Source organism: Coturnix japonica, chromosome 28 (genome assembly GCF_054131305.1).
Source record: "Coturnix japonica strain WE chromosome 28, WE-NBRP24, whole genome shotgun sequence".
Lineage (NCBI taxonomy): Eukaryota > Metazoa > Chordata > Aves > Galliformes > Phasianidae > Coturnix > Coturnix japonica.
Window position 1 is genome coordinate 8,156,415 of NC_140690.1, and position 119,711 is coordinate 8,276,125.

At 48.2% G+C, this 119,711-nt stretch overlaps 2 protein-coding genes, 1 long non-coding RNA gene and 4 pseudogenes across 7 annotated transcripts; 2 read left to right on the forward strand and 5 right to left on the reverse strand.

Annotated features, from left to right (window-relative positions):
• The first annotated feature begins 1,680 nt into the window (after nucleotides 1-1,680).
• Nucleotides 1,681-21,060, forward strand: LOC146756276 (uncharacterized; annotated as a pseudogene). The gene is made up of 7 exons (XR_014937563.1): nucleotides 1,681-1,932; nucleotides 2,530-2,640; nucleotides 2,749-4,346; nucleotides 5,271-5,345; nucleotides 18,252-18,609; nucleotides 19,207-19,317; nucleotides 19,423-21,060. The product of XR_014937563.1 is annotated as an uncharacterized LOC146756276 (transcript).
• A 14,901-nt stretch (nucleotides 21,061-35,961) lies between these two features.
• Nucleotides 35,962-45,343, reverse strand: LOC146756277 (uncharacterized; annotated as a pseudogene). The gene is made up of 4 exons (XR_014937668.1): nucleotides 45,193-45,343; nucleotides 44,877-45,003; nucleotides 38,458-38,568; nucleotides 35,962-38,349 (listed from the first exon to the last, which is right to left on the reverse strand). The product of XR_014937668.1 is annotated as an uncharacterized LOC146756277 (transcript).
• A 10,768-nt stretch (nucleotides 45,344-56,111) lies between these two features.
• Nucleotides 56,112-74,421, reverse strand: LOC146756278 (uncharacterized; annotated as a pseudogene). Its single transcript, XR_014937564.1, has 5 exons — nucleotides 72,808-74,421; nucleotides 72,463-72,618; nucleotides 71,784-71,958; nucleotides 70,138-71,678; nucleotides 56,112-57,546 (listed from the first exon to the last, which is right to left on the reverse strand). The product of XR_014937564.1 is annotated as an uncharacterized LOC146756278 (transcript).
• Nucleotides 74,422-75,868: 1,447 nt separating this feature from the next.
• LOC146756279 (uncharacterized) lies at nucleotides 75,869-79,523 on the forward strand. Its single transcript, XR_014937672.1, has 3 exons — nucleotides 75,869-75,975; nucleotides 78,574-78,679; nucleotides 79,387-79,523. It is a non-coding gene; the product is annotated as an uncharacterized LOC146756279 (long non-coding RNA).
• A 5,901-nt stretch (nucleotides 79,524-85,424) lies between these two features.
• Nucleotides 85,425-87,676, reverse strand: LOC146756280 (uncharacterized). Its single transcript, XM_085524961.1, has 2 exons — nucleotides 87,188-87,676; nucleotides 85,425-87,082 (listed from the first exon to the last, which is right to left on the reverse strand). The coding sequence occupies exons 1-2, from the start codon at nucleotides 87,444-87,446 to the stop codon at nucleotides 85,566-85,568; spliced, it is 1,776 nt and encodes a 591-aa protein (XP_085381087.1). The 5' UTR covers nucleotides 87,447-87,676; the 3' UTR covers nucleotides 85,425-85,565.
• A 9,772-nt stretch (nucleotides 87,677-97,448) lies between these two features.
• LOC146756281 (uncharacterized) lies at nucleotides 97,449-103,848 on the reverse strand (annotated as a pseudogene). Its single transcript, XR_014937669.1, has 5 exons — nucleotides 103,656-103,848; nucleotides 101,187-101,269; nucleotides 100,871-100,997; nucleotides 100,163-100,273; nucleotides 97,449-100,054 (listed from the first exon to the last, which is right to left on the reverse strand). The product of XR_014937669.1 is annotated as an uncharacterized LOC146756281 (transcript).
• Nucleotides 103,849-113,839: 9,991 nt separating this feature from the next.
• Nucleotides 113,840-116,053, reverse strand: LOC146756282 (uncharacterized). Its single transcript, XM_085524965.1, has 2 exons — nucleotides 115,907-116,053; nucleotides 113,840-115,801 (listed from the first exon to the last, which is right to left on the reverse strand). Exons 1-2 carry the CDS (start codon nucleotides 115,926-115,928, stop codon nucleotides 114,285-114,287), a joined length of 1,539 nt encoding a protein of 512 aa, XP_085381091.1. The 5' UTR covers nucleotides 115,929-116,053; the 3' UTR covers nucleotides 113,840-114,284.
• Between the last annotated feature and the right edge of the window lie 3,658 nt (nucleotides 116,054-119,711).

A 119,711-nucleotide genomic window follows, 5' to 3' on the forward strand; every position in this document is an offset into this window, starting at 1 on the left:
TAGCCATCCCCTTTAGGCGTGCTTGCTGTCAGTCGAAAGATCCCCAGTTGGCAGAGACTGTCCTTGTTGTATATTCTCAACTTTCTTCACCACTCAGACCTCCAATAAAACTCCCTTTTCCCATTCCTGCAGCAAAGGCAGACAATAAGCAGTCATTCACAGAAGAGTTTGGGATGCACTTAATGTCTCTTGTTGTCAGTTTGTTTCCCTTCTTGCTATCCTACAGACTTTCCCCATTGGTCACAGGTGGATCGAAACACAGCATACACTCCTAAGGGAGAAACAGGCTTATATTTGTTGATATAATAGGGATATGCTGTAGTGATTTAGTAGTGACAAACAGGATCGGAGGTGGCTGGATACACTTGGTTATTTACTGCATAGAGGGTAGGGATACACACACACCTACAGGTGGCACTCCCATCGAGTCATGAGGCTCAGGGTAGTTCCCCTTTCTTTCTCGTGTCTTTAGACCACAGAGGTAAGGTGCTAGTGATTGCGGAATCAAACTCTATAATCCAGAGATGGGTTATAAAGCAGGTATGTTTATTCCAGTGTTGTGCAGTGCCGGTGCAAGGGGGATAGCTCCAACCAAACTTGCACACCGATTTGTAAAATCGTGACATAGATATAGGTACATCTAATACATAGTCAATGAGTTCTCGAAATTCTGATACATATTCAATAGTTCTTTAGCATGCAGACCCCCCTCTAGTTATCGCCCATCTTATCAGGGAGATGCAACTCCTCTTCTGATATTTAAACTTCTAATCCTCTCCTCCGCAGGTGTCTCAGGGAGATCTCACTTCTTATCTGCATCCTTCCTGCTCTCCCAGAGCCATTGTCTCCATTCCTTGTTATTCTAACTAGATCATTCCTTTTCCCACCTACAAACTACATATAACTATCTCCCTCTAGCCCCCCTTTGTTCTAAATTCCACCAGAGCCTCTGTTTCTTGCATCGCTGTTCACTAGGATGTGGCTGGATCCTCTCCTAGTCCCAAGCGTGCTCAAGGGTTTGTGTGGAAGGAATCATACCTGCACATTCCCTCTAAGGCTGAACCTTAGAGAACACAAGAAAGCTCCAAAGTAACCACAGGTGTCTTACAGAAAGTCTGTTTTGAGAAGGAGTCTTGACGTCAAGCTGCAAGGGATCTCTGTGCAGGTGTGAGCTGCAGAGACAGCCCTGCTTGAGGGCGGTCCTGCAGTGTAGCCTGCTGCTGTGCAGCAGAGCTGGAGGGGCACTTGGGCTGCTCCCTGATTTGGGGTAAGATGGCTGCCTCCTTGCCTTGCTTTCTCTTTAGTCCCCGGCTCAGTCTCGGCTGTTGAACTAAGTGTCAGCTACCAGTTGTTTCAGCCTCCCAGTTTGAGACAGCTTTGTGACGGTTCATCTCTTTGAGCCAGACTGTTTCCTGTGCTGCAGCTCATTGTCTTCCTCTGCAAGGCCAGGCAGCGCCCTGCAGAAGGGCTGAGCTGGGACTGGGACTGCTGCATTCCCTCACAGCTCCCCTGCCATTTCTCTTCTCCCTGCAGGCTCCAGTTCAACTTCTGCCTTCCAGCCGTGATCATCCCAGCCTGCAGGAGAGCAGCAAATGGCCGCAGCACATCCAGCTGAGGTAGGGGTTGGGGAAGCAGGCAGGAGAGGCCAAATGGTCAGGGATGTGAATGCAGGGGAAGAGGGAGATGCCCTCACGCAGCATGTGTGTGCTGGGGACAGAGAAGCGGCTGGGATGGGAGGTTCTGTCCTGTGCGAGCTGTTTGTCTGGGCCTTGGCTGTTCCCAGCAAGGTGCTTCTTTGCTTGCAGGAGCCCGTGAGCTTTGAGGAGGTGGCCGTGTATTTCAGCAGGGAGGAGTGGGCGCTGCTGGACCCTGCGCAGCGAGCGCTCTACCGGGACGTGATGCTGGAGACGTACCAGTGCGTGGCCTCGCTGGGTGAGAGCTTGTCTGCCTTTCCTCCTCATTAGGGCACCTTTAACTGTGCAGAATGAGCCTCTGCAGGCTGGGCCTTGAATAATTGTCATGCAGCTACATATTGACTAACACAGCAGTGCCAGCAAGAAAGGAGATACTGAGAAGCATGAGTTTCAGAAGGGATTAGTATGCACGGCACTGTGATCAAAGCTGCAGAGTCAGTGCTGGCAAGCAGGCATCAGCCAGGAGGGAGAAAACCAGCCCTTGTGTTGTGTGTTGCATGGTGCCACCAGCTCCAACTCACAGATCACTCCCTGGTTACTGCTTTGTAATTTAGGATTTTCCATGCAATTGCCGTCAACATTTTGATGCCTTGACCTCTGGTAGATTGTAAGAAAATAAATAAGCTGTTGTAAAGTTAATTTGAATGAAAAAATATCCCTTCATGATGTTCAGAGACGTCAAAGCATTCTTTGCTCCAAGGGAAGCTGTAGGCGTGGTGTCATTCAGGCCCAAATGGTGGTTTCTCCTTGGGGAGGGAGACAGAGTGAGCTGTTGAACAGGCACTGTGCCAGAATGAGGGAAATGCTCTCTTGTTCTCTGTTTCTCTCCCTGAAGCTCCATTTCCAGGCCCCAAGCCCGTGGTGATCTCCCTGCTTGAAAGTGGGGAAGACCCCTGGATCCCAGATGTGCGTAGCCCTGAGGCCATGCCAGGAGACCTCATCCCAGGTGAGATGGTGGAGGGAAGGGGAATGTTGGGGCTGTAAGAGCCTTCTCTGCCTTTGTTTTATTTTGGGCACCGTGTGCTATTGCTGCATTTTCTCTGTCATCCGGCAGCTGGTGGGGTCAAAAATGCAAAGGAGGTTCTGCAGAGAAGTTGTGTAGCAGATAGACAGTGGGATCGCATCTATGTGGAAGAAGTCAGAAGGGATGCCCATGAAGGCCTGCAGCAAGGTCAGGGTGAGCACATCAAGAAGCCCCTGGGAACGCATCTGGGAATGACATTGAGGAAGCCAGTGGACTTCACCATAGGTCCAAAGCAGCCTGAGGAAACCAGGAGCAAGGATGCGTGCCGGATGAAAAAGCAGAATCCGTGCGCTGAGTGTGAGAAAAGCTTTAAAACAGATTCCAGCATCACTAACCACCAGTGCATGCACTCAGCAAAGAGGCATTACGAGTTCTGTGATTCTGCAGAGAGCATGAAAAGGAGAGTCCATCCCACTGGCCAGCAGTGCATGTACACAGGAGAGAGAGCCTTCGAGTGCTCTGATTGTGGAAAGAATTTCACGGACAGTGGGAGCCTCACTTCCCAGCAGTGTATCCACAGAAGAGAGAGACTGTACAAATGCGCTGAGCGTGGGAAGAACTTTAAAGGTAGTTCTCAACACAAAAGACACCAACGTGTCCACAGAGGAGAGAGACAATATAAGTGCCTTGAATGTGGGAAGAGCTTCAAAAGCAGTTCCAACCTGACTAACCACCATCGTGTCCACACAGAAGAGAGACCATTTAAGTGCACTGAGTGTGGGAAGAGGTTCAAAAGGCATCCTAATTTGGAGCGCCACCATCGTGTCCACACAGAAGAGAGACCATTTAAGTGCCTTGAGTGTGGGAAGAGCTTCAAAGACAGTTCCAAACTTACCTACCACCATCGCATCCACACAGGAGAGAGACCATTTAAGTGCACTGAGTGTGGGAAGAGCTTCAAATGCAATTACGCCCTTACCTACCACCATCGTGTCCACACAGGAGAGAGACCATTTAAGTGCAGTGAGTGTGGGAAGAGCTTCAATCGCAGATATGAATTAAAGCTGCACCATCGTATCCATACAGGAATGAGACCGTATAAGTGCATGGAGTGTGGTAAAAGCTTTAGAAACAGTCGCAGCCTCAGCTACCACCATCGCGTCCACACAGGAGTGAGACCATATAAGTGCTCTGATTGTGGGAAGAGCTTCAACAGCTGTTCTGTTTTGAAGCGCCACCAGCGCATCCACACTGGAGTGAAACCGTTTCAGTGTCCTGAGTGTGGGAAGAGCTTCATCAGCAAGTCTGTTTTGAAGTGGCACCAGCGCATCCATACAGGAGAGAAACCCTATACGTGTCCTGAGTGTGGGAAGAGCTTCAGAGGCAGCTCTGAATTGAAGAAGCACCAGAATGTCCACTCGGGAGACAAACCCTTTAAATGTCCTGAGTGTGGGAAAAGCTTCAGATGGAGTTCTGATTTGAAGCGCCACCAGCGCATCCACACAGGAGAGAAACCCTCTAAGAGTCCTGAGTGAGGGAAGAGCTTTAAAAGGTGTTCTAAGCTGATGCTGCATCAGAGCATGCACATGGAAAAGAGTCCCTTAATGTGTCCTGAGTGTGCTAAGAGCTTCAAAGGGAGTTCTGAACTGAAGATGCATTAGAGCATCCACACAGGACAGTGTCACAATGTTATCTAGAACAGTCTATGTCTGTGACGGGGGGTTAGCAGGCCTTTGGGCTCCCCGCCCCCCAAAAATGGGAAGGGAAAGGGGGTAGGGAGATGGGAGCTGGGCTCAGGGAAACAAACAGAGCAGCAGCAACGATCTAAGGAGGAAGACTTACCTTACTAACTATGATGTCGGGATGCAAGATTACACAATATAATACAGTCTAATTGAAACTGAGGTCCTCTGGGATGTGTAGTTCTTCTCTTTGCTCCACGTGATGTTATGATGTGGAATACCCATAGTGAAGAAATTACCAAACCTTGACATTCCACCCCTTATCTACATTGCTACATCATGCTTGAAATACATACATATATACAAATAAACAAAAATTAAAATGCATTATACACACAGGTCTATATACAAATATACCCAAAGAATTACTGACTGCACTCCCCCAACATGAAATTTCCTTGTGGTACACATTGAACATCCCCATCTTTCTTCATCACCCACCAAGTGCACCCACGTCCCTTGGCAAAAACAGTTCTACATGGACAAGTTTGCACTTTCCAGAGGCTGGAAGGACCCAAACAGCTTTTCCCAACACGTTCTTTACATGTACTACAGGGATCTTATCTCTCTCTACAGTATGCAGGGGGCTGGATTGGCTAGGATCATCACAATTAACAATTAAATCCTCTAGTATTGACAAACCAAGTGGCTTCTGACCAATGCTTCTCCTAGTGCTTCAGTGTTCCACCATCCATTGCTTTCAGCATAGTTTTCTACAACCCATTGTATCGTTCAATTTTACCAGAAGCTGGTGCATGGTAGAGAATTTGATAAACCCACTGTATTTATAAGGGAATGTTTGAAATGTGTCCCATTATCAGACTCAGTTCCTCTTGGGGTGCCATGTTGCCACAGGACTTGCTTCTCTAGACTCAGTATGGTGTTTCAGGTGGTAGTATGGGTACTGTGTATGTGTCAACCCACCCAGTGGTTGCCTTCACCATGGTAAGCACATAACACTTAGAATTGTGAGATGGTGGCAAGGTGATATAATCAACCTGCCACTCCTCCCAGTATTTAACCTTCTGCCATCGTCCTTCCTCTCAGAGAGGCTTCATCCTCCTGTCTTGTTTAATTATGGCATGTTTCACAGTCACAAATAACATGCGCAATAGCATCCATAGTTAAGTCCACCCCTGAGTCTCCGGCCCACTTATATGTCACATCTCTTCCCTGATGGCCCGAGGTCTCATGGGCCCATTGAGGTAGAAATAATTCACCCTTATTCTGCCAGTCCAAGTCTATTTGAGCCACCTCAGTTCTGGCAGCTTAATAGACCTGATGGTTGTTTTGTTGTTCATCAGTAGCCCGAATCTTGGGCAAATGCGCATCCACATGGTGCACCTTTATACCCATATTCTTTATTTGGGAAGCAGTGCCTTTCCACAGTCCAGCAGCCCAACTAGGTTTTCCCCTCCGCTGCCAGTTCTTTTGCTCCCGCTGCTGTAAGCACCCCCATAAGTCATTTGCCACCATCCACGAGTCAGTATAAAGATACAACACTGGCCACCTCTCCCATTCAGCAACATCTAAGGCCAGCTGGACAGCCTTTACTGTCAGTTCAGCACTGACAGTCGAGGTGCCAGAAGGAGCTGTGTTTCAGTACCAACTACTTCGGAAGCAGCCTGAATCCCCTCATACGCAGCTAAGATCTCCTTCTCAGTTGGAGTGTAGCACTCTTCGGACTCCTTGTATGCTCAACTCCAAAATCCCAGGGGTCAGCCTCAGGTCTCTCCTGAGGCTCTTTGCCACAAACTTCGAGTGGGACCTTTCTCTCCAGCAGCAGTGTAGAGGATGTTCTTTACATCCTGTCCCATCCGTACTGGCCCCAGGGCCACGGCACAGGGTACCTCTTGTTTAATCTGCTCAAAAGCCTTCTGCTGTTCAGGGCCCTATCCAAAACTAATCTTCTTCTGTGTTACCTGATAAAGGTGTAGGGCTGTAGTTTGGAACGTGCATCCTCCAAAAGCCTACTACACCCGGGAAAGACTGTGTCTCATTCTTGCTAGTTGATGTAGACATGGCAGTGAGTTTTTCGATCACATCAGTTGGGATGTGACTATGTCCATCCTGCTACTTTATACCTAGGAACTGAATTTCCTGGGCAGGCCTTTTGCTTTGCTTAATAGCTTGTAAAAGAATCTGGATTATTTGCTCTCCTTTTGTGAAAACGTCCTCTGCTGTATCGCCCCTCACAACAATGTCATTAATGTACTTCAGGTGTTCAGGAGCACCACCCTGTTCCAGTACAGTTTGGACCAACCTATGGCAAATGGTTGGGCTGTGTATCCACCCCTGGGGCAAACGGTTCCAAGTATACTGAATGCCCCTCCAGGTGAAGGCAAACTGTGGCCTACTGACGTATCTGCAAATTAACCTGACTTATCCCAGGACCTTGACTTTCCGGGGGAGAGACACAAACATGGATGCCATGATGTCTAAATTCTGTGCAGACACGTACACCCTCTACGCAAAGCCCGATGCACGCGAGAGAGCCTCTACACACACCTAACTAAACCCCCCACCCACTAACTCTTAATCTGCAGGCCTTACTCAGCTATTCTAGAACACTCCATCTACTCAGAACTACTGTATGCACTCATAAATCCTTGCAAAGACAGCTTAGTACCCGAACAGCTGATATTCTGCATCGAAACGAATGGAGAAGAAGGCATTAGCAATGTCAGTGGTGGCATACCATTTGGCTGCTTTTGACTCCAGCTCGTACTGGAGTTCCAACATGTCCCGCTGTCACGGTTTGAACGAAAAATCCACCTGCGTCCGTGACAGGGGCCGTGGGCCCCAGAGGGGCCCTAGGCCGAAAGGAAAAAGTTAATTAGGAAAAGAAAACAGCGGCAACGATCTAAGGAGGCACACTTATTTACTAAATACTATATCGAAATACCGGATAACACAATATAATACAGTATAATTGAAAATTGAAAATTGAGCTAATGAATCAAGCAAAATACGAGAGAGAATGAGTCCCGTAACCGAGAGGCCTACTGTGAATCTAGGCGAACGGCTGAAGGCTCCCACACACTCCCCTGAACGCCAGAACTCGAAAGACGTCAGTCTAGTCTGCGACAGAGTTAATATAGAGTCCAGGTCCCGTGACCTATCGTGTTGCTCTCTGGGAGATGTAGTCTTCTTCTGTAAGTTGCAGATTCAGTAAAATTATTCATGCTTTATATGATGTTATGATGTGGAATACTGATAGCAAAATTACAAAATTATTAAACCATTACATTCCACCCCTTATTCTACATCATTACATTATGTTTATACATACATACACACTCATACGTATAGTTGTGAGTAATCAGCAACCTTATTTTCTTGACAATTTATATTTATTCCATACAAATCCCTAAGTTGAGAACAAAACTCTATAACCTAACCCACTATTATTTATTAATTTTGAGAAAAATGTCCAAACTGCCAGAAAAAGGAAAACATGTCAGCGGTGGAGGAGAAAGGCAGCACTAGTAGGGCGTCCCCCACATCAAGGTGCACTCATCCTTTCCCAGCCGCCACTGCAGATTTCCTTTTGACTTATACTTCTTTCCATGTGTGCTCTACACATGCATGGCCAGTGCACGATATAGAGTCCAGATGGAAAACTTGCTTACAGAATGCCTAATTAAGCTATATAGAAAAAAGTGTTTCCTTAACATTAATCCACTCTATCTTAAGTCCTGTACCTAATTGGACATTTGTCAAACATTTTCTGAGACTCTACCTATATATCTACAAGAAAATCATTGCCTGCACTCCCCCAACATCAAATTCCCTTGTGGTACACATTGGACATTCCCATTTTTGTCCATCACCCACCACGTGCACCCAGGTCCCTGGGCAAAGACAGTACCCCGGAGAGATTTGCCCTTTCCAGACGCTGGAAGGACCCAAACTGTTTTTCCCAACACATTCTTTATGTGTACTACAGGAACCTGTCATGGTTTACTGACTGAGCACAATGCCCTCCGGACCGAGCACAATACTCTCCAGACTGAGCACAGTGCCCTCCGGTCCGAGTACAACACTCTCCAGTCCAAGTATGACACCCTCCAGTCTGAGCGTGGCACCCTCCAGTCCAAGCACGATGCCTTCCAACCCAACTGCGACACCCTCCAGTCTGAGCACAACACTCTTCAGTGTGTGCATAATGCCCTCCGGTCCGAGCATAACACTCTTCAGACTGAGCACAATGCTCTCCGGACTGAGCACAACACTCTCCAGACTGAGCACAATGCCCTCCGGGCCGAGCATAACGTCCTCCGGTTCGGGTACAACTCTCCAGTCCAACTATGACAACCTCCAGACTGAGCTCGGTGCCGTCCAGTTCGAGCGGAATGCTCTCTGAGACCAGCTATGTGCCCTCCGGGGTGAGCTGAATGTATTTAACCAACTACCAGGGGCACATGTAGTCCAGTTTGACCAGCCATTGGGGGCACATGTAGTCCAATTTGGCCAGCCACTGTGGGTGCATGTAGTCCAATTTGACCAGGCACCGGGGGCACATGTAGTCCAATTGGACCAACCATCGGGGACACCAGATACAACGTTGGTTGCCCCTGTAAGAGGGCGAAAGACAAAACAAGTTTCAACTCAGTTAGAGAAAATGCAGAAGGAGTTAGAAGAGCGGAAAGAGTTAGGAGAGCAGGACTCAGGAGAGCAGGGGGAGTCAGGAGAGCAGGGGGAGTCAGAAGACCAGAGGAAGTTGGAGGAGAAGAGGATGTTAGAGGGGTATAAAAAGATGTTAGAGGAGCAGAAGAAGTTTGAGGAGCAGATGAAGTTGGAGGAGCAGAGGAAGTTAGAGCAGTATAAGAAGATGTTAGAGGAGCAGAAGAGGTTAGAGGAGCAGAGGAAGTTAGGATAGAGGAAAAAGAAGGAGGGTTACCTGGAAGAAATAACACAAGGGTCAGGGTCAGAGTCTGAAGAGGAGCCAAAAGCTAGATTTTCTTTACGAGAATTTCTCAAGTCCAAACTTATAGATGGGGCAGCCTCATCAACACAGTTGCCACCATCAACACCTGGGACTCTTGATAGAGCAAAAGGCGAACAAAGTATTAGGACCATTATTGATCAATCTTTTAAACGGAGTGAAATTCGAGATCTAAGAAAGGATTTCACACGTCAGCCAAAAGAAAATATGGTCACTTGGTTACTTCGCTGCTGGGACAATGGTGCCAACAGTGCGTGGCTCGATGGCAGCGAAGCTCACCAACTGGGTAGCATTTCCATGGACTCACGTGAGGACAGAGGTATTGGCACATGCCAAAATCAGTCCTACACCCTCTGGAAGCGGATGTTGATAGCAGTAAAGGATAGATTCCCCTTTAAACGGGACTTGGAGCCTGAGAAAAAGAAATGCACTGATATAGAGAAAGGTATCCAATTTTTGAGAGAAAGTGCTCTGGTGGAAATGCTATACAGCCCCCACTTCAATCGTAGCGATCCAAACCAATTACATGATCCTGAAGCAGTCCGCGTTCCACGACAAATGTGGCGTGACTTTACAAAAGCAGCTCCAGAAAAGCATGCCAGTGCACTTGCATTAGTATATGGCCAAGGGGAAAGGAAACCCCTGGTGAATGAACTAATTGGCAGACTTCAGGAACTTGAATTATTTATAAGCGCTACAGAAGTTAATCTGTATACTTCAGCCATTGTCAAAATAGTGGAAAGATTAAACAAGATGGAGGGAACACAAAGTGATATTATTGACAAATTGGCTAATGTGCCTGATGTAGATGAATCCATGGTGGTACAAGATGATGGAGACCAGGATTTCCACGATTACCTATTGAGAGAGCTAAACAACATGAGTTCCTCTCGACTTGTATCATCGAAAATCTCAACCATAAAAAAGAGACGTCCTCTTATTCAAGCAAATGACAATGATAAGTCACCTCGAATCAACGATGAGCCTACACGTCTTGCCTTGTTGTATTTCCTCTGTTGTCATGGGGAAGACATGAAGAAATGGTGTAATTCATCCACTTCTGCACTTCAGGCATGAGTGAAAGAATTACAAGGTGAAATAACTACCATGGTGAACTCTTCCAAGAAGGGGAGAGTTCCAGTTGCTGCAAGCCACCGAGGTAAACAATAGAGGGGCCCTGCCCCCAGCCAGGGGCGGGAAAGGGACAATAGAGTATACTGGACTGTGTGGATTAAGTGGCCTGGCACATCTCAACCACAGAAATACAAAGCCTTGGTGGACACTGGTGCACAATGCACCCTAATGCCCTCAAGTCACCAAGGGACACAACAAATATATATACATGGAGTGACTGGGGGTTCCCAAGTATTGACTATGTTGGAGGCCGAAATAAGCCTCACTGGTAAAAACTGGCAGAGACACCCTATTGTGACTGGTCCAGAGGCTCCATGTATACTGGGAATCGATTACCTTAGGATGGGATATTTTAAGGATCCCAAGGGGTATCGATGGGCCTTTGGGATAGCTGCTGTTAACACAAACGGTGTTAAGCAGCTGTCAGCTTTACCTGGTCTGTCAGATGATCCTTCTGCTGTGGGGTTGCTCCAGGTAAAAGATCAAGAGGTACCAATTGCCACCAGAGTGGTTCACAGACGGCAGTACTGCACCAATAGGGACTCATTGCTCCCCATTCACAAGCTAATTCGCCAATTAGAGAATCAGGGAGTGATTAGCAAAACTCACTTGCCTTTTAGCAGCCCCATATGGCCAGTGCGTAAAACCAGTGGAGAATGGAGGCTGACGGTGGATTACCGTGGCCTGAATGAAGTCACACCTCCATTATGTGCTGCTGTACCAGACATGCTAGAACTCCAGTATGAGTTGGAGTCAAAAGAAGCTAGGTGGTATGCCACCATTGACATTGCTAATGCCTTCTTTCCATCCCATTGGCTGCAAAATGTAGGTCACAGTTTGCTTTTACCTGGAGAGGTATTCAGTATACCTGGAACCGTTTACCTCAGGGGTGGAAGCACAGCCCAACAATTTGCCATGGATTGATCCAAGCTGTCTTGGAGCAGGGTAATGCTCCCGAGCACTTGCAGTATATTGATGACATTGTAGTGTGGGGCCGTACAGCAGCAGAGGTTTTCAAGAAAGGGAAACAGATAATCCAAATTCTCTTGCAAGCTGGTTTTGCCATTAAGCGCAGCAAGGTGAAGGGGCCTGCCCAGGAAATGCAGTTCTTAGGTATAAAATGGCAAGATGGACGTCGTCACATCCCAGCAGCTTAACACCGTTTGTGTTAACAGCAGCTATCCCAAAGGCCCATCGATACCCCTTGGGATCCTTGAAATATCCCATCCTAAGGTAATCGATTCCCAGTATATATCTAGCCTCTGGACCAGTCACAATAGGGTGTCTTTGCCGGTTTTTACCAGTGAGGCTTATTTCGGCCTCCAACATAGTCAATTCTTGGGAACCCCCAGTCACTCCATGGATATATATTGGTTGTGTCCCTTGGTGACTTGAGGGCATTAGGGTGCATTGTGCACCAGTGTCCACCAAGGCTTTGTATTTCTGTGGTTGAGATGTGCCAGGCCACTTAATGCACACAGTCCAGTATACCCTATTGTCCCTTCCCCCCCCTGGCTGGGGGCAGGGCCCCTCTATTGTTTACCTCGGTGGCTTGCAGCAACTGGAACTCTCCCCTTTTTTGAAGAGTTCACCTTACTGGTTGTTTTGCATTGTAATTCTTTCACTTGTGCCTGAAGTGCAGAAGTGGATGAATTACATCACTTCTTCATGTCCTCCCCATGACAACAGAGGAAATACAACAAGGCAAGACGTGTAGTCTTATCATTGTCATTTGCTTGAATACGAGGACGTCTCTTTTTTATGGTTGAGATTTTTGATGATACAAGTCGAGAGGAACTCATGTTGTTTAGCTCTCTCAATAGGTAATCGTGGAAATCCTGGTCTCCATCATCTGGTACCACCATGGATTCATCTACATCAGGCACATTAGCCAATTTGTCAATAATATCACTTTGTGTTCCCTCCATCTTGTTTAATCTTTCCACAATTTTGACGATGGCTGAAGTATACAGATTAACTTCTGTAGCGCTTATAAATAATTCAAGTTCCTGAAGTCTGCTAATTAGTTCATTCCCAAGGTGTTTCCTTTCCCCTTTGCCATATACTAATGCAAGTGCACTGACATGCTTTTCTGGAGCTGCCTTTGTAAAGTCACGCCACATTTGTCGTGGAACACAGACTGTTTCAGGATCATGTAATTGGTTTGGATCGTTATGATTGAAGTGGGGGCTGTATAGCATTTCCACCAGAGCACTTTCTCTCAAAAATTGGATACCTTTCTCTATATCAGTGCATTTCTTTTTCTCAGGCTCCAAGTCCCGTTTAAAGGGGAATCTATCTCTTACCACTATCAACATCTGCTTCCAGAGGGTGTAGGACTGATTTTGGCATGTGCCAATACCTCTGTCCACACGTGAATCCCTGGAAATGCTACCCAGTTGGCGAGCTTCACTGCCATCGAGCCATGCACTGTTGGCACCATTGTCCCAGCAGCGAAGTAACCAAGTGACCATATTTTCTTTTGGCTTAGATCTCGAATTTCACTCAGTTTAAAAGATCGATCAATAATGGTCCTAATACTTTGCTTGCCTTTTGCTCTATCAAGAGTCCCAGGTGTTGATGGTGGCAACTGTGTTGATGAGGCTGCCCCATCTAGAAGTTTGGACTTGAGAAATTCTCGTAAAGAAAATCTAGCTTTTGGCTTCTCTTCTTCTTCTGACTCTGTCTCTTCTATTATTTCCTCCAGGTAACCCTCCTTTTTTTTTCCTCTCACCTAACTTCCTCTGCTCTTCCAACTTCCTCTGCTCATCTAACTTCTTCTTATGCTCCTCTAACATCCTCTGCTCCTCCAACTTCCTCTGGTCTTCTGACTCCCCCTGCTCTTCTGACTCCCCCTGCTCTCCTGAGTCCCCCTGCTCTCCTAACTCCCTCCGCTCTTCTAACTCCTTCTGCATTTTCTCTAACTGAGTTGAAACTCATTTAGTCTTTCGCCCTCTTACAGGGGCAACCAACATTATATCTGGTGTCCCCGATGGTTGGTCCAATTGGACTACATGTGCCCCCGGTGGCTGGTCAGATTGGACTACATGTGCCCCCGGTGGCTGGTCAAATTGGACCACATGCGCCCCCAGTGGCTGGTCAAACTGGACTACATGTGCCCCTGGTAGTTGGTTAAATACATTCAGTTCACCCCCGAGGGCACATAGCTGGTTTCGGAGAGCGTTCCGCTCGAACTGGATGGCACTGAACTCAGTCTGGAGGCTGTCATACTTCCACTGGAGGGTGTTGCGCTCGGATCGGAGGGTTTTACACTCGATCTGGAGGGTGTTATTCTTAGACTGGAGGGCGTTATGCTCAGTCTGGAGAGTGTTGTGCTTGTTCCGGAGGGCACTGTGCTCTGACTGGAGAGTGTCATACTTGAACTGGAAGGTGTCACACTTGGATCGGAAGGCATTGTGCTTGGGCTGGAGGGTGTAGCGCTCAAACTGGAGGGCATCGTACTTGGACTGGAGAGTGTTGTACCCGGACCGGAGGGCGTTATGCTCGGACCGGAGAGTGTTGTGCTCAGTCCGGAGGGCACTGTGCTCAGTCTGGAGAGTGTTGTGCTCGGACTGGAGAGTGTTGTGCTCGGACCGGAGGGCGCTGTGCTCGGACTGAAGAGTGTTGTGCTCGAACTGAAGAGTGTTGTGCTCGGACCGGAGGGCATTATGCTCGGACTGAAGAGTGCTGTGCTCGGACTGGAGGGTGTCGCACTTGGGTTGGAAGGCATCGTGCTTTGGCTGAAGGATGAGAGGAGTGAAAGGTGTGATAAAGTGTTTGCTCATTCTTGGATCGGAAGGCGTTGTGCTTGGGCTGGAGGGTGTAGCGCTTGTACTTGGACTGGAGAGTGTTGTACCAGGACCGGAGGGCGTTATGCTCGGACCGGAGGGCGTTATGCTCAGTCCGGAGAGTGTTGTGCTCAGTCCGGAGGGCACTGAGCTCAGTCTGGAGAGTGTTGTGCTCGGACTGAAGAGTGTTGTGCTCGAACTGAAGAGTGTTGTGCTCGGACCGGAGGGCATTATGCTCGGACTGAAGAGTGTTGTGCTTGGACTGGAGGGTGTCGCACTTGGGTTGGAAGGAATCGTGCTTGGGCTGAAGGGTGAGAGGAGTGAAAGGAACGCCAGGACAGCAAGGGAGGGATGTCTGACCACAAGGGTGTGCGAATGTCCCCACCGAAGGAAGCAAAGAGCCGGCAGAAAGCGATGCTTCATTAGCACAACGAAACACAGCCCCCATTCCTCCCTCCGTCCCACCGTCCTCCCCTACACCCCTCCCATGGCCCGCCCCCCCCCCCCGGATGCAGAACGAGCTGTGAAACTTCCGAGAGCCTGGCAGCCGGCTCGGGGCGTGCTCGCTGTGGGAATTCCTGCCTTCCTGAGCCTGTGCGGAAGAGGCGAGAGCCTGTCTGGAAGCCATCCGGGCAGCACCGCGGTGGCAGGAGGTGCACCAAGGCCGTCCTGCGGCCAGCTCCGGGCTCAGGGCACTCGGCATCCTCTGCTCTACGCGACTCCGAGGAGCCTGGCTACCTGCACCAGAGCTGGGAGCAGCCTGCTCCGCACCCAAGGTAGGTGCCCTTCGTGGCTCGTGCAGAGGAGCGCACGCTTCCTGCCCCCTGCCAGCAGCACCGGGAGAGGAGCGGGGAGCGGCCCCGGACGGGGCGGAACCCGCACTGCCGTACCCCAGGCGGGACCCTGGTCCCGGCTCCAGCTCCCACTCAGCGCAGCAGGTTTGCTGGCCCAGACGGGCTGCAACCAGGGCAGCAGTTTATGCAGCCCGGGCTGGGCTCCGAGGGGCACGGGAACGGGCTGGGAGCTGGGACAGTGAGGAAGGGAGCAGAGGAGGTCAGCGTGCTCTGCTGCCCGGTTGGATCTCTGTACCACAGCGCAGCTGGGACTGCAGTTCTTCCCCTGGGTCATGGGGGACACGAGACGGCCTCGCTCTGCACGCGTGGATTGATGGAAGTTTTAAACTCCCCGGTGCCTCCTTTGGAGTGTCTTAATGTGAAACCTCCAAGAGGGAATTTCCACTCCCCCTGCTTCTCCTCCCCGGCAGTTCCCAGCTTCCCTTCGGGGACCCTGCGGGCAACACGTGCCTCTGACGACCCTTGAAATGGCGTTACCTTTTGTTTGCTGAGCGCTTGCCTGATGGCTCAGCTGGGGTTGTGCAAAGCCCTGGCAAGGCTTTTGTTGAGTCTGTCCCGGCAGCTGCAGATGCCTTGAACGCACAGCTGCGGGCCCTGAGCACGTTCAGCATCTGCAGCAGCTCCGGCACTGGGCTCTGGAACAGACGATGAGAAGCTGGCAGCCTGTGGGCTGACTGGAGCACGCGTTGAGAACACGGCCGAGCAGCAGCAGGGCAGTAAAGCACAGCCCAGGCTGCCTTCTGCAAAGGGCACGCGCTGCTGAGAGCGTCCCCTGCTAATGAGCGCAGTTTGTGTACTGCAGTTTTATGGCCTTTCATCTGTTATTGCTGGAGCGTTTCCTGGTGTGTTGTGCGTTGTCTTTGGCATCACAAAGAGGGATAAGTCCACGATGCCATAATTGTTCTGTTTAGCACTGCTACTATTTGGTCAGTTGCCTTCCTGGTTCGGTTAAAATTCCCAGCACAGCATCGGCTGGTTGTGGTTGTGACCGTCACAGGCTGGTTTGGCTGCAGTGCTGTCAGATACTCTCTCTTTTCAGGAGTTTTTTGGATGTTTTGTTGATTTGTTTCTGTGTTTAAGTAAGCCATCCTGTTTATTTGAGAAGTGTGTAAAATCCAGTTGACTCCTCGCCATTTTGCACTTCCTTACACAAGGAATGTGAGCCCTCATCACTTTTAGGTAACATCAGCAGCAGGTGGTTTTGAGAACTACATCATTTTCCTTCACAAAGTACTTTTCCCAACCCTTTTATGAGGGCTTGGTTGATTTCAGCAAGCCCAAGGCTACTTCCACTCCTGAGAGGATGTACAGACATCTGCCAGAGGATTTAATCCATTTGCCACCAGGTGTTCCCCTCACTGATCTGTAGAGGCAGTGCTCTAGCAGGCTGCTCTGCTGGCAGCTGCCATCTGCACTGAGGCTCGCTGTGTTTGTATGTTGGGGGCTGCATTCACAGTGTTCTTCCATGAACCAGGTGCTTTTCTGCACCTCCTGCTGGATGGTTGGATGGCCATACCATATTCTAACAGTATTTCTGCAGCTCTTTCCTGGGTAGCCATCCCCTTTAGGCGTGCTTGCTGTCAGTCGAAAGATCCCCGGTTGGCACAGACTGTCCTTGTTGTATATTCTCAACTTTCTTCACCACTCAGACCTCCAGTAAAACTCCCTTTTCCCATTCCTGCAGCAAAGGTAGACAATAAGCAGTCATTCACAGAAGAGTTTGGGATGCACTTAATGTCTCTTGTTGTCAGTTTGTTTCCCTTCTTGCCATCCTACAGACTTTCCCCATTGGTCACAGGTGGATCGAAACACAGTATACACTCCTAAGGGAGAAACAGGCTTATATTTGTTGATATAATAGGGATATGCTGTAGTGATTTAGTAGTGACAAACAGGATCGGAGGTGGCTGGATACACTTGGTTATTTACTGCATAGAGGGTAGGGATACACACACACCTACAGGTGGCACTCCCATCGAGTCACGAGGCTCAGAGTAGTTCCCCTTTCTTTCTCGTGTCTTTAGACCACAGAGGTAAGGTGCTAGTGATTGCGGAATCAAACTCTATAATCCAGAGATGGGTTATAAAGCAGGTATGTTTATTCCAGTGTTGTGCAGTGCCAGGTGCAAGGGGGATAGCTCCAACCAAACTTGCACACCAATTTGTAAAATCGTGACATAGATATAGGTACATCTAATACATAGTCAATGAGTTCTCGAAATTCTGATACATATTCAATAGTTCTTTAGCATGCAGACCCCCCTCTAGTTATCGCCCATCTTATCACGGAGATGCAACTCCTCTTCTGATATTTAAACTTCTAATCCTCTCCTCCCATGGTGTCTCAGGGAGATCTCACTTCTTATCTGCATCCTTCCTGCTCTCCCAGAGCCATTGTCTCCATTCCTTGTTATTCTAACTAGATCATTCCTTTTCCCACCTACAAACTACATATAACTATCTCCCTCTAGCCCCCCTTTGTTCTAAATTCCACCAGAGCCTCTGTTTCTTGCATCGCTGTTCACTAGGATGTGGCTGGATCCTCTCCTAGTCCCAAGCGTGCTCAAGGGTTTGTGTGGAAGGAATCATACCTGCACAGTCCCTCTAAGGCTGAACCTTAGAGAACACAAGAAAGCTCCAAAGTAACCACAGGTGTCTTACAGAAAGTCTGTTTTGAGAAGGAGTCTTGACGTCAAGCTGCAAGGGATCTCTGTGCAGGTGTGAGCTGCAGAGACAGCCCTGCTTGAGGGCGGTCCTGCAGTGTAGCCTGCTGCTGTGCAGCAGAGCTGGAGGGGCACTTGGGCTGCTCCCTGATTTGGGGTAAGATGGCTGCCTCCTTGCCTTGCTTTCTCTTTAGTCCCCAGCTCAGTCTCGGCTGTTGAACTAAGTGTCAGCTACCAGTTGTTTCAGCCTCCCAGTTTGAGACAGCTTTGTGACGGTTCATCTCTTTGAGCCAGACTGTTTCCTGTGCTGCAGCTCATTGTCTTCCTCTGCAAGGCCAGGCAGCGCCCTGCAGAAGGGCTGAGCTGGGACTGGGACTGCTGCATTCTCTCACAGCTCCCCTGCCATTTCTCTTCTCCCTGCAGGCTCCAGTTCAACTTCTGCCTTCCAGCCGTGATCATCCCAGCCTGCAGGAGAGCAGCAAATGGCTGCAACATATCTAGCTGAGGTAGGGGTTGGGGAAGCAGGCAGGAGAGGCCAAAGGGCCAGGGATGTGAATGCAGGGGAAGAGGGAGGTGCTCTCAGCCAGCGTGTGTGTGCAGGGGACAGGGAAGCAGCTGAGATGGGAGGTTCTGTCCTGTGCGAGCTGTTTGTCTGGGCCTTGGCTGTTCCCAGCAAGGTGCTTCTTTGCTTGCAGGAGCCCGTGAGCTTTGAGGAGGTGGCCGTGTATTTCAGCAGGGAGGAGTGGGCGCTGCTGGACCCTGCGCAGCGAGCGCTCTACCGGGACGTGATGCTGGAGACGTACCAGTGCGTGGCCTCGCTGGGTGAGAGCTTGTCTGCCTTTCCTCCTCGTTAGGGCACCTTTGGCTGTGCAGAATGAGCCTCTGCAAGTTCGGCCTTGAATAATGGTCATGCAGCTAAATATTGACTAACACCACAGTGCCAGCAAGAAAGGAGATACTGAGAAGCATGAGTTTCAGAAGGGATTAGTATGCCAGGCACTGTGATCAAAGCTGCAGAGTCAGTGCTGGCAAGCAGGCATCAGCCAGGAGGGAGAAAACCAGCCCTTGTGTTGTGTGTTGCATGGTGCCACCAGCTCCAGCTCACAGATGACTCCCTGGTTACTGCTATAGAATTTAAGATTTTCCATGCAATTGCCGTCAACATTTTGATGCCTTGACCTCTGGTAGATTGTAAGAAAATAAATAAGCTGTTGTAAGTTTAATTTGAAAGCAAAAATACCCCTTCATAATGTTCAGAGATGTCAAAGCATTCTTTGCTCCAAGGGAAGCTGTAGCTGCGATGTCATACAGGCCCAAATAGTGGTTTCTCCTTGGGGAGGGAGACAGAGTGAGCTGTTGAACAGGCACTGTGCCAGAATGAGGGAAATGCTCTCTTGTTCCCTGTTTCTCTCCCTGAAGCTCCATTTCCAGCCCCCAAGCCCGTGGTGATCTCCCTGCTTGAAAGTGGGGAAGACCCCTGGATCCCAGATGTGCGTAGCCCTGAGGCCATGCCAGGAGACCTCATTCCAGGTGAGATGGTGGAGGGAAGGGGAATGTTGGGGCTGTAAGAGCCTTCTCTGCCTGTGTTTTATTTTGGGCACCGTGTGCTATTGCTGCATTTTCTCTGTCATCCAGCAGCTGATGGGATCAAAAATGCAAAGGAGGTTCTGCAGAGACGTTGTGTAGCAGATAGACAGTGGGGTCACATCTCTGCGGAAGAAATCAGAAGGGATGCCCATGAAGGCCTGCAGCAAGGTCAGGGTGAGCACATCAAGAAGCCCCTGGGAAAGCGTCTGGGAATGACATTGAGGAAGCCAGTGGACTTCACCATAGGTCCAAAGCAGCCTGAGGAAACCAGGAGCAAGGATGCGTGCTGGATGAAAAAGCAGAATCCGTGCACTGAGTGTGAGAAAAGCTTTAAAACAGATTCCAGCATCACTAACCACCAGTGCATGCACTCAGCAAAGAGGCATTACGAGTTGTGTGATTCTGCAGAGAGCATGAAAAGGAGAGTCCACCCCACTGGCCAGCAGTGCATGTACACAGGAGACAGAGCCTTCGAGTGCTCTGATTGTGGAAAGAATTTCACGGACACTGGGAGCCTCACTTCCCAGCAGTGTATCCACAGAAGAGAGAGAATGTACAAGTGTGCTGAGTGTGGGAAGAACTTCAAAGATAGTTATGAACTCAAAAGGCACCAACGTGTCCACACAGGAGAGAGACCATATAATTGCACTGAGTGTGGGAAGAGCTTCAAAAGCAGTTCCAGACTCACTTGCCACCATCGCGTCCACACAGGAGAGAGACCATATAAGTGCACTGATTGTGGGAAGAGCTTCAAATATAATTCCAACCTCTCTTACCACCATCGCGTCCACACAGGAGAGAGACCATTTAAGTGCACTGAGTGTGGGAAGAGCTTCAAAAGCAGTTCCAGACTCACTTGCTACCATCGCGTCCACAGAGGAGAGAGACCATTTAAGTACCTTGACTGTGGGAAGAGCTTCAAACAAAGTTTCAACCTTACCTACCACTGTCGCATCCACACAGGAGAGAGACCATTTAAGTGCACTGAATGTGGGAAGAGCTTCATACGTCATTCTCATTTGATGCGCCACCAGCGCATCCACACAGGAGAGAGACCATATAAGTGCAATGAATGTGGGAAGAGCTTCAAAAGCAGCTATGAATTGAAATGGCACCAGCGCATCCACACAGGAGAGAGACCATATAAGTGCACTGAGTGTGGGAAGGGCTTCAAAATGAGCTATGAATTGAAGGTGCACCAGCGCATCCATACAGGAGAGAAACCCTATACGTGTCCTGTGTGTGGGAAGAGCTTCAAAAGGAGATATGAATTGAAGGTGCACCAGCGCATCCACACAGGAGTGAGACCATATAAGTGCTCTGAGTGTGGGAAGACCTTTACCACGAGGCGTGCTTTGAAGTGCCATCAGTGCATCCACACGGAAGAGAGACCCTGAAAGTGTCCTGAGTGTGGGAAGAGCTTCGAAGGGAGTTCTGAATTGAAGCATCCATACAGGAGAGTGTCACGGTGTTATCTAGATCAAACGATGTCCGTGACAGGGGGTTAGCAGGCTTTTGGGCTCCCTGCCCCCCAAAAATGGGAAGGGAAAGGGGGTAGGGAGATGGGAGCTGGGCTCAGGGAAACAAACAGAGCAGCAGCAACAATCTAAGGAGGAAGACTTACCTTACTAACTATGATGTTGGGATGCAAGATTACACAATATAATACAGTCTAATTGAAACTGAGGTCCTCTGGGATGTGTAGTTCATTGTGCTCCACATGATGATATGATGAGAAATACCAATAGAAAAAATATTACCAAACCATGCTATTCCATCTCTTATTCTACATCGCTACATCATGCTTAAAATACATATAAATAAACAAAAATTAAAATGTATGACACACACAGGTCTATTTACATATATATACATAGAATTACTGACTGCACTGCCCAAACATCAAATTCCTTTGTGGTACATATTGAACATGCCCATCTTTCTGCATCACCCACCAAGTGCTCCCAGGTCCCTGGGCAAAAAAAATTTCACCAAGTGGTTTGCCCTTTCCAGAAGCTGGAAGGACCCAAACAGCTTTTCCCAACATGTTCTTTGCATGTACTACAGGGATCTTATCTCTCTCTACATTGTGCAGGGGGCTGGATTGGCTAGGACCCTCATGATTGACAGATCTTCTCATACTGACCAACCAAGTGGCTTCTGCCCAATGCTTCTCCCAGTGCTTCAGTGTTCCACCATCTATTGCTTTCAACATAGCTTTCAACAACCCATTGTTCAATTTTACCAGAAGCTGGTCACTGTAGGGGATATGATAAACCCACTGTTTTTATAAGGAAATGTTTGAATTGTGTCTCATTTTCAGATTCATATCTTTCTTGGGTGCCATGTCACCATAGGACTTGCTTCTCAAGATTCAGTGCGGTGTTTCAGGTGGTAGTATGGGTACTGTGTATGTGTCAAGCCACCCAGTGTTTGCTTTCACCATGGTAAGCACATAATACTTGCCATTGTGACTTGCGTAATCCAACTCCATAACCACGAAGCAGTTATAAAGCAGGTATGTTTAATGAGTGATGCGCATGCACCCTGGTGCATGGGGGATAGCTCCACCTTACTTGCACACCGTTAGGACAAAATGTGCAACAGATATAGGCTGAACTAATACATAATCAATAGTTTGCAGGAATTTGGATACATATTAATTATATTCATGAGACCCCATTAGCATGCAGTCCCTCCCCCCTTGCGTATGTGTACTGAGTTGTGGGGGTGGTTGTGGGATGAAGGCTCATCATCTTCCTCGCTGTAAACTTTCGAGCCTGCGGGAGGGGCACCCCCCAAACTCATTCCTGCTTTCTCTGTGGACATCTAATCACCACACTGTTCTGGGGCTCTTCCACCCTTCTCTTCATGGTCTTCATCTCCTTGTTTTCTCAAAATTAGTGTCTGCAATTCCCCCTCTCTGCCCCCCCCTTAACATAAACTATCTATCTGTAACTACCCTTTGCCTTAGTGAGGCCCCCTTTCCCTTTCTGTAGCAAAGTGTTCCCTTTTCATCTACTATGCGGTCTTTTTTCACTATTCAATTGTGAGATGGTGGCAAGGTGATATAATCAACCTGCCACTCCTCCCTGTATTTAACCTTCTGCCATTGTCCTTGCCCACAGAGAAGTTTCACCTCTTGGCTTGTTTAATTACGGCACGTGTTTCACAGTCATGAGTAACCTGCGCAATAGTGTCCATAGTTAAGTCCACCCCTCGGTCTCCGGCCCACTTATATGTCACATCTGTTTCCTGATGGCCCGAGGTCTCATGAGCCCATCGAGCTAGAAATAACTCACCCTTATTCTGCCAGTCCAAGTCAATTTGAGCAACCTCAATTCTGGCAGCTCAATCTGCCTGATGGTTGTTCTGTTGTCCTTCAGTAGCCCGACTCTTGGGCACGTGTGCATCCACATGACGCACCTTTACAACCGTACCTTCGGGTTTCAATGTCTTTCCACAGTCCAGCAGCCCAGATAGGTTTACCCCTCTGTTGCCAGTTACTTTTTTCCCACTGCTGTAAGCACACCCATAAGGCATTTGCCACCATCCATGAGTCAGTATAAAGATAAAGCATTGGCCACCTCTCCCATTCAGCAACATCAAAGGCCAGCTGGACAGCCTTTACCTCTGCAAACTGACTTGATTCTCCTTTACCTTCAGTAGCCTCTGCAACCTGTTGTGTGGGGCTCCATTTGCGATGCTTCCCTACGATGTGACATGATCCATCAGAGAACAGGGCATATTTCTTTTCATTTTCTGGAAGCTCGTTGTATGGTGGGGCCTCTTTAGCACGTGAATCCCACCTGTGGCGCAAGTGGTAGAAGTGCCGCTCTGCTACACAGGAGGCTCGAATCCCGGGGGGTTGGACTCGATGATCTCTAAGGTCCCTTCCAACCTGCACGAGACTATGATACTATGATACTATGACACCTCTTCTGCTGCTGATGTTCCAAACTTTTTACCTTCAGGCCAGTCCATGATCACCTCTAGGATCCCTGGAAGGCTGAGGTTCCCCATCTGAGCTCATTGTGTAATCAGCACAATCCACTTGCTCCAGGTGGCATCAGTAGCATGATGGGTGGAGGGAACCTCTCCTTTGTACATCCAGTTCAGCACTGACAGTCGAGGTGCCAGAAGGAGCTGTGTTTCAGTACCAACTACTTCGGAAGCAGCCTGAATCCCCTCATACGCAGCTAAGATCTCCTTCTCAGTTGGAGTGTAGCACTCTTCGGACTCCTTGTATGCTCAACTCCAAAATCCCAGGGGTCAGCCTCAGGTCTCTGCTGAGGCTCTTTGCCACAAACTTCGAGTGGGACATTTCTCTCCAGCAGCAGTGTAGAGGATGTTCTTTACATCCTGTCCCATCCGTACTGGCCCCAGGGCCACGGCACAGGGTACCTCCTGTTTAATCTGCTCAAAAGCCTTCTGCTGTTCAGGGCCCTATCCAAAACTAATCTTCTTCTGTGTTACCTGATAAAGGTGTAGGGCTGTAGTTTGGAACGTGCATCCTCCAAAAGCCTACTACACCCAGGAAAGACTGTGTCTCATTCTTGCTAGTTGATGTAGACATGGCAGTGAGTTTTTCGATCACATCAGTTGGGATGTGACTATGTCCATCCTGCTACTTTATACCTAGGAACTGAATTTCCTGGGCAGGCCTTTTGCTTTGCTTAATAGCTTGTAGAAGAATTTGGTTTATTTGCTCTTATTTTGTGAAAAAGTCCTCTGCTGTATCGCCCCTCACAACAATGTCATTAATGTACTTCAGGTGTTCAGGTGCACCACCCTGTTCCAGTACAATTTGGACCAACCTATGGCAAATGGTTGGGCTGTGTATCCACCCCTGGGGCAAACGGTTCCAAGTATACTGAATGCCCCTCCAGGTGAAGGCAAACTGTGGCCTACTGACGTATCTGCAAATTAACCTGACTTATCCCAGGACCTTGACTTTCCGGGGGAGAGACACAAACACGGATGCCATGATGTCTTCTCTCATTTTTTCGCTGCGTCACACTCCTTATATACCATCCTAAATCCTGTGCAGACACGTATACCCTCTACGCAAAGCCCGATGCACGCGAGAGAGCCTCTACACACACCTAACTAAACCCCCCACCCACTAACTCTTAATCTGCAGGCCTTACTCAGCTATTCTAGAACACTCCATCTACTCAGAACTACTGTATGCACTCATAAATCCTTGCAAAGACAGCTTAGTACCCCAACAGCCGACATTCTGCAGCCAAAGGAATGGAGAAGAAGGCATTAGCAATGTCAGTGGTGGCATACCATTTGGCTGCTTTTGACTCCAGCTCGTACTGGAGTTCCAACATGTCCCGCTGTCATGGTTTGAATGAAAAATCCACCTGCGTCCGTGACAGGGGGCCGTGGGCCCCAGAGGGGCCCTAGGCCGAAAGGAAAAAGTTAATTAGGAAAAGAAAACAGCGGCAACGATCTAAGGAGGCACACTTATTTACTAAATACTATATCGAAATACCGGATAACACAATATAATACAGTATAATTCAAAATTGAAAATTGAGCTAATGAATCAAGCAAAATACGAGAGAGAATGAGTCCCGTAACTGAGAGGCCTACTGTGAACCTAGGCGAACGGCTGAAGGCTCCCACACACTCCCCTGAACGCCAGAACTCGAAAGACGTCAGTCTAGTCTGCGACAGAGTTAATATAGAGTCCAGGTCCCGTGACCTATCGTGTTGTTCTCTGGGAGATGTAGCCTTCTTCTGTAAGTTGCAGATTCAGTAAAATTATTCATGCTTTATATGATGTTATGATGTGGAATACTGATAGCAAAATTACAAAATTATTAAACCATGACATTCCACCCCTTATTCTACATCATTACATTATGTTTATACATACATACACACTCATACGTATAGTTGTGAGTAATCAGCAACCTTATTTTCTTGACAATTTATATTTATTCCATACAAATCCCTAAGTTGAGAACAAAACTCTATAACCTAACCTACTATTTATTAATTTTGAGAAAATGGCAAAACTGCCAGAAAAAGGAAAACACATCAGCGGTGGAGGAGAAAGGCAGAGCTAGTAGGGCGTCCCCCACATCAAGGTGCACTCATCCTTTCCCAGCCACCACAGCAGTTTTCCCTTTGACTTATACTTCTTTCCATGTGTGCTCTACACATGCATGGCCAGTGCACGATATAGAGTCCAGATGGAAAAACTTGCTTACAAAATGCCCAATTAAGGTATATAGAGAAAAAAGTGTTTCCTTAACATTAATCCACTCTATCTTAAGTCCTGTACCTAATTGAACTATTCTGTACCTAATTGAAATATTTTCTGAGACTCTACCTATATATCTACAGGAAAATCATTGGCTGCACTCCCCCAACATCAAATTCCCTTGTGGTACACATTGGACATTCCCATTTTTGTCCATCACCCACCACGTGCACCCAGGTCCCTGGGCAAAGACAGTACCCCGGAGAGGTTTGCCCTTTCCAGACGCTGGAAGGACCCAAACTGTTTTTCCCAACAAACTCTTTATGTGTACTACAGGAACCTTATCTCCCTCCACGGTACGTAGGGAGCTGGATTGGTTAGGACCATTACGATTACTAGATCCTCGAGTGTTGACCAACCAGGTGGCTTCTGCTAAATGGTTCTCCCAGTTTTTGTACGTTCCACCACCCATTGCTTTCAACATAGTTTTCAACAACCCATTGAATCGTTCAATCTTACCAGAAGCTGGTGCATGATAGGGAATATGGTAAATCCACTCAATGCCATGATTTTTGGCCCAAGTGGTTACAAGAGAATTTTTGAAATGAGTCCCATTATCTGATTCAATTCTTTCTGGAGTGCCATGCCGCCACAGGATTTGCTTTTCCAACCCTAATATGGTGCTTCGGGCGGTAGCATGGGGTACTGCGTATGTTTCAAGCCACCCAGTGGTTGCTTCCACCATGGTGAGTACATAACGCTTACCATTGCGAGATCGTGGCAAGGTGATATAATCAACCTGCCATGCCTCTCCATATTTATACTTTTGCCATCGCCCTTCCCCCCAAAAAGGTTTCATCCTCTTGGCTTGTTTAATTATGGCGCATGTTTCACAGTCATGAATAACTTGAGCAATAGCGTCCATAGTTAAGTCCACCCCTCGGTCTCTGGCCCACTTGTATGTCGCATCCCTTCCTTGATGACCTGAAGTCTCGTGGGCCCACCGAGCTAGGAATAATTCACCCTTGTTCTGCCAATCCAAGTCTATTTGAGCCACCTCAATTTTGGCAGCTCGATCAACCTGATGGTTATTTTTATGTTCTTCAGTAGCCTTACTTTTAGGCACATGAGCATCTACATGGCGCACCTTTACAACAATGTTCCTTATTCGGGCAGCAATGTCTTTCCACAGTCCAGCAGCCCAAACAGGTTTACCCTTTCGTTGCCAATTATCATCTTCCCACTGTTGCAACCACCCCCATAAGGCATTTGCCACCATCCATGAATCAGTATAAAGATGAAGCATTGGCCACCTCTCCCGTTCAGCTACATCTAAAGCCAGCTGAACAGCCTTTACCTCTGCGAATTGACTTGATTCTCCTTTACCTTCAGTGGCCTCTGCAACTTGTCGTGTGGGGCTCCATACAGCAGCTTTCCATCTGCGATGCTTCCCTACAATACGACATGATCCATCTGTGAATAGGGCAAATTTCTTTTCGTTTTCTGGTAGCTCATTGTATGGTGGTGCCTCTTTAGCACGTGATACCTCTTCTGTAGGTGGTTTTTCAATTTTTTTACTCTCAGGCCAGTCCATGATCACTTCTAGAATTCCAGGACGGCTGAGTTTTCCCATTCGAGCTCGTTGAGTAATTAATGAAATCCACTTACTCCAAGTGGCATCAGTAGCATGATGGGTGGAGGGAACCTGTCCTTTAAACATCCAGTTTATTACTGGCAAGCGAGGTGCTAGAAGAAGCTGAACCTCTGTCCCAACTACTTCAGAAGCAGCCCGAACCCCCTCATACACGGCTAAGATCTCCTTCTCAGTCGGAGTGTAGCGCTCCTCAGACCCTTTATATGCTCGACTCCAGAATCCTAGGGGTCGGCCTCGGGTCTCTCCTGAGGCTCTTTGCCACAAACTCCAAGTGGGACCTTTCTCTCCAGCAGCAGTGTAGAGGATGTTCTTCACATCCTGTCCCGTCCGTACTGGCCCCAAGGCCACGGCACGGGCTATCTCTTGTTTTACCTGCTCAAAAGCCTGCTGCTGCTCAGGACCCCATGAGAAATTATTCTTCTTCCGTGTTACCTGATAGAGGGGGCTCACTATGTGGCTGTAGTTTGGGACATGCATTCTCCAAAAGCCCACTACTCCCAGAAAAGATTGGGTCTCTGTTTTGTTGGTGGGCGGAGACATAGCAGTGATTTTGTCAATCACATCTGCTGGGATGTGACGACGTCCATCTTGCCATTTTATACCTAAGAACTGGATTTCCTGGGCAGGCCCCTTCACCTTGCTGCTCTTAATGGCAAAACCAGCTTGCAAGAGAATTTGGATTATCTGTTTTCCTTTCTGGAAAACCTCTGCTGCTGTATGGCCCCACACTACAATATCATCAATATACTGCAAGTGCTCAGGAGCATTACCCTGTTCCAAGACAGCTTGGATCAACCCATGGCAAATGGTTGGGCTGTGCTTCCACCCTTGAGGTAAACGGTTCCAGGTATACTGAATACCTCTCCAGGTAAAAGCAAACTGTGGCCTACATTTTGCAGCCAATGGGATGGAAAAGAAGGCATTAGCAATGTCAATGGTGGCATACCACCTAGCTTCTTTTGACTCCAACTCATACTGGAGTTCTAGCATGTCTGGTACAGCAGCACATAATGGAGGTGTGACTTCATTCAGGCCACGGTAATCCACCGTCAGCCTCCATTCTCCACTGGTTTTACGCACTGGCCATATGGGGCTGCTAAAAGGCAAGTGAGTTTTGCTAATCACTCCCTGATTCTCTAATTGGCGAATTAGCTTGTGAATGGGGAGCAATGAGTCCCTATTGGTGCAGTACTGCCGTCTGTGAACCACTCTGGTGGCAATTGGTACCTCTTGATCTTTTACCTGGAGCAACCCCACAGCAGAAGGATCATCTGACAGACCAGGTAAAGCTGACAGCTGCTTAACACCGTTTGTGTTAACAGCAGCTATCCCAAAGGCCCATCGATACCCCTTGGGATCCTTAAAATATCCCATCCTAAGGTAATCGATTCCCAGTATACATGGAGCCTCTGGACCAGTCACAATAGGGTGTCTCTGCCAGTTTTTACCAGTGAGGCTTATTTCGGCCTCCAACATAGTCAATTCTTGGGAACCCCCAGTCACTCCATGTATATATATTGGTTGTGTCCCTTGGTGACTTGAGGGCATTAGGGTGCATTGTGCACCAGTGTCCACCAAGGCTTTGTATTTCTGTGGTTGAGATGTGCCAGGCCACTTAATCCACACAGTCCAGTATACTCTATTGTCCCTTTCCCGCCCCTGGCTGGGGGCAGGGCCCCTCTATTGTTTACCTCGGTGGCTTGCAGCAACTGGAACTCTCCCCTTCTTGGAAGAGTTCACCATGGTAGTTATTTCACCTTGTAATTCTTTCACTCATGCCTGAAGTGCAGAAGTGGATGAATTACACCATTTCTTCATGTCTTCCCCATGACAACAGAGGAAATACAACAAGGCAAGACGTGTAGGCTCATCGTTGATTCGAGGTGACTTATCATTGTCATTTGCTTGAATAAGAGGACGTCTCTTTTTTATGGTTGAGATTTTCAATGATACAGGTCGAGAGGAACTCATGTTGTTTAGCTTTCTCAATAGGCGATCGTGGAAATCCTGGTCTCCATCATCTTGTACCACCATGGATTCATCTACATCAGGCACATTAGCCAATTTGTCAATAATATCACTTTGTGTTCCCTCCATCTTGTTTAATCTTTCCACAATTTTGACAATGGCTGAAGTATACAGATTAATTTCTGTAGCGCTTATAAATAATTCAAGTTCCTGAAGTCTGCCAATTAGTTCATTCACCAGGGGTTTCCTTTCCCCTTGGCCATATACTAATGCAAGTGCACTGGCATGCTTTTCTGGAGCTGCTTTTGTAAAGTCACGCCACATTTGTCGTGGAACGCGGACTGCTTCAGGATCATGTAATTGGTTTGGATCGCTACGATTGAAGTGGGGGCTGTATAGCATTTCCACCAGAGCACTTTCTCTCAAAAATTGGATACCTTTCTCTATATCAGTGCATTTCTTTTTCTCAGGCTCCAAGTCCCATTTAAAGGGGAATCTATCCTTTACTGCTATCAACATCTGCTTCCAGAGGGTGTAGGACTGATTTTGGCATGTGCCAATACCTCTGTCCACACGTGAGTCCATGGAAATGCTACCCAGTTGGTGAGCTTCGCTGCCATCGAGCCACGCACTGTTGGCACCATTGTCCCAGCAGCGAAGTAACCAAGTGACCATATTTTCTTTTGGCTGACGTGCGAAATCCTTTCTTAGATCTCGAATTTCACTCAGTTTAAAAGATTGATCAATAATGGTCCTAATACTTTGCTCGCCTTTTGCTCTATCAAGAGTCCCAGGTGTTGATGGTGGCAACTGTGTTGATGAGGATGCCCCATCTAGAAGTTTGGACTTGAGAAATTCTCGTAAAGAAAATCTAGCTTTTGGCTCCTCTTCAGACTCTGACCCTGACCCTTGTGCTATTTCTTCCAGGTAACCCTCCTTCTTTTTCCTCTATCCTAACTTCCTCTGCTCCTCTAACCTCTTCTGCTCCTCTAACATCTTCTTATACTGCTCTAACTTCCTCTGCTCCTCCAACTTCATCTGCTCCTCCAACTTCTTCTGCTCCTCTAACATCTTTTTATACCCCTCTAACATGCTCTTCTCCTCCAACTTCCTCTGGTCTTCTGACTCCCCCTGCTCTCCTGAGTCCCCTGCTCTCCTGAGTCCTGCTCTCCTAACTCCCTCCGCTCTTCTAACTCCTTCTGCATTTTCTCTAACTGAGTTGAAACTTGTTTTGTCTTTCGCCCTCTTACAGGGGCAACCAACGTTGTATCTGGTGTCCCCGATGGTTGGTCCAATTGGACTACATGTGCCCCCGGTGCCTGGTCAAATTGGACTACATGCACCCACAGTGGCTGGCCAAATTGGACTACATGTGCCCCCAATGGCTGGTCAAATTGGACTACATGTGCCCCTGGTAGTTGGTTAAATACATTCAGCTCACCCCGGAGGGCACATAGCTGGTCTCAGAGAGCATTCCGCTCGAACTGGACGGCACCGAGCTCAGTCTGGAGGGTGTCATAATTGGACTGGAGAGTGTTGTACCCGAACCGGAGGACGTTATGCTCGGCCCGGAGGGCATTGTGCTCAGTCTGGAGAGTGTTGTGCTCAGTCCGGAGAGCATTGTGCTCAGTCTGAAGAGTGTTATGCTCGGACCGGAGGGCGTTATGCACACACTGAAGAGTGTTGTGCTCAGACTGGAGGGTGTCGCAGTTGGGTTGGAAGGCATCGTGCTTGGACTGGAGGGTGCCACGCTCGGACTGGAGGGTGTCATACTTGGACTGGAGAGTGTTGTACTCGGACCGGAGGGCACTGTGCTTAGTCTGGAGAGTATTGTGCTCGGTCCGGAGGGCATTGTGCTCAGTCAGTAAACCATGACAGGTTCCCGTAGTACACATAAAGAATGTGTTGGGAAAAACAGTTTGGGTCCTTCCAGTGTCTGGAAAGGGCAAATCTCTCCAGGGTACTGTCTTTGCCCAGGGACCTGGGTGCACGTGGTGGGTGATGGACAAAAATGGGAATGTCCAGTGTGTACCACAAGGGAATTTGATGTTGGGGGAGTGCAGCCAATGATTTTCTTGTAGATATATAGGTAGAGTCTCAGAAAATGTTTGACGAATGTCCAATTAGGTACAGGACTTAAGATAGAGTGGATTAATGTTAAGGAAACACTTTTTTCTATATACCTTAATTAGGCATTCTGTAAGCAAGTTTTCCATCTGGACTCTATATCGTGCACTGGCCATGCATGTGTAGAGCACACATGGAAAGAAGTATAAGTCAAAAGGAAATCTGCATTGGCGGCTGGGAAAGGATGAGTGCACCTTGATGTGGGGGACGCCCTACTAGCGCTGCCTTTCTCCTCCACTGCTGACATGTTTTCCTTTTTCAGGCAGTTTGGCCATTTTTCTCAAAATTAATAAATAATAGTGGGTTAGGTTATAGAGTTTTGTTCTCAACTTAGGGATTTGTATGGAATAAATATAAATTGTCAAGAAAATAAGGTTGCTGATTACTCACAACTATACGTATGAGTGTGTATGTATGTATAAACATAATGTAATGATGTAGAATAAAAGGTGGAATGTAATGGTTTAATAATTTTGTAATTTTGCTATCAGTATTCCACATCATAACATCATATAAAGCATGAATAATTTTACTGAATCTGCAACTTACAGAAGAAGACTACATCTCCCAGAGAGCAACACGATAGGTCACGGGACCTGGACTCTATATTAACTCTGTCGCAGACTAGACTGACGTCTTTCGAGTTCTGGCGTTCAGGGCAGTGTGTGGGAGCCTTCAGCCGTTTGCCTAGATTCACAGTAGGCCTCTCGGTTACGGGACTCATTCTCTCTCCTATTTTGCTTGATTCATTAGCTCAATTTTCAATTTTCAATTATACTGTATTATATTGTGTTATCCGGTATTTCGATATAGTATTTAGTAAATAAGTGTGCCTCCTTAGATCGTTGCCGCTGTTTTCTTTTCCTAATTAATTTTTCCTTTCGGCCTAGGGCCCCTCTGGGGCCCACGGCCCCCTGTCACGGACGCTGGTGGATTTTTCGTTCAAACCGTGACAGCGGGACATGTTGGAACTCCAGTACGAGCTGGAGTCAAAAGCAGCCAAATGGTATGCCACCACTGACATTGCTAATGCCTTCTTCTCCATTCCTTTGGCTGCAGAATGTCGGCTGTTGGGGTACTAAGCTGTCTTTGCAAGGATTTATGAGTGCATACAGTAGTTCTGAGTAGATGGAGTGTTCTAGAATAGCTGAGTAAGGCCTGCAGATTAAGAGTTAGTGGGTGGGGGGTTTTGTTAGGTGTGTGTAGAGGCTCTCTCGCGTGCATCGGGTTTTGCGTAGAGGGTGTACGTGTCTGCACAGGATTTAGGATGGTATATAAGGAGTGTGACGCAGCGAAAAAATGAGAGAAGACATCATGGCATCCATGTTTGTGTCTCTCCCCCGGATAGTCAAGGTCCTGGGATAAGTCAGGTTAATTTGCAGATACGTCAGTAGGCCACAGTTTGCCTTCACCTGGAGGGGCATTCAGTATACTTGGAACCGTTTGCCCCAGGGGTGGATACACAGCCCAACCATTTGCCATAGGTTGGTCCAAACTGTACTGGAACAGGGTGGTGCTCCTGAACACCTGAAGTACATTAATGACATTGTTGTGAGGGGCGATACAGCTGATGACGTTTTCACAAAAGGAGAGCAAATAAACCAAATTCTTTTACAAGCTATTAAGCAAAGCAAAAGGCCTGCCCAGGAAATTCAGTTCCTAGGTATAAAGTAGCAGGATGGACATAGTCACATCCCAACTGATGTGATCGAAAAACTCACTGCCATGTCTACATCAACTAGCAAGAATGAGGCACAGTCTTTCCTGGGTGTAGTAGGCTTTTGGAGGATGCACGTTCCAAACTACAGCCCTACACCTTTATCAGGTAACACAGAAGAAGATTAGTTTTGGATAGGGCCCTGAACAGCAGAAGGCTTTTGAGCAGATTAAACAAGAGGTACCCTGTGCCGTGGCCCTGGGGCCAGTACGGATGGGACAGGATGTAAAGAGCATCCTCTACACTGCTGCTGGAGAGAAAGGTCCCACTCGAAGTTTGTGGCAAAGAGCCTCAGGAGAGACCTGAGGCTGACCCCTGGGATTTTGGAGTTGAGCATACAAGGAGTCCGAAGAGTGCTACACTCCAACTGAGAAGGAGATCTTAGCTGCGTATGAGGGGATTCAGGCTGCTTCCGAAGTAGTTGGTACTGAAACACAGCTCCTTCTGGCACCTCGACTGTCAGTGCTGAACTGGATGTACAAAGGAGAGGTTCCCTCCACCCATCATGCTACTGATGCCACCTGGAGCAAGTGGATTGTGCTGATTACACAACGAGCTCAGATGGGGAACCTCAGCCTTCCAGGGATCCTAGAGGTGATCATGGACTGGCCTGAAGGTAAAAAGTTTGGAACATCAGCAGCAGAAGAGGTGTCATAGTATCATAGTATCATAGTCTCGTGCAGGTTGGAAGGGACCTTAGAGATCATCGAGTCCAACCCCCCGGGATTCGAGCCTCCTGTGTAGCAGAGCGGCACTTCTACCACTTGCGCCACAGGGGGGATTCACGTGCTAAAGAGGCCCCACCATACAACGAGCTTCCAGAAAATGAAAAGAAATATGCCCTGTTCTCTGATGGATCATGTCACATCGTAGGGAAGCATCGCAAATGGAGCCCCACACAACAGGTTGCAGAGGCTACTGAAGGTAAAGGAGAATCAAGTCAGTTTGCAGAGGTAAAGGCTGTCCAGCTGGCCTTGGCTGTTGCTGAGTGGGAGAGGTGGCCAATGCTTTATCTTTATACTGACTCATGGATGGTGGCAAATGCCTTATGGGGGTGCTTACAGCAGTGGGAAAAAAGTAACTGGCAACGGAGGGGTAAACCTATTTGGGCTGCTGGACTGTGGAAAGACATTGAAACCCGAAGGTACGGTTGTAAAGGTGCGTCATGTGGATGCACACGTGCCCAAGAGTCGGGCTACGGAAGGACAACAGAACAACCATCAGGCAGATTGAGCTGCCAGAATTGAGGTTTCTCAAATTGACTTGGACTGGCAGAATAAGGGTGAGTTATTTCTAGCTCGATGGGCTCATGAGACCTCGGGCCATCAGGGAAGAGATGTGACATATAAGTGGGCCGGAGACCGAGGGGTGGACTTAACTATGGACACTATTGCGCAGGTTACTCATGACTGTGAAACACGTGCCGTAATTAAACAAGCCAAGAGGTGAAACTTCTCTGTGGGCAAGGACAATGGCAGAAGGTTAAATACAGGGAGGAGTGGCAGGTTGATTATATCACCTTGCCACCATCTCACAATTGAATAGTGAAAAAAGACCGCATAGTAGATGAAAAGGGAACACTTTGCTACAGAAAGGGAAAGGGGGCCTCACTAAGGCAAAGGGTAGTTACAGATAGATAGTTTATGTTAAGGGGGGGCAGAGAGGGGGAATTGCAGACACTAATTTTGAGAAAACAAGGAGATGAAGGCCATGAAGAGAAGGGTGGAAGAGCCCCAGAACAGTGTGGTGATTAGATGTCCACAGAGCAAGCTGGAATGAGTTTGGGGGGTGCCCCTCCCGCAGGGTCGAAAGTTTACAGCGAGGAAGATGATGAGCCTTCATCCCACAACCACCCCCACAACTCAGTACACATACGCAAGGGGGGAGGGACTGCATGCTAATGGGGTCTCATGAATATAATTAATATGTATCCAAATTCCTGCAAACTATTGATTATGTATTAGTTCAGCCTATATCTGTTGCACATTTTGTCCTAACGGTGTGCAAGTAAGGTGGAGCTATCCCCCATGCACCAGGGTGTATGCGCATCACTCATTAAACATACCTGCTTTATAACTGCTTCGTGGTGATGGAGTTGGATTACGCAAGTCACAATGGCAAGTATTATGTGCTTACCATGGTGAAAGCAAACACTGGGTGGCTTGACACATACACAGTACCCATACTACCACCTGAAACACCGCACTGAATCTTGAGAAGCAAGTCCTATGGTGACATGGCACCCAAGAAAGATATGAATCTGAAAATGAGACACAATTCAAACGTTTCCTTATAAAAACAGTGGGTTTATCATATCCCCTACAGTGACCAGCTTCTGGTAAAACTGAACAATGGGTTGTTGAAAGCTATGTTGAAAGCAATAGATGGTGGTACACTGAAGCACTGGGAGAAGCATTGGGCAGAAGCCACTTGGTTGGTCAGTATGAGAAGATCTGTCAATCATGAGGATCCTAGCCAATCCAGCCCCCTGCACAATGTAGAGAGAGATAAGATCCCTGTAGTACATGTAAAGAACATGTTGGGAAAAGCCGTTTGGGTCCTTCCAGCCTCTGGAAAGGGCAAACCACTTGGTGAATTTTTTTTTGCCCAGGGACCTGGGAGCACTTGGTGGGTGACGCAGAAAGATGGGCATGTTCAATATGTACCACAAAGGAATTTGATGTTTGGGCAGTGCAGTCAGTAATTCTATGTATATATATATATAAATAGACCCGTGTGTGTCATACATTTTAATTTCTGTTTATTTATATGTATTTTAAGCATGATGTAGCGATGTAGAATAAGAATGGAATGGCATGGTTTGGTAATATTTTTTCTATTGGTATTTCTCATCATATCATCATGTGGAGCACAGAGAAGAACTACACATCCCAGAGGACCTCAGTTTCAATTAGACTGTATTATATTGTGTAATCTTGCATCCCAACATCATAGTTAGTAAGGTAAGTCTTCCTCCTTAGATTGTTGCTGCTGCTCTGTTTGTTTCCCTGAGCCCAGCTCCCATCTCCCTACCCCCTTTCCCTTCCCATTTTTGGGGCGCAGGGAGCCCAAAAGCCTGCAACCCCCTGTCACGGACATAGTTTGATCTAGATAACACCGTGACACTCTCCTGTATGGATGCTTCAATTCAGAACTCCCTTCGAAGCTCTTCCCACACTCAGGACACTTTCAGGGTCTCTCTTCCGTGTGGATGCACTGATGGCACTTCAAAGCACGCCTCGTGGCAAAGGTCTTCCCACACTCAGAGCACTTATATGGTCTCACTCCTGTGTGGATGCGCTGGTGCACCTTCAATTCATAGCTGCTTTTGAAGCTCTTCCCACACATAGGACACGTATAGGGTTTCTCTCCTGTATGGATGCGCTGGTGGAGCTTCAAATCATACCTGCTTTTGAAGCCCTTCCCACACTCAGTGCACTTAATGGTCTCTCTCCTGTGTGGATGCGATGGTGGCGAGTGAGTTTGGAACTGTTTATGAAGCTCTTCTGACACTCAGTGCACTTAAATGGTCTCACTCCTGTGTGAATGCACTGGTGGTAATTCAAAACAGAACTGCTTTTGAAGCTCATCCCACACTCAGAGCATTTATATGGTCTCTCTCCTGTGTGGATGCGCTGGTGCCATTTCAATTCATAGCTGCTTTTGAAGCTCTTCCATATTCAGTGCACTTAAATGGTCTCTCTCCTGTGTGGATGCGACGGTGGCGAGTGAGTTTGGAACTACTTTTGAAGCTCTTCCCACACTCAGGGCACTTATAGGGTTTCTCTCCTGTATGGATGCGCTGGTGCAGCTTCAAATCATAGGTGCTTTTGAAGCCCTTCCCACACTCAGTGCACTTAAATGGTCTCTCTCCTGTGTGGATGCGACAGTGGCGAGTGAGTTTGGAACAGTTTTCGAAGCTCTTCCCACACTCAGTGCACTTAAATGGTCTCTCTCCTGTGTGGATGCGATGGTGGATGGTGAGGTAGGAACTCCTTTTGAAGCTCTTCCCACACTCAGTGCACTTAAATGGTCTCTCTCCTGTGTGGACGCGATGGTGGTCGGTGAGGTCGGAACTCCTTTTGAAGCTCTTACCACATTCAGTGCACTTAAATGGTCTCTCTCCTGTGTGGATGTGCTGGTGCAATTTCAATTCATATCTGCTTTTGAAGCTCTTCCCACATTCAGTGCACTTAAATGGTCTCTCTCCTGTGTGGATGCGCTGGTGTGATTTCAATTCATAGCTGCTTCTGAAGCTCTTCCCACATTCAGTGCACTTAAATGGTCTCTCTCCTGTGTGGATGCGCTGGTGCGATTTCAATTCATAGCTGCTTTTGAAGCTCTTCCCACATTCAGTGCACTTAAATGGTCTCTCTCCTGTGTGGATGCGCTGGTGCAATTTCAATTCATAGCTGCTTTTGTAGCTCTTCCCACATTCAGTGCACTTAAATGGTCTCTCTCCTGTGTGGATGCGCTGGTGCAATTTCAATTCATAGCTGCTTTTGTAGCTCTTCCCACATTCAGTGCACTTAAATGGTCTCTCTCCTGTGTGGACGCGATGGTGGTCGGTGAGGTAGGAACTCCTTTTGAAGCTCTTCCCACATTCAGTGCACTTAAATGGTTTCTCTCCTCTGTGGATGCGATGGTGGTAGGCGACTTGGGAATTATATTTGAAGCTCTTCCCACACTCAGTGCACTTATATGGTCGCTCTCCTGTGTGGACACGTTGGTGCCTTTTGAGTTCATAACTATCTTTGAAGTTCTTCCCACACTCAGCACACTTGTACATTCTCTCTCTTCTGTGGATACACTGCTGGGAAGTGAGGCTCCCAGTGTCCGTGAAATTCTTTCCACAATCAGAGCACTCGAAGGCTCTCTCTCCTGTGTACATGCACTGCTGGCCAGTGGGGTGGACTCTCCTTTTCATGCTCTCTGCAGAATCACACAACTCGTAATGCCTCTTTGCTGAGTGCATGCACTGGTGGTTAGTGATGCTGGAATCTGTTTTAAAGCTTTTCTCACACTCAGTGCACGGATTCTGCTTTTTCATCTGGCACGCATCCTTGCTCCTGGTTTCCTCAGGCTGCTTTGGACCTATGGTGAAGTCCACTGGGTTCCTCAATGTCATTCCCAGACGCTTTCCCAGGGGCTTCTTGATGTGCTCACCCTGACCTTGCTGCAGGCCTTCCTGGACACCCCTTCTGATTTCTTCCACAGAGATGTGACCCCACTGTCTATCTGCTACACAACTTCTCTGCAGAACCTCCTTTGCATTTTTGATCCCACCAGCTGCCGGATGACAGAGAAAATGCAGCAATAGCACACGGTGCCCAAAATAAAACACAGGCAGAGAAGGCTCTTACAGCCCCAACATTCCCCTTCCCTCCACCATCTCACCTGGGATGAGGTCTCCTGGCATGGCCTCAGGGCTACGCACATCTGGGATCCAGGGGTCTTCCCCACTTTCAAGCAGGGAGATCACCACGGGCTTGGGGGCTGGAAATGGAGCTTCAGGGAGAGAAACAGGGAACAAGAGAGCATTTCCCTCATTCTGGCACAGTGCCTGTTCAACAGCTCACTCTGTCTCCCTCCCCAAGGAGAAACCACTATTTGTCCCTGTATGACATCGCAGCTACAGCTTCCCTTGGAGCAAAGAATGCTTTGACATCTCTGAACATTATGAAGGGGTATTTTTGCTTTCAAATTAAACTTACAACAGCTTATTTATTTTCTTACAATCTACCAGAGGTCAAGGCATCAAAATGTTGACGGCAATTGCATGGAAAATCCTCAATTCTATAGCAGTAACCAGGGAGCCATCTCTGAGCTGGAGCTGGTGGCACCATGCAACACACAACACAAGGGCTGGTTTTCTCCCTCCTGGCTGATGCCTGCTTGCCAGCAATGACTCTGCAGCTTTGATCACAGTGCCTTGCATACTAATCCCTTCTGAAACTCATGCTTCTCAGTATCTCCTTTCTTGCTGGCACTGCTGTGTTAGTCAATATGAAGAGTGAGCAAAGCCTCAAAATGGTGGTAAGGTAACACTGTGCTATAGAAAGGGAAAGGGGAACTTCACAGAAACCAAGACAAAGGGTAACTGTACATTTAAAAGTGCAGGGAAAGGGGGAATTGCAGACACTTAGTCAAAATAAAGCCAGAGAAGAGGGCAATAAAGATAAGAAGAAACTGTCCGGAGACCTCTGACAAGAAGGATTAGATCCCCCCCCCCCCGGGCAAGATGATGCCGACATGGGAGAACAATAACAGCAGATAACACCAAGAAGAAAACAGAAGAAGAATTTCACCCCAAAACAACGGCAAGGGTCACGGGGAATGGGGTCAGGGGGAATGAGGGAATGGGGTTGCGGGGAACGGGGCCATAGGGAATTTAATGAATATGTAATCAAACTGAGGAGGAGACTATTGATTATGTATTAGCTTAACCTATATCTGTAACACACTTTTCTCTTTACGGTGTGCAAGTTTGGAGGAGCTATCCCCCTTGCACCCGGCGCTGCGCAACGCTGGAATAAACATACCTGCTTTATAACCCATCTCTGGATTATAGAGTTTGATTCCGCAAGTCAATTTGGCACCCCAGATGGGACCCTCTCTGTTCGGCTGCAGGACCAGCTGAGAAGGGGGACGCCTTTGGCGCGCCCCGAGATTTCTCGGAAGGACTCCCCTCCCTCATCTGATCACTGCAGGAGCAGACAAGAACCATCTATCGGCGGACCAGGTATGTGAAATGGGGGACCTGTAAGTCGTGAGGAGACGTCCTACGCAGGGCACAGTGGAGTCGGCGTGCTCCCCCCCAGGGATGTGAGCTCACGGGTTAGGTTAGGTTGCCGGCTGGGTTAGGACTCCCTAGGGAGTGCCTACAAAGGGGCCAGTAAGTCGTACGCATGGTAAAAGAGCTATTGCTCACATTCAGGTGATTGCTAATTGGGCAGAGCTTGTCTGCTCTCTGGTACAGGGTGATTTGGGTAATCCTGGGATAATTGGTATCGTACAGCGCTGTTTATATAGGTGACCTAAGTCAACAACTAGCACCGGTGTTCTTAACATCTTTGGTTAAGCTTAACAAATGATATATTGTAATTCTGTTTGAATTGTCGTGTGAGTGTGGTGTGAGTGAGACGCAGCACAGCTGCGGGGCGAGTGCGGAGTCCCGACCCGCGGTTCCGTCCTCCCGCGAGGGAAACGGCCGGGGATGGACGAAGCGAAAGTAGTCTCCAATACTTGTTTGTCTTTGTTTTAATACATGTTTATTTTGTATTATTAATTACTGGTTGTTGTAAAGTATGTGGTTATAAGTCATAACAATGCTGTTGTGTCAGAAGTGGTTTTATATTAAGTTACGATGGGAAAATTACAGAGCAAAGAGGTCCCTGCGCGCTCACCCCTGGGGTGTATACTGGCACATTGGCGAGATATCGCTGGGGAACCAGGAGGAACCCTGAGCCGAAAAGAAAAAAATCCTGATTAAATATTGTAATCAGTGGTGGTTAATGTATAAGCTAGAGGACAGGGACAATGAACATATAGAGGGATGTCTATGTGGAATGAGTATCAAGCCATTTATGTGATACTGTGTTCTGCCTGTGAAGAGGTGTAAGGGAGGTGGGTCAGTCAGTGCTGGCTCTGTGGCGAGGGGTGTATAACTGAACGATATGGACTGCTAAGGGAAAGTTATAAGGTAGTAAGAGTGTTTATGGAAACTGAAGAACTGTGTTGTTTGATTTGTGGGTTTTGAAGGGAATGGGACAAACTGTTTGGCTGGTATAAGAAAGTGTAGTTGTTAATGTCATACGGAAGTATTGTTGATGGTACGTGGAAGTGTAAATGAGGGTACAAATAGTGGAATAGTGTACAGAGGAAAAAGGGTTAAAGAGAAAGTGAGTTTATCTGTGCTGGCATGAGAACAACCCCCCCGCACTGTTCCCCTGCAATCAGAACTCTCAGAGTGGGAGAGGGAGCCAGGGTCAGAGACTGCTGCTGTAAACAGCAAAGGGGAAGGTGGAGAGGACAGGGCACTGGAAGTGAGAATAGCCTTCATGTGCAGAGATCTGGGAAATCTGAAATCTGGGCAGCACTGGATGGTTCTGGAGAGGAGGTGAAATGTAATGATTAGAGTTTGGAAAGTGAGAAAGTTTGGGAAGGACACAGGTTGAGATAGGCAAAGATAAAAACAGGGATGTCAGGTCTGAAGAGAGGTGTACAATAAGAAGAAAACAAAACAAACACCTGATTGAGAATCAGAGATGTTCAGGAAACTGAAAATAATAACAGCTGTTACTGTTGTGGTGCTAGAGTAGGGCCATAGGACCCAGAAGATCCCCCATGAGGAAAGGGGGGGAGGGAGGCTTGAAGAGCCCAGGGAGGGCTCTGCCCCGCTGGAATGAAAGCAGTGTGCAAATGCAGTGGGACACTGGTAGAGAAATCCGACCAAGCTGAGTGAGAAGGAATTGCCTCTGATTGCAGAACTGAACAATGAGAACTTGGGAAGCTAACCCTAGCAGATACACCGATGAAACTGCAGCTAAGGAAGCAGGATAAAGTAGTTCATTTTCTGATGGATATGGGAGCTTCTTACTACCCATAGATGGTTTTGTAACATTAGTAGGTGCTACTGCCCAACAAGAAAAGGCTTACTTTCGGAATTAATTAAATATAAGCTAAGAAAACAAGTAGGAATACAGGAATTCTTGTACCTGTCAGGTTACCCTGGCAAGAAATTTAATAAAACTGGAGTTAAGGGTCAAACAATATTGGCTGATTAAGAATTGTAAGTCTGACTATAAACACAAACTGGGAAAAACAATGTTATACCCCCAGGAGCCACAGCAATCTCAAATAAGACACACTTAGGAGTGTGGGCATCAGGGCCAAAAATTAAGTTAAAAGCAAGAGCTCACCCACTCAGGGTAAAGTGATGCCCTTTGAGGATATGTGACTGTAGAAGGATAAAAGAAATAACAGATAATTTTTTTTTGAGTTTGAATTACTAATTGAATGGGAATCCAAGTACAAAACTCCAGTTTTGCCAATTTGCTAAATTTTCGGTAGTTTGGTAGAAGACATGAGGACAAGTAATAGAATTGTTGAATGGATACACTCAGTGATGGAAAATCCATGCACTTTATCAACCAAGTTAAGGAATGACTAGGTGGAGTTTACCTTCTGGATTTGAGGGATGTCTCTTCTGCCTGGTTTGGCTAAAGGAAGCCTAAGGTTATTTGCCTTTGAATAGGAAAGCCCTAATAAAGGGAGAAGAGACTCAGTTAACCTGGACAGTGTTACCCAGGGTTGTGAGAACAGCTTAATGATTTTTGAGAACCGGTCAACTTGTGAGCCTGAGACCTGGGATCCTCCATCCTAGGGTGGAACTTTACTGGAGCATGTGGATGCCACAGCGACAAAAGGACTGTGTAGAATAGACTGAGAGTTTGCTGAGTTTCTTGGTTTACAGAAAGCACAAATAACTCAGAAATTACAGCTGGACTTTGAACCTTAAGGACTGCCAAGAAAGAAGCCATCTGCTAAGCCCCTGAGCTGCAAACTGCCAAGGAACTCCATACGTTCCCAGGAATGACAGGAGGGTGCTGACCATGGATACACAGCTACGGACTGATGGTAAACCTCAAACAGCTTGAAGTGAGTAAGGGATGGCCAGGGTGCCTGAGGGCAGTGGCTGCACTAGTGCTCAATATTCAAGAAGCCCATAAATCTACACTGGGCCAAAGGATACCAGTTTTAATATCTCATACAGTGTTTACTGTATTGGAGGCAAAAGGGGGACATTAGTTCATTGGCTCTCACCCCAAAGATTCCTGAAATACCAGGCCATCCTGGTAGAGCAGGGTGATGTAGAAATAATTGTGACTAATATTGTCAACCCAGTATCTTTCCTTAGCGGAACTCCCGGAGAACCAGTATTACATGACTGCTTTAAATCAACTGAAGCTGCACATTCCAGCCAGTCAGTCGAACCTGAAGGACGAACCCTTAGAAGATGCAGAAGACACCTGGTTTACCAGAAGCTGCAGTTTTATGAGACAAGGAGACTGTAAGGCAGGACATGCAGTAACTGCTACTGACCAGGTAACCGAAGCACAACCACCAGCTGTGGGGACTTCCCCTCAGAAGGCTGAAATAACTGCCTTGACAAGAGCTTTAATCATATGGACAGATGCTAAATATGTGCCACACGCTCATAGTACTATCTGAAAAGAGCAAGGATTGCTCACACACAAGGAAAACAGCCTGATTTAAATCTACCAATGGTTATTATATGTTGTAAAAGACATCAGAAATGTAACACTGTACAGGAAACAGAAAATAAGATGATAGATCAGGTGGCAGAACAGGCAGTTGAAGAGGGCTTCAATTCCAGACGGTAAACTTAAAATCTCTGAAGCCAAGTCAAAACCTGTAAAATATTCTAAAGAGAACAGGAGTCCAATTAATAATTTAGAAAGGAAGAGAGCAAGCTGACAGATGTGTGCATGCCCAAATGGACACATTATTATGCCCTTTAGTATTTTATGGAAATTGGTTATAAGGGAAGATAAGAGAATATATTGGGCAAACCAACACTACAAAGTACAGTTCCAGTACCAGGAACAGGGCACAAGTGGGCCTCACAGGAGAGGGCCTTCCAGGGCAACAACGGCAAATTGAGTTCACAGAACTCCCAAGAAAAGGGGGGTACCACTGTATGAAAATTTCTGTAACCTTAGAAACAATTGAGGATGCTGCTGCAGATGCTTGATGGACAATCCAAAAGGAGATATCCTGTTTATCCAAAGATGCATTGCAACATGGAGTAGGCAGGGATAACACCGATTGGGGAATAGTTTTCTCTGGATCATGGGATAAACTTACTAGTTGCCAAATTTAGGATGACTAAAACAGCTTTTCTTAGCCTGCATCACCTTGCTACTCTTGGTGTGTTTTACTTGTGTTGTTATAAGATGTCTTTTGTGTCTGTACCAAGGTACTGGAAGGGAATACGAGGTTTGGAAGAGACATGAGCTGAGACAAAAGGTAGAGAGCGGAGCCTATTTTGAGACCCATTAAGAATCTAGCAGGTAAAAGCCTGCTAGATTAAAGAAAAGGGGGGAATTGAAGAGTGAGCAAAGCCTCAAAATGGTGGTAAGGTAACACTGTGCTATAGAAAGGGAAAGGGGAACTTCACAGAAACCAAGACAAAGGGTAACTGTACATTTAAAAGTGCAGGGAAAGGGGGAATTGCAGACACTTAGTCAAAATAAAGCCAGAGAAGAGGGCAATAAAGATAAGAAGAAACTGTCCGGAGACCTCTGACAAGAAGGATTAGATCCCCCCCCCCCCGGGCAAGATGATGCCGACATGGGAGAACAATAACAGCAGATAACACCAAGAAGAAAACAGAAGAAGAATTTCACCCCAAAACAACGGCAAGGGTCACGGGGAATGGGGTCAGGGGGAATGAGGGAATGGGGTTGCGGGGAACGGGGCCATAGGGAATTTAATGAATATGTAATCAAACTGAGGAGGAGACTATTGATTATGTATTAGCTTAACCTATATCTGTAACACACTTTTCTCTTTACGGTGTGCAAGTTTGGAGGAGCTATCCCCCTTGCACCCGGCGCTGCGCAACGCTGGAATAAACATACCTGCTTTATAACCCATCTCTGGATTATAGAGTTTGATTCCGCAAGTCAAATATGTAGCTGCATGACAATTATTCAAGGCCCAGCTTGCAGAGGCTCATTCTGCACAGTTAAAGGTGCCCTAACAAGGAGGAAAGGCAGACAAGCTCTCACCCAGCGAGGCCACGCACTGGTACGTCTCCAGCATCACATCCCGGTAGAGCGCTCGCTGCGCAGGGTCCAGCAGCGCCCACTCCTCCCTGCTGAAATACACGGCCACCTCCTCAAAGCTCACGGGCTCCTGCAAGCAAAAAGGATCCTTGCTGGGAACAGCCAAGGCCCAGACAAACAGCTCACACAGGACAGAACCTCCCATCCCAGCTGCTTCCCTGTCCCCTGCACACACATGCTGCGTGAGGGCATCTCCCTCTTCCCCTGCATTCACATCCCTGGCCCTTTGGCCTCTCCTGCCTGCTTCCCCAACCCCTACCTCAGCTGGATGTGCTGCGGCCATTTCCTGCTCTCCTGCAGGCTGGGATGATCACGGCTGGAAGGCAGAAGTTGAACTGGAGCCTGCAGGGAGAAGAGAAATGGCAGGGGAGCTGTGAGGGAAGCAGCAGTCCCAGTCCCAGATCAGCCCTTCTGCAGGGCACAGCCTGGGCTTACAGAGGAAGACAATGTGCTGCAGTACAGGAAACAGCCTAGCTCAAAGAGATAAACTGCGACAAAGCTGTTTCATACTGGGAGGCTGATGCAACTGGTAGCAGACACTTAGTTCAACAGCTGAGACTGAGCTGGGGACTTAAGACAAAGCAAGGCATGGAGGCAGCCATCTTATCCCAAAACAGGGAGCAGTACAAGTGCCCCTCCAGCTCTGCTGCACAGCAGCAGGCTGCACTACAGGACCTGCCCTCAAGCAGAGGTCTCTGCAGCTCAAACCTGCACAGAGATCCCTTGCAGCTTGACATCAAGACTCCTCCTCAGTACAGATCTTCTCTAAGGCACCTGTGGTTACTTTGGAGCTTTCATGTGCTCTATAAGGCTCTGCCTTAGTGGGACCGTTTGATTCCTTCCACACAAAGCCTTGAGCAAGTTTGGGACTAGGAGAGGATCCAGCCACATCCTAGCTCCTTACCTCTGTGGTCTGAAGACATGAGAAAGAAAGGGGAAGTACTCTGAGCATCGTGACTCAATGGGATGGCCTCCTGTAGCTGTGCATGTAACCCTACCCTCTATGCAGTAAATAACCAAGTGTATCCAGTCACCTCAGAAGGGGAGTTTTATTGGAGGTCTGAGTGGAGAAGAAAGTTGAGGACATACAACAAGGACAGGCTGTGCTGACTGGGGGATCTTTTGACTGACTGCAAGCACGTCTAAATGGGACGGCTACCCAGGAAAGAGCTGCAAAAATACTGTTAGAAAATGGTATGGCCATCCAACCATCCAGCAGGAGGTGCAGAAAAGCACCTGGTTCATGGAAGAACACTGTGAATGCAGCCCCCAACACACAAACACAGCCAGCCTCAGCGCAGATGGCAGCTGCCAGCAGAGCAGCCTGCTAGAGCACTGCCTCTACAGATCAGTGAGGGGAACACCTGGTGGCAAATGGATTAAATCCTCTGGCAGATGTCTGTACATCCTCTCAGGAGTGGAAGTAGAATTGTGCTGCCAGCTTCTCATCGTCTGTTCCAGAGCCCAGTGCCGGAGCTGCTGCAGATGCTGAACGTGCTCAGGGCCCGCAGCTGTGCGCTCAAGGCATCTGCAGCTGCCGGGACAGACTCAACAAAAGCCTTGCCAGGGCTTTGCACAACCCCAGCTGAGCCATCAGGCAAGCGCTCAGCAAACAAAAGGTAACGCCATTTCAAGGGTCGCCAGAGGCACGTGTTGCCCGCAGGGTCCCCGAAGGGAAGCTGGGAACTGCCGGGGAGGAGAAGCAGGGGGAGTGGAAATTCCCTCTTGGAGGCTTCACATTAAGACACTCCAAAGGAGGCACTGGGGAGTTTAAAGCTTCCATCATTCCACTCGTGCACAGCTGCAAAGCGAGGCCGTCTCGTGTCTCCCGTGGCCCAGAGGAAGAACTGCAGCCCCAGCTGCGCTGTGGTACAGAGATCCAACCGGGCAGCAGAGCACGCTGACCTCCTCTGCTCCCTTCCTCACTGTCCCAGCTCCCAGCCCGTTCCCGTGCCCCTCGGAGCCCAGCCCGGGCTGCATAAACTGCTGCCCTGGTTGCAGCCCGTCTGGGCCAGCAAACCTGCTGCGCTGAGTGGGAGCTGGAGCCGGGACCAGGGTCCCGCCTGGGGTACGGCAGTGCGGGTTCCGCCCCGTCCGGGGCCGCTCCCCGCTCCTCTCCCGGTGCTGCTGGCAGGGGGCAGGAAGCGTGCGCTCCTCTGCACGAGCCACGAAGGGCACCTACCTTGGGTGCGGAGCAGGCTGCTCCCAGCTCTGGTGCAGGTAGCCGGGCTCCTCGGAGTCGCGTAGAGCAGAGGATGCCGAGTGCCCTGAGCCCGGAGCTGGCCGCAGGACGGCCTTGGTGCACCTCCTGCCACCGCGGTGCTGCCCGGATGGCTTCCAGACAGGCTCTCGCCTCTTCCGCACAGGCTCAGGAAGGCAGGAATTCCCACAACGATCACGCCCAGAGCTCGTTCTCATGGCACATCTGCCCCCGGGGGAGGGCGATGGGAAGGGGTGCAGGGGAGGAGGGAGGGAGGAATGGGGGCTGTGTTTTGTTACGCTAATGAAGCATCGCTTTCTGCCGGCTCTCTTTGCTTCCTTCGGTGGGGACATTCGCACACCCTTGTGGTCAGGCATCCCTCGCTGTCCTGGCGTTCATGTTATTGCTCTCCCCCACGAGTATGTCCCAGCAAGATGTAATCTCAGGTACAGCACCAGAGGACATTGTGTGTTGAACATAACTCTTGCAATGGAACCGAGCTGTGGGTAGCAGCTTTACCCAAAAGCTGCGGTAAGAATACGACTATCCCCAGATCCTTGTCTAAGGGTCCTAATAAGTCTTCTGTGAAGCAATACTATGGGGTTCTGTGTGCGTTTTTGGTCCGTATGGTTGTCTGCTATAGATTCCCGTGTCAAAACCATCAAATCTTGTGATTTAAATAAAGGGATAGCTTTATTCAATTAAGGAAGGTGGTAAAGTGAGCAAAACAGAGCTGGGTGCTGAGGGGAGTCTGTACTCCGCCAGGGTGGCAATTTGAACAAAGGTTCTGCATTTGTACAGTTGTTATATCTTTTATATATTCCAGTCATTCTTGTGGCTGTGCAGGTTATTGCTGCGGTCGTAGGGTGTGGCGGGGGTGAAAGTCAGCAATCTTTTCCTATATCTTTGGTTATTTTCTAGCAGCTTATGCGCCCTGGCAATGTGTAGTTTGCAGTGCTTGCTGCTTCTTAGTTTCCCTGCTTTACAACACGATCTACATTTTACAACACTGTTTACATTCCAGGACTCCTGAGAAAGCACCACTGAGTTTCATTTGACTAACAAACTTAACCCTTACCTATCACAATCTCCCTTTTTCTATTTAATCCTGATTTTGTTCATTAAATCGTTTTACTGCTTCTTTAGCCCTTTGGAGGGTAGATTCATCCTCTTCCTTGCTACTGATACGTTCATATTCTTTTCTTACTAACATTAAATAGGCTGTTTCTAACCGACCCTTAACAATAGCAATAAGTGTATTGAACAGAAATGGTCCAAGAGTTAGTCTCAGGATTAATAAAATAAGAGGTCCCGCTAAAGTGGACAGCAAAGTAGTCAGCCAGGGAGAACAGTTAAACATTGATTCATACCAGCTTTGTTGCATCTCTCTTCTTTCTCCATTTTTCTAGTCCCTCTCGTATTATGATGACTATTTCTCTTACAACCCCAGTATGGTCAGCTTATACACAGCACTCCTCTCAAAGTGCGGCACACAGCCCCCTCCCGCTGTAAAAAGATAAGGTCTAATGTATTGGGGTTGACCCTACGTACCCAGTGCAATACATTCCAAATTGCCACAGACACCAACTGACTGCCGTACATTTTGTGGGAATCAATTGTTGTTTCTGCATTTAGAACAAGATTCGAGTATTTCGTTTCAAGCTCTCAGCATCTAAGTGAAGCAATTTGTAGTTATTAAAAATTAGATTAAAGTCATACGTACAAAGACTGCAGCTCATTTCTGTCCAGCCATCTGAAATAGAACTACTGATTTTCGGTGCTGGACAAACAAGACCTGAGTAATAAAGGATCCAAAGAGGAGAAGTTAAAATAATTAACCGTGTAACTGTATAAACTAACACAATGGATATATATATATATATATATATATATATAAGTCGTGATATACCTATACAAAAGTATAATTGAGGGTATGTGGAACTGTAACTGAGGGTACAAGTAGTGGAATAGTGTTCAAAGGAAAATGGGTTAAGGAGAAAGTGAGTTTATCTGCGCTGGTATGAGAGATTCTGTAGATATTCAAGACCCAACTGGGCGCCTACCTGTGCAACATGGTGTAGGGAACTTGCTTTGACAGGGGGTTTGGACTCGATGATCTCTAGAGGTCCCTTCCAACCCCTACAGTTCTGTGATTCTGTGAGAGCAATCCCCCTTCATTGTTCCCTCCCCCAGCAGGAACTTCTGGAGTGAGAGAGAACCAGGGAAAGAGACTGCTGCTGTAAACAGCAAAGGGGGAGGTGGAGAGGACGGGGCAATGGAAGTGAGAATAGCCATCATGTGCAGAGATCTAGGAAACCTGAAATCCCAGTGTTAGCGCTTGACGCCTCTGGAGAGAAGGAGGCGGAAGTGAAATAGGATGTTAGTAGTTTATGTAATGATGAGAGTTTGGAAAATAAGTTTGGGACAGACACAGGCTGAAGAAAGTACTGGCAAGGTATAACAGAGATGTCAGGACGGAAGAGTGGTGAATGATATGAAAACTAACCAAAACAAAACTGATTGACGTACAGATAGTAAGGGAATTGGGAATAAGAACAGCTGTTACAGTTGCGGTGTTAGAATAAGGCAGTAGGACCCAGATATCCCCTCAGGGAGAGGTGAGGGGGTGGGGTCTTAAAGAGCCCAGGGTGGGCTCCTCCCCACCGGAAGGAAAGCAGTGTGCAAACTGCAATGGGAAATTGCATCTAGGGAAGCAGGATAAAGAGGTTCATTTTCTGGTGGATATTGATGCTTCTCAGAAGCTATTGCCCAACAGGAAAGGTTTCCTTTTTTGGATTAATTAAATATAATCTAAGAAAACAAGTAGGAATACAGAAATTCTTGTACCTGCCAGGTTACTCTGGCAAGAAATTGAATAAAACTGGAGCTAAGAGTGCAACGATATTGACTTATTAAAAACTGTAACTCTGGCTTTAACACAAACTGGGAAAAATATTGTGTCATGGTTTTGTAATGTTGCTGTCAATATTCCACATCATAACATTATGTGCAGTGTGGATCATTAGAAGCTTCATACTCCAGTTCCATGGAATAACAACGGTCCGAATACAAATCTCTCAGAAGAAAACTACATATCCCAGAGGACTTCATGGCCAGAGATAAGTCACACGCAGAGGACATATTTATAATCTTGCTCCCAGGCTGGAGCTCTCTTTTTTGGGCTGGGGGCCCTATGGGGCAGCTGCACCCTGTCATTCCCAAAGGTAAATCTAGGTAACCTGTGACAGATTTTGGTGGAGATGGCGGGCATAAGCTGCTGCTTTTTAGCTTTTAGAACAAATCTCTCTTTGCTCTCAGAGAGCTTCGTTAGGGATGTGATATCTTTTCATAGCTGCTCACTGAGAACGTGACCTTGAAAGTCCAGGCAAACTGTCAAAATTCAGGGGTAGCTGTAAACTCTGAGCATTGGTATCTTGCTTTTGTAAAGAAAACAAAGGGATTTCTTTATCTCCCAGAGCACAGCTAGCTAGCTTTGACTTTTACAGCGCCTGCCAGCTACTGCCAGCTATGAGTCTGCTCTTTATTTTAGGAGCACTGCATAGGGGATTCAAAGCCATCATGTTCTTTGGAACTTATTGGCCCCTTCCTAATTTTTTTATTTCTTGTTATAGAATATATGCATTATAAAACCAAGTAAGGGCATTGATTGACACACCTGCCTGGTACTTCTACGCAATGTGGTATGATGTGAATTTTGACACTTGCATCCCAGATGAAATAGTTAATTTTACAATGACTAATTTCACAATTGCTAATTTCACAGCAGCTAATTTTACAAACACCACGATGTTCAATCTTGTTTCCAGGCTGCCTTATCAGATTGCCACACAGTTTTTGAAAACCGAGTTAGTGTTCATCCTTGTGTTCATACTCATGTTCATGTTATCATTATCAATATATATGAATGTACTTCTCTCCATTCGTTCTATGCAGAAGTCCCCTCCAAAACCAGAAAATGCTGACTGGCAGGGAATATGGTAAGGTTTAAGAAAAATCTTAAAAGCGTGGGGACCCACAGTGTCATGGGATTTCACTCTTGAACATCTGAGGGACCCTGAGAAATTGAGTATTTGAGTCAGAGATCTAAGGAGGTAAACCATACTTGGGGGTTGGCTTATGCTTACCGTGCTCTATATACTACTACCCTGGAGAGAGAGAGTTTCCGATCTGAGGTTCAAGCCTCAAAAAAAAAAAAATCCCCAAGTCAACTCTGATCAGTCACAGGAGGCACCAGTAACAATATCAGTTGCCCCTGTGGAAGGAAGAAATGGAAACGGGTATCCTTGTGTCTAGGACGAGAAGAAGGAGAAGCAGAGGAGGAGGCAGCAGAAGATCCAGGTAGGGGGTCTGGATTGGCACTGAGAAATGCAAAAAAACAGAACAAAACAAAAACAAAAACTAAGAGGCATGAAGAAGAGAGTGATGAGGAGGAAATCTCTATTACCGTTCATCAACCTCTGAAGATGGATGAATTCCAAGGCTCAAGAAAGGAGTTTACATGGCATCAAAATGAAGATCTCTTGCCTTATTGATTCGCTGCTGGGACAATGGGGCCAACAGCCTGTCTCTAGCTGGTAATGAATCTCACCAACTAGGAAGCATTGCCAGAGACCCAGCTATCGACAGAGAGATTAGCAGATGTTTGGATGGAGATGGCACCCTCTGGACTGTTAACAGCCGTGAGGGAAATGTAACCCTTCAAGAATGCTTTGAAGCCTCAGACTATTAAGTGGGATACCATCGAAAAAGGTATCCAGTACCTGAGGGAAATGACCGTGGTGGAAATGTTTCATAGTTTCATGCGGGTTGGAAGGGACCATAGAGATCATCGAATCCAGCCCCTGGGATTCGAGCCTCTGTGTAGCAGAGCGGCACTTCTACCACTTGTTGTGCCACAGGGGGGATTCGAACTCCGGGCCCCAGTGTTGCAAGGCGGTGTCCTTAACCACTGCGCCACCGGGGCACACATGTTGTATGACCCTGATCCACAAGACCATGATCCTGAGAGAGTGAGGACCAAGCCTAGCATGTGGCAGAAACTCACAAGTACAGCACCAGAAAGATATGCACACACACTGGCAACAACATTTGGAAGATCTGAGGAACAAGAGAGAAGACCTCAAGTTTTTGAACTGATTATGACACTTCGAAACTATGAAGAGCAGCTCCCCCCAGTACACACCGCAGTTTCTGCCATCTCACGAGTAGAAGACTGATAGATGAAATGCACAAGAAACTATTTCCATCGACTAATTGTGATGGTCGAGTAGTAGTATCAGAAACGACGGATGAAGGTCAGTCTCCATACGGGTCACCAGGTCTAGTGAAGGACCTGATCAAAATATTCCAATCCTACTCCTCACCTGTATCATCAAAAGTTTCAGCTATTAGACGCACGTGCTTTCCAGCTCGAGCAAGGAACAACAGTAAGATTGCACAGCGTGTTTCCATGTGGTGCTACCTACGGGACCACAGAGAAGACATGAGGAAGTGGCACAACCAGCCTACTCCTGTACTACGAGCACGGGTGAGAGAACTACAAAACAGACCAACCACCAGTGGAGTTGCTCCATTCATCACAGGTAACCAATAGAGGGGCCCTGCCCTCAGTCTTGGCGGGGAGAGGGATAATAAGAGTTTATTGGACTGTGTGGATTAAATGGTCTGGCACAACAGAACCACAGAACCACTGCTGGATTCCGGTGCAAAGTGCACTCTAATGCCCTTGAATCACAAAGGGACAGAATCAATCCATATTTCTGGAGTGACTGGGGGCTCTCAAGAATTGACTGTGTTGGAGGCCGAAATAAGCCTCACTGGTAAAGACTGGCAAAAACATCCTATTGTGACTGGCCCAGTGGCTCCGTGTGTACTTGGTATTGATTACCTCAGAAGGATCCGAAGGGGTATTGATGGGCCTTTGGAATAGCTGCTGTAGATATGGAAAACGTTAAGCAGCTGTCTGTTTTGCCTGGCCTGTCAGAGGACCCGTCTGTTGTGGGGCTGCTACGAGTAAAAGAGCAGCAGGTACCGATTGCTACAAAGACAGTGCACAGACAGCAGTAGTGCACCAACAGGGATTCCTTGCTCCCCATTCATGATTTGACTCGCCAGCTGGAGAATCAGGGAGTGATCAGCAAAACTCACCTTTTAACAGCCCCATATGTCCAGTGCGTAAAGCCAGTGGAGAATGGAGGCTGACGGTAGACTACCGTGGCCTGAATGAGGTCACACCGCCACTGAGTGCTGCTGTGCGGGACATGTTGGAACTCCAGTACGAGCTGGAGTCAAAAGCAGCCAAATGGTATGCCACCACTGACATTGCTAATGCCTTCTTCTCCATTCCTTTGGCTGCAGAATGTTGGCTGTTGTGGTACTAAGCTGTCTTTGCAAGGATTTATGAGTGCATACAGTAGTTCTGAGTAGATGGAGTGTTCTAGAATAGCTGAGTAAGGCCTGCAGATTTAGAGTTAGTGGGTGGGGGGTTTAGTTAGGTGTGTGTAGAGGCTCTCTCGCGTGCATCGGGTTTTGCGTAGAGGGTGTACGTGTCTGCACAGGATTTAGGATGGTATATAAGGAGTGTGACGCAGCGAAAAAATGAGAGAAGACATCATGGCATCCATGTTTGTGTCTCTCCCCCGGAAAGTCAAGGTCCTGGGATAAGTCAGGTTAATTTGCAGATACGTCAGTAGGCCACAGTTTGCCTTCACCTGGAGGGGCATTCAGTATACTTGGAACCGTTTGCCCCAGGGGTGGATACACAGCCCAACCATTTGCCATAGGTTGGTCCAAACTGTACTGGAACAGGGTGGTGCTCCTGAACACCTGAAGTACATTAATGACATTGTTGTGAGGGGCGATACAGCAGAGGACGTTTTCACAAAATGAGAGCAAATAATCCAAATTCTTTTACAAGCTATTAAGCAAAGCAAAGGGCCTGCCCAGGAAATTCAGTTCCTAGGTATAAAGCAGCAGGATGGACATAGTCACATCCCAACTGATGTGATCGAAAAACTCACTGCCATGTCTACATCAACTAGCAAGAATGAGGCACAGTCTTTCCTGGGTGTAGTAGGCTTTTGGAGGATGCACGTTCCAAACTACAGCCCTACACCTTTATCAGGTAACACAGAAGAAGATTAGTTTTGGATAGGGCCCTGAACAGCAGAAGGCTTTTGAGCAGATTAAACAAGAGGTACCCTGTGCCGTGGCCCTGGGGCCAGTACGGATGGGACAGGATGTAAAGAACATCCTCTACACTGCTGCTGGAGAGAAAGGTCCCACTCGAAGTTTGTGGCAAAGAGCCTCAGCAGAGACCTGAGGCTGACCCCTGGGATTTTGGAGTTGAGCATACAAGGAGTCCGAAGAGTGCTACACTCCAACTGAGAAGGAGATCTTAGCTGTGTATGAGGGGATTCAGGCTGCTTCCGAAGTAGTTGGTACTGAAACACAGCTCCTTCTGGCACCTCGACTGTCAGTTCTGAACTGACAGTAAAGGCTGTCCAGCTGGCCTTAGATGTTGCTGAATGGGAGAGGTGGCCAGTGTTGTATCTTTATACTGACTCGTGGATGGTGGCAAATGACTTATGGGGGTGCTTACAGCAGCGGGAGCAAAAGAACTGGCAGCGGAGGGGAAAACCTAGTTGGGCTGCTGGACTGTGGAAAGACACTGCTTCCCAAATAAAGAATATGGTTATAAAGGTGCACCATGTGGATGCGCATTTGCCCAAGATTCGGGCTACTGAAGAACAACAAAACAACCATCAGGTCTATTAAGCTGCCAGAACTGAGGTGGCTCAAATAGACTTGGACTGGCAGAATAAGGGTGAATTATTTCTACCTCGATGGGCCCATGAGACCTCGGGCCATCAGGGAAGAGATGTGACATATAAGTGGGCCGGAGACTCAGAGGTGGACTTAACTATGGATGCTATTGCGCATGTTATTCGTGACTGTGAAACATGCCATAATTAAACAAGACAGGAGGATGAAACCTCTCTGAGAGGAAGGACGATGGCAGAAGGTTAAATACTGGGAGGAGTGGCAGGTTGATTATATCACCTTGCCACCATCTCACAATTCTAAGTGTTATGTGCTTACCATGGTGAAGGCAACCACTGGGTGGGTTGACACATACACAGTACCCATACTACCACCTGAAACACCATACTGAGTCTAGAGAAGCAAGTCCTGTGGCAACATGGCACCCCAAGAGGAACTGAGTCTGATAATGGGACACATTTCAAACATTCCCTTATAAATACAGTGGGTTTATCAAATTCCCTACCATGCACCAGCTTCTGGTAAAATTGAACGATACAATGGGTTGTAGAAAACTATGCTGAAAGCAATGGATGGTGGAACACTGAAGCACTAGGAGAAGCATTGGTCAGAAGCCACTTGGTTTGTCAATACTAGAGGATTTAATTGTTAATTGTGATGATCCTAGCCAATCCAGCCCCCTGCATACTGTAGAGAGAGATAAGATCCCTGTAGTACATGTAAAAAACGTGTTGGGAAAAGCTGTTTGGGTCCTTCCAGCCTCTGGAAAGTGCAAACCTGTCCATGTAGAACTGTTTTTGCCCAGGGACCTGGGTGCACTTGGTGGGTAATGAAGAAAGATGGGGATGTTCAATGTGTACCACAAGGAAATTTCATGTTGGGGGAGTGCAGTCAGTAATTCTTTGGGTATATTTGTATATAGACCTGTGTGTATAATGCATTTTAATTTTTGTTTATTTGTATATATGTATGTATTTCAAGCATGATGTAGCAATGTAGATAAGGGGTGGAATGTCAAGGTTTGGTAATTTCTTCACTATGGGTATTCCACATCATAACATCACGTGGAGCACAGAGAAGAACTACACATCCCAGAGGACCTCAGTTTCAATTAGACTGTATTATATTGTGTAATCTTGCATCCCGACATCATAGTTAGTAAGGTACGTCTTCCTCCTTAGATTGTTGCTGCTGCTCTGTTTGTTTCCCTGAGCCCAGCTCCCATCTCCCTACCCCTTTTCCCTTCCCATTTTTGGGGGGCGGGGAGCCCAAAGGCCTGCTAGCCCCCTGTCATGGACATAGATTCATCTAGATAACACCGTGAAACTCTCCTGTGTGGATGCTCTGATGCATCTTCAGTTCAGAACTCCCTTTGAAGCTCTTACCACACTCAGGTCACTTTAAGGGTCTCTTTTCCATGTGCATGCTCTGATGCAGCATCAGCTTAGAACATCTTTTAAAGCTCTTCCCACACTCCGAACACTTAGAGGGTTTCTCTCCTGTGTGGATGCGCTGGTGGCGCTTTAATACAAAACTCCATCTGAAACTTTTCCCACACTCAGGACATTTAAAGGCTTTGTCTCCCGAGTGGACATTCTGGTGCTGCTTCAATTCAGAGCTCCTTGTGAAGCTTTTCCCACACTCAGGACATGTATAGGGTTTCTCTCCTGTATGGATGCGCTGGTGACACTTCAAAACAGACTTCCTGATGAAGCTCTTCCCACACTCAGTGCACTTATATGGTCTCTCTCCTGTGTGGATGCGATGGTGGTCGGTGAGGTCGAAACTCCTTTTGAAGCTCTTCCCACACTCAGTGCACTTATATGGTCTCTCTCCTCTGTGGACGCGATGGTGGGAAGTGAGTCTAGAACTGCTTTTGAAGCTCTTCCCACAATCAGTGCACTTATATGGTCTCTCTCCTGTGTGGACAAGTTGGTGCCTTTTGAGTTTATAACTATCTTTGAAGTTCTTCCCACACTCTGTGCACTTATATGGTCGCTCTTCTATGTGGACAAGTTGGTGCCTTTTGAGTTTATAACTATCTATGAAGTTCTTCCCACACTCAGCACACTTGTACAGTCTCTCTCTTCTGTGGATACACTGGTGGGAAGTGAGATTCCCAGTGTCCGTGAAATTCTTTCTACAATCAGAGCACTCGAAGGCTCTCTTTCCTGTGTACATGCACTGCTGGCCAGTGGGGTGGACTCTCCTTTTCATGCTCTCTGCAGAATCACACAACTCGTAATGCCTCTTTGCTGAGTGCATGCACTGGTGGTTAGTGATGCTGGAATCTGTTTTAAAGCTTTTCTCACACTCAGTGCACGGATTCTGCTTTTTCATCCAGCACGCATCCTTCCTCCTGGTTTCCTCAGGCTGCTTTGGACCTATGGTGAAGTCCACTGGGTTCCTCAATGTCATTCCCAGATGCGTTCCCAGGGGCTTCTTGATGTGCTCACCCTGACCTTGCTGCAGGCCTTCATGGGCATCCCTTCTGATTTCCTCCGCAGAGTTGTGACCCCACTGTCTATCTGCTACACAACTTCTCTGCAGAACCTCCTTTGCATTTTTGATCCCACCAGCTGCTGGATGACAGAGAAAATGCAGCAATAGCACACGGTGCCCAAAATAAAACACAGGCAGAGAAGGCTCTTACAGCCCTAACATTCCCCTTCCCTCCACCATCTCACCTGGGATGAGGTCTCCTGGCATGGCCTCAGGGCTACGCACATCTGGGATCCAGGGGTCTTCCCCACTTTCAAGCAGGGAGATCACCACGGGCTTGGGGCCTGGAAATGGAGCTTCAGGGAGAGAAACAGGGAACAAGAGAGCATTTCCCTCATTCTGGCACAGTGCCTGTTCAACAGCTCACTCTGTCTCCCTCCCCAAGGAGAAACCACCATTTGGGCCTGAATGACACCACGCCTACAGCTTCCCTTGGAGCAAAGAATGCTTTGACGTCTCTGAACATCATGACGGAATATTTTTTCATTCAAATTAACTTTACAACAGCTTATTTAATTTCTTACAATCTACCAGAGGTCAAGGCATCAAAATGTTGACGGCAATTGCATGGAAAATCCTAAATTCTATAGCAGTAACCAGGGAGTCATCTGTGAGTTGGAGCTGGTGGCACCATGCAACACACAACACAAGGGCTGGTTTTCTCCCTCCTGGCTGATGCCTGCTTGCCAGCACTGAATCTGCAGCTTTGATCACAGCGCCTTGCATACTAATCCCTTCTGAAACTCATGCTTCTCAGTATCTCCTTTCTTGCTGGCACTGCTGTGTTAGTCAATATGTAGCTGCATGGCCATTATCCAAGGCCCGGCTTGCAGAGGCTCATTCTGCACAGCCAAAGGTGCCCTAACAAGGAGGAAAGGCAGACAAGCTCTCACCCAGCGAGGCCACGCACTGGTACGTCTCCAGCATCACGTCCCGGTAGAGCGCTCGCTGCGCAGGGTCCAGCAGCGCCCACTCCTCCCTGCTGAAATACACGGCCACCTCCTCAAAGCTCACGGGCTCCTGCAAGCAAAGAAGCACCTTGCTGGGAACAGCCAAGGCCCAGACAAACAGCTCGCACAGGACAGAACCTCCCATCCCAGCCGCTTCTCTGTCCCCAGCACACACATGCTGCATGAGAGCATCTCCCTCTTCCCCTGTGAATGCACATCCCTGGCCCTTTGGCCTCTCCTGCCTGCTTCCCCAACCCCTACCTCAGCTAGATGTGTTGCAGCCATTTGCTGCTCTCCTGCAGGCTGGGATGATCACGGCTGGAAGGCAGAAGTTGAACTGGAGCCTGCAGGGAGAAGAGAAATGGCAGGGGAGCTGTGAGAGAATGCAGCAGTCCCAGTCCCAGCTCAGCCCTTCTGCAGGGCGCTGCCTGGCCTTGCAGAGGAAGACAATGAGCTGCAGCACAGGAAACAGTCTGGCTCAAAGAGATGAACCGTCACAAAGCTGTCTCAAACTGGGAGGCTGAAACAACTGGTAGCTGACACTTAGTTCAACAGCCGAGACTGAGCTGGGGACTTAAGACAAAGCAAGGCATGGAGGCAGCCATCTTATCCCAAAACAGGGAGCAGCCCAAGTGCCCCTCCAGCTCTGCTGCACAGCAGCAGGCTGCACTACAGGACCTGCCTTCAAGCAGGGCTCTCTGCAGCTCACACCTGCACAGAGATCCCTTGCAGCTTGACATCAAGACTCCTCCTCAGTACAGATCTTCTCTAAGGCACCTGTGGTTACTTTGGAGCTTTCATGTGCTCTATAAGGCTCTGCCTTAGAGGGACCGTTTGATTCCTTCCACACAAAGCCTTGAGCAAGTTTGGGACTAGGAGAGGATCCAGCCACATCCTAGCTCCTTACCTCTGTGGTCTGAAGACATGAGAAAGAAAGGGGAAGTACTCTGACCCTCGTGACTCAATGGGATGGCCTCCTGTAGCTGTGCATGTAACCCTACCCTCTATGCAGTAAATAACCAAGTGTATCCAGTCACCTCAGAAGGGGAGTTTTATTGGAGGTCTGAGTGGAGAAGAAAGTTGAGGACATACAACAAGGACAGGCTGTGCTGACTGGGGGATCTTTTGACTGACTGCAAGCACGTCTAAATGGGACGGCTACCCAGGAAAGAGCTGCAAAAATACTGTTAGAATATGGTATGGCCATCCAACCATCCAGCAGGAGGTGCAGAAAAGCAGCTGGTTCATGGAAGAACACTGTGAATGCAGCCCCCAACACACAAACACAGCGAGCCTCAGCGCAGATGGCAGCTGCCAGCAGAGCAGCCTGCTAGAGCACTGCCTCTACAGATCAGTGAGGGGAACACCTGGTGGCAAATGGATTAAATCCTCTGGCAGATGTCTGTACATCCTCTCAGGAGCGGAAGTAGAATTGTGCTGCCAGCTTCTCATCGTCTGTTCCAGAGCCCAGTGCCGGAGCTGCTGCAGATGCTGAACGTGCTCAGGGCCCGCAGCTGTGCGCTCAAGGCATCTGCAGCTGCCGGGACAGACTCAACAAAAGCCTTGCCAGGGCTTTGCACAACCCCAGCTGAGCCATCAGGCAAGCGCTCAGCAAACAAAAGGTAACGCCATTTCAAGGGTCGCTAGAAGCACGTGTTGCCCGCAGGGTCCCCGAAGGGAAGCTGGGAACTGCCGGGGAGGAGAAGCAGGGGGAGTGGAAATTCCCTCTTGGGTGCTTCACATTAAGACACTCCAAAGGAGGCATCGGGGAGTTTAAAACTTCCATCATTCCACTCGTGCACAGCTGCAGAGCGAGGCCGTCTCGTGTCTCCCGTGGCCCAGAGGAAGAACTGCAGTCCCAGCTGCGCTGTGGTACAGAGATCCAACCGGGCAGCAGAGCACGCTGACCTCCTCTGCTCCCTTCCTCACTGTCCCAGCTCCCAGCCCGTTCCCGTGCCCCTCGGAGCCCAGCCCGGGCTGCATAAACTGCTGCCCTGGTTGCAGCCCGTCTGGGCCAGCAAACCTGCTGCGCTGAGTGGGAGCTGGAGCCGGGACCAGGGTCCCGCCTGGGGTACGGCAGTGCGGGTTCCGCCCCGTCCGGGGCCGCTCCCCGCTCCTCTCCCGGTGCTGCTGGCAGGGGGCAGGAAGCGTGCGCTCCTCTGCACGAGCCACGAAGGGCACCTACCTTGGGTGCGGAGCAGGCTGCTCCCAGCTCTGGTGCAGGTAGCCGGGCTCCTCGGAGTCGCGTAGAGCAGAGGATGCCGAGTGCCCTGAGCCCGGAGCTGGCCGCAGGACGGCCTTGGTGCACCTCCTGCCACCGCGGTGCTGCCCGGATGGCTTCCAGACAGGCTCTCGCCTCTTCCGCACAGGCTCAGGAAGGCAGGAATTCCCACAACGATCACGCCCAGAGCTCGTTCTCATGGTACATCTGCCCTCGGGGGAGGGCGATGGGAAGGGGTGTAGGGGAGGAGGGAGGGAGGAATGGGGGCTGTGTTTTGTTACGCTACTGAAGCATCGCTTTCTGCCGGCTCTCTTTGCTTCCTTCGGTGGGGACATTCGCACACCCTTGTCATCAGGCATCCCTCCCTTGCTGTCCTGGCGTTCCTGTTACTCCTAACCCCCACGAGTATGTCCCAGCAAGATGTAATCTCAGGTACAGCACCAGAGGACATTGTGTGCTGAATAGAACTCTTGCAATGGAACCGAGCTGTGGGTAGGTGCCTTGCCCGGAAGCTGTAAGAATACGACTTTCCTCCCATCCATGTCTAAGCGTCCTAATAAGTCTTCTGTGCAGCGATACCATGGGGTTCTGTGTGGGTTTTGTGGTCCGTGTGGTTGGCGGTTATAGATTCTCGTGTCAAAACCAGGCAAAGTCTAGTGATTTACATAAAGGGATAGCTTTATTCAATTAAGGAAGGTGGTAAAGTGAGCAAAACAGAGCTGGGCACTGAGGGGAGTCTGTACTCTGCTAGGGTGGCAATTTGAACAATGGATCGGTTCTGCATTTATACAGTTCTTATATCTTGTATACATTCCAGTCATTCTTGCGGCTTGGGAAGGTTATTGCTGGGGTCGTAGAGTGTTGTGGGGGTGAAAATCATCAGTCTTTTCTGTTATTCTTTGGTTATTTTATAGCAGCTTATGTGCCCTGGCAATGTGTAGTTTGCAGTGCTTGCTGCTTCTTATTTTCTCTGCTTTACAACATGATTTACATTTTACAGCACTGTTTACATTCCAGGACACCTGAGAAAGCACCACTGAGTCTGGATTTGACTAGCAAACTTAACCCTTACCTATCGCAATCCCCCCTTTTCTATTTTATCCATTAAATTGTTTTACTGCTTCTTTAGCCCTTTGGAAGGTAGATTCATCCTCTTCCTTGCTACTGATACGTTCATATTCTTTTCTTACTAACATTAAATAGGCTGTTTCTAACCGTCCCTTAACAATAGCAATAAGTATATTGAACAGAAATGGTCCAAGAGTTAGTCTCAGGATTAATAAAATAAGAGGTCCCACTAAAGTGTACAGCAAGGTAGTCAGCCAGGGAGAACAGTCAAACATTGATTCATACCAGCTTTGTTGCATCTCTCTCCTTTCTCCGTTTTTCTAGTCCCTCTCGTAGTTTGGTCACTGTTTCTCTTACAACCCCAGTATGGTCAGTGTATACACAGCATTCCTCTCAAAGTGCGGCACACAGCCCCCTCCCCAACCTCCCCGCTGTACAAAGGTAAGGTCTAATGTATTGGGGGTGACCCTACATACCACGTGCAGTACATTCCAAATTGCCACAGACACCAACTAACTGCCGTACCTTTTGTGGGAATCAATTGTTGTTTCTGCATTTAGAACAAGATATGAGTATTTCATTTCAAGGTCTCAGTATCTAAGTGAAGCAATTTGTAGTTATTAAAAATTAGGTAAAAGTCATAAGTACAAAGACTGCAGCTCATTTCTGTCCAGCCATCTGAAATAGAACTATTGATTTTCGGTGCTGGACAAACAAGACCTGAGTAATAAAGGATCCAAAGAGGATAAGTTCAAATAATTAACCGTATAACTGTATAAACTAAAACAATGTGTATATATATATATATAAGTTGTGATATACCTATACAAAAGTATAATTGAGGGTATGTGGAACTGTAACTGAGGGTACAAGTAGTGGAATAGTGTTCAAAGGAAAATGGGTTAAGGAGAAAGTGAGTTTATCTGCGCTGGTATGAGAGATTCTGTAGATATTCAAGTCCTGACTGGGCGCCTACCTGTGCAACATGGTGTAGGGAACTTGCTTTGGCAGGGGGTTTGGACTCGATGATATCTAGAGGTCCCTTCCAACCCCTACAATTCTGTGATTCTGTGAGAGCAATCCCCCTTCATTGTTCCCTCCCCCAGCAGGAACTTCTGGAGTGAGAGAGAGCCAGGGAAAGAGTCTGCTGCTGTAAACAGCGAAGGGGGAGGTGGAGAGGATGGGGCAATGGAAGTGAGAATAGCCATCATGTGCAGAGATCTAGGAAACCTGAAATCCCAGTGTTAGCACTGGACACCTCTGGAGAGAAGGAGGTGAAAGTGAAATAGGATGTTAAAATAGGATGTTAGTAGCTTATGTAATGATGAGAGTTTGGAAAATAAGAAAGTTTGGGACAGACACAGGCAGAAGAAAGAAGGACTGGCAAGGTATAAAAGGAATGTCAGGACTGAAGAGCGGTGAATGATATGAAAACTAACCAAAACAAAACTGATTGACGTACAGATAGTAAGGGAATTGGGAATAAGAACAGCTGTTACAGTTGCGGTGTTAGAATAAGGCAGTAGGACCCAGATATCCCCTCAGGGAGAGGTGAGGGGGTGGGGTCTTAAAGAGCCCAGGGTGGGCTCTTCCCCACTGGAAGGAAAACAGTGTGCAAACTGCAGTGGGAAATTGCATCTAGGAAAGCAGGATATAGAGGTTCATTTTCTGGTGGATATTGATGCTTCTCAGAAGCTATTGCCCAACAAGAAAAGGTTTCCTTTTTTGGACTAATTAAATATAAGCTAAGAAAACAAGTAGGAATACAGAAATTCTTGTACCTGCCAGGTTACTCTGGCAAGAAATTGAATAAAACTGGAGCTAAGAGTGCGATGATATTGACTGATTAAAAACTGTAACTCTGGCTTTAACACAATCTGGGCAAAACATTGTGTCATGGTTTTATAATGTTGCTGTCAATATTCCACATCATAACATTATGTGCAGTTTGGATCATTAGAAGCTTCATACTCCAGTTCCATGGAATAACAACGTTCCGAATACTCATCTCTCAGAAGAAAATTACATATCCCAGAGGACTTCATGGCCAGAGATAAGTCACACGCAGAGGACATATTTATAATCTTGCTCCCAGGCTGGAGCTCTCTTTTTTGGGCTGGGGGCCCTATGGGGCAGCTGCCCCCTGTCATTCCCAAAGGTAAATCTAGGTAACCTGTGACAGATTTTGGTGGAGATGGCGGGCATAAGCTGCTGCTTTTTAGCTTTTAGAACAAATCTCTCTTTGCTCTCAGAGAGCTTTGTTAGGGGTGTGATATCTTTTTGTAGCTGCTCACTGAGAGTGTGACCTTGAAAGTCCAGGCAAACTGTCAAAATTCAGGGGTAGCTGTAAACTCTGAGCATTGTTATCTTGCTTTTGTAAAGAAAACAATGGGATTTCTTTCTCTCCCAGAGCACAGCTAGCTAGCTCTGACTTTTACAGCGCCTGCCAGCTACTGCCAGCTATGAGTCTGCTCTTTATTTTAGGAGCACTGCATAGGGGATTCAAAGCCATCATGTTCTTTGAAACTTACTGGCCCTTCTTAATTTATTGATTTCTTGTTATAGAATATATGCATTATACAACCAAGTAAGGGCCTGGTACTTCTACGCAATGTGGTATGATGTGAATTTTGACACTTGCATCCCAGATGAAATAGTTAATTTTACAATGACTAATTTCACAATTGCTAATTTCACAGCAGCTAATTTTACAAACACCACGATGTTCAATCCGGTTTCCAGGCTGCCTTATCAGATTGCCACACAGTTTTTGAAAACCGAGTTAGTGTTCATCCTTGTGTTCATACTCATGTTCATGTTATCATTATCAATATATATGAATGTACTTCTCTCCATTCGTTCTATGCGGAAGTCCCCTCCAAAACCAGAAAATGCTGACTGGCAAGGAATATGGAAAGGTTTAAGAAAAATCTTAGAAGCGTGGGGACCCACAGTGTAATGGGATTTCACTCTTGAACATCTGAGGGACGCTGAGAAATTGAGTATTTGAGTCAGAGATCTAAGGAGGTAAACCATACTTGGGGGTTGGCTTATGCTTACCGTGCTCTATATACTACTACCCTGCAGAGAGAGAGTTTCCGATCTGAGGTTCAAGCCTCAAAAAAAAAAAAATCCCCAAGTCAACTCTGATCAGTCACAGGAGGCACCAGTAACAATATCAGTTGCCCCTGTGGAAGGAAGAAATGGAAACGGGCGTCCTTGTGTCTAGGACGAGAAGAAGGAGAAGCAGAGGAGGAGGCAGCAGAAGATCCAGGTAGGGGGTCTGGATTGGCACTGAGAAATGCAAAAAAACAGAACAAAACAAAAACAAAAACTAAGAGGCATGAAGAAGAGAGTGATGAGGAGGAAATCTCTATTACCGTTCATGAACCTCTGAAGATGGATGAATTCCAAGGCTCAAGAAAGGAGTTTACATGGCATCAAAATGAAGGTCTCTTGCCTTATTGATTCGCTGCTGGGACAACGGGGCCAACAGCCTGTCTCTAGCTGGTAATGAATCTCACCAACTAGGAAGCATTGCCAGAGACCCAGCTATCGACAGAGGGATTAGCAGATGTTTGGATGGAGCTGGCACCCTCTGGACTGTTAACAGCTGTGAGGGAAAGGTACCCCTTCAAGAATGCTTTGAAGACTCAGACTAGTAAGTGGGATACCATTGAAAAAGGTATCCAGTACCTGAGGGAAATGACTGTGGTGGAAATGTTGTATGACCCTGATCCACAAGACCGTGATCCTGAGAGAGTGAGGACCAAGCCTAGCATGTGGCAGAAACTCACAAGTACAGCACCAGAAAGATATGCACACACACTGGCAACAACATTTGGAAGATATGGGGAACAACAGAGAAGACCCCGAGTTTTTGAACTGATTATGACACTTCAAAACTATGAAGAGCAGCTCCCCCCAGTACGCACCACAGTTTCTGCCATCTCACGAGTAGAAGACTGATAGATGAAATGCACAAGAAACTATTTCCATCGACTAATTGTGATGGTCGAGTAGTAGTATCAGAAACGACTGATGAAGGTCAGTCTCCATACGGGTCACCATACGGTCAGTCTCCATACGGGTCTAGTGAAGGACCTGATCAAAATATTCCAATCCTACTCCTCACCTGTATCATCAAAAGTTTCAGCTATTAGACGCACGTGCTTTCCAGCTCGAGCAAGGAACAACAGTAAGATTGCACAGCATGTTTCCATGTGGTGCTACCTACGGGACCACAGAGAAGACATGAGGAAGTGGCACAACCAGCCTACTCCTGTACTATGAGCACGGGTGAGAGAACTACAAAACAGACCAACCACCAGTGGAGTTGCTCCATTCATCACAGGTAACCAATAGAGGGGCCCTGCCCTCAGTCTTGGCGGGGAGAGGGATAATAAGAGTTTATTGGACTGTGTGTATGAAATGGTCTGGCACAGCAGAACCACAGAACCACTGCTGGATACTGGTGCAAAGTGCACTCTAATGCCCTCGAATCACAACGGGACAGAATCAATCCATATTTCTGGAGTGACTGGGGGCTCTCAAGAATTGACTCTGTTGGAGGCCGAAATAAGCCTCAGTGGTAAAGACTGGCAAAAACATCCTATTGTGACTGGCCCAGTGGCTCCGTGTGTACTTGGTATTGATTACCTCAGAAGGATCCGAAGGGGTATTGATAGGCCTTTGGAATAGCTGCTGTAGATATGGACAACATTAAGCAGCTGTCTGTTTTGCCTGGCCTGTCAGAGGACCCATCTGTTGTGGGGCTGCTACGAGTAAAAGAGCAGCAGGTACCGATTGCTACAAAGACAGTGCACAGACAGCAGTACTGCACCAACTGGGATTCCTTGCTCCCCATTCATGATTTGATTTGCCAGCTGGACAATCAGGGAGTGATCAGCAAAAAGCAGTCACCTTTTAACAGCCCCATATGGCCAGTGCGTAAAGCCAGTGGAGAATGGAGGCTGAGGGTAGACTACCGTGGCCTGAATGAGGTCACACCCGCACTGAGTGCTCCTGTGCGGGACATGTTGGAACTCCAGTACGAGCTGGAGTCAAAAGCAGCCAAATGGTATGCCACCACTGACATTGCTAATGCCTTCTTCTCCATTCCTTTGGCTGCAGAATGTCGGCTGTTGGGGTACTAAGCTGTCTTTGCAAGGATTTATGAGTGCATACAGTAGTTCTGAGTAGATGGAGTGTTCTAGAATAGCTGAGTAATGCCTGCAGATTTAGAGTTAGTGGGTGGGGGGTTTAGTTAGGTGTGTGTAGAGGCTCTCTCGCGTGCATCGGGTTTTGCGTAGAGGGTGTACGTGTCTGCACAGGATTTAGGATGGTATATAAGGAGTGTGACGCAGCGAAAAAATGAGAGAAGACATCACGGCATCCATGTTTGTGTCTCTCCCCCGGAAAGTCAAGGTCCTGGGATAAGTCAGGTTAATTTGCAGATACGTCAGTAGGCCACAGTTTGCCTTCGTAGCAGGATGGACATAGTCACATCCCAACTGATGTAATCGAAAAACTCACTGCCATGTCTACATCAACTAGCAAGAATGAGGCACAGTCTTTCCTGGGTGTAGTAGGCTTTTGGGGGATGCACGTTCCAAACTACAGCCCTACACCTTTATCACGTAACACAGAAGAAGATTAGTTTTGGATAGGGCCCTGAACAGCAGAAGGCTTTTGAGCAGATTAAACAAGAGGTACCCTGTGCCGTGGCCCTGGGGCCAGTACGGATGGGACAGGATGTAAAGAACATCCTCTACACTGCTGCTGGAGAGAAAGGTCCCACTCGAAGTTTGTGGCAAAGAGCCTCAGGAGAGACCTGAGGCTGACCCCTGGGATTTTGGAGTTGAGCATACAAGGAGTCCGAAGAGTGCTACACTCCAACTGAGAAGGAGATCTTAGCTGCGTATGAGGGGATTCAGGCTGCTTCCGAAGTAGTTGGTACTGAAACACAGCTCCTTCTGGCACCTCGACTGTCAGTGCTGAACTGGATGTACAAAGGAGAGGTTCCCTCCACCCATCATGCTACTGATGCCACCTGGAGCAAGTGGATTGTGCTGATTACACAATGAGCTCAGATGGGGAACCTCAGCCTTCCAGGGATCCTAGAGGTGATCATGGACTGGCCTGAAGGTAAAAAGTTTGGAACATCAGCAGCAGAAGAGGTGTCATAGTATCATAGTATCATAGTATCATAGTATCATAGTCTCGTACGGGTTTGAAGGGACCTTAGAGATCATCGAGTCCAACCCCCCAGGATTCGAGCCTCCTGTGTAGCAGAGCAGCACTTCTACCACTTGCGCCACAGGGGGGATTCACGTGCTAAAGAGGCCCCACCATACAACGAGCTTCCAGAAAATGAAAAGAAATATGCCCTGTTCTCTGATGGATCATGTCACATCGTAGGGAAGCATCGCAAATGGAGCCCCACACAACAGGTTGCAGAGGCTACTGAAGGTAAAGGAGAATCAAGTCAGTTTGCAGAGGTAAAGGCTGTCCAGCTGGCCTTTGATGTTGCTGAATGGGAGAGGTGGCCAATGCTTTATCTTTATACTGACTCATGGATGGTGGCAAATGCCTCATGGGGGTGCTTACAGCAGTGGGAAAAAAGTAACTGGCAACGGAGGGGTAAACCTATCTGGGCTGCTGGACTGTGGAAAGACATTGAAACCCGAAGGTACGGTTCTAAAGGTGCGTCATGAGGATGCACACGTGCCCAAGAGTCGGGCTACTGAAGGACAACAGAACAACCATCAGGCAGATTGAGCTGCCAGAATTGAGGTTGCTCAAATTGACTTGGACTGGCAGAATAAGGGTGAGTTATTTCTAGCTCGATGGGCTCATGAGACCTCGGGCCATCAGGAAACAGATGTGACATATAAGTGGGCCGGAGACCGAGGGGTGGAATAGTGAAAAAAGACCGCATAGTAGATGAAAAGGGAACACTTTGCTACAGAAAGGGAAAGGGGGCCTCACTAAGGCAAAGGGTAGTTACAGATAGATAGTTTATGTTAAGGGGGGGCAGAGAGGGGGAATTGCAGACACTAATTTTGAGAAAACAAGGAGATGAAGACCATGAAGAGAAGGGTGGAAGAGCCCCAGAACAGTGTGGTGATTAGATGTCCACAGAGAAAGCAGGAATGAGTTTGGGGGGTGCCCCTCCCGCAGGGTCGAAAGTTTACAGCGAGGAAGATGATGAGCCTTCATCCCACAACCACCCCCACAACTCAGTACACATACGCAAGGGGGGAGGGACTGCATGCTAATGGGGTCTCATGAATATAATTAATATGTATCCAAATTCCTGCAAACTATTGATTATGTATTAGTTCAGCCTATATCTGTTGCACATTTTGTCCTAACAGTGTGCAAGTAAGGTGGAGCTATCCCCCATGCACCAGGGTGCATGCGCATCACTCATTAAACATACCTGCTTTATAACTGCTTTGTGGTTATGGAGTTGGATTACGCAAGTCACAATGGCAAGTATTACGTGCTTGCCATGGTGAAAGCAAACACTGGGTGGCTTGACACATACACAGTACCCATACTACCACCTGAAACACCGCACTGAATCTTGAGAAGCAAGTCCTGTGGTGACATGGCACCCAAGAAAGATATGAATCTGAAAATGAGACACAATTCAAACATTTCCTTATAAAAACAGTGGGTTTATCATATCCCCTACAGTGACCAGCTTCTGGTAAAATTGAACAATGGGTTGTTGAAAGCTATGTTGGAAGCAATAGATGGTGGAACACTGAAGCACTGGGAGAAGCATTGGGCAGAAGCCACTTGGTTGGTCAGTATGAGAAGATCTGTCAATCATGAGGGTCCTAGCCAATCCAGCCCCCTGCACAATGTAGAGAGAGATAAGATCCCTGTAGTACATGTAAAGAACATGTTGGGAAAAGCTGTTTGGGTCCTTCCAGCCTCTGGAAAGGGCAAACCACTTGGTGAAATTTTTTTTGCCCAGGGACCTGGGAGCACTTGGTGGGTGATGCAGAAAGATGGGCATGTTCAATATGTACCACAAAGGAATTTGATGTTGGGGCAGTGCAGTCAGTAATTCTATGTATATATATGTAAATAGACCTGTGTGTGTCATACATTTTAATTTTTGTTTATTTATATGTATTTTAAGCATATTATAGCAATGTAGAATAAGAGATGGAATGGCATGGTTTGGTAATATTTTTTCTATTGGTATTTCTCATCATATCATCATGTGGAGCACAGAGAAGAACTACACATCCCAGAGGACCTCAGTTTCAATTAGACTGTATTATATTGTGTAATCTTGCATCCCAACATCATAGTTAGTAAGGTAAGTCTTCCTCCTTAGATTGTTGCTGCTGCTCTGTTTGTTTCCCTGAGCCCAGCTCCCATCTCCCTACCCCCTTTCCCTTCCCATTTTTGGGGGGCAGGGAGCCCAAAAGACTGCTAACCCCCTGTCACGGACATAGTTTGATCTAGATAACACCGTGACACTCTCCTGTATGGATGCTTCAATTCAGAACTCCCTTCGAAGCTCTTCCCACACTCAGGACACTTTCAGGGTCTCTCTTCCGTGTGGATGCACTGATGGCACTTCAAAGCACGCCTCGTGGTAAAGGTCTTCCCACACTCAGAGCACTTATATGGTCTCACTCCTGTGTGGATGCGCTGGTGCACCTTCAATTCATATCTCCTTTTGAAGCTCTTCCCACACACAGGACACGTATAGGGTTTCTCTCCTGTATGAATGCGCTGGTGCACCTTCAATTCATAGCTGCTTTTGAAGCCCTTCCCACACTCAGAGCACTTATATGGTCTCTCTCCTGTGTGGATGCGCTGGTGCCATTTCAATTCATAGCTGCTTTTGAAGCTCTTCCCACATTCATTGCACTTATATGGTCTCTCTCCTGTGTGGATGCGCTGGTGGCGCATCAAATATGAATGACGTTCGAAGCTCTTCCCACATTCAGTGCACTTAAATGGTCTCTCTCCTGTGTGGATGCGACGGTGGTAGGTAAGGTTGGAACTTTGTTTGAAGCTCTTCCCACAGTCAAGGCACTTAAATGGTCTCTCTCCTGTGTGGACGCGATGGTGGCAAGTGAGTCTGGAACTGCTTTTGAAGCTCTTCCCACACTCAGAGCACTTATATGGTCTCTCTCCTGTGTGGACGCGATGGTGGTAAGAGAGGTTGGAATTATATTTGAAGCTCTTCCCACAATCAGTGCACTTATATGGTCTCTCTCCTCTGTGGACGCGATGGTGGTCAGAGAGGTTGGAATTATATTTGAAGCTCTTCCCACAATCAGTGCACTTATATGGTCTCTCTCCTCTGTGGACGCGATGGTGGCAAGTGAGTCTGGAACTGCTTTTGAAGCTCTTCCCACACTCAGTGCAATTATATGGTCTCTCTCCTGTGTGGACACGTTGGTGCCTTTTGAGTTCATAACTATCTTTGAAGTTCTTCCCACACTCAGCACACTTATACAGTCTCTCTCTTCTGTGGATACACTGGTGGGAAGTGAGGCTCCCAGTGTCCGTGAAATTCTTTCCACAATCAGAGCACTCGAAGGCTCTCTCTCCTGTGTACATGCACTGCTGGCCAGTGGGGTGGACTCTCCTTTTCATGCTCTCTGCAGAATCACAGAACTCGTAATGCCTCTTTGCTGAGTGCATGCACTGGTGGTTAGTGATGCTGGAATCTGTTTTAAAGCTTTTCTCACACTCAGCGCACGGATTCTGCTTTTTCATCCGGCACGCATCCTTGCTCCTGGTTTCCTCAGGCTGCTTTGGACCTATGGTGAAGTCCACTGGCTTCCTCAATGTCATTCCCAGATGCGTTCCCAGGGGCTTCTTGATGTGCTCACCCTGACCTTGCTGCAGGCCTTCATGGGCATCCCTTCTGATTTCTTCCACATAGATGCGATCCCACTGTCTATCTGCTACACAACTTCTCTGCAGAACCTCCTTTGCATTTTTGATCCCATCAGCTGCTGGATGACAGAGAAAATGCAGCAATAGCACACGGTGCCCAACATAAAACACAGGCAGAGAAGGCTCTTACAGCCCCAACATTCCCCTTCCCTCCACCATCTCACCTGGAATGAGGTCTCCTGGCATGGCCTCAGGGCTACGCACATCTGGGATCCAGGGGTCTTCCCCACTTTCAAGCAGGGAGATCACCACGGGCTTGGGGCCTGGAAATGGAGCTTCAGGGAGAGAAACAGGGAACAAGAGAGCATTTCCCTCATTCTGGCACAGTGCCTGTTCAAAAGCTCACTCTGTCTCCCTCCCCAAGGAGAAACCACTATTTGGGCCTGAATGACACCACGCCTACAGCTTCCCTTGGAGCAAAGAATGCTTTGACGTCTCTGAACATCATGAAGGGATATTTTTTCATTCAAATTAACTTTACAACAGCTTATTTATTTTCTTACAATCTACCAGAGGTCAAGGCATCAAAATGTTGACGGCAATTGCATGGAAAATCCTCAATTCTATAGCAGTAACCAGGGAGTCATCTGTGAGCTGGAGCTGGTGGCACCATGCAACACACAACACAAGGGCTGGTTTTCTCCCTCCTGGCTGATGCCTGCTTGCCAGCACTGACTCTGCGGCTTTGATCACAGTGCCGTGCATACTAATCCCTTCTGAAACTCATGCTTCTCAGTATCTCCTTTCTTGCTGGCACTGCTGTGTTAGTCAATATGTAGCTGCATGACCATTATTCAAGGCCCAGCTTGCAGAGGCTCATTCTGCACAGCCAAAGGTGCCCTAACGAGGAGGAAAGGCAGACAAGCTCTCACCCAGCGAGGCCACGCACTGGTACGTCTCCAGCATCACGTCCCGGTAGAGCGCTCGCTGCGCAGGGTCCAGCAGCGCCCACTCCTCCCTGCTGAAATACACGGCCACCTCCTCAAAGCTCACGGGCTCCTGAAAGCAAAGAAGCACCTTGCTGGGAACAGCCAAGGCCCAGACAAACAGCTCGCACAGGACAGAACCTCCCATCCCAGCCGCTTCTCTGTCCCCAGCACACACATGCTGCGTGAGGGCATCTCCCTCTTCCCCTGCATTCACATCCCTGGCCATTTGGCCTCTCCTGCCTGCTTCCCCAACCCCTACCTCAGCTAGATGTGTTGCAGCCATTTGCTGCTCTCCTGCAGGCTGGGATGATCACGGCTGGAAGGCAGAAGTTAAACTGGAGCCTGCAGGGAGAAGAGAAATGGCAGGGGAGCTGTGAGAGAATGCAGCAGTCCCAGTCCCAGCTCAGCCCTTCTGCAGGGCACAGCCTGGCCTTGCAGAGGAAGACAATGAGCTGCAGCACAGGAAACAGTCTGGCTCAAAGAGATGAACCGTCACAAAGCTGTCTCAGACTGGGAGGCTGAAACAACTGGTAGCTGACACTTAGTTCAACAGCCGAGACTGAGCCGGGGACTAAAGAGAAAGCAAGGCAAGGAGGCAGTCATCTTACCCCAAATCAGGGAGCAGCCCAAGTGCCCCTCCAGCTCTGCTGCACAGCAGCAGGCTACACTGCAGGACCGCCCTCAAGCAGGGCTGTCTCTGCAGCTCACACCTGCACAGAGATCCCTTGCAGCTTGACGTCAAGACTCCTTCTCAAAACAGACTTTCTGTAAGACACCTGTGGTTACTTTGGAGCTTTCTTGTGTTCTCTAAGGTTCAGCCTTAGAGGGACTGTGCAGGTATGATTCCTTCCACACAAACCCTTGAGCACGCTTGGGACTAGGAGAGGATCCAGCCACATCCTAGTGAACAGCGATGCAAGAAACAGAGGCTCTGGTGGAATTTAGAACAAAGGGGGGCTAGAGGGAGATAGTTATATGTAGTTTGTAGGTGGGAAAAGGAATGATCTAGTTAGAATAACAAGGAATGGAGACAATGGCTCTGGGAGAGCAGGAAGGATGCAGATAAGAAGTGAGATCTCCCTGAGACACCTGGGGAGGAGAGGATTAGAAGTTTAAATATCAGAAGAGGAGTTGCATCTCCCTGATAAGATGGGCGATAACAAGAGGGGGGTCTGCATGCTAAAGAACTATTGAATATGTATCAGAATTTCGAGAACTCATTGACTATGTATTAGATGTACCTATATCTATGTCACGATTTTACAAATCGGTGTGCAAGTTTGGTTGGAGCTATCCCCCTTGCACCCGGCACTGCACAACACTGGAATAAACATACCTGCTTTATAACCCATCTCTGGATTATAGAGTTTGATTCCGCAATCACTAGCACCTTACCTCTGTGGGCTAAAGACACGAGAAAGAAAGGGGAACTACTCTGAGCCTCGTGACTCGATGGGAGTGCCACCTGTAGGTGTGTGTGTATCCCTACCCTCTATGCAGTAAATAACCAAGTGTATCCAGCCACCTCCGATCCTGTTTGTCACTACTAAATCACTACAGCATATCCCTATTATATCAACAAATATAAGCCTGTTTTTCCCTTAGGAGTGTATACGGTGTTTCGATCCACCTGTGACCAATAGGGAAAGTCTGTAGGATGGCAAGAAGGGAAACAAACTGACAACAAGAGACATTAAGTGCATCCCAAACTCTTCTGTGAATGACTGCTTATTGTCTACCTTTGCTGCAGGAATGGGAAAAGGGAGTTTTATTGGAGGTCTGAGTGGTGAAGAAAGTTGAGAATATACAACAAGGACAGTCTGTGCCAAGTGGGGATCTTTCGACTGACAGCAAGCACGCCTAAAGGGGATGGCTACCCAGGAAAGAGCTGCAGAAATACTGTTAGAATATGGTATGGCCATCCAACCATCCAGCAGGAGGTGCAGAAAAGCACCTGGTTCATGGAAGAACACTGTGAATGCAGCCCCCAACACACAAACACAGCGAGCCTCAGCGCAGATGGCAGCTGCCAGCAGAGCAGCCTGCTAGAGCACTGCCTCTACAGATCAGTGAGGGGAACACCTGGTGGCAAATGGATTAAATCCTCTGGCAGATGTCTGTACATCCTCTCAGGAGCGGAAGTAGAATTGTGCTGCCAGCTTCTCATCGTCTGTTCCAGAGCCCAGTGCCGGAGCTGCTGCAGATGCTGAACGTGCTCAGGGCCCGCAGCTGTGCGCTCAAGGCATCTGCAGCTGCCGGGACAGACTCAACAAAAGCCTTGCCAGGGCTTTGCACAGCCCCAGCTGAGCCATCAGGCAAGCGCTCAGCAAACAAAAGGTAACGCCATTTCAAGGGTCGCCAGAGGCACGTGTTGCCCGCAGGGTCCCCGAAGGGAAGCTGGGAACTGCCGGGGAGGAGAAGCAGGGGGAGTGGAAATTCCCTCTTGGACGCTTCACATTAAGACACTCCAAAGGAGGCACTGGGGAGTTTAAAGCTTCCATCAATCCACGCGTGCAGAGCTGCAGAGCGAGGCCGTCTCGTGTCTCCCGTGGCCCAGAGGAAGAACTGCAGTCCCAGCTGCGCTGTGTTACAGAGATCCAACCGGGCAGCAGAGCACGCTGACCTCCTCTGCTCCCTTCCTCACTGTCCCAGCTCCCAGCCCGTTCCCGTGCCCCTCGGAGCCCAGCCCGGGCTGCATAAACTGCTGCCCTGGTTGCAGCCCGTCTGGGCCAGCAAACCTGCTGCGCTGAGTGGGAGCTGGAGCCGGGACCAGGGTCCCGCCTGGGGTACGGCAGTGCGGGTTCCGCCCCGTCCGGGGCCGCTCCCCGCTCCTCTCCCGGTGCTGCTGGCAGGGGGCAGGAAGCGTGCGCTCCTCTGCACGAGCCACGAAGGGCACCTACCTTGGGTGCGGAGCAGGCTGCTCCCAGCTCTGGTGCAGGTAGCCGGGCTCCTCGGAGTCGCGTAGAGCAGAGGATGCCGAGTGCCCTGAGCCCGGAGCTGGCCGCAGGACGGCCTTGGTGCACCTCCTGTCACCGCGGTGCTGCCCGGATGGCTTCCAGACAGGCTCTCGCCTCTTCCGCACAGGCTCAGGAAGGCAGGAATTCCCACAGCGAGCACGCCCGGAGCTCGTTCTCATGGCACATCTGCCCCGGGGGATGGCGATGGGAAGGGGTGCAGGGGAGGAGGGAGGGAGGAATGGGGGCTGTGTTTTGTTACGCTAATGAAGCATCGCTTTCTGCCGGCTCTCTTTGCTTCCTTCGGTGGGCACATTCGCACACCCTTGTGGTCAGGCATCCCTCCCTTGCTGTCCTGGCGTTCCTGTTACTCCTAACCCCCACGAGTATGTCCCAGCAAGATGTAATCTCCGGTACAGCACCAGAGGACATTGTGTGTTGAACAGAACTCTTGCAATGGAACCGAGCTGTGGGTAGCAGCTTTCCCCAAAAGCTGCGGTAAGAATTCGACTTTCCTCCCATCCTTGTCTAAGGGTCCTAATAAGTCTTCTGTGCAGCGATACCATGGGGTTCTGTGTGGGTTTGTGGTCCGTGTGGTTGGCGGTTATAGATTCTCATGTCAAAACCAGGCAAAGTCTAGTGATTTACATAAAGGGAAAGCTTTATTCAATTAAGGAAGGTGGTAAAGTGAGCAAAACAGATCTGGGCACTGAGGGGAGTCTGTATTCTGCTAGGGTGGCAATTTGAACAATGGATCGGTTCTGCATTTATACAGTTCTTATATCTTGTATACATTCCAGTCATTCTTGCGGCTTGGGCAGGTTATTGCTGGGGTCGTAGAGTGTTGTGGGGGTGAAAATCATCAGTCTTTTCCTATATCTTTGGTTATTTTCTAGCAGCTTATGTGCCCTGGCAATGTGTAGTTTGCAGTGCTTGCTGCTTCTTACTTTCCCTGCTTTACAACACCATTTACGTTTTATAACACTGTTTACATTCCAGGACTCCTGAGAAAGCACCACTGAGTTTCATTTGACTAACAAACTTACCCTTACCTATCACAATCTCCCTTTTTCTATTTAATCCTGATTTTGTTCATTAAATCGTTTTACTGCTTCTTTAGCCCTTTGGAGGGTAGATTCATCCTCTTCCTTGCTACTGATACGTTCATATTCTTTTCTTACTAACATTAAATAGGCTGTTTCTAACCGACCCTTAACAATAGCAATAAGTGTATTGAACAGAAATGGTCCAAGAGTTAGTCTCAGGATTAATAAAATAAGAGGTCCCGCTAAAGTGGACAGCAGGTAGTCAGCCAGGGAGAACAGTCAAACATTGATTCATACCAGCTTTGTTGCATCTCTCTCCTTTCTCCGTTTTTCTAGTCCCTCTCGTATTTTGATGACTATTTCTCTTACAACCCCAGTATGGTCAGCTTATACCCAGCACTCCTCTCAAAGTGCGGCACACAGCCCCCTCCCGCTGTAAAAAGATAAGGTCTAATATATTGGGGGTGACCCTACGTACCAAGTGCAATACATTCCAAATTGCCACAGACACCAACTGACTGCCGTACCTTTTGTGGGAATCAATTGTTGTTTCTGCATTTAGAACAAGATATGAGTATTTCGTTTCAAGGTCTCAGTATCTAAGTGAAGCAATTTGTAGTTACTAAAAATTAGGTAAAATCCATAAGTACAAAGACTGCAGCTCATGTCTTTCCAGACATCTGAAATAGAACTACTGATTTTCGGTGCTGGACAAAAAAGACCTGAGTAATAAAGGATCCAAAGAGGAGAAGTTAAAATAATTAACTGTATAACTGTATAAAGTAACACAATGTGTATGTATTATAGGTATATCACGACTTTTATATATATTTTTTATATATATATATAATAAAAGTCGTGATGTGTATATATATATATATATATAAAAGTTGTGATATACCTATACAAATTATAATTGAGGGTATGTGGAACTGTAACTGAGGGTACAAATTGTGGAATAGTGTACAAAGGAAAATGGGTTAAGGAGAAAGTGAGTTTATCTGCGCTGGTATGAGAGATTCTGGAGATATTCAAGACCCGACTGGGCGCCTACCTGTGCAACATGGTGTAGGGAACTTGCTTTGGCAGGGGGTTTGGACTCAATGATCTCTAGAGGTCCCTTCCAACCCCTACAATTCTGTGATTCTGTGAGAGCAATCCCCCTTCATTGTTCCCTCCCCCAGCAGGAACTTCTGGAGTGAGAGAGAGCCAGGGAAAGAGTCTGCTGCTGTAAACAGCGAAGGGGGAGGTGGAGAGGACGGGGCAATGGAAGTGAGAATAGCCATCATGTGCAGAGATCTAGGAAACCTGAAATCCCAGTGTTATCACTGGACACCTCTGGAGAGAAGGAGGCGAAAGTGAAATAGGATGTTCAAATAGGATGTTAGTAGCTTATGTAATGATGAGAGTTTGGAAAATAAGAAAGTTTGGGACAGACACAGGCAGAAGAAAGAAGGACTGGCAAGGTATAAAAGGAATGTCAGGACTGAAGAGCGGTGAATGATATGAAAACTAACCAAAACAAAACTGATTGACGTACAGATAGTAAGGGAATTGGGAATAAGAACAGCTGTTACAGTTGCGGTGTTACAATAAGGCAGTAGGACCCAGATATCCCCTCAGGGAGAGGTGAGGGGGTGGGGTCTTAAAGAGCCCAGGGTGGGCTCTTCCCCACTGGAAGGAAAACAGTGTGCAAACTGCAGTGGGAAATTGCATCTAGGAAAGCAGGATATAGAGGTTCATTTTCTGGTGGATATTGATGCTTCTCAGAAGCTATTGCCCAACAAGAAAAGGTTTCCTTTTTTGGACTAATTAAATATAAGCTAAGAAAACAAGTAGGAATACAGAAATTCTTGTACCTGCCAGGTTACTCTGGCAAGAAAATGAGTAAAAATGGAGCTAAGAGTTCAACGATATTGACTGATTAAAAACTGTAACTCTGGCTTTAACACAATCTGGGCAAAACATTGTGTCATGGTTTTGTAATGTTGCTGTCAATATTCCACATCATATCATTATGTGCAGTGTGGATCATTAGAAGCTTCATACTCCAGTTCCATGGAATAACAACGTTCTGAATACTCATCTCTCAGAAGAAAACTACATATCCCAGAGGACTTCGTGGCCAAAGGTAAGTCATAGGAGGAGGACATATGTATAATCTCCTCCCAGGCTGGAGCTCTCTTTTTTGGGCTGGGGGCCCTACGGGGCAGCTGCCCCCTGTCATTCGCAAAGGTAAATCTAGGTAACCTGTGACAGATTTGGGTGGAGATGGCGGGCATAAGCTGCTGCTTTTTAGCTTTTAGAACAAATCTCTCTTTGCTCTCAGAGAGCTTTGTTAGGGGAGTGATATCTTTTCATAGCTGCTCACTGAGAAAGTGACCTTGAAAGTCCAGGCAATCTGTCAAAATTCAGGAGTAGCTGTAAACTCTGAGCACTGTTATGTTGCTTTTGTAAAGAAAACAATGGGATTTCTTTCTCTCCCAGAGCACAGCTAGCTAGCTCTGACTTTTACAGTGCCTGCCAGCTACTGCCAGCTATGAGTCTGCTCTTTATTTTAGGAGCACTGCATAGGGGATTCAAAGCCATCATGTTCTTTGGAACTTATTGGCCCCTTCCTAATTTTTGGATTTCTTGTTATAGAATATATGCATTATAAAACCAAGTAAGGGCATTGATGGAGACACCTGCCTGGTACTTCTACGCAATGTGGTATGATGTGAATTTTGACACTTGCATCCCAGATGAAATAGTTAATTTTACAATGACTAATTTCACAATTGCTAATTTCACAGCAGCTAATTTTACAAACACCACGATGTTCAATCTGGTTTCCAGGCTGCCTTACCCGATTGCCGCACAGTTTTTGAAAACCGAGTTAGTGTTCATACTCGTGTTCATACTCATGTTCACGTCATGCGTCATGTTCAAGTTCTATGTGGATGTCCCCTCCAAAACCAGAAAATGCTGACTGGCAAGGAATATGGAAAGGTTTAGGAAAAATCTTAGAAGCGTGGTGACCCGCAATGTCATGGGATTTCACTCTTGAACACCTGAGGGACCCTGAGAAATTGAGTATTTGAGTCAGAGATCTAAGGAGGTAAACCATACTTGGGGGTTGGTTTATGCTTACTGTACTCTGTATAATACTACCCAAGAGATACAGAGTTTCCGATCTGAGGTTCAAGCCTCAAAAAAAAAATAAATCCCCAAGTCAATACTGATCAGTCACAGGAGGCACCAGTAACAATATCAGTTGCCCCTGTGGAAGGAAGATGGAAACGGGTGTCCTTGTGTCTAGGATGAGAAGGAGAAGCAGAGGAGGAGGCAGCAGAAGATCCAGGTAGGGGGTCTGGATTGGCACTGAGAAATGCAACAGAAAAAACTAAGAGGCATGAAGAAGAGAGTGATGAGGAGGAAATCTCTATTACCGTTCATCAGTCTCTGAAGATGGATGAATTCCAAGGCTCAAGAATGGAGTTGACACAGTGTCAAAATGAAGGTCTCTTGCCTGATTGATTTGCTGCTGGGACAACGGGGCCAACAGCCTGTCTCTAGCTGGTAATGAATCTCACCAACTAGGAAGCATTGCCAGAGACCCAGCTATCGACAGAGAGATTAGCAGATGTTTGGATGGAGCTGGCACCCTCTGGACTGTTAACAGCCGTGAGGGAAATGTAACCTTTCAAGGATGCTTTGAAGCCTCAGACTATTAAGTGGGATACCATTGAAAAAGGTATCCAGTACCTGAGGGAAATGACCGTGGTGGAAATGTTGTATGACCCTGATCCACAAGACCGTGATCATGAGAGAGTGAGGACCAAGCCTAGCATGTGGCAGAAACTCACAAGTACAGCACCAGAAAGATATGCACACACACTGGCAACAACATTTGGAAGATCTGAGGAACAAGAGAGAAGACCCCGAGTTTTTGAACTGATTATGACACTTCAAAACTATGAAGAGCAGCTCCCCCCAGTACGCACCGCAGTTTCTGCCATCTCACGAGTAGAAGACTGATAGATGAAATGCACAAGAAACTATTTCCATCGACTAATTGTGATGGTCGAGTAGTAGTATCAGAAACGACTGATGAAGGTCAGTCTCCGTATGGGTCACCAGGTCTAGTGAAGGACCTGATCAAAATATTCCAATCCTACTCCTCACCTGTATCATCAAAAGTCTCAGCTATTAGACACACGTGCTTTCCAGCTTGAGCAAGGAACAACAGTAAGATTGCACCGCGTGTTTCCATGCGGTGCTACCTACGGGACCACAGAGAAGACATGAGGAAGTGGCACGACCAGCCTACTCCTGTACTACGAGCACGGGTGAGAGAACTACAAAACAGACCAACCACCAGTGGAGTTGCTCCATTCATCACAGGTAACCAATAGAGGGGCCCTGCCCTCAGTGTTGGTGGGGAGAGGGATAATAAGAGTTTATTGGACTGTGTGGATTAATTGGTCTGGCACATCAGAACCACAGAAATATAAGGCATTGGTGGATTCCGGTGCAAAGTGCACTCTAATGCCCTTGAATCACAAAGGGACAGAATCAATCCATATTTCTGGAGTGACTGGGGGCTCTCAAGAATTGACTCTGTTGGAGGCCGAAATAAGCCTCACTGGTAAAGACTGGCAAAAACATCCTATTGTGACTGGCCCAGTGGCTCCGTGTGTACTTGGTATTGATTACCTCAGAAGGATCCGAAGGGGTATTGATGGGCCTTTGGAATAGCTGCTGTAGATATGGACAACATTAAGCAGCTGTCTGTTTTGCCTGGCCTGTCAGAGGACCCATCTGTTGTGGGGCTGCTACGAGTAAAAGAGCAGCAGGTACCGATTGCTACAAAGACAGTGCACAGACAGCAGTACTGCACCAACTGGGATTCCTTGATCCCTGTTCATGATTTGATTTGCCAGCTGGACAATCAGGGAGTGATCAGCAAAACTCACTCACCTTTTAACAGCCCCATATGGCCAGTGCGTAAAGCCAGTGGAGAATGGAGGCTGAGGGTAGACTACCGTGGCCTGAATGAGGTCACACCCTCACAGAGTGCTGCTGTGTGGGATATGTTGGAACTCCAGTACGAGCTGGAGTCAAAAGCAGCCAAATGGTATGCCACCACTGACATTGCTAATGCCTTCTTCTCCATTCCTTTGGCTGCAGAATGTCGGCTGTTGGGGTACTAAGCTGTCTTTGCAAGGATTTATGAGTGCATACAGTAGTTCTGAGTAGATGGAGTGTTCTAGAATAGCTGAGTAAGGCCTGCAGATTTAGAGTTAGTGGGTGGGGGGTTTAGTTAGGTGTGTGTAGAGGCTCTCTCGCGTGCATCGGGTTTTGCGTAGAGGGTGTACGTGTCTGCACAGGATTTAGGATGGTATATAAGGAGTGTGACGCAGCGAAAAAATGAGAGAAGACATCATGGCATCCATGTTTGTGTCTCTCCCCGGAAAGTCAAGGTCCTGGGATAAGTTGGTTAATTTGCAGATACGTCAGTAGGCCACAGTTTGCCTTCACCTGGAGGGGCATTCAGTATACTTGGAACCGTTTGCCCCAGGGGTGGATACACAGCCCAACCATTTGCCATAGGTTGGTCCAAACTGTACTGGAACAGGGTGGTGCTCCTGAACACCTGAAGTACGTTAATGACATTGTTGTGAGGGGCGATACAGCAGAGGACGTTTTCACAAAAGGAGAGCAAATAATCCAAATTCTTTTACAAGCTATTAAGCAAAGCAAAAGGCCTGCCCAGGAAATTCAGTTCCTAGGTATAAAGTAGCAGGATGGACATAGTCACATCCCAACTGATGTGATCGAAAAACTCACTGCCATGTCTACATCAACTAGCAAGAATGAGACACAGTCTTTCCTGGGTGTAGTAGGCTTTTGGAGGATGCACGTTCCAAACTACAGCCCTACACCTTTATCAGGTAACACGGAAGAAGATTAGTTTTGGATAGGGCCCTGAACAGCAGAAGGCTTTTGAGCAGATTAAACAAGAGGTACCCTGTGCCGTGGCCCTGGGGCCAGTACGGATGGGACGGGATGTAAAGAACATCCTCTACACTGCTGCTGGAGAGAAAGGTCCCACTCGAAGTTTGTGGCAAAGAGCCTCAGGAGAGACCTGAGGCTGACCCCTGGGATTTTGGAGTTGAGCATACAAGGAGTCCGAAGAGTGCTACACTCCAACTGAGAAGGAGATCTTAGCTGCGTATGAGGGGATTCAGGCTGCTTCCGAAGTAGTTGGTACTGAAACACAGCTCCTTCTGGCACCTCGACTGTCAGTGCTGAACTGGATGTACAAAGGAGAGGTTCCCTCCACCCATCGTGCTACTGATGCCACCTGGAGCAAGTGGATTGTGCTGATTACACAACGAGCTCAGATGGCGAACCTCAGCCTTCCAGGGATTCTAGAGGTGATCATGGACTGGCCTGAAGGTAAAAAGTTTGGAACATCAGCAGCAGAAGAGGTGTCATAGTATCATAGTATCATAGTCTCGTGCGGGTTGGAAGGGACCTTAGAGATCATCGAGTCCAACCCCCCGGGATTCGAGCCTCCTGTGTAGCAGAGCGGCACTTCTACCACTTGCGCCACAGGGGGGATTCACGTGCTAAAGAGGCCCCACCATACAACGAGCTTCCAGAAAATGAAAAGAAATATGCCCTGTTCTCTGATGGATCATGTCACATCGTAGGGAAGCATCGCAAATGGAGCCCCACACAACAGGTTGCAGAGGCTACTGAAGGTAAAGGAGAATCAAGTCAGTTTGCAGAGGTAAAGGCTGTCCAGCTGGCCTTAGATGTTGCTGAATGGGAGAGGTGGCCAATGCTTTATCTTTATACTGACTCATGGATGGTGGCAAATGCCTTATAGGGGTGCTTACAGCAGTGGGAAAAAAGTAACTGGCAACGGAGGGGTAAACCTATCTGGGCTGCTGGACTGTGGAAAGACATTGAAACCCAAAGGTACGGTTGTAAAGGTGCGTCATGTGGATGCACACGTGCCCAAGAATCGGGCTACTGAAGGACAACAGAACAACCATCAGGCAGATTGAACTGCCAGAATTGAGGTAGCTCAAATAGACTTGGACTGGCAGAATAAGGGTGAGTTATTTCTAGCTCGATGGGCTCATGAGACCTCGGGCCATCAGGAAACAGATGTGACATATAAGTGGGCCGGAGACCGAGGGGTGGACTTAACTATGGACACTATTGCGCAGGTTACTCATGACTGTGAAACACGTGCCGTAATTAAACAAGCCAAGAGGTGAAACTTCTCTGTGGGCAAGGACAATGGCAGAAGGTTAAATACAGGGAGGAGTGGCAGGTTGATTATATCACCTTGCCACCATCTCACAATTGAATAGTGAAAAAAGACCGCATAGTAGATGAAAAGGGAACACTTTGCTACAGAAAGGGAAAGGGGGCCTCACTAAGGCAAAGGGTAGTTACAGATAGATAGTTTATGTTAAGGGGGGGCAGAGAGGGGGAATTGCAGACACTAATTTTGAGAAAACAAGGAGATGAAGGCCATGAAGAGAAGGGTGGAAGAGCCCCAGAACAGTGTGGTGATTAGATGTCCACAGAGCAAGCTGGAATGAGTTTGGGGGGTGCCCCTCCCGCAGGGTCGAAAGTTTACAGCGAGGAAGATGATGAGCCTTCATCCCACAACCACCCCCACAACTCAGTACACATACGCAAGGGGGGAGGGACTGCATGCTAATGGGGTCTCATGAATATAATTAATATGTATCCAAATTCCTGCAAACTATTGATTATGTATTAGTTCGGCCTATATCTGTTGCACATTTTGTCCTAACGGTGTGCAAGTAAGGTGGAGCTATCCCCCATGCACCAGGGTGCATGCGCATCACTCATTAAACATACCTGCTTTATAACTGCTTCGTGGTTATGGAGTTGGATTACGCAAGTCACAATGGCAAGTATTATGTGCTTACCATGGTGAAAGCAAACACTGGGTGGCTTGACACATACACAGTACCCATACTACCACCTGAAACACCGCACTGAATCTTGAGAAGCAAGTCCTATGGTGACATGGCACCCAAGAAAGATATGAATCTGAAAATGAGACACAATTCAAACATTTCCTTATAAAAACAGTGGGTTTATCATATCCCCTACAGTGACCAGCTTCTGGTAAAATTGAACAATGGGTTGTTGAAAGCTATGTTGAAAGCAATAGATGGTGGAACACTGAAGCACTGGGAGAAGCATTGGGCAGAAGCCACTTGGTTGGTCAGTATGAGAAGATCTGTCAATCATGAGGGTCCTAGCCAATCCAGCCCCCTGCACAATGTAGAGAGAGATAAGATCCCTGTAGTACATGTAAAGAACATGTTGGGAAAAGCTGTTTGGGTCCTTCCAGCCTCTGGAAAGGGCAAACCACTTGGTGAAATTTTTTTTGCCCAGGGACCTGGGAGCACTTGGTGGGTAATGCAGAAAGATGGGCATGTTCAATATGTACCACAAAGGAATTTGATGTTGGGGCAGTGCAGTCAGTAATTCTATGTATATATATGTAAATAGACCTGTGTGTGTCATACATTTTAATTTTTGTTTATTTATATGTATTTTAAGCATATTATAGCGATGTAGAATAAGAGATGGAATGGCATGGTTTGGTAATATTTTTTTTATTGGTATTTCTCATCATATCATCATGTGGAGCACAGAGAAGAACTACACATCCCAGAGGACCTCAGTTTCAATTAGACTGTATTATATTGTGTAATCTTGCATCCCAACATCATAGTTAGTAAGGTAAGTCTTCCTCCTTAGATTGTTGCTGCTGCTCTGTTTGTTTCCCTGAGCCCAGCTCCCATCTCCCTACCCCCTTTCCCTTCCCATTTTTGGGGGGCAGGGAGCCCAAAAGACTGCTAACCCCCGGTCATGGACATAGTTTGATCTAGATAACACCGTGACACTCTCCTGTATGGATGCTTCAATTCAGAACTCCCTTCGAAGCTCTTCCCACACTCAGGACACTTTCAGGGTCTCTCTTCCGTGTGGATGCACTGATGGCACTTCAAAGCACGCCTCGTGGTAAAGGTCTTCCCACACTCAGAGCACTTATATGGTCTCACTCCTGTGTGGATGCGCTGGTGCACCTTCAATTCATAGCTCCTTTTGAAGCTCTTCCCACACTCAGTGCACTTATATGGTTTCTCTCCTGTATGGATGCGCTGGTGCACCTTCAATTCATAGCTGCTTTTGAAGCCCTTCCCACACTCAGAGCACTTATATGGTCTCTCTCCTGTGTGGATGTGCTGGTGCCATTTCAATTCATAGCTGCTTTTGAAGCTCTTCCCACATTCATTGCACTTATATGGTCTCTCTCCTGTGTGGATGCGCTGGTGGCGCATCAAATATGAATGACGTTCGAAGCTCTTCCCACATTCAGTGCACTTAAATGGTCTCTCTCCTGTGTGGATGCGACGGTGGTAGGTAAGGTTGGAACTTTGTTTGAAGCTCTTCCCACAGTCAAGGCACTTAAATGGTCTCTCTCCTGTGTGGACGCGATGGTGGCAAGTGAGTCTGGAACTGCTTTTGAAGCTCTTCCCACACTCAGTGCACTTATATGGTCTCTCTCCTGTGTGGATGCGATGGTGGTACTTCAAAACAGAACTGCTTTTGAAGCTCATCCCACACTCAGAGCACTTATATGGTCTCTCTCCTGTGTGGACGCGATGGTGGTAAGAGAGGTTGGAATTATATTTGAAGCTTTTCCCACAATCAGTGCACTTATATGGTCTCTCTCCTCTGTGGACGCGATGGTGGTCAGAGAGGTTGGAATTATATTTGAAGCTCTTCCCACAATCAGTGCACTTATATGGTCTCTCTCCTCTGTGGACGCGATGGTGGCAAGTGAGTCTGGAACTGCTTTTGAAGCTCTTCCCACACTCAGTGCAATTATATGGTCTCTCTCCTGTGTGGACACGTTGGTGCCTTTTGAGTTCATAACTATCTTTGAAGTTCTTCCCACACTCAGCACACTTGTACATTCTCTCTCTTCTGTGGATACACTGCTGGGAAGTGAGGCTCCCAGTGTCCGTGAAATTCTTTCCACAATCAGAGCACTCGAAGGCTCTCTCTCCTGTGTACACGCACTGCTGGCCAGTGGGATGGACTCTCCTTTTCATGCTCTCTGCAGAATCACAGAACTCGTAATGCCTCTTTGCTGAGTCCATGCACTGGCGGTTAGTGATGCTGGAATCTGTTTTAAAGCTTTTCTCACACTCAGTGCACGGATTCTGCTTTTTCATCTGGCACGCATCCTTGCTCCTGGTTTCCTCAGGCTGCTTTGGACCTATGGTGAAGTCCACTGGGTTCCTCAATGTCATTCCCAGACGCGTTCCCTGGGGCTTCTTGATGTGCTCACCCTGACCTTGCTGCAGGCCTTCATGGGCATCCCTTCTGATTTCTTCCGCAGAGATGTGACCCCACTGTCTATCTGCTACACAACTTCTCTGCAGAACCTCCTTTGCATTTTTGATCCCATCAGCTGCTGGATGACAGAGAAAATACAGCAATAGCACACGGTGCCCAACATAAAACACAGGCAGAGAAGGCTCTTACAGCCCCAACATTCCCATTCCCTCCACCATCTCACCTGGGATGAGGTCTCCTGGCATGGCCTCAGGGCTACGCACATCTGGGATCCAGGGGTCTTCCCCACTTTCAAGCAGGGAGATCACCACGGGCTTGGGGCCTGGAAATGGTGCTTCTGGGAGAGAAACAGGGAACAAGAGAGCATTTCCATCATGCTGGCGCACTGCCTGTTCAACAGCTCCACTCTGTCTCCCTCCCCATGGACAAACCACCCCTTGGGCCTGAATGTTGGAGCAAAGAATGATTTGACATCTGAACATTATGAAGGGATATTGTTTTTATATGTTCAAGAGGTCATCAGCACCACTGTGTCCCTCCCCATGGAGAAAACAACATTTGGGTCTGAATGACACCGTGCCTACAGCTTCCCTTGGAGCAAAGAATGCTTTGACATCTCTGAACATTGTGAAGGGATATTTTTTCTTTCAAATTAATTTTAAAACAGATTACTTATTTTCTTACAATCTACCAGAGATCAAGGCATCAAAATGTTGATGGCAATTGCATGGAAAATCCTCAATTTCATAGCAGTATTCAGGGAGTCATCTGTGAGTTGGAGCTGGTGGCACCATGCAACACACAACACAAGGGCTCCTGTGTTTTCTCCCTCCTGGCTGATGCCTGCTTGCCAGCAATGACTCTGCAGCTTTGATCACAGTGCCGTGCATACTAATCCCTTCTGAAACTCGTGCTTCTCAGTATCTCCTTTCTTGCTGGCACTGCTGTGTTAGTCAATATGTAGCTGCATGACAATTATTCAAGGCCCGGCTTGCAGAGGCTCATTCTGCACAGCCAAAGGTGCCCTAACGAGGAGGAAAGGCAGACAAGCTCTCACCCAGCGAGGCCACGCACTGGTACGTCTCCAGCATCACGTCCCGGTAGAGCGCTCGCTGTGCAGGGTCCAGCAGCGCCCACTCCTCCCTGCTGAAATACACGGCCACCTCCTCAAAGCTCACGGGCTCCTGCAAGCAAAGAAGCACCTTGCTGGGAACAGCCAAGGCCCAGGCAAACAGCTCGCACAGGACAGAACCTCCCATCCCAGCTGCTTCCCTGTCCCCAGCACACACATGCTGCGTGAGGGCATCTCCCTCTTCCCCTGCATTCACATCCCTGGCCATTTGGCCTCTCCTGCCTGCTTCCCCAACCCCTACCTCAGCTGGATGTGCTGCGGCCATTTCCTGCTCTCCTGCAGGCTGGGATGATCACGGCTGGAAGGCAGAAGTTGAACTGGAGCCTGCAGGGAGAAGAGAAATGGCAGGGGAGCTGTGAGAGAATGCAGCAGTCCCAGTCCCAGATCAACCCTTCTGCAGGGCACAGACTCGGCTTACAGAGGAAGACAATGTGCTGCAGCACAGGAAACAGCCTAGCTCAAAGAGATAAACTGCCACAAAGCTGTTTCATACTGGGAGGCTGATGCAACTGGTAGCAGACACTGAGTTCAACAGCTGAGACTGAGCTGGGGACTTAAGACAAAGCAAGGCAAGGAGGCAGCCATCTTATCCCAAAACAGGGAGCAGTACAAGTGCCCCTCCAGCTCTGCTGCACAGCAGCAGGCTGCACTACAGGACCTGCCCTCAAGCAGAGGTCTCTGCAGCTCAAACCTGCACAGAGATCCCTTGCAGCTTGACATCAAGACTCCTCCTCAGTACAGATCTTCTCTAAGGCACCTGTTGTTACTTTGGAGCTTTCATGTGCTCTATAAGGCTCTGCCTTAGAGGGACTGTTTGATTCCTTCCACACAAAGCCTTGAGCAAGTTTGGGACTAGGAGAGGATCCAGCCACATCCTAGCTCCTTACCTCTGTGGTCTGAAGACATGAGAAAGAAAGGGGAAGTACTCTGAGCATCGTGACTCAATGGGATGGCCTCCTGTAGCTGTGCATGTAACCCTACCCTCTATGCAGTAAATAACCAAGTGTATCCAGTCACCTCAGAAGGGGAGTTTTATTGGAGGTCTGAGTGGAGAAGAAAGTTGAGGACATACAACAAGGACAGGCTGTGCTGACTGGGGGATCTTTTGACTGACTGCAAGCACGTCTAAATGGGACGGCTACCCAGGAAAGAGCTGCAAAAATACTGTTAGAAAATGGTATGGCCATCCAACCATCCAGCAGGAGGTGCAGAAAAGCACCTGGTTCATGGAAGAACACTGTGAATGCAGCCCCCAACACACAAACACAGCGAGCCTCAGCGCAGATGGCAGCTGCCAGCAGAGCAGCCTGCTAGAGCACTGCCTCTACAGATCAGTGAGGGGAACACCTGGTGGCAAATGGATTAAATCCTCTGGCAGATGTCTGTACGTCCTCTCAGGAGCGGAAGTAGAATTGTGCTGCCAGCTTCTCATTGTCTGTTCCAGAGCCCAGTGCCGGAGCTGCTGCAGATGCTGAACGTGCTCAGGGCCCGCAGCTGTGCGCTCAAGGCATCTGCAGCTGCCGGGACAGACTCAACAAAAGCCTTGCCAGGGCTTTGCACAACCCCAGCTGAGCCATCAGGCAAGCGCTCAGCAAACAAAAGGTAACGCCATTTCAAGGGTCGCCAGAGACACGTGTTGCCCGCAGGGTCCCCGAAGGGAAGCTGGGGGCTGCCGGGGAGGAGGAGCAGGGGGAGTGGAAATTCCCTCTTGGAGGCTTCACATTAAGACACTCCAAAGGAGGCATCGGGGAGTTTAAAACTTCCATCATTCCACTCGTGCACAGCTGCAGAGCGAGGCCGTCTCGTGTCTCCCGGGGCCCAGAGGAAGAACTGCAGTCCCAGCTGCGCTGTGGTACAGAGATCCAACCGGGCAGCAGAGCACGCTGACCTCCTCTGCTCCCTTCCTCACTGTCCCAGCTCCCAGCCCGTTCCCGTGCCCCTCGGAGCCCAGCCCGGGCTGCATAAACTGCTGCCCTGGTTGCAGCCCGTCTGGGCCAGCAAACCTGCTGCGCTGAGTGGGAGCTGGAGCCGGGACCAGGGTCCCGCCTGGGGTACGGCAGTGCGGGTTCCGCCCCGTCCGGGGCCGCTCCCCGCTCCTCTCCCGGTGCTGCTGGCAGGGGGCAGGAAGCGTGCGCTCCTCTGCACGAGCCACGAAGGGCACCTACCTTGGGTGCGGAGCAGGCTGCTCCCAGCTCTGGTGCAGGTAGCCGGGCTCCTCGGAGTCGCGTAGAGCAGAGGATGCCGAGTGCCCTGAGCCCGGAGCTGGCCGCAGGACGGCCTTGGTGCACCTCCTGCCCCCGCGGTGCTGCCCGGATGGCTTCCGGACAGGCTCTCGCCTCTTCCGCACAGGCTCAGGAAGGCAGGAATTCCCACAGTGAGCACGCCCGGAGCTCGTTCTCATGGCACATCTGCCCTCGGGGGAGGGCGATGGGAGGGGTGTAGGGGAGAACGGTTTGAGGGAGGGAGGAATGGGGGCTGTGTTTTGTTACGCTAATGAAGCATCGCTTTCTGCCGGCTCTCTGCTTCCTTCGGTGGGGACATTCGCACACCCTTGTGGTCAGGCATCCCTCCCTTGCTGTCCTGGCGTTCCTTTCACTCCTCTCACCCTTCAGCCCAAGCACGATGCCTTCCAACCCAAGTGCGACACCCTCCAATCCGAGCACAGCACTCTTCAGTCCGAGCATAATGCCCTCTGGTCCGAGCACAACACTCTCCAGTCCGAGCACAACACTCTCCAGACTGAGCACTGTGCCCTCCGGACTGAGCACAACACTCTCCGGACTGAGTATAACGCCCTCCGGTCCGAGCATAACGCCCTCCGGTCCGGGTACAACACTCTCCCGTCCAAGTACGATGCCCTCCAGTTTGAGCGCTACACCCTCCAGCCCAAGCACAATGCCTTCCGATCCAAGAGTGACACCTTCCAGTTCAAGTATGACACTCTCCAGTCAGAGCACAGTGCCCTCCGGAACAAGCACAACACTCTCCAGACTGAGCATAACGCCCTCCAGTCTAAGAATAACACCCTCCAGATCGAGTGTAAAACCCTCCGATCCGAGCGCAACACCCTCCAGTGGAAGTACAACAACCTCCAGACTGAGTTCAGTGCCACCCTGTTCGAGCGGAACACTCTCCGAAACCAGCTATGTGCCCTTGGGGGTGAACTGAATGTATTTAACCAACTACCAGGGGCACATGTAGTACAATTTGACCAGCCACGGGGGGAACATGTAGTCCAGTTTGACCAGCCACTGGGGGCGCGTGTAGTCCAATTTGACCAGCCACCGGGGGCACATGTAGTCCAATTGGACCAACCATCGGGGTCACCAGATATAATGTTGGTTGCCCCTGTAAGAGGGCGAAAGACAAAATGAGTTTCAACTCAGTTAGAGAAAATGCAGAAGGAGTTAGAAGAGCGGAGGGAGTTAGGAGAGCAGGGGGACTCAGGAGAGCAGGGAGAGTCAGAAGAGCAGGGGGAGTCAGAAGACCAGAGGAAGTTGGAGGAGAGAGGATGTTAGAGGAGCATAAGAAGAAGTTAGATGAGCAGAGGAAGTTGGAAGAGCAGAGGAAGTTAGGAGAGAGGAAAAAAAAAGGAGGGTTACCTGGAGGAAATAATAGAAGAGTCAGAGTCAGAAGAAGAGGAGCTCCTCTAACATCTTTTTATACCCCTCTAACATCCTCTTCTCCTCCAACTTCCTCTGGTCTTCTGACTCCCCCTGCTCTCCTGAGTCCCCTGCTCTCCTGAGTCCTGCTCTCCTAACTCCCTCCGCTCTTCTAACTCCTTCTGCATTTTCTCTAACTGAGTTGAAACTTGTTTTGTCTTTCGCCCTCTTACAGGGGCAACCAACGTTGTATCTGGTGTCCCCGATGGTTGGTCCAATTGGACTACATGTGCCCCCGGTGCCTGGTCAAATTGGACTACATGCACCCACAGTGGCTGGCCAAATTGGACTACATGTGCCCCCAATGGCTGGTCAAATTGGACTACATGTGCCCCTGGTAGTTGGTTAAATACATTCAGCTCACCCCGGAGGGCACATAGCTGGTCTCAGAGAGCATTCCGCTCGAACTGGACGGCACCGAGCTCAGTCTGGAGGTTGTCATAGTTGGACTGGAGAGTGTTGTACCCGAACCGGAGGACGTTATGCTCGGCCCGGAGGGCATTGTGCTCAGTCTGGAGAGTGTTGTGCTCAGTTCGGAGAGCATTGTGCTCAGTCTGAAGAGTGTTATGCTCGGACCGGAGGGCGTTATGCATAGACTGAAGAGTGTTGTGCTCAGACTGGAGGGTGTTGCAGTTGGGTTGGAAGGCATCGTGCTTGGACTGGAGGGTGCCACGCTCAGACTGGAGGGTGTCATACTTGGACTGGAGAGTGTTGTACTCGGACCGGAGGGCACTGTGCTTAGTCTGGAGAGTATTGTGCTCGGTCCGGAGGGCATTGTGCTCAGTCAGTAAACCATGACAGGTTCCCGTAGTACACATAAAGAATGTGTTGGGAAAAACAGTTTGGGTCCTTCCAGCGTCTGGAAAGGGCAAATCTCTCCGGGGTACTGTCTTTGCCCAGGGACCTGGGTGCACGTGGTGGGTGATGGACAAAAATGGGAATGTCCAGTGTGTACCACAAGGGAATTTGATGTTGGGGGAGTGCAGCCAATGATTTTCTTGTAGATATATAGGTAGAGTCTCAGAAAATGTTTGACGAATGTCCAATTAGGTACAGGACTTAAGATAGAGTGGATTAATGTTAAGGAAACACTTTTTTCTATATACCTTAATTAGGCATTCTGTAAGCAAGTTTTCCATCTGGACTCTATATAGTGCACTGGCCATGCATGTGTAGAGCACACATGGAAAGAAGTATAAGTCAAAAGGAAATCTGCAGTGGCGGCTGGGAAAGGATGAGTGCACCTTGATGTGGGGGACGCCCTACTAGCGCTGCCTTTCTCCTCCACTGCTGACATGTTTTCCTTTTTCAGGCAGTTTGGCCATTTTTCTCAAAATTAATAAATAATAGTGGGTTAGGTTATAGAGTTTTGTTCTCAACTTAGGGATTTGTATGGAATAAATATAAATTGTCAAGAAAATAAGGTTGCTGATTACTCACAACTATACGTATGAGTGTGTATGTATGTATAAACATAATGTAATGATGTAGAATAAGGGGTGGAATGTCATGGTTTAATAATTTTGTAATTTTGCTATCAGTATTCCACATCATAACATCATATAAAGCATGAATAATTTTACTGAATCTGCAACTTACAGAAGAAGACTACATCTCCCAGAGAGCAACACGATAGGTCACGGGACCTGGACTATATATTAACTCTGTCGCAGACTAGACTGACGTCTTTCGAGTTCTGGCGTTCAGGGCAGTGTGTGGGAGCCTTCAGCCGTTTGCCTAGATTCACAGTAGGCCTCTCGGTTACGGGACTCATTCTCTCTCGTATTTTGCTTGATTCATTAGCTCAATTTTCAATTATACTGTATTATATTGTGTTATCCGGTATTTCGATATAGTATTTAGTAAATAAGTGTGCCTCCTTAGATCGTTGCCGCTGTTTTCTTTTCCTAATTAACTTTTTCCTTTCGGCCTAGCGCCCCTCTGGGGCCCACGGCCCCCTGTCACGGACGCAGGTGGATTTTTCGTTCAAACCGTGACAGCGGGACATGTTGGAACTCCAGTACGAGCTGGAGTCAAAAGCAGCCAAATGGTATGCCACCACTGACATTGCTAATGCCTTCTTCTCCATTCCTTTGGCTGCAGAATGTCGGCTGTTGGGGTACTAAGCTGTCTTTGCAAGGATTTATGAGTGCATACAGTAGTTCTGAGTAGATGGAGTGTTCTAGAATAGCTGAGTAAGGCCTGCAGATTAAGAGTTAGTGGGTGGGGTGTTTAGTTAGGTGTGTGTAGAGGCTCTCTCGCGTGCATCGGGTTTTGCGTAGAGGGTGTACGCGTCTGCACAGGATTTAGGATGGTATATAAGGTGTGACGCAGCGAAAAAATGAGAGAAGACATCATGGCATCCATGTTTGTGTCTCTCCCCTGGAAAGTCAAGGTCCTGGGATAAGTCAGGTTAATTTGCAGATACGTCAGTAGGCCACAGTTTGCCTTCACCTGGAGGGGCATTCAGTATACTTGGAACCGTTTGCCCCAGGGGTGGATACACAGCCCAACCATTTGCCATAGGTTGGTCCAAACTGTACTGGAACAGGGTGGTGCTCCTGAACACCTGAAGTACATTAATGACATTGTTGTGAGGGGCGATACAGCAGAGGACGTTTTCACAAAAGGAGAGCAAATAATCCAAATTCTTTTACAAGCTATTAAGCAAAGCAAAAGGCCTGCCCAGGAAATTCAGTTCCTAGGTATAAAGTAGCAGGATGGACATAGTCACATCCCAGCTGATGTGATCGAAAAACTCACTGCCATGTCTACATCAACTAGCAAGAATGAGACACAGTCTTTCCTGGGTGTAGTAGGCTTTTGGAGGATGCACGTTCCAAACTACAGCCCTACACCTTTATCAGGTAACACAGAAGAAGATTAGTTTTGGATAGGGCCCTGAACAGCAGAAGGCTTTTGAGCAGATTAAACAAGAGGTCCCCTGTGATGTGGCCTTGGGGCCAGTACGGATGGGACAGGATGTAAAGAACATCCTCTACACTGCTGCTGGAGAGAAAGGTCCCACTCGAACTTTGTGGCAAAGAGCCTCAGCAAAGATCTGAGGCTAACCCCTGGGATTTTGGAGTTGAGCATACAAGGAGTCCGAAGAGTGCTACACTCCAACTGAGAAGGAGATCTTTGCTGCGTATGAGGGGATTCAGGCTGCTTCCGAAGTAGTTGGTACTGAAACACAGCTCCTTCTGGCACCTCGACTGTCAGTGCTGAACTGGATGTACAGAGGAGAGGTTCCCTCCATCGTGCTACTGATGCCACCTGGAGCAAGTGGATTGTGCTGATTACACAATGAGCTCAGATGGGGAACCTCAGCCTTCCAGGGATCCTAGAGGTGATCATGGACTGGCCTGAAGGTAAAAAGTTTGGAACATCAGCAGCAGAAGAGGTGTCATAGTATCATAGTATCATAGTCTCGTGCGGGTTGGAAGGGACCTTAGAGATCATCGAGTCCAACCCCCCGGGACTGGAGCCTCCTGTGTAGCAGAGCGGCACTTCTACCACTTGCGCCACAGGGGGGATTCACGTGCTAAAGAGGCCCCACCATACAACGAGCTTCCAGAAAATGAAAAGAAATATGCCCTGTTCTCTGATGGATCATGTCACATCATAGGGAAGCATCGCAAATGGAGCCCCACACAACAGGTTGCAGAGGCTACTGAAGGTAAAGGAGAATCAAGTCAGTTTGCAGAGGTAAAGGCTGTCCAGCTGGCCTTAGATGTTGCTGAATGGGAGAGGTGGCCAATGCTTTATCTTTATAGTGACTCATGGATGGTGGCAAATGCCTTATGGGTGTGCTTACAGCAGTGGGAAAAAAGTAACTGGCAACGGAGGGGTAAACCTATCTGGGCTGCTGGACTGTGGAAAGACATTGAAACCCGAAGGTACGGTTGTAAAGGTGCGTCATGTGGATGCACACGTGCCCAAGAGTCGGGCTACTGAAGGACAACAGAACAACCATCAGGCAGATTGAGCTGCCAGAATTGAGGTAGCTCAAATAGACTTGGACTGGCAGAATAAGGGTGAGTTATTTCTAGCTCGATGGGCTCATGAGACCTCGGGCCATCAGGGAAGAGATGTGACATATAAGTGGGCCGGAGACCGAGGGGTGGACTTAACTATGGACACTATTGCGCAGGTTACTCATGACTGTGAAACACATGCCGTAATTAAACAAGCCAAGAGGTGAAACTTCTCTGTGAGCAAGGACAATGGCAGAAGGTTAAATACAGGGAGGAGTGGCAGGTTGATTATATCACCTTGCCACCATCTCACAATTGAATAGTGAAAAAAGACCGCATAGTAGATGAAAAGGGAACACTTTGCTACAGAAAGGGAAAGGGGGCCTCACTAAGGCAAAGGGTAGTTACAGATAGATAGTTTATGTTAAGGGGGGGCAGAGAGGAGGAATTGCAGACACTAATTTTGAGAAAACAAGGAGATGAAGGCCATGAAGAGAAGGGTGGAAGAGCCCCAGAACAGTGTGGTGATTAGATGTCCACAGAGCAAGCTGGAATGAGTTTGGGGGTGCCCCTCCCGCAGGGTCGAAAGTTTACAGCGAGGAAGATGATGAGCCTTCATCCCACAACCACCCCCACAACTCAGTACACATACGCAAGGGGGGAGGGACTGCATGCTAATGGGGTCTCATGAATATAATTAATATGTATCCAAATTCCTGCAAACTATTGATTATGTATTAGTTCAGCCTATATCTGTTGCACATTTTGTCCTAACGGTGTGCAAGTAAGGTGGAGCTATCCCCCATGCACCAGGGTGTATGCGCATCACTCATTAAACATACCTGCTTTATAACTGCTTCGTGGTTATGGAGTTGGATTACGCAAGTCACAATGGCAAGTATTATGTGCTTACCATGGTGAAAGCAAACACTGGGTGGCTTGACACATACACAGTACCCATACTACCACCTGAAACACCGCACTGAATCTTGAGAAGCAAGTCCTATGGTGACATGGCACCCAAGAAAGATATGAATCTGAAAATGAGACACAATTCAAACATTTCCTTATAAAAAGAGTGGGTTTATCATATCCCCTACAGTGACCAGCTTCTGGTAAAATTGAACAATGGGTTGTTGAAAGCTATGTTGAAAGCAATAGATGGTGGAACACTGAAGCACTGGGAGAAGCATTGGGCAGAAGCCACTTGGTTGCTCAGTATGAGAAGATCTGTCAATCATGAGGGTCCTAGCCAATCCAGCCCCCTGCACAATGTAGAGAGAGATAAGATCCCTGTAGTACATGTAAAGAACATGTTGGGAAAAGCTGTTTGGGTCCTTCCAGCCTCTGGAAAGGGCAAACCACTTGGTGAAATTTTTTTTGCCCAGGGACCTGGGAGCACTTGGTGGGTGATGCAGAAAGATGGGCATGTTCAATATGTACCACAAAGGAATTTGATGTTGGAGCAGTGCAGTCAGTAATTCTATGTATATATATGTAAATAGACCTGTGTGTGTCATACATTTTAATTTTTGTTTATTTATATGTATTTTAAGCATGATGTAGCGATGTAGAATAAGAGATGGAATGGCATGGTTTGGTAATATTTTTTCTATTGGTATTTCTCATCATATCATCATGTGGAGCACAGAGAAGAACTACACATCCCAGAGGACCTCAGTTTCAATTAGACTGTATTATATTGTGTAATCTTGCATCCCAACATCATAGTTAGTAAGGTAAGTCTTCCTCCTTAGATTGTTGCTGCTGCTCTGTTTGTTTCCCTGAGCCCAGCTCCCATCTCCCTACCCCCTTTCCCTTCCCATTTTTGGGGGGCAGGGAGCCCAAAAGACTGCTAACCCCCTGTCACGGACATCGTTTGATCTAGATAACACCGTGACACTTTCCTGTATGGATGCTTCAATTCAGAACTCCCTTCGAAGCTCTTCCCACACTCAGGACACTTTCAGGGTCTCTCTTCCGTGTGGATGCACTGATGGCACTTCAAAGCACGCCTCGTGGCAAAGGTCTTCCCACACACAGAGCACTTATATGGTCTCACTCCTGTGTGGATGCGCTGGTGCACCTTCAATTCAGAGCTCCTTTTGAAGCTCTTCCCACACACAGGACACGTATAGGGTTTCTCTCCTGTATGGATGCGCTGGTGGAGCTTCAAATCATAGATGCTTTTGAAGCCCTTCCCACACTCAGTGCACTTAAATGGTCTCTCTCCTGTGTGGATGCGATGGTGGCGAGTGAGTTTGGAACTGTTTATGAAGCTCTTCCGACACTCAGTGCACTTAAATGGTCTCACTCCTGTGTGAATGCACTGGTGGCAATTCAAAACAGAACTGCTTTTGAAGCTCATCCCACACTCAGAGCATTTATATGGTCTCTCTCCTGTGTGGATGTGCTGGTGCCATTTCAATTCATAGCTGCTTTTGAAGCTCTTCCATATTCAGTGCACTTAAATAGTCTCTCTCCTGTGTGGATGCGACGGTGGCGAGTGAGTTTGGAACTACTTTTGAAGCTCTTCCCACACTCAGGACACTTATAGGGTTTCTCTCCTGTATGGATGCGCTGGTGCACCTTCAAATCATAGCTGCTTTTGAAGCCCTTCCCACACTCAGTGCACTTAAATGGTCTCTCTCCTGTGTGGATGCGACGGTGGCGAGTGAGTTTGGAACTGTTTATGAAGCTCTTCCGACACTCAGTGCACTTAAATGGTCTCACTCCTGTGTGAATGCACTGGTGCAGCTTCAAATCATAGCTGCTTTTGAAGCCCTTCCCACACTCAGTGCACTTAAATGGTCTCTCTCCTGTGTGGATGCGACGGTGGCAAGTGAGTTTGGAACTGTTTTCGAAGCTCTTCCCACACTCAGTGCACTTAAATGGTCTCTCTCCTGTGTGGACATGATGGTGGATGGTGAGGTAGGAACTCCTTTTGAAGCTCTTCCCACACTCAGTGCACTTAAATGGTCTCTCTCCTGTGTGGACGTGATGGTGGTCGGTGAGGTCGGAACTCCTTTTGAAGCTCTTCCCACATTCAGTGCACTTAAATGGTCTCTCTCCTGTGTGGATGCGCTGGTGTGATTTCAATTCATAGCTGCTTTTGAAGCTCTTCCCACATTCAGTGCACTTAAATGGTCTCTCTCCTGTGTGGATGCGCTGGTGCGATTTCAATTCATAGCTGCTTCTGAAGCTCTTCCCACATTCAGTGCACTTAAATGGTCTCTCTCCTGTGTGGATGCGCTGGTGCAATTTCAATTCATAGCTGCTTTTGTAGCTCTTCCCACATTCAGTGCACTTAAATGGTCTCTCTCCTGTGTGGATGCGCTGGTGCGATTTCAATTCATAGCTGCTTTTGAAGCTCTTCCCACATTCAGTGCACTTATATGGTCTCTCTCCTGTGTGGACGCGATGGTGGTCGGTGAGGTAGGAACTCCTTTTGAAGCTCTTCCCACATTCAGTGCACTTAAATAGTCTCTCTCCTGTATGGATGCGCTGGTGCGATTTCAGTTTATAGCTGCTTTTGAAGCTCTTCCCACATTCAGTGCACTTAAATGGTCTCTCTTCTGTGTGGATGCGCTGGTGTGATTTCAATACATAGCTGCTTTTGAAGCTCTTCCCACATTCAGTGCACTTAAATGGTTTCTCTGCTCTGTGGATGCGATGGTGGTAAGCGAGTTGGGAATTATATTTGAAGCACTTCCCACACTCTGTGCACTTATATGGTCGCTCTCCTGTGTGGACACGTTGGTGCCTTTTGAGTTTATAACTATCTTTGAAGTTCTTCCCACACTCAGCACACTTGTACAGTCTCTCTCTTCTGTGGATACACTGGTGGGAAGTGAGGTTCCCAGTGTCCGTGAAATTCTTTCCACAATCAGAGCACTCGAAGGCTCTCTCTCCTGTGTACATGCACTGCTGGCCAGTGGGTTGGACACTCCTTTTCATGCTCTCTGCAGAATCACACAACTCGTAATGCCTCTTTGCTGAGTCCATGCACTGGTGGTTAGTGATGCTGGAATCTGTTTTAAAGCTTTTCTCACACTCAGTGCACGGATTCTGCTTTTTCATCTGGCACGCATCCTTGCTCCTGGTTTCCGCAGGCTGCTTTGGACCTATGGTGAAGTCCACTGGCTTCCACAATGTCATTCCCAGATGCGTTCCCAGGGGCTTCTTGATGTGCTCACCCGGACCTTGCTGCAGGCCTTCCTGGACACCCCTTCTGATTTCTTCCACAGGGATGTGACCCCACTGTCTATCTGCTACACAACTTCTCTGCAGAACCTCCTTTGCATTTTTGATCTCACCAGCTTTCGGATGACAGAGAAAATGCAGCAATAGCACACGGTGCCAAAAATAAAACAAAGGCAGAGAAGGCTCTTACAGCCCCAACATTCCCCTTCCCTCCACCATCTCACCTGGAATGAGGTCTCCTGGCATGGCCTCAGGGCTACGCACATCTGGGATCCAGGGGTCTTCCCCACTTTCAAGCAGGGAGATCACCACGGGCTTGGGGCCTGGAAATGGAGCTTCAGGGAGAGAAACAGGGAACAAGAGAGCATTTCCATCATTCTGGCACAGTGCCTGTTCAACAGCTCACTCTGTCTCCCTCCCCAAGGAGAAACCACTATTTGGGCCTGTATGACATCGCAGCTACAGCTTCCCTTGGAGCAAAGAATGCTTTGACATCTCTGAACATTATGAAGGGGTATTTTTGCTTTCAAATTAAACTTACAACAGCTTATTTATTTTCTTACAATCTACCAGTGGTCAAGGCATCAAAATGTTGACGGCAATTGCATGGAAAATCTTAAATTCTATAGCAGTAACCAGGGAATCATCTGTGAGCTGGAGCTGGTGGCACCATGCAACACACAACACAAGGGCTGGTTTTCTCCCTCCTGGCTGATGCCTGCTTGCCAGCACTGACTCTGCGGCTTTGATCACAGTGCCGTGCATACTAATCCCTTCTGAAACTCATGCTTCTCAGTATCTCCTTTCTTGCTGGCACTGTGGTGTTAGTCAATATGTAGCTGCATGGCCATTATCCAAGGCCCAGCTTGCAGAGGCTCATTCTGCACAGTCAAAGGTGCCCTAAGGAGGAGAAAAGGCAGACAAGCTCTCACCCAGCGAGGCCACGCACTGGTACGTCTCCAGCATCACGTCCCGGTAGAGCGCTCGCTGCGCAGGGTCCAGCAGTGCCCACTCCTCCCTGCTGAAATACACGGCCACCTCCTCAAAGCTCACGGGCTCCTGCAAGCAAAGAAGCACCTTGCTGGGAACAGCCAAGGCCCAGACAAACAGCTCGCACAGGACAGAACCTCCCATCCCAGCCGCTTCTCTGTCCCCAGCACACACATGCTGCGTGAGGGCATCTCCCTCTTCCCCTGCATTCACATCCCTGGCCATTTGGCCTCTCCTGCCTGCTTCCCCAACCCCTACCTCAGCTGGATGTGTTGCAGCCATTTGCTGCTCTCCTGCAGGCTGGGATGATCACGGCTGGAAGGCAGAAGTTGAACTGGAGCCTGCAGGGAGAAGAGAAATGGCAGGGGAGCTGTGAGAGAATGCAGCAGTCCCAGTCCCAGCTCAGCCCTTCTGCAGGGCGCTGCCTGGCCTTGCAGAGGAAGACAATGAGCTGCAGCACAGGAAACAGTCTGGCTCAAAGAGATGAACCGTCACAAAGCTGTCTCAAACTGGGAGGCTGAAACAACTGGTAGCTGACACTTAGTTCAACAGCTGAGACTGAGCTGGGGACTAAAGAGAAAGCAAGGCAAGGAGGCAGTCATCTTACCCCAAATCAGGGAGCAGCCCAAGTGCCCCTCCAGCTCTGCTGCACAGCAGCAGGCTACACTGTAGGACCGCCCTCAAGCAGGGCTGTCTCTGCAGCTCACACCTGCACAGAGATCCCTTGCAGCTTGACGTCAAGACTCCTTCTCAAAACAGACTTTCTGTAAGACACCTGTGGTTACTTTGGAGCTTTCTTGTGTTCTCTAAGGTTCAGCCTTAGAGGGACTGTGCAGGTATGATTCCTTCCACACAAACCCTTGAGCACGCTTGGGACTAGGAGAGGATCCAGCCACATCCTAGTGAACAGCGATGCAAGAAACAGAGGCTCTGGTGGAATTTAGAACAAAGGGGGGCTAGAGGGAGATAGTTATATGTAGTTTGTAGGTGGGAAAAGGAATGATCTAGTTAGAATAACAAGGAATGGAGACAATGGCTCTGGGAGAGCAGGAAGGATGCAGATAAGAAGTGAGATCTCCCTGAGACACCTGCGGAGGAGAGGATTAGAAGTTTAAATATCAGAAGAGGAGTTGCATCTCCCTGATAAGATGGGCGATAACAAGAGGGGGGTCTGCATGCTAAAGAACTATTGAATATGTATCAGAATTTCGAGAACTCATTGACTATGTATTAGATGTACCTATATCTATGTCACGATTTTACAAATCGGTGTGCAAGTTTGGTTGGAGCTATCCCCCTTGCACCCGCCACTGCACAACACTGGAATAAACATACCTGCTTTATAACCCATCTCTGGATTATAGAGTTTGATTCCGCAATCACTAGCACCTTACCTCTGTGGTCTAAAGACACGAGAAAGAAAGGGGAACTACTCTGAGCCTCGTGACTCGATGGGAGTGCCACCTGTAGGTGTGTGTGTATCCCTACCCTCTATGCAGTAAATAACCAAGTGTATCCAGCCACCTCCGATCCTGTTTGTCACTACTAAATCACTACAGCATATCCCTATTATATCAACAAATATAAGCCTGTTTCTCCCTTAGGAGTGTATGCTGTGTTTCGATCCACCTGTGACCAATGGGGAAAGTCTGTAGGATGGCAAGAAGGGAAACAAACTGACAACAAGAGACATTAAGTGCATCCCAAACTCTTCTGTGAATGACTGCTTATTGTCTACCTTTGCTGCAGGAATGGGAAAAGGGAGTTTTATTGGAGGTCTGAGTGGTGAAGAAAGTTGAGAATATACAACAAGGACAGTCTCTGCCAACCGGGGATCTTTCGACTGACAGCAAGCACGCCTAAAGGGGATGGCTACCCAGGAAAGAGCTGCAGAAATACTGTTAGAATATGGTATGGCCATCCAACCATCCAGCAGGAGGTGCAGAAAAGCACCTGGTTCATGGAAGAACACTGTGAATGCAGCCCCCAACACACAAACACAGCGAGCCTCAGCGCAGATGGCAGCTGCCAGCAGAGCAGCCTGCTAGAGCACCGCCTCTACAGATCAGTGAGGGGAACACCTGGTGGCAAATGGATTAAATCCTCTGGCAGATGTCTGTACATCCTCTCAGGAGTGGAAGTAGCCTTGGGCTTGCTGAAATCAACCAAGCCCTCATAAAAGGGTTGGGAAAAGTACTTTGTGAAGGAAAATGATGTAGTTCTCAAAACCACCTACTGCTGATGTTACCTAAAAGTGATGAGGGCTCACATTCCTTGTGTAAGGAAGTGCAAAATGGCGAGGAGTCAACTGGATTTTACACACTTCTCAAATAAACAGGATGGCTTACTTAAACACAGAAACAAATCAACAAAACATCCAAAAAACTCCTGAAAAGAGAGAGTATCTGACAGCACTGCAGGCAAACCAGACTGTGACGGTCACAACCACAACCAGACAATGCTGTGCTGGGAGAAATAACTCAACCAGGAAGGCAACTTATCAAATAGTAGCAGCTCAAAACAGAACAATTAAGGCAATAAACAACCACGTGGTTACAACAGCCTTGTTGAGCCCTTGTTAGAGCACTCCATGATACCTGCATTACATCAATGAATACATTCCTCCCTCTCTCTTCAGCTGAGCACACAGACTGCGCTCACTGCCAGGGGACGCTCTCAGCAGCGCGTGCCCTTTGCAGAAGGCAGCCTGGGCTGTGCTTTACTGACCTGCTGCTGCTCGGCCGTGTTCTCAACGCGTGCTCCAGTCAGCCCACAGGCTGCCAGCTTCTCATCGTCTGTTCCAGAGCCCAGTGCCGGAGCTGCTGCAGATGCTGAACGTGCTCAGGGCCCGCAGCTGTGCGCTCAAGGCATCTGCAGCTGCCGGGACAGACTCAACAAAAGCCTTGCCAGGGCTTTGCACAGCCCCAGCTGAGCCATCAGGCAAGCGCTCAGCAAACAAAAGGTAACGCCATTTCAAGGGTCGCTAGAAGCACGTGTTGCCCGCAGGGTTCCCGAAGGGAAGCTGGGGGCTACCGGGGAGGAGGAGGAGCAGGGGGAGTGGAAATTCCCTCTTGGAGGTTTCACATTAAGACACTCCAAAGGAGGCACCGGGGAGTTTAAAACTTCCATCATTCCACTCGTGCACAGCTGCAGAGCGAGGCTGTCTCGTGTCTCCCGTGGCCCAGGAGAAGAACTGCAGTCCCAGCTGCGCTGTGGTACAGAGATCCAACCGGGCAGCAGAGCACGCTGACCTCCTCTGCTCCCTTCCTCACTGTCCCAGCTCCCAGCCCGTTCCCGTGCCCCTCGGAGCCCAGCCCGGGCTGCATAAACTGCTGCCCTGGTTGCAGCCCGTCTGGGCCAGCAAACCTGCTGCGCTGAGTGGGAGCTGGAGCCGGGACCAGGGTCCCGCCTGGGGTACGGCAGTGCGGGTTCCGCCCCGTCCGGGGCCGCTCCCCGCTCCTCTCCCGGTGCTGCTGGCAGGGGGCAGGAAGCGTGCGCTCCTCTGCACGAGCCACGAAGGGCACCTACCTTGGGTGCGGAGCAGGCTGCTCCCAGCTCTGGTGCAGGTAGCCGGGCTCCTCGGAGTCGCGTAGAGCAGAGGATGCCGAGTGCCCTGAGCCCGGAGCTGGCCGCAGGACGGCCTTGGTGCACCTCCTGCCCCCGCGGTGCTGCCCGGATGGCTTCCAGACAGGCTCTCGCCTCTTCCGCACAGGCTCAGGAAGGCAGGAATTCCCACAGCGAGCACAACCCGAGCCGGCTTCCGCCAGGCTCTCGGAAGTTTCACAGGTCGTTCTGCATCCGGGGGAGGGGAGGGCGATGGGAGGGGTGTACGGGAGGAGGGTGGAAGGGAGGGAGGAATGGGGGATGTGTTCTGTTACGCTACTGAAGCATCGCTTTCTGCCGGCTCTCTTTGCTTCCTTCGGTGGGGACATTCGCACACCCTTGTGGTCAGACATCCCTCCCTTGCTGTCCTGGCGTTCCTGTTACTCCTAACCCCCACGAGTATGTCCCAGCAAGATGTAATCTCAGGTACAGCACCAGAGGACATTGTGTGTTGAATAGAACTCTTGCAATGGAACCGAGCTGTGGGTAGGAGCCTTACCCAGAAGCTGTAAGAATACGACTTTCCTCCCATCCTTGTCTAAGGGTCCTAATAAGTCTTCTGTGCAGCGATACCATGGGGTTCTGTGTGGGTTTTGTGGTCCGTGTGGTTGGCGGTTATAGATTCTCGTGTCAAAAGCAGGCAAAGTCTAGTGATTTACACAAGGGGATAGCTTTATTCAATTAAGGAAGGTGGTAAAGTGAGCAAAACAGAGCTGGGCACTGAGGGGAGTCTGTACTCTGCTAGGGTGGCAATTTGAACAATGGATCGGTTCTGCATTTATACAGTTCTTATATCTTGTATACATTCCAGTCTTTCTTGCGGCTTGGGAAGGTTATTGCTGGGGTCGTAGAGTGTTGTGGGGGTGAAAATCATCAGTCTTTTCCGTTATTCTTTGGTTATTTTCTAGCAGCTTATGTGCCCTGGCAATGTGTAGTTTGCAGTGCCTGCTGCTTCTTATTTTCTCTGCTTTACAACACGATTTACATTTTACAGCACTGTTTACATTCCAGGACACCTGAGAAAGCACCACTCAGTCTGGATTTGACTAGCAAACTTAACCCTTACCTATCGCAATCCCCCCTTTTCTATTTTATCCATTAAATCGTTTTACTGCTTCTTTAGCACTTTGGAGGGTAGATTCATCCTCTTCCTTGCTACTGATACGTTCATATTCTTTTCTTACTAACATTAAATGGGCTGTTTCTAACTGTCCCTTAACAATAGCAATAAGTGTATTGAACAGAAATGGTCCAAGAGTTAGTCTCAGGATTAATAAAATAAGAGGTCCCGCTAAAGTGGACAGCAAAGTAGTCAGCCAGGGAGAACAGTCAAACATTGATTCATATCAGCTTTGTTGCATCTCTCTCCTTTCTCCATTTTTCTAGTCCCTCTCGTATTTTGATGACTATTTCTCTTACAACCCCAGTATGGTCAGCTTATACACAGCACTCCTCTCAAAGTGCAGCACACAGCCCCCTCCCCAACCTCCCCGCTGTAAAAAGATAAGGTCTAATGTATTGGGGGTGACCCTACGTACCCAGTGCAATACATTCCAAATTGCCACAGACACCAACTGACTGCCATACATTTTGTGGGAATCAATTGTTGTTTCTGCATTTAGTACAAGATACGAGTGTTTCGTTTCAAGCTCTCAGCATCTAAGTGAAGCAATTTGTAGTTATTAAAAATTAGGTTAAAGTCATACGTAAAAAGACTGCAGCTCATTTCTGTCCAGCCATCTGAAATAGAACTACTGATTTTCGGTGCTGGACAAACAAGACCTGAGTAATAAAGGATCCAAAGAGGAGATGTTAAAATAATTAACCGTATAACTGTATAAACTAAAACAATGTGTATATATATATATATAAGTTGTGATATACCTATACAAAAGTATAATTGAGGGTATGTGGAACTGTAACTGAGGCTACAAGTAGTGGAATAGTGTTCAAAGGAAAATGGGTTAAGGAGAAAGTGAGTTTATCTGCGCTGGTATGAGAGATTCTGTAGATATTCAAGACCCAACTGGGCGCCTACCTGTGCAACATGGTGTAGGGAACTTGCTTTGACAGGGGGTTTGGACTCGATGATCTGTAGAGGTCCCTTCCAACCCCTACAATTCTGTGATTCTGTGAGAGCAATCCCCCTTCATTGTTCCCTCCCCCAGCAGGAACTTCTGGAGTGAGAGAGAGCCAGGGAAAGAGACTGCTGCTGTAAACAGGGAAGGGGGAGGTGGAGAGGACGGGGCAATGGAAGTGAGAATAGCCATCATGTGCAGAGATCTAGGAAACCTGAAATCCCAGTGTTAGCGCTTGGCGCCTCTGGAGAGAAGGAGGCGAAAATGAAATAGGATGTTAAAATAGGATGTTAGTAGCTTATGTAATGATGAGAGTTTGGAAAATAAGAAAGTTTGGGACAGACACAGGCAGAAGAAAGAAGGACTGGCAAGGTATAAAAGGAATGTCAGGACTGAAGAGCGGTGAATGATATGAAAACTAACCAAAACAAAACTGATTGACGTACAGATAGTAAGGGAATTGGGAATAAGAACAGCTGTTACAGTTGCGGTGTTAGAATAAGGCAGTAGGACCCAGATATCCCCTCAGGGAGAGGTGAGGGGGTGGGGTCTTAAAGAGCCCAGGGTGGGCTCTTCCCCACTGGAAGGAAAACAGTGTGCAAACTGCAGTGGGAAACTGCATCTAGGAAAGCAGGATATAGAGGTTCATTTTCTGGTGGATATTGATGCTTCTCAGAAGCTATTGCCCAACAAGAAAAGGTTTCCTTTTTTGGGCTAATTAAATATAAGCTAAGAAAACAAGTAGGAATACAGAAATTCTTGTACCTGCCAGGTTACTCTGGCAAGAAATTGAATAAAACTGGAGCTAAGAGTGCGATGATATTGACTGATTAAAAACTGTAACTCTGGCTTTAACACAATCTGGGCAAAACATTGTGTCATGGTTTTATAATGTTGCTGTCAATATTCCACATCATAACATTATGTGCAGTGTGGATCATTAGAAGCTTCATACTCCAGTTCCATGGAATAACAACGTTCTGAATACTCATCTCTCAGAAGAAAACTACATATTCCAGAGGACTTCGCGGCCAAAGGTAAGTCATGGGAGGAGGACATATGTATAATCTCCTCCCAGGCTGGAGCTCTCTTTTTTGGGCTGGGGGCCCTACGGGGCAGCTGCCCCCTGTCATTCACAAAGGTAAATCTAGGTAACCTGTGACAGATTTTGGTGGAGATGGCGGGCATAAGCTGCTGCTTTTTAGCTTTTAGAACAAATCTCTCTTTGCTCTCAGAGAGCTTCGTTAGGGATGTGATATCTTTTCATAGCTGCTCACTGAGAACGTGACCTTGAAAGTCCAGGCAAACTGTCAAAATTCAGGGGTAGCTGTAAACTCTGAGCATTGTTATCTTGCTTTTGTAAAGAAAACAAAGGGATTTCTTTATCTCCCAGAGCACAGCTAGCTAGCTTTGACTTTTACAGCGCCTGCCAGCTACTGCCAGCTATGAGTCTGCTCTTTATTTTAGGAGCACTGCATAGGGGATTCAAAGCCATCATGTTCTTTGAAACTTACTGGCCCTTCTTAATTTATTGATTTCTTGTTATAGAATATATGCATTATACAACCAAGTAAGGGCATTGATGGAGACACCTGCCTGGTACTTCTATGCAATGTGGTATGATGTGAATTTTGACACTTGCATCCCAGATGAAATAGTTAATTTTACAATGACTAATTTCACAATTGCTAATTTCACAGCAGCTAATTTTACAAACACCACGATGTTCAATCTGGTTTCCAGGCTGCCTTATCAGATTGCCACACAGTTTTTGAAAACCGAGTTAGTGTTCATCCTTGTGTTCATACTCATGTTCATGTTATCATTATCAATATATATGAATGTACTTCTCTCCATTCGTTCTATGCGGAAGTCCCCTCCAAAACCAGAAAATGCTGACTGGCAGGGAATATGGAAAGGTTTAAGAAAAATCTTAAAAGCGTGGGGACCCACAGTGTCATGGGATTTCACTCTTGAACATCTGAGGGACCCTGAGAAATTGAGTATTTGAGTCAGAGATCTAAGGAGGTAAACCATACTTGGGGGTTGGCTTATGCTTACCGTGCTCTATATACTACTACCCTGGAGAGAGAGAGTTTCCGATCTGAGGTTCAAGCCTCAAAAAAAAAAAATCCCCAAGTCAACTCTGATCAGTCACAGGAGGCACCAGTAACAATATCAGTTGCCCCTGTGGAAGGAAGAAATGGAAACGGGTATCCTTGTGTCTAGGACGAGAAGAAGGAGAAGCAGAGGAGGAGGCAGCAGAAGATCCAGGTAGGGGGTCTGGATTGGCACTGAGAAATGGAACAGAAAAAACTAAGAGGCATGAAGAAGAGAGTGATGAGGAGGAAATCTCTATTACCGTTCATCAACCTCTGAAGATGGATGAATTCCAAGGCTCAAGAAAGGAGTTGACACAGTGTCAAAATGAACGTCTCTTGCCTGATTTATTCGCTGCTGGGACAACGGGGCCAACAGCCTGTCTCTAGCTGGTAATGAATCTCACCAACTAGGAAGCATTGCCAGAGACCCAGCTATCGACAGAGGGATTAGCAGATGTTTGGATGGAGCTGGCACCCTCTGGACTGTTAACAGCTGTGAGGGAAAGGTACCCCTTCAAGGATGCTTTGAAGCCTCAGACTATTAAGTGGGATACCATCGAAAAAGGTATCCAGTACCTGAGGGAAATGACCGTGGTGGAAATGTTGTATGACCCTGATCCACAAGACCGTGATCCTGAGAGAGTGAGGACCAAGCCTAGCATGTGGCAGAAACTCACAAATACAGCACCAGAAAGATATGCACACACACTGGCAGCAACATTTGGAAGATCTGAGGAACAAGAGAGAAGACCCCGAGTTTTTGAACTGATTATGACACTTCAAAACTATGAAGAGCAGCTCCCCCCAGTACACACCGCAGTTTCTGCCATCTCACAAGTAGAAGACTGATAGATGAAATGCACAAGAAACTATTTCCATCGACTAATTGTGATGGTTGAGTAGTAGTATCAGAAAAGACTGATGAAGGTCAGTCTCCATACGGGTCACCAGGTCTAGTGAAGGACCTGATCAAAATATTCCAATCCTACTCCTCACCTGTATCATCAAAAGTTTCAGCTATTAGACGCGTGTGCTTTCCAGCTCGAGCAAGGAACAACAGTAAGATTGCACAGCGTGTTTCCATGTGGTGCTACCTACGGGACCACAGAGAAGACATGAGGAAGTGGCACAACCAGCCTACTCCTGTACTACGAGCACGGGTGAGAGAACTACAAAACAGACCAACCACCAGTGGAGTTGCTCCATTCATCACAGGTAACCAATAGAGGGGCCCTGCCCTCAGTCTTGGCGGGGAGAGGGATAATAAGAGTTTATTGGACTGTGTGGATTAAATGGTCTGGCACAACAGAACCACAGAACCACTGCTGGATACCGGTGCAAAGTGCACTCTAATGCCCTCGAATCACAACGGGACAGAATCAATCCATATTTCTGGAGTGACTGGGGGCTCTCAAGAATTGACTCTGTTGGAGGCCGAAATAAGCCTCACTGGTAAAGACTGGCAAAAACATCCTATTGTGACTGGCCCAGTGGCTCCGTGTGTACTTGGTATTGATTACCTCAGAAGGATCCGAAGGGGTATTGATGGGCCTTTGGAATAGCTGCTGTAGATATGGACAACATTAAGCAGCTGTCTGTTTTGCCTGGCCTGTCAGAGGACCCGTCTGTTGTGGGGCTGCTACGAGTAAAAGAGCAGCAGGTACCGATTGCTACAGAGACAGTGCACAGACAGCAGTACTGCACCAACTGGGATTCCTTGCTCCCCATTCATGATTTGATTTGCCAGCTGGACAATCAGGGAGTGATCAGCAAAACGCAGTCACCTTTTAACAGCCCCATATGGCCAGTGCGTAAAGCCAGTGGAGAATGGAGGCTGAGGGTAGACTACCGTGGCCTGAATGAGGTCACACCCGCACTGAGTGCTCCTGTGCGGGACATGTTGGAACTCCAGTACGAGCTGGAGTCAAAAGCAGCCAAATGGTATGCCACCACTGACATTGCTAATGCCTTCATCTCCATTCCTTTGGCTGCAGAATGTCGGCTGTTGGGGTACTAAGCTGTCTTTGCAAGGATTTATGAGTGCATACAGTAGTTCTGAGTAGATGGAGTGTTCTAGAATAGCTGAGTAAGGCCTGCAGATTAAGAGTTAGTGGGTGGGGGGTTTAGTTAGGTGTGTGTAGAGGCTCTCTCGCGTGCATCGGGTTTTGCGTAGAGGGTGTACGTGTCTGCACAGGATTTAGGATGGTATATAAGGAGTGTGACGCAGCGAAAAAATGAGAGAAGACATCATGGCATCTATGTTTGTGTCTCTCCCCCGGAAAGTCAAGGTCCTGGGATAAGTCAGGTTAATTTGCAGATACGTCAGTAGGCCACAGTTTGCCTTCGTAGCAGGATGGACATAGTCACATCCCAACTGATGTGATCGAAAAACTCACTGCCATGTCTACATCAACTAGCAAGAATGAGGCACAGTCTTTCCTGGGTGTAGTAGGCTTTTGGAGGATGCACGTTCCAAACTACAGCCCTACACCTTTATCAGGTAACACAGAAGAAGATTAGTTTTGGATAGGGCCCTGAACAGCAGAAGGCTTTTGAGCAGATTAAACAAGAGGTACCCTGTGCCGTGGCCCTGGGGCCAGTACGGATGGGACAGGATGTAAAGAACATCCTCTACACTGCTGCTGGAGAGAAAGGTCCCACTCGAACTTTGTGGCAAAGAGCCTCAGGAGAGACCTGAGGCTGACCCCTGGGATTTTGGAGTTGAGCATACAAGGAGTCCGAAGAGTGCTACACTCCAACTGAGAAGGAGATCTTAGCTGCGTATGAGGGGATTCAGGCTGCTTCCGAAGTAGTTGGTACTGAAACACAGCTCCTTCTGGCACCTTGACTGTCAGTGCTGAACTGGATGTACAAAGGAGAGGTTCCCTCCACCCATCATGCTACTGATGCCACCTGGAGAAAGTGGATTGTGATGATTACACAATGAGCTCAGATGGGGAACCTCAGCCTTCCAGGGATCCTAGAGGTGATCATGGACTGGCCTGAAGGTAAAAAGTTTGGAACATCAGCAGCAGAAGAGGTGTCATAGTATCATAGTCTCGTGCAGGTTGGAAGGGACCTTAGAGATCATCGAGTCCAACCCCCCGGGATTCGAGCCTCCTGTGTAGCAGAGCGGCACTTCTACCACTTGCGCCACAGGGGGGATTCACGTGCTAAAGAGGCCCCACCATACAACGAGCTACCAGAAAATGAAAAGAAATATGCCCTGTTCTCTGATGGATCATGTCACATCGTAGGGAAGCATCGCAAATGGAGCCCCACACAACAGGTTGCAGAGGCTACTGAAGGTAAAGGAGAATCAAGTCAGTTTGCAGAGGTAAAGGCTGTCCAGCTGGCCTTTGATGTTGCTGAATGGGAGAGGTGGCCAATGCTTTATCTTTATACTGACTCATGGATGGTGGCAAATGCCTTATGGGTGTGCTTACAGCAGTGGGAAAAAAGTAACTGGCAACGGAGGGGTAAACCTATCTGGGCTACTGGACTGCGGAAAGACATTGAAACCCGAAGGTACGGTTGTAAAGGTGCGTCATGTGGATGCACACGTGCCCAAGAGTCGGGTTACTGAAGGACAACAGAACAACCATCAGGCAGATTGAACTGCCAGAATTGAGGTTGCTCAAATCGACTTGGACTGGCAGAATAAGGGTGAGTTATTTCTAGCTCGATGGGCTCATGAGACCTCGGGCCATCAGGGAAGAGATGTGACATATAAGTGGGCCGGAGACCGAGAGCTGGACTTAACTATGGACACTATCGCGCAGGTTACTCATGACTGTGAAACACGTGCCGTAATTAAACAAGCCAAGAGGTGAAACTTCTCTGTGGGCAAGGACAATGGCAGAAGGTTAAATACAGGGAGGAGTGGCAGGTTGATTATATCACCTTGCCACCATCTCACAATTGAATAGTGAAAAAAGACCGCATAGTAGATGAAAAGGGAACACTTTGCTACAGAAAGGGAAAGGGGGCCTCACTAAGGCAAAGGGTAGTTACAGATAGATAGTTTATGTTAAGGGGGGGCAGAGAGGGGGAATTGCAGACACTAATTTTGAGAAAACAAGGAGATGAAGGCCATGAAGAGAAGGGTGGAAGAGCCCCAGAACAGTGTGGTGATTAGATGTCCACAGAGCAAGCTGGAATGAGTTTGGGGGGTGCCCCTCCCGCAGGGTCGAAAGTTTACAGCGAGGAAGATGATGAGCCTTCATCCCACAACCACCCCCACAACTCAGTACACATACGCAAGGGGGAAGGGACTGCATGCTAATGGGGTCTCATGAATATAATTAATATGTATCCAAATTCCTGCAAACTATTGATTATGTATTAGTTCAGCCTATATCTTTTGCACATTTTGTCCTAACGGTGTGCAAGTAAGGTGGAGCTATCCCCCATGCACCAGGGTGCATGCGCATCACTCATTAAACATACCTGCTTTATAACTGCTTTGTGGTTATGGAGTTGGATTACGCAAGTCACAATGGCAAGTATTATGTGCTTACCATGGTGAAAGCAAACACTGGGTGGCTTGACACATACACAGTACCCATACTACCACCTGAAACACCGCACTGAATCTTGAGAAGCAAGTCCTATGGTGACATGGCACCCAAGAAAGATATGAATCTGAAAATGAGACACAATTCAAACATTTCCTTATAAAAACAGTGGGTTTATCATATCCCCTACAGTGACCAGCTTCTGGTAAAATTGAACAATGGGTTGTTGAAAGCTATATTGAAAGCAATAGATGGTGGAACACTGAAGCACTGGGAGAAGCATTGGGCAGAAGCCACTTGGTTGCTCAGTATGAGAAGATCTGTCAATCATGAGGGTGCTAGCCAATCCAGCCCCCTGCACAATGTAGAGAGAGATAAGATCCCTGTAGTACATGTAAAGAACATGTTGGGAAAAGCTGTTTGGGTCCTTCCAGCCTCTGGAAAGGGCTAACCACTTGGTGAAATTTTTTTTGCCCAGGGACCTGGGAGCACTTGGTGGGTGATGCAGAAAGATGGGCATGTTCAATATGTACCACAAAGGAATTTGATGTTTGGGCAGTGCAGTCAGTAATTCTATGTATATATATGTAAATAGACCTGTGTGTGTCATACATTTTAATTTCTGTTTATTTATATGTATTTTAAGCATGATGTAGCGATGTAGAATAAGAGATGGAATGGCATGGTTTGGTAATATTTTTTCTATTGGTATTTCTCATCATATCATCATGTGGAGCACAGAGAAGAACTACATATCCCAGCGGACCTCAGTTTCAATTCGACTGTATTATATTGTGTAATCTTGCATCCCAACATCATAGTTAGTAAGGTAAGTCTTCCTCCTTAGATTGTTGCTGCTGCTCTGTTTGTTTCCCTGAGCCCAGCTCCCATCTCCCTACCCCCTTTCCCTTCCCATTTTTGGGGGGCAGGGAGCCCAAAAGCCTGCTAACCCCCTGTCACGGACATAGTTTGATCTAGATAACACCGTGACACTCTCCTGTATGGATGCTTCAATTCAGAACTCCCTTCGAAGCTCTTCCCACACTCAGGACACTTTCAGGGTCTCTCTTCCGTGTGGATGCACTGATGGCACTTCAAAGCACGCCTCGTGGCAAAGGTCTTCCCACACTCAGAGCACTTATATGGTCTCACTCCTGTGTGGATGCGCTGGTGCACCTTCAATTCATAGCTCCTTTTGAAGCTCTTCCCACACTCAGTGCACTTATATGGTTTCTCTCCTGTATGAATGCGCTGGTGCATCTTCAATTCATAGCTGCTTTTGAAGCCCTTCCCACACTCAGAGCACTTATATGGTCTCTCTCCTGTGTGGATGCGCTGGTGCCATTTCAATTCATAGCTGCTTTTGAAGCTCTTCCCACATTCATTGCACTTATATGGTCTCTCTCCTGTGTGGATGCGCTGGTGGCGCATCAAATATGAATGACGTTCGAAGCTCTTCCCACATTCAGTGCACTTAAATGGTCTCTCTCCTGTGTGGATGCGACGGTGGTAGGTAAGCTTGGAACTTTGTTTGAAGCTCTTCCCACAGTCAAGGCACTGAAATGGTCTCTCTCCTGTGTGGACGCGATGGTGGCAAGTGAGTCTGGAACTGCTTTTGAAGCTCTTCCCACACTCAGTGCACTTATATGGTCTCTCTCCTGTGTGGATGCGATGGTGGTACTTCAAAACAGAACTGCTTTTGAAGCTCATCCCACACTCAGAGCACTTATATGGTCTCTCTCCTGTGTGGACGCGATGGTGGTAAGAGAGGTTGGAATTATATTTGAAGCTCTTCCCACACTCAGTGCACTTATATGGTCTCTCTCCTGTGTGGACGCGATGGTGGTCAGAGAGGTTGGAATTATATTTGAAGCTCTTCCCACAATCAGTGCACTTATATGGTCTCTCTCCTCTGTGGACGCGATGGTGGCAAGTGAGTCTGGAACTGCTTTTGAAGCTCTTCCCACACTCAGTGCAATTATATGGTCTCTCTCCTGTGTGGACACGTTGGTGCCTTTTGAGTTCATAACTATCTTTGAAGTTCTTCCCACACTCAGCACACTTGTACATTCTCTCTCTTCTGTGGATACACTGCTGGGAAGTGAGGCTCCCAGTGTCCGTGAAATTCTTTCCACAATCAGAGCACTCGAAGGCTCTCTCTCCTGTGTACATGCACTGCTGGCCAGTGGGGTGGACTCTCCTTTTCATGCTCTCTGCAGAATCACACAACTCGTAATGCCTCTTTGCTGAGTGCATGCACTGGTGGTTAGTGATGCTGGAATCTGTTTTAAAGCTTTTCTCACACTCAGCGCACGGATTCTGCTTTTTCATCCGGCACGCATCCTTGCTCCTGGTTTCCTCAGGCTGCTTTGGACCTATGGTGAAGTCCACTGGGTTCCTCAATGTCATTCCCAGATGCGTTCCCAGGGGCTTCTTGATGTGCTCACCCTGACCTTGCTGCAGGCCTTCATGGGCATCCCTTCTGACTTCTTCCACATAGATGCGATCCCACTGTCTATCTGCTACACAACTTCTCTGCAGAACCTCCTTTGTATTTTTGATCCCATCAGCTGCTGTATAACAAAAGAAATGCAGCAATAGCACACGGTGCCCAAAATAAAACAAAGGCAGAGAAGGCTCTTACAGCCCCAACATTCCCCTTCCCTCCACCATCTCACCTGGAATGAGGTCTCCTGGCATGGCCTCAGGGCTACGCACATCTGGGATCCAGGGGTCTTCCCCACTTTCAAGCAGGGAGATCACCACGGGCTTGGGGCCTGGAAATGGAGCTTCAGGGAGAGAAACAGGGAACAAGAGAGCATTTCCCTCATTCTGGCACAGTGCCTGTTCAACAGCTCACTCTGTCTCCCTCCCCAAGGAGAAACCACCATTTGGGCCTGAATGACACCACGCCTACAGCTTCCCTTGGAGCAAAGAATGCTTTGACGTCTCTGAACATCATGAAGGGATATTTTTTCATTCAAATTAACTTTACAACAGCTTATTTATTTTCTTACAATCTACCAGAGGTCAAGGCATCAAAATGTTGACGGCAATTGCATGGAAAATCCTAAATTCCAAAGCTGTAACCAGGGAATCATCTGTGAGTTGGAGCTGGTGGCACCATGCAACACACAACACAAGGGCTGGTTTTCTCCCTCCTGGCTGATGCCTGCTTGCCAGCACTGACTCTGCAGCTTTGATCACAGTGCCGTGCATACTAATCCCTTCTGAAACTCATGCTTCTCAGTATCTCCTTTCTTGCTGGCACTGCTGTGTTAGTCAATATGTAGCTGCATGGCCATTATCCAAGGCCCGGCTTGCAGAGGCTCATTCTGCACAGCCAAAGGTGCCCTAACGAGGAGGAAAGGCAGACAAGCTCTCACCCAGCGAGGCCACGCACTGGTACGTCTCCAGCATCACGTCCCGGTAGAGCGCTCGCTGCGCAGGGTCCAGCAGCGCCCACTCCTCCCTGCTGAAATACACGGCCACCTCCTCAAAGCTCACGGGCTCCTGCAAGCAAAGAGGCTCCTTGCTGGGAACAGCCAAGGCCCAGACAAACAGCTCGCACAGGACAGAACCTCCCATCCCAGCCGCTTCTCTGTCCCCAGCACACACATGCTGCATGAGGGCATCTCCCTCTTCCCCTGCATTCACATCCCTGGCCATTTGGCCTCTCCTGCCTGCTTCCCCAACCCCTACCTCAGCTAGATGTGTTGCAGCCATTTGCTGCTCTCCTGCAGGCTGGGATGATCACGGCTGGAAGGCAGAAGTTGAACTGGAGCCTGCAGGGAGAAGAGAAATGGCAGGGGAGCTGTGAGAGAATGCAGCAGTCCCAGTCCCAGCTCAGCCCTTCTGCAGGGTGCTGCCTGGCCTTGCAGAGGAAGACAATGAGCTGCAGCACAGGAAACAGTCTGGCTCAAAGAGATGAACCGTCACAAAGCTGTCTCAAACTGGGAGGCTGAAACAACTGGTAGCTGACACTTAGTTCAACAGCCGAGACTGAGCCGGGGACTAAAGAGAAAGCAAGGCAAGGAGGCAGCCATATTACCCCAAATCAGGGAGCAGCCCAAGTGCCCCTCCAGCTCTGCTGCACAGCAGCAGGCTACACTGCAGGACCGCCCTCAAGCAGGGCAGTCTCTGCAGCTCACACCTGCACAGAGATCCCTTGCAGCTTGACGTCAAGACTCCTTCTCAAAACAGACTTTCTGTAAGACACCTGTGGTTACTTTGGAGCTTTCTTGTGTTCTCTAAGGTTCAGCCTTAGAGGGACTGTGCAGGTATGATTCCTTCCACACAAACCCTTGAGCACGCTTGGGACTAGGAGAGGATCCAGCCACATCCTAGTGAACAGCGATGCAAGAAACAGAGGCTCTGGTGGAATTTAGAACAAAGGGGGGCTAGAGGGAGATAGTTATATGTAGTTTGTAGGTGGGAAAAGGAATGATCTAGTTAGAATAACAAGGAATGGAGACAATGGCTCTGGGAGAGCAGGAAGGATGCAGATAAGAAGTGAGATCTCCCTGAGACACCTGGGGAGGAGAGGATTAGAAGTTTAAATATCAGAAGAGGAGTTGCATCTCCCTGATAAGATGGGCGATAACTAGAGGGGGGTCTGCATGCTAAAGAACTATTGAATATGTATCAGAATTTCGAGAACTCATTGACTATGTATTAGATGTACCTATATCTATGTCACGATTTAACAAATCGGTGTGCATGTTTGGTTGGAGCTATCCCCCTTGCACCCGCCACTGCACAACACTGGAATAAACATACCTGCTTTATAACCCATCTCTGGATTATAGAGTTTGATTCCGCAATCACTAGCACCTTACCTCTGTGGTCTAAAGACACGAGAAAGAAAGGGGAACTATTCTGAGCCTCATGACTCGATGGGAGTGCCACCTGTAGGTGTGTGTGTATCCCTACCCTCTATGCAGTAAATAACCAAGTGTATCCAGCCACCTCCGATCCTGTTTGTCACTACTAAATCACTACAGCATATCCCTATTATATCAACAAATATAAGCCTGTTTCTCCCTTAGGAGTGTATGCTGTGTTTCGATCCACCTGTGACCAATGGGGAAAGTCTGTAGGATGGCAAGAAGGGAAACAAACTGACAACAAGAGACATTAAGTGCATCCCAAACTCTTCTGTGAATGACTGCTTATTGTCTACCTTTGCTGCAGGAATGGGAAAAGGGAGTTTTATTGGAGGTCTGAGTGGTGAAGAAAGTTGAGAATATACAACAAGGACAGTCTGTGCCAACTGGGGATCTTTCGACTGACAGCAAGCACGCCTAAAGGGGATGGCTACCCAGGAAAGAGCTGCAGAAATACTGTTAGAATATGGCATGGCCATCCAACCATCCAGCAGGAGGTGCAGAAAAGCACCTGGTTCATGGAAGAACACTGTGAATGCAGCCCCCAACACACAAACACAGCGAGCCTCAGCGCAGATGGCAGCTGCCAGCAGAGCAGCCTGCTAGAGCACAGCCTCTACAGATCAGTGAGGGGAACACCTGGTGGCAAATGGATTAAATCCTCTGGCAGATGTCTGTACATCCTCTCAGGAGTGGAAGTAGAATTGTGCTGCCAGCTTCTCATTGTCTGTTCCAGAGCCCAGTGCCGGAGCTGCTGCAGATGCTGAACGTGCTCAGGGCCCGCAGCTGTGCGCTCAAGGCATCTGCAGCTGCCGGGACAGACTCAACAAAAGCCTTGCCAGGGCTTTGCACAACCCCAGCTGAGCCATCAGGCAAGCGCTCAGCAAACAAAAGGTAACGCCATTTCAAGGGTCGCCAGAGGCACGTGTTGCCCGCAGGGTCCCCGAAGGGAAGCTGGGGGCTGCCGGGGAGGAGAAGCAGGGGGAGTGGAAATTCCCTCTTGGAGGCTTCACATTAAGACACTCCAAAGGAGGCACTGGGGAGTTTAAAGCTTCCATCAATCCACTCGTGCACAGCTGCAGAGCGAGGCCGTCTCGTGTCTCCCGTGGCCCAGGGGAAGAACTGCAGTCCCAGCTGCGCTGTGTTACAGAGATCCAACCGGGCAGCAGAGCACGCTGACCTCCTCTGCTCCCTTCCTCACTGTCCCAGCTCCCAGCCCGTTCCCGTCCCCCTCGGAGCCCAGCCCGGGCTGCATAAACTGCTGCCCTGGTTGCAGCCCGTCTGGGCCAGCAAACCTGCTGCGCTGAGTGGGAGCTGGAGCCGGGACCAGGGTCCCGCCTGGGGTACGGCAGTGCGGGTTCCGCCCCGTCCGGGGCCGCTCCCCGCTCCTCTCCCGGTGCTGCTGGCAGGGGGCAGGAAGCGTGCGCTCCTCTGCACGAGCCACGAAGGGCACCTACCTTGGGTGCGGAGCAGGCTGCTCCCAGCTCTGGTGCAGGTAGCCGGGCTCCTCGGAGTCGCGTAGAGCAGAGGATGCCGAGTGCCCTGAGCCCGGAGCTGGCCGCAGGACGGCCTTGGTGCACCTCCTGCCACCGCGGTG

Coding starts and splice junctions, on each gene's coding strand:
- LOC146756282 (XM_085524965.1), bottom strand. CDS start 115,928: ATGCCAGGAGACCTCATTCCAG. Junction 115,802..115,906: donor GCCAGGAGACCTCATTCCAG/GTGAGATGGTGG, acceptor TTTGTTATACAG/CAGCTGATGGGATCAAAAAT.
- LOC146756280 (XM_085524961.1), bottom strand. CDS start 87,446: ATGTTCAGATGTCAAATCATTCTTTGCTCCAACATTCAGGCCCAAGGG. Junction 87,083..87,187: donor GCCAGGAGACCTCATCCCAG/GTGAGATGGTGG, acceptor TCTGTCATCCAG/CAGCTGATGGGATCAAAAAT.